The sequence below is a fragment of the Haliotis rufescens genome, unplaced genomic scaffold, assembly GCF_023055435.1.
Source record: "Haliotis rufescens isolate VD_foot unplaced genomic scaffold, xgHalRufe1.0.p SCAF_48, whole genome shotgun sequence".
NCBI lineage: Eukaryota > Metazoa > Mollusca > Gastropoda > Lepetellida > Haliotidae > Haliotis > Haliotis rufescens.
The window spans coordinates 2,208,488-2,352,666 of record NW_025964201.1 but is presented as its reverse complement, the minus strand read 5'-3'; the positions used below and the strand labels follow the sequence as shown (position 1 = coordinate 2,352,666).

Below are 144,179 nucleotides of genomic sequence, written 5' to 3'. Positions count from 1 at the left end.
CTACTCTACACAAGACAAGCATTGGTACAGAGGTCAGCCTACTCTACACAAGACAAGCATTGGTACAGAGGTCAGTCTACTCTACACAAGACAAGCATTGGTACTGAGATCAGCTTACTCTACACATGACAAGCATTGGTGCTGCGATCAGCCTACTCTAAACAAGACAAGCACGGGGTACAGAGATCCGCCTACTCTACACAAGACAAGCATGGGTCCATGGGGACCTGCCTACTCTACACAAGACAAGCATTGGTGCTGCGATCAGCCTACTCTACACAAGTCAAGCATGGGACCCTGGGGACCTGCCTACTCTAAACAAGACAAGCATGGGACCCTGGGGACCCGCCTACTCTTAACAAGACAAGCATGGGGTACAGAGACGTCACCTCACCCACATATGAGCTATTGATATCATTGTATTGTTTGATACATTTTGCCCAAACACAATCTTCAATTTCCTTCTGTGAACATGGTGCATGTGCAGCCCTTTTTTTATGGACTGGCTCATAGTCTAATCTCAACATCACCTTTGTGGTGTGTGGAGATACATGCCGACTATAGCATGGACAAAATACTAGCTGCCGTATTTTGGAATGTATTTCCCACAACAAGTACATTTCCCAGTCAAAAACAGGTAAAAACATGGAAAAACAGATGTTACACCTCTAACAGTTGAACGATTTCTTGCTTTCTCGTCTCACCACACCTCAGCCTGACCAACAAGCGCCTGTTGCCCTCTTAACTTGAACTTGAAAGAGGTTGAGGCTCAGCCAATATTGTTGTGTTGGCAACCTGGTATTAGGTCATTGAAACAACACTTGTTAAGTCTGCTATCTCCAGTTTTATGATGTTGTGCAATCTAGCAATAACTAGTTACCCATATTACATGGAGCTATTGCATCAATATCACACGGAGCACTAATCACACGTCTAGACCGAGATCGGAAGCATGTGTCCTCCATAACCCCTATCCTGCAAGATGGTGTGCAATATTATTTGACGAATATAGTTGTGTTCAGTGTATTCTGATTGGTTGAAATATGGTGTTGATTTCAATTGTGTCCCAAGAGGTGCTTGACATGAGTCAGTTTTCTGTGCATTCAGTAACATCACACCCTGTGGGTATTCAAGGTCAGAGCAGATTCCAAACAACCGATGCTGGTTCTAGGAGATGAGTAAACGGCTCTTTGGCTTGGTTTACTGTATCTCAATGTACTCAAACGTGTGGCAAATTGCTCTTTAGGTCACTCACTAGTTGGTCTGATTATTGCTGAGTGCGGTCTTAAGCAACAAACAGAGAAATACAAACACACCTGTGCCTCATGGTTGGTTAGAGTGAGTGAGTATTGTTTTACGCCGTTGTTAGCAATATTCCAGCAATATAACGACGGGGTACACCATAAATGGGCTTCACACAAGCTAAAAGTCAATTAAAACTTGCTCTTGGCCTAGTAAGCTATTAGATTTCCTAACCATCATGACAGTGTAATCGTACACAAATCATTGAGATGATAGCTTATACAGACACACAATGAACTTTTACATTTCTCTAAATATGATCTCACTTCAGATTACTTTACTATAACATGTATGTTTTAGTGACAAAGTGCTGACATATTGTCCTCTCACATCAAACAGGCCACATGACGCTGCCACGTTACGTGAAAAGCAATAAACCCCGAATCCTTTCTTCTGTTTGGTGGCGCACAGTGGTCGCCTGACATTCGCAACGTGACAGGACCAAGGACCTGCAAATATCCATAACCTTCACACTCGCAACGTGACAGGACCCAGGACCTGCAAATATCCATAACTCTCACACTCGCAACGTGATAGGACCCAGGACCTGCAAATATCCATAACCTTCACACTCGCAACGTGACAGGACCCAGGACCTGCAAATATCCATAACCTTCACACTCGCAACGTGATAGGACCCAGGACCTGCAAATATCCATAACCTTCACACTCGCAACGTGACAGGACCCAGGACCTGCAAATATCCATAACCTTCACACTCGCAACGTGATAGGACCCAGGACCTGCAAATATCCATAACCTTCACACTCGCAACGTGATAGGACCCAGGACCTGCAAATATCCATAACCTTCACACTCGCAACGTGACAGGACCCAGGACCTGCAAATATCCATAACCTTCACAATCTAGTCGGACAGAGCCCCAGTTACAACATTGGCATAATCAATATTTCAAACACATTTTCTGTTCTCAATCTCTAATGAACGATTTATTCAGCTAACAGAAATGATTTTACTCTTCGCGTGCGTCAGGGCATGATGGACAATTATTGAAGAAATACTTGCATGGGTTATAACATTAAAATGATTTTCCTATCAAACTGTTTCCCCTGACGGTTTAGTTAGTGGCTTTTAATCTGTTAGTGATTGTTAAGAACAAAACAGCAGTTTCTTTCCATCCAGCTCGGCTTCCCACCAAAAGTGTCAGTCTACATTAATATGAATTTATGCCTGACTCGCTGTTAGAACAAGTTATTGTCAACGTGAATTTTTAACTATGTGTCTGATATAAAAAAGCAACACGTGTTGTAAAACAACGATCAGATTTCCAATTAGTATTGTGTTAGTTTCATTTGGTTTTCCTGACATCGGGACAGTCGCATTGCTCGCCATCATACACCTTGCAAACTAAATCAGCTGTGTACAAGTGCAGAGACGTTGCAGCTTATCAGTAAAGAAAATCGTTTGAGAAATATATTCGTTTTGCAACACAGCGGGGCACATTTTTAAAGTCTCAACAACTCTATGTAAAGATGTTAAAATCTTTCAATTATCAAGATCAACATACGTCATTCTTGAAGAGTTTGAGAGATAACGTTCTACTGCAGGATAACAGCTCTACAAATACTATCTAGATACCAACAGCAACCTGGGACATTAGGAATGTATTGAGGTAAAAGTTTAGGAAATTGTTTTTAAGTTTCCAAATAACATAATCTTCAAATACTTTAGAGTCGGCGTCTGGCCACAGATGCCTATGATAACAAGCTGTGGCAACTATGGCGTCCCGGGCCTACTTGCACAAAGCAATCGTAGCGCTTCTGTGATCCCATACTCTAACACAGACTTAAGTTAGCCGTAGAGCTAAGGTCGTTTTGTGCAAGTGGGCCCTGAGGGCTAGTCCTGCAAAAAGTGATGACATGTGATGACACGTATGGGATGACGGAGCCAGGGCAGACACGCTGACAGTCATGGCGCAGTCACTGTAACACCTCACATCCGAGGGGACATGTTTCATTTGGCAATCACAAGCTTTCAAATATGATTGAGAACAAATTAAACGATATCATTTTACAATGCTGGAAAGCTACATGAGATAAATCTTCCAAAAGAGGCACGTATACCATAGCTAAGAAATGAATCCCTGAATTTTGAAAATTATTAAAATAGGCAAATACGTATTTGGCAAGACTTATTAAAATTTAGAACCTCCAATCACAATATCCTAATTGAAAATGGAAGATGGAACAAATACCTAAAATACTGAAAGAAAATGTCCATATTATAAATCATTTAACTTAGGTGATGATTTCCACTATCTTTGTCTCTGTCCATTATTTCAAAAAGAGAGCAAACAGCTCAAAACAGAAAATAGTTTAACATTACACCAAATATGAATAAAATGCTTTTTAATACTAAAAGATTAGGAACACTTAAAATTAAAATTATAATGCTGCTATTTAACCCAATCCATATGTCTCCATATTTACTGAAGCCACTACACGGTAAATGTGTTGACGTATATTGTATATTTGTATATAGTGATGTAAATGTTGACCTGTCAATGCCGTACCCCTGATGTCGCTGATAGTGGCCTGAGTGTAACAACGTTCAGTTCAGTCAGTGAAACATTGGCCAATTAAACCATGCTAGCTTACGTATTCACTCACTCACTCACTCACTCACTCACTCACTCACTTACTCGCCCACTCGCCCACTCGCCCACTCGCCCACCCACCCACCATTTGCTCTTGTTTATGTGTTGTAGGACGACACAGCCAGTGTTACAGCTCATCCCAACTTCATGAAGAGCTACAGTGGTACTTTTCAACCTATATCAACAAACATCAATGTTGTACTTCCACTTAACATGGCAGATGAAACAAGATATATTTCCCATATTGTCTTATCAAAACATCACTCTTCCTATTTCAAGTTCAGTCAGGAATACAAGCTGGGAAAATAGCTTGGATTAGCTGCACAGAGCATGTACTCCGGGAACATCATTCACAGACACGAATGCTTAAAGAACCCTCATGGAGACTGTGTTGGAAGCTTGGGCCAGATCAGCAGGACTGTCCTCGCATACAGATAACCACTTAATGGGCCTAAATGTCCTTTTTACCCAATGTTGATTGTAGCACGGGGAGCGTGTTGGGGATATCAGTGGATGAAACTACTGGAGTTGTGTTTGAAGCAGGAATTAATGAAAAAAGGGATTTTCAGAGACTTTTTTCCAGGATTCAAATAGATTATTGAAATTGTTCTAATGGCTGTGATTTTCCTGGCACGTTAATCCTTGATTATTTAATTACTACGCCATCATCATGTTGATGGGAGCCGTGTTCGTGAGATGCAAAGTCTATTCATAGACATTAGCATGGCTGGGATAGTACTGGGGTACAGAAGGAGACAGCATGATTATGTTTCATTACAACTGTACAGCTCAATAAAGTCTTTTATTTGGTTTGCTCATAAACTTGTACTTATGTTTGGAGAAGTGCCCCCAAAGTATGTTCAGCTAGAATTACCACGGTGCTTATTTCAAAGCCGACAGACTGTAGTTGTGTTTTGGCTTTCATTTCAAGATTGTTTCTAGATTATGCCTTTCAGGGATGCCTTGTGTAGTTTGCATATCTTGTATATGCAAACATTTTTCAAATACTGACGCAGCTCAAGTTGCTATATGTTCGATGCCTTCTGAAGAAGACATACAATTAAAACAGAAGTTAAACCTTCAGTCAGTGATGAGGTCAAACAATGGCAAGTAAAACAGAAGCTTAAACTTCAATCAGTGATGATGTCAAACAATGACAAGTAAAACAGAAGTGATGTGGTCAAAAAATGACAAGTAAAACAGAAGTTTAACCTTCAATCAGTGATGAGGTCACACAATGACAAGTAAAACAGACGTACATCTTCAATCAGTGATGAGGTCAAACAATGACAAGTAAAACAGAAGTTTAACCTTTAATCAGTGATGAGGTCACACAATGACAAAAATTTGTGACAATGTCATGGACAATGACATTCTTTTGTTTTTCTTTAGGCCAAGAGACCCATACAGCACATGCATTTAGTTATTTAATATAATGTACACATATGTGCTGATTATATTTCATTGTTCTGTTTTCCATGGATTTTGAACATATTATTAGGGTTGTCAGGGCTGTCAGCACCAGATCAGGGCTTGTCGACTTTACAAGTCATAAATGTCTACAATGGTGGCATTGTCCTCTCACGTAAAAAAAATAAACTGTTCATGATAAGACCCCCGTGGTGATCCGGGGTCGAATTGACCAATGTTTGTCATAAGACGCGATTAACGAGATAGGGAAGTCATACTCGCTGACTTGGTCCATGAATGTCATTGTTACCCAATTGCTTAGATCGATGCTCGTGATGTCAGTCACCGGATTGTCTTGTCAGGACTCGATTAGTTACGAACATATCTTTTACGGTTTACGGTTTACTTTTCATATAAACAGCAGATTCTCTGCACTTACAGACAGCAGATGTAATTCAAAACTAACAAACCGCCTTAGTTTCAATAAAATCAGTAAATGCGCTGTCGTATCACTGGATTTCCCGACTATATGGGCAGCATGTGTTTATAAATCACTATCAAATAGTGATGAGACCAGGAGTTCGCGAAAAGGTGAGTGTATTCAGCCCCACTGGTGGCACCCGTCACAAACACATGCAACGGCAAGACAATAATACACCTGAAAAAAAACGGGAACATAGGGTAAAAGTCAAAATAAGGCATTGCATCGAACATCATTTTTGTCACTGAAGCGTCAAATTTGAAAATGTCCTCTACCTGTCCATGATAAAACTTTTTGAAAGCTTAACTGAGGCTTTCTTTTTCCACTTTCTTTTTCTCCAAAGTATGTGAGTGGCGCGTGCTACCGGTAGGGCAGGACATGATTACTCTTCTTGATAAAACCTGTTGTCATCACTGATTTTCAGTGATTCATTCAAACATTTGTTAACCGATATTGTGGTTTTACCCCAAATGGAATCCGCGGATAACAAGACTGATTAATCACTGACGTTGACATAAGTTTACAGACTCACATAATAGACCTGGATTATTTGCTGAGGGTGGCGTAGAAAAAGGAAAACAGAAAAACAGACTACATAATGCAATTGTACGCTCGAGCACAACATGCTGCTGATGAACAAAGCTGACTGCAATCTGAGAAGAGCTTGTAACATAGGTAATGACGTGACGTCTCCGGAAGAATCATTAGCTTTTGAAATAATCTTTTTAAGAGCTAAGTTTACATGTGAACCGAGTTGGGGGAATGGGGAATTAAACGTATAACAGAAGGCATCAAATCTTTTAATGTCCATTGAGCTATATTTCATGTGGGGTTGATGAATCTGAATAAATAGATTACAAACAAATCAAGTTGTGACAACAAGCTAATGTTATACGACAGCTTACAGAAAACATTATTCACAACAAGTCTGGCCGAAGACCAAAGTGCCAGGACTCACAAGAAATATATAGAATATTAATCTGGTCAGTATGTGTAAGTGATAGATATATAGACATATCACATATGTTTACTGTGACATGCAACAACAAGCAGATGCGGAAATGTAGACAGGCATGCACACTTTCTTTTATCAAGGGATGAACCACACCATTAATTATTGATAGAGATTAATCATCCTCCATATCTGTATAGCTTGCAATATTGCTGGGGGGAGAGGCATGTCGCTGACGTATTAATAATTTATGTATGATATTTGATTTGTTTTCAGTGTATTGTTTCACAATATTACTCATATATTTAATGCTATAATGCTACCCACTCATATTTGTCCAAAATGTAATGACATTTGGTACATGTCAGCTGAAACTTCTTATGGTCGTTACACAGTCATCTTTAAACAATGTAATGCAATATGGTTTTGTTATCTTTGTTCTGGGATTCAATACAAATGTTGTTTTTTCAAAATATTATTTTTGACATCGTTTTCACCATGATTTGATATAATCTCAAAATGCATGTTTGTCTCTGGAGTCTTCTCCTCTGAAATTGCCAAATACTCGAGCTGAACTTTAACATGTATGTTGTATTTCTTATTTTACACATCTGTGTAACAACTCTGTAACAACCCTGTAACAACTGTGTTCCAACTCTGTAACAACTCTGTAACTCTGTAACAACCCTGTAACAATTGTGTAACAACTCTGTAACAACTCTGTAACAACTCTGTAACAACCCTGTAACAACTCTGTAACAACTCTGTAACAACTCTGTAACAACTCTGTAACAACCCTGTAACAACTCTGTAACAACCCTGTAACAACTCTGTAACAACCCTGTAACAACTCTGCAACAACTCTGTAACAACTCTGCAACAACTCTGTAACAACTCTGTAACAACTCTGTAATAACTATGTAAACAAATATGTAAACATATGCTGAAGCAATATGCGGAATCGAGGACTTGCCAGGCTTGTCATCAGGTAGAATAAGTCAAAGTAATAGTACGGCGATAGAGGAACTTGTCCAACTATTGAAATACTGCTGTCATAGTTTGTATTCGTACCAGTGCTTTGCAAAAGGAAACTGCCCTTTAAGTCACCTCTATTAATCACTGAGAGATTCCTATCTATATCTAGATGCATAAACAAATTTGGGTTTCAACCCACTTAATGTGGATTCCGATGTTATCTTATTACAGAACTATTATGGTAACCAAAATGAGATTAAACCCCTTGATAGAAGTATTCTTCTGTTGTGCATGGACGCATCACCTGTATCATTTATCTGGGAATATAGGGAATATAGCACTGCCATGCATTATTCAGGCGTTAGAAACGGCGATGATATTCCCTGGGGAGATCGTATTAGTGTTTGACTTTGTAGACATATTGGACCCATTTGTCGAGCTGATCACATAGTGTGATCTCTTTCTGTGGAGGTGGGAAACAACTGACGGCATGTGACGAGAGACCCAGGGGAGACCGGGGGAGACCGGGGGAGACCGGGGGAGAACCAGGGAAAGACCGGGGGAGACCGGGGGAGACCCAGGGGAGAACCAGTAACTATGCTGACATTAAGGACAGTTGTGATCGTGCCGCGTGCATTTTATGGTAATGTAGGTACTCAGTGACGGGAACTTTGATAATATTATAAAATATTGGTCCTACTGAACATATTGAATAGAATATGGGAATTGCATGGCAAGTGGAGAAATCCCATCACACAACTATGCAAAAGTTTTCAGTGTGTGACAAATCATCCTTCACATCGTGTTACATTTTGCATCTTGGAATCTGGTAAATACGTAAACATTAGATGCCAAAGTTTGAGACCAGGTGCATGTTGTGGCTGGAATGCTGGTTTATGGTTATCGGACAATGTAATCATTATGAGTTATAGTAATTTGCAAACACTAATATGCCCTTCCCTTCTTGTCATTGTGCCTGTGTGTACTATAATGGCGGAGGAATCCCCAGTGTTTTTGTCTTTATGGATTTGCAGTCGTTGTTTATCACTTTGGCTCTTTGTTTAGATGTACTTATTTATTTCGAAAGTAGATTCATGTAAGAAAATGCCATAGTGCGATGATGTACATTTAATAGAGATCGACTCAAATTGAATAGTTGCACACATTCTGTTTGTGTTATTTGTAATCAATGCAAATTTAATTTGTGTTATTTGTGATCAGAGTTATTGGATTAGGGTTGTGTAATCAGAGTGATGGGACCATTCAGATATGCTGTATGTTGTTCTATCAGTTCCATTCAGTACACTGTCGGTAGCCTTCAGTTTCAGATAATTGACAAGATTCCAATAAAGACCATGGTACCTTATTACTAGTTTCCAGGGAAACCATGTTTGAGTAGTGAAGCAGATATTTTAGTTCCGAAACGGTTTTTCTGTGAGGACATTGAGCCTTTAAAGCTGTTTTCTTGGTCAACACGATATAAAACCACTCTTACACTGGGCCGTATGGCACAAGAATGCAATATGTCGCAACATTCAACTTGTATATCTTTTTTCATCGTCGTGTAATGTTACATTTCCTTAGCTCAAAATTTATACAAACAGAGATATATTGCTGGGTCCATCACATGTTCCACCAAATCCCTGTCTCAAAATGTAACCGCAATCCTTAATACAATCAATGAAGAATTCTCTTTATATTCACAGAAAATATCTGACGCAAGTAGAAATAATTCCATGTGGATTCTCAAAATCTCTCAACGGATTTGCTTGACTTTATACAATGTCAGAAAAACACGGATTCAATTCTGTCGAAACGTTTTATTTTCAACTTTTTACACCAGTATCCCACATGACAAACAACAAAGAGATTGCAGGTTGCAGAGGCAGGTGTTAAGTCGCCAGCACACCGGTTACAAGGGCCATAGAACGATTGCTCAAGATCAGATAATAGCTGAAGAAAGATGTGAGACAACGTTAGTACATTTTGTTTATTCATTTTCATATGTTCTTTCTTTCTACTGCCTCGGGAACATTGGTGGCTCAGCCGTCTAATTCACAGCAAATTGCTCTACATGTTTGCATCCCGTAGGTGTTTGAAGGATCTACCGAATCAAATACTATTGTTTTCTGATTTACGGTGACACTGATACAAAAGTTAATACCCCTTGAACCTTGATGTGTGCATATAGCATGATGTAACAATTCACCGAGGCTCTAGTGTGTTCACTCGTTAAGCACAGTTCCATTTCTCACATAAATCCCAATCGCCAGTGTGGATGGCTGACATGCGTTTGTAACTTAATATCTGGTTGTTTATACAAATAGGAAACATCTTGTGTACTTGCCATCGTGTGCCTCATTCTGGCCACTATACTCCATTACCTCCCACGTATGTAATGTTATCTACAAGCTGCCGTGGTTAACGTCATCCCCACCATCATCCCCTACCAAGATGATTGCGCCACGATGGAGATAAAGGTCTTTATAACCCTCTCTGTGTGGGACCATTACACAGTGCTTACTTTAGAGTTGGATCAACTTTTACTGAGCAGGGTAAAGCAGCAAGAAACATAATCCAACTGATATGTTCCAGACAAAAGTCACTCGGTGATTATAGATCAATGGAGGCCACCAATTGTAAGAAAACCGAGCAGACAGTAGCCTGCCAAAGACATTAACTTTTACATTTACAGAGATCCGCAATAAAAACATTTTGTCTTTATGTTTTGTACAAGGTCACGTGCCGACACTGTAATCAAAGCTAACCAAATCACACCCTGACATTTCTAAGCCTGTCTTAGTCAGTTATGGATCATCTCAGGAGGAAATTCTATAATCAAGGATTTGTTTTAGACTGACACGACCGAGTGCAATAACCGCTGATGCCTCGTGTGATATAAAATGATAGCAGAGGATGATGGGCTAGATGTATAGTCCCCAGCGGCGGACCGGGGCAGTTTGAGGTCTCCACCCTCCCCTCATAGTACAGATTGTCTGGTAGGCCTCCAAAGAGAACGACAAATCCATACAAATGTTCCATTTCAGTCATATTCAGTTTGGTGTCAGTCATGAGAGAACATATTCCCTTTATATTAAATCGGATGCAGATATTCTGATCTTTTTGCCTGCCGGTCTTCCAATCAATTGTTGTGTCCATTAAGGGGGGCAACACCATAAATGGGCTTCACGCATTGTACCCTTGAGGGAATCGAACCCAGATCGTTGGCGTGACGAGCGAACGCTTTAACCACTGGGCTACCCCACCGCCACTGATGAAGATGATGGTGGGGACAGTGAGAGTGGGAGAGTTATGCCAGCGGTGGCGCTGTTGTCACTTTCTGTAGTCGGATGTCATCATGCCCCGATTGTGTGGATTGTAACTTGTGGTGTCAACTACTTGTCTGCCAGGCTCAACAAGCTGGTTATGTCTGGTTATGACAAACAGGCGCTCACACAGGGTCAAAATAAGTCTCAATGACCTTCCGTGTATACTCGATGTAAGACCTTACACTTGAGCGCTTACAATGTGTAACCAGGATGATTTTGAATCTTCGTGCCTTAATTGTTGTGTGTCACTGTACCTGCACTTGCATTTCGTACCCTTCATACTTTCAGTTTTATATTTCTCTATGGAGTTAGTTAGTTCTGAGCGCATACCTTTCTGTTGAACAGAATTTAATAATAGTGCTTTGCAAATGGTCTTTTCCACTTTTCATTTTTGGGAAGTGGAATCCAAAAATCAATTAATACAAAGGTCTTTTTTTCTAGAGGCATTGATCGTCATAAGTTTATATACATATTTTTGAGAAACGCACTATCACTAGTATATACACGTAATTTATAACATCAAATTATTAATACGTTTGTTAATTAAGGAATGATAACCTGGGATCTCCCACGTATGTGTATGTAGTCATTATTTCTGGCAGTATAATTTAGACAGCAGGGTTTCCAGGCAAGCAGGTCCAGACTAATATCACTTATCGGTACATATTTAGAGTGGTCTGATTATGAGGACATTTAAGGTCGACGTGGTGTAATCCTGAAGAGAAGCCATTGATGTGGTGATCTCTAATCACAGACCTTCAACAGTGGCAACAGCGAGCGCCCCGTCTAAGTAGAGAAGCATCACCCAGCATGTCCTTTCAGCATACTGAGAATGTCTCGTAAATGTTGCAGCCCAGCTTTACCTACATTGCTCCCATGCTGCGCGGATGAGGCGCTGTAGCGGGGGAATTAATCACCCATCTATTATCAGTGCCATAAGATTCTGAAGTTGATCAGGCAGGGTCATTAGAGGCCTACTGGCAGCAAGGATGAAGGGTTCCAAATGGCCAGCTCCCTCGCATGACTAACTATCTGCAAAACAAACAGGACAAGGATGTCTTGATGATTATGTAGGGAATCAATGGATGGAAGGTATTGTTGTAATCGAGCATGAGAGGTTTTCTTCCTCACAATCCGTCTTATCGCCGGCTTCTTTCTGCACAGAAGATCCTTCTTCCAAATCGTGCCGACATTATGCACAAATAGTTTGACAATCTTGTCAAATTGATTTCATTCTGCTGTCGACTTGCTGCCCGAGTTGTCCCTACAAGTGTGTCATATTGTTTGTGCTCCACCAACCGCGGATGTTTACCAAGGGAAGCAACCCTGTCAGCACAGTCGGCATTAGCTAATATATCGCATCACCTTAAGTGTCTATGTTTCAGGATTAAACAAAGGTTTAATCATTTACATTCTGTACTTTGGTGGGCATCTTTTTCTCGTTTTTTTTGTCTTTGAAGATTTGTCTTTGTTCCGGTCAACTCTTGGGTTGATGAAGTTGACGCTGAGTATCAAACAAATGTCTTGTCAAGTACACCACTGAGTAAGTGAGTTGTTTTAAGCAGTATTCTAGTGACGTCGTGACAGGATGTGAAATACTTATTCAGGAAAACCAGGAAACCATAGCATGATAAACAAGCCATCAGTATACGATCACATAATCAGCCATCTCACACATATTGACGACCTGATGTTCATTTGTCAGTGTGACAAGCATTGGCACAGACTTCAGCCTACTCTACATAAAACAAGCATGGGGTTCTGAGATCAGCCTACTCCACACAAGACAATCATAGGGTACTGAGATCAGCCTACTCCACACAAGACAAGTATAGGGTACTGAGATCAGCCTACTCCACACAAGACAAGTATAGGGTACTGAGATCAGCCTACTCCACACAAGACATGTATAGGGTACTGAGATCAGCCTACTCCACACAAGACAAGTATAGGGTACTGAGATCAGCCTACTCCACACAAGACAAGTATAGGGTACTGAGATCAGCCTACTCAACACAAGACAATTATAGGGTACTGAGATCAGCCTACTCCACACAAGACAAGTATAGGGTACTGACATCAGCCTACTCTTAACAAGACAAGCATGGCTACAGAGATCAGCCTACTCTACACAAGACAAGCATCGATACATAGATCAGCCTACTCTACACAACATTTTGGGTGGCATTTAGAAGTTGGAATGGTAACAAGACAAAATCGTTATTGATGAGCAACTTCTTTATTACAATTGGGCGACATTTTGGTGTAGATTCTAACACCTTTATCAAGCACTGGATGATATTTGCTTGATAACGGTGTTAGAATCTACACCGAAACGTCGCCCAATTGTAATAAAGAAGTTGCTTATCCATAACAATTTTGTCTTAGTTACTCTACACAAGACAAGCATCGATACATAGATCAGCCTACTCTACACAAGACAAGCATTGATACATAGATCAGCCTACTCCACACAAGACAAGTATTGGGTACTGACATCAGCCTACTCTTAACAAGACAAGCATGGCTACAGAGATCAGCCTACTCTACACAAGACAAGCATCGATACAGAGATCAGCCTACTCTACACAAGACAAGCATTGATACAGAGATCAGCCTACTCTACACAAGACAAGCATTGATACAGAGATCAGCCTACTCTACACAAGACAAGCATTGGTATATAGATCAGCCTACTCTACACAAGACAAGCATTGATACATAGATCAGCCTTCTCTACACAAGACAAGCATTGATACATAGATCAGCCTACTCCACACAAGACAAGTATAGGGTACTGACATCAGCCTACTCTTAACAAGACAAGCATGGCTACAGAGATCAGCCTACTCTACACAAGACAAGCATTGATACATAGATCAGCCTACTCTAAACAAGACAAGCATTGATACAGAGATCAGCCTACTCTACACAAGACAAGCATTGATACAGAGATCAGCCTACTCTACACAAGACAAGCATGGGGTATTGGGGTCCTCCGTACTCCAGACAAGCATGGGGTATTGGGGTCCTCCGTACTCCAGACAAGCATGGGGTATTGGTGTCCTCCGTACTCCAGACAAGCATGGGGTATTGGGGTCCTATGTACTCCAGACAAGCATGGGGTATTGGTGTCCTCCGTACTCCAGACAAGCATGGGATATTGGGGTCCTCCGTACTCCAGTCAAGCATGGGGTATTTGTGTCCTCCGTACTCCAGACAAGCATGGGGTATTGGTGTCCTCCGTACTCCAGACAAGCATGGGATATTGGTGTCCTCCGTACTCCAGACAAGCATGGGGTATTGGTGTCCTCCGTACTCCAGACAAGCATGGGGTATTGGTGTCCACCGTACTCCCGACAAGCATGGGGTATTGGTGTCCTCCGTACTCCAGACAAGCATGGGGTATTGGTGTCCTCCGTACTCCAGACAAGCATGGGGTATTGGTGTCCTCCGTACTCCAGACAAGCATGGGGTATTGGTGTCCTCCGTACTCCAGACAAGCATGGGATATTGGGATCCTCCGTACTCCAGACAAGCATGGGGTATTGGTGTCCTCCGTACTCCAGACAAGCATGGGGTATTGGTGTCCTCCGTACTCCAGACAAGCATGGGGTATTGGTGTCCTCCGTACTCCAGACAAGCATGGGATATTGGTGTCCTCCGTACTCCAGACAAGCATGGGGTATTGGTGTCCTCCGTACTCCAGACAAGCATGGGATATTGGGATCCTCCGTACTCCAGACAAGCATGGGATATTGGTGTCCTCCGTACTCCAGACAAGCATGGGATATTGGTGTCCTCCGTACTCCAGACAAGCATGGGGTATTGGTGTCCTCCGTACTCCAGACAAGCATGGGGTATTGGGGTCCTCCGTACTCCAGACAAGCATGGGGTATTGGTGTCCTCCGTACTCCAGACAAGCATGGGATATTGGTGTCCTCCGTACTCCAGACAAGCATGGGGTATTGGTGTCCTCCGTACTCCAGACAAGCATGGGGTATTGGTGTCCTCCGTACTCCAGACAAGCATGGGATATTGGTGTCCTCCGTACTCCAGACAAGCATGGGATATTGGTGTCCTCCGTACTCCAGACAAGCATGGGATATTGGTGTCCTCCGTACTCCAGACAAGCATGGGGTATTGGTGTCCTCCGTACTCCAGACAAGCATGGGGCCCTGGGGACCTGCATACTCTAAACAAGAAAAGACGTCGACTCACTCACGCATGAGTTATTTGCCCAAACATAATTTTTAATTTCCTTCTGAGTACATGTCGCATTTGCAACCCATAATTCATAGAGTGGCTCATGGTCTATTCCCTCTGTACGTGCCGTATATAACATTGACAAAATAGTGAGTGAGTGAGTGAGCAGTGTTTAATACCTCATTTAACAGTTCTCAGTCATACCACGGCGTGTCAGCTTAATGTGGGAGGAAATCCCGAAGTGATGCAGGTCTTAGACGTTTACCACTTCGCTGAAACCCACGAGCACGGGTATGGTGCTGACAATTCTAGAAATATAACCCACAATCATAGGTTTCTTGCGTGCCCAAGGGATGCAACTCTGCACAGCGAATTGCGGCGCCTTAGTCGACTGGGCCACCCGTGCCCCAATGGACAAAATACTAACTGCCGTGTTTTGGAATGTATTTTCCCTACACAAATACAATTCCCAGTCAAAAAAGGTTAAAACATGGAAAACAGATCTTGCACCACTAACAGTTGAACGATTTCTTGCTTTCTCGTCTCACCACACCTCAGCCTGACCAACAAGCGCCTGTTGCCCTCTTAACTTGAACTTGCAAGAGGTTGAGGCTCAGCCAATATTGTTGTGTTGGCAAGCTGGTATTAGGTCATTGAAACAACACTTGTCTTGTCTGCTAGCTCCAGTTTTATGATGTAGTGCAATCTAGCAATAACTAGTTACCCATATTACATGGAGCTATTGCATCAATATCACACGGAGCACTAATCACACGTCTAGACCGAGATCGGAAGCATGTGTCCTCCATAACCCCTATCCTGCAAGATGGTGTGCAATATTATTTGACGAATATAAGTGTGTTCAGTGTATTCTGATTGGTTGAAATACAGGACCCAGTTTTCGGTTCACTCAGTGACATCACACTTAGTGGGTATTCAAGGTCAGAGCAGATCCCAAACAACCGATGCTGGTTCTAGGAGATGAGTAAATGGGCCATTAGTGAGGCTCGTTGGCTTGGTTCACTGCATCTCAATGTACTCAGATATGTGGCAAATTGCTCATTTGGTCACTTTGTTTGTTTGTTTGTTTGCAATATTCACACTATATCACAGTGGTCTTTAAATATTCAATTCTGGACCAGACAATCCAGTGATTGACATCATGACCATCGATCCACGAGCCTGACTAGTCGCCTCTTACGACAAGTATATGTTGCTGAACACCTATTCTACCCCGAATCTTCACGGGTTGGTACCTCACTAGTTGGGCTGATTATTGCTGAGTGCGGTCCTAAGCAACAAACAGAAAAATACAAACACACCTGTGTCTCATAGTTGGTTAGAGTGAGTGCGTTAATATTGTTTTAGCAATATTCCAGCAATATCACGGCGGAATACACCAGAAATGGGCTTCACACATTGTGCACATGTGGGGAATCGAACCCGGGTCTTCTGCGTGACGAGCGAACACTTTAACAACTAGGCTACCCCACCGCAACTCATGGGTGGTTGAGATAAGGAAAGTAAAAACAGATTTTGAAACATAAATCTGCACCACTAATTTTTTTTGTAGTGGGCAAAGTAAAAGTCAATTAAAACTTACTCTTGGCCTAGTCTGCTATCAGATTTCCTAACCATCATCACAGTGTTATCGTACACAAGTCACTGAGATGACACCTCAAACAGACACACAATCAACATGTTACATAATACTAAAGATGGCCTCAGTTCAGTATACTTTGATGTGAGTTACTATAACACGTTTCTTTAAATAACACATCAAATAGACGACATGACGCTACCACGTTATGTGAAAAGCAATAAAACCCGAATACGTTCCTCTGCTTGATTGCTTAAACCTGTAACCGCATACTCGTAATGTGCATTCCTGGTGAGCTACAGTGCCTGACACTTAGCCTGGACACTGAGGCCGGACACTGTAGCAATGTGACAGGACCCAGCAAATATTAGCACCAACCTTCACGATCTAGTCGGACACAGCCCGAGTTACAACAATGGCACAATCAATATTTCAAACACATTTTCTATTCACAATATCTAATGAAGGATTTATTCAGCTGACAGAAATGATTTTACTCTTCGCGGACCACAAAACACGGTGGACATTATGGAAGAAATACCTGCTTGGGTTATGACATTATAATGATTTTCCTATCAAACTGGTTCCCCTGGGGGCTTATACATAAAAAAAGCAACACGTGTTGTAAAACAACGATCAGATTTCCAATTAGTATTGTGTTAGTTTCATTTGGTTTTCCTGACATCGGGACTGTAGCTGTGCTCGCCGTCATACACCTTGCAGACTTACTAGGCTTGTAATGGATTTTCAGTTATTTTCTAGTGTTTAGGATTGAACACAGAAACAAGTAAGATTTAGACCAAGCTGACACTGACCACAGGAGCACTCAGTATTACTTTGCAAACTGCATAATCATCAAACATCGTTTCGAGTCAGTGATGATTCAGCAGTTTCTGCCTCCACAGTTTGATGCTGATTAATTGCAGCCATTAGTCATGGGTTTTTATTCAAGATAAGCCCTAATAATGATTGGTTTGTCAGCATCCAGGGTTCAAGGCTTTCAGCCAAGTGATGAACATCTATGGCCTGCATCCCCTTGCCCGTCCTGCCACATGAAGCTGACAGGCAGTTGGTGGAGTGCAGTAGGCTCCACACTCACAGAGCAGGTCAGACGGAAACGGTCATCTTCTGACATGACATTAGAGGACAGTTCCAAATTTGACGTATCAGTGACAAAAAGGAAGTCCGATACAATTTCCTATTTTCACTTGTACCATATGCTCCCGTGCTTTGTCAGGTGAACAATTGTCTTGCCTCTTCATGAATGTTTGCCCTGACCTTAGGTCACTCACTCAGTGTTGCCCTAAATCGAATCCGCGGATAAACAAGACAGATTAATCTCTGCCGTTGATATTATATGTTTACACACTGACATCATAGACCTGGAACATTGCTGAGGGAGACGTAAAATAAGAAAAAAGAAAGAAAAACAGACTAGATACTGCAATTGTGCGCTCGAGTAAAACATGCTGTCAGTGACAAAAGCTATGCTGGGATGATTAACAAAGCTAACTGAAGTCTGAGAAGAGTTTGTAACATAGGTAATGTCTTGAGGTCTCTGGAAGAATCATTAGCCCTTGTAATAATCTTTTTAGAGCTAAGTTTACAGTTCTGGGGGAATTGGGGAATTAAACATATAACAGAAGGCATCAAATCTTTTAATGTCCATTTAGCTATATTTCATGTGGGGTTGATGGGAGGTCTAATACACCTGCTGAATCTGAATAAATAGATTACAAACAAATCAAGTTGTGACAACAAGCTAATGTTATACGACAGCTTACAGAAAACATTATTCACAACAAGTCTGGCCGAAGACCAAAGTGCCAGGACTCACAAAAAATATATAGAATATTAATCTGGTCAGTATGTGTAAGTGATAGATATACAGATAAATCACATATGTTTACTGTTACATGCAACAACAAGCTGGTGCGGCAATATAGACAGGCATGCACACTTTCTTTTATCAAGGGATGAACCACACCATTAATTATTGATAGAGATTACACATCCACATCTGTAAAGCTTGCCATATTGCCGGGGGGGGGGGGGAGGCATGTCGCTTACGTATAAATAATTTGTGTGTGATATTTGATTTGTTATCAGTTTGATGTTTCACAATATTATTTATTCGAGGGCTGGTCAAAAAAGTTCTAAGCCTGACTAACTTTAAGCTATGGGCCATAACAAAGTGAACTAGTCAATGTAGTACATTGTGTGAGTTGTTCATTGCGAGTGTATTTGGTCTGTTGAGGCCGTTTGTATATTTGTCCCAGCCAGTTGAATGTCATAGGGGTCCGAATGCACACAGAAATGGAAAAGAACCAGTACCGAGTAGTCATTAAGTTTTTAACTTCAGAGAAATGTGCTCCCAAAGAAATTCATGGCCGCATGTCTCAGCATGTGCCCCAGCTATTCCACTGTAAGATTTGCGCAGCTATGTGTAAAGCTGGAGAAACAAGCCTTGATGATGACCCTAAGTTTGGAAGTACCTCAACTTCCATTAATGAAGATTCAATCAAGGAGACAGAAAAACTTATAGTCAGATAGACGTATTACCACTGTTGCACTTGAGGAAGACACAGGTCTTGGCCATGGATCCATTGAAACTATTAATCATGAACATTTACAGATGAATAAGATATCTGCTCGTTTGGTGCCAAAAATTTCTTAATTCTGATCTTAAGGAAAGAGAACTAACATTGCCTGAGAAAATGTAGAGCTAATCAAGGAGGATTTCATCACATTCAAAAAGAGATTAGTAACGGGTGACGAACCATGGGTTTACCACTATGATCCCGAGTCAAAACGTCAATCCATGGAATGACACCATTCCTCTTCTCCGGCACCAAAGTAAATCAAGTCTTCAAGATCAATGAAGAAAGTTTAGCCACTGTATTCGGGGATGCTAAAGGTGGGATCCTTGTTGATTACAAAGTCAAAAGACGATTACCTGTGCCTACTATGCTGATTTGCTTCATCACCAGAGAGATTCTATCAAAGAAAAGCAGTAACGAATGCTGACTGCTGGAGTTGTATCCCTTCATGACAATGCCTCTTCTCACACCTCTCGACTTGCAAAGGCTGCTGTGATACAATGTGGGTTCGAAGAGCTTCCTCACCCTCCATACTCACCAAGTGATTTCCACCTGTCTCCTGAACTGAAAGAACATCTTCGTAGAAACCGCTATGACAATGGTCACCTCAAAGCTGCCCTGGTACATGTTATCTGAAATTTCCTACAGTCGTTACATAGCCATGTTTATACAATGTAATGAAATATAGTTTTGTTATCTTTGTTCTGGGATTCAACACGTGTGATTTTGCAAAATATTAATTTTGACACTGTTTTGACAATGATTTCATTTACACTCAAAATAAGTATTTGACTATGTTATCTTCTTCTCCTCTGTAATTGCAATACTGGTTAGCTGACCTTTGACATGTATGTTGTATTTCATATTTTGCTCAAATCATTAGATTTTAGACCAATGCTAGTGCCCTGGGCAACTTTTACTGACTGTTGACCCCCCATCCAGGTGAACTACAGTCCCATGTCAGTTGTAGGGAATGTAAGGTGATCTTTGTATGGGGAGTTTCGGGAACTATTGACTTTGAGAAAAGGCTACTACGTTAAGAAGCTTAAGGTAATGATCTATGCTGGTATCACACTGTCATTGCAGAACAAGAATTGAAGAATAGATACTTTTGGTTAACGATCGAGCGAACCTTGGACATCTAAATTGTTTATGGCCCGATAGCAAAAATTGATAGCAAGTAACCGTATGAACAAGGAGCAACGATACAGACCTCCGAGAACGTCACGGTTCCCTGAACTCTGTAAGATTTATATAACAACTCTGCAACAACTCCGAAACAACTATGTCACAACTCTGGCGAATCCGGGACTTGTCAGGCTTGTCATCAAGTAGAATCATTCCAAGAAATTGTAGGTCGATATAGGAACTTGTCCAGCTATTGAAATACTGCCGTTTTCAGACCAGTGCTATTGCAATAGGAAACCGCCCTTCAAGATATCCCTATTAATCACTGAGAGATTCCTATCTATATCTAGATGCATAAACAAATTTGGGTTTCAACCTACTTAATGTGGATTCCGATGTTATCTTATTACAGAACTATTATGGTAACCAAAATGAGATTAAACCCCTTGATAGAAGTATTCTTCTGTTGTGCATGGACGCATCACCTGTATCATTTATCTGGGAATATAGGGAATATAGCACTGCCATGCATTATTCAGGCGTTAGAAACGGCGATGATATTCCCTGGGGAGATCGTATTAGTGTTTGAATTTGTAGACACATTGGAGCCAATTGTCGAGCTGATCACATAGGAAACTACTGACGCCATGTGACGAGAGACCCAGGGGAGACCAGGGGAGACCCAGGGGAGAACCAGTAACTATGTGATCGTGCCGCATGCATTTTATGGTAATGTAGGTACTCAGTGACGTGAACTATGATAATATTATAAAATATTGGTTCTACTGAATATATTGAATAGAATATGGGAATTACATGGCAAGTGGAGAAATCACAACATACAACAATGCAAAAGTGTGTGAGAACTATTATTCACAGCGTTTTACATTTCACACCTTCTGATCCGGTAAATGCCTAAACATTAGATACAAAAGTTTCAGACTTCTTTCCGAAAATGGATCCATGTATCTTTTATTTTACCCATAAATAATGTGTACAGGTTCAGTGAAAACTTCCCACTTACTTCAATCTTTTTTTGCTTAAGAAACATGTAAAAAACTTTCAACAGAATAAATAGTTTCGCAGACCTATTCCAGTGTTGGCAACAGTTTTGGAGCAGTACAACTAGTTCTAACTAGTTCAGGCTAGTTCTGACCCAGACAGTATGCGTGGATCCCATCAGGCTGAGCAGGTGCGTGGTGTGGCTGCAATGCTGGTTTATGGCTATTGGTGGGACAGTGTAATCACTCTGCAGGCTATTTAGCATGGGTTATAGTAATTGACAAACACTGATATGCCCTTCCCTTCTTGTCATTGTGCGTTGGTGTACTATAACGGCGGCAGAAATCCTCAGTGTTTTTGTCTTTATAGATTTGCAGTCGTTGTTCATTGCTTTGGCTCCTTGCTTAGGTGTACTGTTGTGATCAAGGATATAAAGGATCTTCATTATCCCAAGATCTATTTCGAGAGTAGATTCATGCAAGAAGATGACATATAAGTGTGATGATACACATATAGTAAACATCCACTCAAATGGAATTGTTGTCATATGCACACATTCTATTTGTGTTGTTTGTAATCAGAGTGATGGGACCATTCAGATATGCTGTATGGTGTTCTATCAGTTCCATTCAGTACACTGCCGGTAGCCTTCAGTTTCAGATAATTGACAAGATTCCAATAAAGACCATGGTACCTAATTACTAGTTCCCAGGGAAACCACATTTGACTAGCGAACAAGATATTTTAGCTCAAAAACTGTTTTTCTGTAGGGAAAATTGAGCCTTTAAAGATATTTTCTTGGTCAACACGATATTAAACCATTCTTACACTGAAGCCTTATGACACGAGAATGCAAAATGTCGCAACATTCAACTTTAATAGCTCTTCTTATATCATCTGATAATGTTAAATTTTCTAAGCTCTAAAGCTCCATAAAAATCTGTACAAACAGATATATATTGCTGGGTTCACCAACTGTTCCACCAAATAAATACAATCAAGGAATGACTTTCTGTATATTCACAGAAAGTATTTGACACAAGTAGAAATAATTCCAAGTGGATTCTCAAAAGCTCAAAGAATTTGCTTGACTTTTTACAATCTCAGAAAAACAAAGGTTCAATTCTGTCACAAAAAGATTCACCACTATTCCAAATGGCTGACTGGTCTTCAGCAACCAATGACGGTGGTCAGGTGACCTCGTTGATTGTGTGTCATCGTACCCGCATGGACCGTTGCTCATAATATCAATCAATGGCTTGTCTGGTCCAGATTCGATTATTTACAAACCGCCATCATACAAAATTAGAAAACAACAAACAGAGAGTAGGTTGCAGAGACAGATGTTAAGTCGCCAACACACCAGTTACAAGGACTATGAAATCAGATAATAGTTTGAAGAAACATGTGAGACAACCTCAGTACATTTTGTTTATTCATTTTCATATGTTCTTTCTTTTCTACTGCCTCGGGAACATTGGTGGCTCAGCCGTCTAATTCACTGCAATTTGCTCTGCATGTTTGCATCCCGTGGGAGTTCGAAGGATCTACCGAATCCAAGAATCAAACAATATTGTTTTCTGATTTATGGGGACACGGATACAAAAGTTGATACCCCCTAAGACCTTGAAGTGTGCTTATCGCTTAATGGTGATATAACAATTCATGGAGGTTCTAGTGTGTTCACTCGTTAAGCACAGTTCCATTTCTCACATAAATCCCAATCGCCAGTGTGGATGGCTGACATGCGTGTTTCAACTTAATATCTGGTAGTTTGATACAAATAGGAAACATCTTGTGTACTTGCCATCGTGTGCCTCATTCCGGCCACTATACTCCATTACCTCCCACGTATGTAATGTTATCTACAAGCTGCCGTGGTTAACGTCATCCCCACCATCATCCCTGCAAGATGATTGCGCCACGATGGAGATAAAGGTCTTTATAACCCTCTCTGTGTGGGACCATTACAAAGTGCTTACTTTTGGAGTTGGATCAACTTTTACTGAACACGGAAAAGCATCAAGAAACATAATCCAACTGATATGTTCCAGACAAAAGTCACTAGGTGATTATAGATCAATGAAGGTCACCAATTGTAAGAAAAGTGAGCAGACAGTAGCCTGCCAAAGACATTAACTTGATCACCTACTGCCCAGAGATCCGCAATAAAACCATCTTGTCTTTATGTTTGGTACAAGGTCCCGTGCTGACACTGTAATCAAAGCTAACCAAATCACACCCTGACATTTCTAGGCCTGTCTCGGTCAGTTATGGATCATCTCAGGAGGAAATACTATAATCAAGGATTTGTTTTAGACTGACCGACTGCAATAACCACTGATGCCTCGTGTGATATAAAATAGTCCCTGGCGGGCGGAGCGGGGCAGTTTGAGGTCTCCACCCTCCCCTAATAGTACAGAGGGTAGGCCTCTAACGAGAAAGACCAATCAATACAAATGTGGCATTTAAGTCACATTTAGTTTGATGTCAGTTATGAAAGAAAATATTCCCTTTTTTGTCGGATGCAGATATTACGATCATTTTGCCTGCCGGTCTTTCAATTAATTGTTGTGTCTCTTGAGTGCGGGGAAAGTTTTTTGGGTTTGTTTTTTTTTTTTTTTTTGGGGGGGGGGGCACCATATATGAGCTTCACACATTGTACCCTTGTGGGGAATCGAACCCGGGTCTTCGTCGTGACAAGCGAGCGCTTTAACCACTGGGCTACCCCACCGCCACTGATGAAGATGATGGTGGGGACAGTGAGAGTGTGAGAGTTATGCCAGCGGTGGCGCTGTTGTCACTTTCTGTAGTCATAGGTCATCACACCCCGATTGTGTGGAGTGTAACTTGTAGTGTCAACTACTTGTCGGCCAGGCTCAACAAGCTGGTTATGTCTGGTTATGACAAACAGGCGCTCACACAGGGTCAAAATAGGTCACAAGGACCTTTCACGTATACTCGATGTAAGACCTGACCCTTGGGTGCTTTCAATGTGAAACCAGGATGATTTTGAATCTTCGTGTCTTAATTGTACCTGACTGTGTCCTTGCAATTTTACCCTATATACAGTTTTATATTTCTTTATGAAGTTAGTTTGTTCAAAGCACATAACTTTCCGTTTAACAGGATTTAATAATAGTGCTTTGCAAATAATCTGTTTTTTAATTTCCAAAAATCGAATTCACTATCACTGGTATATATACACATCATTATACACATTATTAATACGTTGTTAATTAAGGTATGATAGTTCGGGATCAGTGTCCCCCACGTATGTGTATGTAGTCATTATTTCTGGTAGTATAATTTCCAGGCAAGCAGGTCCAGACTTGTATCACTTATCGGTACATATTTAGAGTGGTCATATTAGTAGGACATTTACGGTCGACGTGGTGTAATCCTGAAGAGAGGCCATTGATGTGGTGATCTCTAATCACAGACCTTCAACAGGGGCAACAGCGAGCGCCCCGTCTAAGTAGAGAAGGATCACCCAGCATGTCCTTCCAGCATACTGAGAATGTCTCGTAAATGTTGCAGCCCAGCTTTACCTACATTGTTCCCATGCTGCGCGGATGAGGCGCTGTAGCGGGGCAATTAATCACCCATCTATTATCAGTGCCATAAGATTCTGAAGTTGATCAGGCAGGGCCATTAGAGGCCTACTGAAGTTCACCAGCAGCTCACACATATTGACGACTTGATGTTCAGTTGTCCGCGTGACAAGCATGGGTCCCTAGGGACCTGCCTACTCTACACAAGACAAGCATGGGTCCCTGGGGGCCTGCCTACTCTACACAAGACAAGCATGGGACCCTAGGGGCCTGCCTACTCTACACAAGACAAGCATGGGACCATTGGGGCCTGCCTCTTTTACACAAGACAAGCATGGGCCCTCGGGACCTGCCTACACTACACAAGACAAGCATGGGCCCTCGGGACCTGCCTACTCTACACAAGACAAGCATGGGTCCCTGGGGACCTGCCGCCTCTACACAAGAAAAGCATGGGACCCTGGGGACCTGCCTACTCTACACAAGACAAGCATGGGTCCTTGGGGACCTGCCTACTCTACACAAGACAAGCATGGGCCCTCGGGACCTGCCTACTCTACACATGACAAGCATGGGTCCCTGGGAACCTGCCTCTTCTACACAAGACAACCTTTGGACCCTAGGGACCTGCCTACTCTACACAAGACAAGCATGGGGCCCTCGGGGCCTGCCTCTTTTACACAAGACAAGCATGGGCCCTCGGGACCTGCCTCTTCTACACAAGACAACCATGGGACCCTAGGGGCCTGCCTCCTCTACACAAGACAAGCATGGGACCCTTGGGGCCTGCCTACTCTACACAAGACAAGCATGGGACCCTTGGGGCCTGCCTTCTCTACACAAGACACGCATGGGGCCTATTGGGGACCTGCCTCCTCTCCAAACGACAAGCATTGGTACTGAGATCAGTCTACTCTACACAAAACAAGCATGGGACCCTGGGGGCCTGCCTACTCTACACAAGACAAGCATGGGGTCCTTGGGGACCTGCCTACTCTACTCAAGACAAGCATGGGGTCCTTGGGGACCTGCCTACTCTACTCAAGACAAGCATGGGGTCCTTGGGGGCCTGCCTACTCTACTCAAGACAAGCATGGGGTCCTTGGGGACCTGCCTACTCTACTCAAGACAAGCATGGGGTCCTTGGGGACCTGCCTACTCTACTCAAGACAAGCATGGGGTCCTTGGGGACCTGCCTACTCTACTCAAGACAAGCATGGGGTCCTTGGGGACCTGCCTCCTCTACTCAAGACAAGCATGGGGTCCTTGGGGACCTGCCTACTCTACTCAAGACAAGCATGGGGTCCTTGGGGACCTGCCTACTCTGCTCAAGACAAGCATGGGTCCCTGGGGGCCTGCCTACTCTACACAAGACAAGCATGGGGTCCTTGGGGACCTGACCTACTCTACTCAAGACAAGCATGGGGTCCTTGGGGACCTGCCTACTCTACTCAAGACAAGCATGGGGTCCTTGGGGACCTGCCTACTCTACTCAAGACAAGCATGGGGTCCTTGGGGACCTGCCTACTCTACTCAAGACAAGCATGGGGTCCTTGGGGACCTGCCTACTCTACTCAAGACAAGCATGGGGTCCTTGGGGACCTGCCTCCTCTACTCAAGACGAGCATGGGGTCCTTGGGGACCTGCCTACTCTACTCAAGACAAGCATGGGGTCCTTGGGGACCTGCCAACTCTACTCAAGACAAGCATGGGGTCCTTGGGGACCTTCCAACTCTACTCAAGACAAGCATGGGGTCCTGGGAACCTGCCTACTCTACTCAAGACACACATGGGTCCCTGGGAACCTGCCTACTCTACTCAAGACAAGCATGGGGTCCTTGGGGACCTGCCTACTCTACTCAAGACACACATGGGGTCCTGGGAACCTGCCTACTCTACTCAAGACAAGCATGGGTCCCTGGGAACCTGCCTACTCTACCCAAGACACACATGGGGTCCTGGGAACCTGCCTACTCTACTCAAGACTCACATGGGTCCCTGGGAACCTGCCTACTCTACTCAAGACAAGCATGGGTCCCTGGGAACCTGCCTACTCTACTCAAGACACACATGGGGTCCTGGGAACCTGCCTACTCTACTCAAGACAAGCATGGGGCCCTCGGGGCCTGCCTCTTTTACACAAGACAAGCATGGGCCCTCGGGACCTGCCTCTTCTACACAAGACAACCATGGGACCCTAGGGGCCTGCCTCCTCTACACAAGACAAGCATGGGACCCTTGGGGCCTGCCTACTCTACACAAGACAAGCATGGGACCCTTGGGGCCTGCCTTCTCTACACAAGACACGCATGGGGCCTATTGGGGACCTGCCTCCTCTCCAAACGACAAGCATTGGTACTGAGATCAGTCTACTCTACACAAAACAAGCATGGGACCCTGGGGGCCTGCCTACTCTACACAAGACAAGCATGGGGTCCTTGGGGACCTGCCTACTCTACTCAAGACAAGCATGGGGTCCTTGGGGACCTGCCTACTCTACTCAAGACAAGCATGGGGTCCTTGGGGGCCTGCCTACTCTACTCAAGACAAGCATGGGGTCCTTGGGGACCTGCCTACTCTACTCAAGACAAGCATGGGGTCCTTGGGGACCTGCCTACTCTACTCAAGACAAGCATGGGGTCCTTGGGGACCTGCCTACTCTACTCAAGACAAGCATGGGGTCCTTGGGGACCTGCCTCCTCTACTCAAGACAAGCATGGGGTCCTTGGGGACCTGCCTACTCTACTCAAGACAAGCATGGGGTCCCTGGGGGCCTGCCTACTCTACACAAGACAAGCATGGGGTCCTTGGGGACCTGACCTACTCTACTCAAGACAAGCATGGGGTCCTTGGGGACCTGCCTACTCTACTCAAGACAAGCATGGGGTCCTTGGGGACCTGCCTACTCTACTCAAGACAAGCATGGGGTCCTTGGGGACCTGCCTACTCTACTCAAGACAAGCATGGGGTCCTTGGGGACCTGCCTACTCTACTCAAGACAAGCATGGGGTCCTTGGGGACCTGCCTCCTCTACTCAAGACGAGCATGGGGTCCTTGGGGACCTGCCTACTCTACTCAAGACAAGCATGGGGTCCTTGGGGACCTGCCAACTCTACTCAAGACAAGCATGGGGTCCTTGGGGACCTTCCAACTCTACTCAAGACAAGCATGGGGTCCTGGGAACCTGCCTACTCTACTCAAGACACACATGGGTCCCTGGGAACCTGCCTACTCTACTCAAGACAAGCATGGGGTCCTTGGGGACCTGCCTACTCTACTCAAGACACACATGGGGTCCTGGGAACCTGCCTACTCTACTCAAGACAAGCATGGGTCCCTGGGAACCTGCCTACTCTACCCAAGACACACATGGGGTCCTGGGAACCTGCCTACTCTACTCAAGACACACATGGGGTCCTGGGAACCTGCCTACTCTACTCAAGACAAGCATGGGTCCCTGGGAACCTGCCTACTCTACCCAAGACACACATGGGGTCCTGGGAACCTGCCTACTCTACTCAAGACTCACATGGGTCCCTGGGAACCTGCCTACTCTACTCAAGACTCACATGGGTCCCTGGGAACCTGCCTACTCTACTCAAGACACACATGGGGTCCTGGGAACCTGCCTACTCTACACAAAACAAGTACTGGGTCCTTGGGGACCTGCCTCCTCTACACAAGACAAGCATGGGTCCCTGGGGGCCTGCCTACTCTACACAAGACACGCATGGGGCTTATTGGGGACCTGCCTCCTCTTCAAACGACAAGCATTGGTACTGAGATCAGTCTACTCTACACAAGACAAGCATGGGACCCTGGTGACCTGCCTACTCTACACAAGACAAGCATGGGGTCCTTGGGGACCTGCCTACTCTACTCAACACAAGCATGGGGTCCTTGGGGACCTGCCTACTCTACTCAAGACAAGCATGGGGTCCTTGGGGACCTGCCTACTCTACTCAAGACAAGCATGGGTCCCTGGGGACCTGCCTACTCTACTCAAGACACACATGGGGTCCTTGGGGACCTGCCTACTCTACTCAAGACAAGCATGGGGCCATTGAGGCCTGCCTCTTTTACACAAGACAAGCATGGGGCCCTGGGGACCTGCCTCTTCCACACAAGACAAGCATGGGACCCTAGGGGCCTGCCTCCTCTACACAAGACAAGCATGGGGCCATTGGGGCCTGCCTCTTTTACACAAGACAAGCATGGGGCAATTGGGGCCTGCCTCTTTTACACAAGACAAGCATGGGGCCCTCGGGACCTGCCTCTTCCACACAAGACAAGCATTGGTCCCTAGGGGCCTGCCTACTCTACACAAGACAAGCATGGGACCCTTGGGGCCTGCCTCTTCTACACAAGACAAGCATGGGTCCCTGGGGACACGTCTACTCTACACAAGACAAGCATGGGACCTTGGGGGCCTGTCTACTCTACACAAGACAAGCATGGGACCCTTGGGGCCTGCCTACTCTACACAAGACACGCATGGGGTCCTTGGGGACCTGCCTACTCTACTCAAGACACACATGGGGTCCTGGGAACCTGCCTACTCTACTCAAGACAAGCATGGGGTCCCTGGGAACCTGCCTACTCTACTCAAGACACACATGGGGTCCTGGGAACCTGCCTACTCTACTCAACACAAGCATGGGGTCCTTGGGGACCTGCCTACTCTACTCAAGACAAGCATGGGGTCCTTGGGGACCTGCCTACTCTACTCAAGACAAGCATGGGTCCCTGGGGACCTGCCTACTCTACTCAAGACACACATGGGGTCCTTGGGGACCTGCCTACTCTACTCAAGACAAGCATGGGGCCATTGAGGCCTGCCTCTTTTACACAAGACAAGCATGGGGCCCTGGGGACCTGCCTCTTCCACACAAGACAAGCATGGGACCCTAGGGGCCTGCCTCCTCTACACAAGACAAGCATGGGGCCATTGGGGCCTGCCTCTTTTACACAAGACAAGCATGGGGCAATTGGGGCCTGCCTCTTTTACACAAGACAAGCATGGGGCCCTCGGGACCTGCCTCTTCCACACAAGACAAGCATTGGTCCCTAGGGGCCTGCCTACTCTACACAAGACAAGCATGGGACCCTTGGGGCCTGCCTCTTCTACACAAGACAAGCATGGGTCCCTGGGGACACGTCTACTCTACACAAGACAAGCATGGGACCTTGGGGGCCTGTCTACTCTACACAAGACAAGCATGGGACCCTTGGGGCCTGCCTACTCTACACAAGACACGCATGGGGTCCTTGGGGACCTGCCTACTCTACTCAAGACACACATGGGGTCCTGGGAACCTGCCTACTCTACTCAAGACAAGCATGGGGTCCCTGGGAACCTGCCTACTCTACTCAAGACACACATGGGGTCCTGGGAACCTGCCTACTCTACTCAAGACACACATGGGGTCCTGGGAACCTGCCTACTCTACACAAAACAAGTACTGGGTCCTTTGGGACCTGCTTCCTCTACACAAGACAAGCATGGGTCCCTGGGGGCCTGCCTACTCTACACAAGACAAGCATGGGGCCTATTGGGGACCTGCCTCCTCTTCAAACGACAAGCATTGGTACTGAGATCAGTCTACTCTACACAAGACAAGCATGGGACCCTGGTGACCTGCCTACTCTACACAAGACAAGCATGGGGTCCTTGGGGACCTGCCTACTCTACTCAACACAAGCATGGGGTCCTTGGGGACCTGCCTACTCTACTCAAGACAAGCATGGGGTCCTTGGGGACCTGCCTACTCTACTCAAGACAAGCATGGGTCCCTGGGGACCTGCCTACTCAACTCAAGACACACATGGGGTCCTTGGGGACCTGCCTACTCTACTCAAGACAAGCATGGGGCCATTGAGGCCTGCCTCTTTTACACAAGACAAGCATGGGGCCCTCGGGACCTGCCTCTTCCACCCAAGACAAGCATGGGACCCTAGGGGCCTGCCTCCTCTACACAAGACAAGCATGGGGCCATTGGGGCCTGCCTCTTTTACACAAGACAAGCATGGGGCAATTGGGGCCTGCCTCTTTTACACAAGACAAGCATGGGGCCCTGGGGACCTGCCTCTTCCACACAAGACAAGCATTGGTCCCTAGGGGCCTGCCTACTCTACACAAGACAAGCATGGGACCCTTGGGGCCTGCCTCTTCTACACAAGACAAGCATGGGTCCCTGGGGACACGTCTACTCTACACAAGACAAGCATGGGACCTTGGGGGCCTGTCTACTCTACACAAGACAAGCATGGGACCCTTGGGGCCTGCCTACTCTACACAAGACACGCATGGGGCCTATTGGGGACCTGCCTACTCTCCAAACGACAAGCATTGGTACTGAGATCAGTCTACTCTACACAAGACAAACATGGGACCCTGGGGGCCTGCCTACTCTACACAAGACAAGCATGGGGTCCTTGGGGACCTGCCTACTCTACACAAGACAAGCATGGGGTCCTTGGGGACCTGCCTACTCTACTCAAGACAAACATGGGGTCCTTGGGGACCTGCCTACTCTACTCAAGACAAGCATGGGGTCCTTGGGGACCTGCCTACTCTACTCAAGACAAGCATGGGGTCCTTGGGGACCTGCCTACTCTACTCAAGACAAGCATGGGGTCCTTGGGGACCTGCCTTCTTTACTCAAGACAAGCATGGGGTCCTTGGGGACCTGCCTACTCTACTCAAGACAAGCATGGGGTCCTTGGGGACCTGCCTACTCTACTCAAGACAAGCATGGGGTCCTTGGGGACCTGCCTACTCTACTCAAGACAAGCATGGGGTCCTTGGGAACCTGCCTACTCTACACAAGACAAGCATGGGGTCCTTGGGGATCTGTCTACTGTACACAAGCCAAGCATGGGGTCCTTGGGGACCTGCCTACTCTACACAAGACAAGCATGGGGCCCTAGGGATCTACCTCCACTACACAAGACAAGCATGTTTTCAGTTTTCTGTGCATTCAGTAACATCGATATCAAACCCTGTGGGTATTCAAGGTCAGAGACGATCCCAAACAACCGGTGTTGGTTCTAGGAGATGAGTAAATGGGCCATTAGTCAGGCTCAGTGGCGTGGTTCACTACATCTCAATGTACTCAGACGTGTCGCAAATTGCTCATAGGGTCACTCGAGTATAGTCGCCTCTTACGACAAGCACAGTCGTCTCTTACGACAAGTATACGTTGCTGAAGACCTATTCGACTCCAAACCTTCACGGATGGGTCACTCACTTGTTAGTCTGATTGTTGCTGAGTGCGGTATTACGCAACAAACAGAAAAATACAAACACACGTGTGCCTCATGGTTGCTTGGAAAAGAGAAAGAAGAAACAGATTTTGAAACATAAATTTGCACAACTGAATTTGTATTGTGGGCAAGTTAAAAATCCATTAACTCTTGCTTTTGGCCTTGTTGTCTGTCAGATTTGTGGCGGCAGGATGTAAATACTTTCTGTTTTATACAATTGTATCAATAGCACCAACCTTCACAATCTAGTCGGACACAGCCCCAGTTACAACAATGGCATAATCAATATTTCAAACACATTTTCTGTTCTCAATCTCTAATGAACGATTTATTCAGTTAACAAAAATGATTTTACTCTTCGCGTGCGTCAGGGCATGATGGACAATTATTGAAAAAATACTTGCATGGGTTATAAGATTATTATGATTTTCCTATCAAACTGTTTCCCCTGACGGTTTAGTTAGTGGCTTTTAATCTGTTAGTGATTGTTAAGAACAAAACAGCAGTTTCTTTTCATCAAGCTCGGCTTCCCACCAAACGTGTCGGCCACATTAATATAAATTTATGCCTGACTGGCCATGGCTGTTAGGACAAGTTATATATTGTCAACGTGAATTTTAAACTATGTGTCGTATACAAAGAAAGCAGGATGAGGAACGCTTAGAAAATTATCCAAATTTTGTAAATTTGTAATGATTCTATTTAACCCCATCAAGGTGTCTCGTAACTGAACCCTGTCCCGTATCCTTATTTACTGAAGCCACTGCAAGGTAAATCTTGTGTAGTTAGTTATAGGTTGAGTTATCTCCCCCTGTTCTGACATGCTGGGTGGTGTAGGGTAATGGGGACTTATCTTCCTATAGTGGTTCAACTTGACATGATGATGCACAGGACCCACTTGCGCAAAGCGATCTTTGCGGTTAGACTATTGTAAGCCTATATTCAAGTACGGGAGTTACGGTCATCTTAGCGCTAATATCTCTTTGTGCAAGTGGGTCCTGGTTCCATGGTAATGTCAAATACTATTGATATCTCCCAGTCATCCCTCACTTGGACACCGAGAATATCCTTATCAAAGTTGAATTGTATTCATCATACTCAAATATAAGATAACAGATTATTTGTTCTTGTTTATGTGTTGTAGGACGACACAGCCAGTGTTACAGCTCATCCCAACATCATGAAGAGCTACAGTGGTACTTTTCAACCTATATCAACTAACATCAATGTTGTACTTCCACTTAACATGGCAGATGAAACAAGATATATTTCCCATATTGTCTTATCAAAACATCACTCTTCCTATTTCAAGTTCAGTCAGGAATACAAGCTGGGAAAATAGCTTGGATTAGCTGCACAGAGCATGTACTCCGGCAACATCATTCACAGACACGAATGCTTAAAGAACCCTCATGGAGACTGTGTTGGAAGCTTGGGCCAGATCAGCAGGACTGTCCTCGCATACAGATAACCACTTAATGGGCCTAAATGTCCTTTTTACCCAATGTTGATTGTAGCACGGGGAGCGTGTTGGGGATATCAGTGGATGAAACTACTGGAGTTGTGTTTGAAGCAGGAATTAATGAAAAAAGGGATTTTCTGAGACTTTTTTCCAGGATTCAAATAGATTATTGAAGTTGTTCTAATGGCTGTGATTCTCCTGGCACGTTAATCCTTGATTATTTAATTACTATGCCATCATCATGTTGATGGGAGCCGTGTTCGTGAGATGCACAGTCTATTCATAGACATCAGCATGGCTGGGATAGTACTGGGGTACAGAAGGAGACAGCATGATTATGTTTCATTACAACTGTACAGCTCAATCAAGTCTTTTATTTGGTTTGCTCATAAACTTGTACTTATGTTTGGAGAAAAAGTATGTTCAATTAGAACTACCACGGTACTTATTTCAAAGCTTACAGACTGTAGTTGTGTTTTGGCTTTCATTTCAAGATTGTTTCTAGAATATGCCTTTCAGGGATGCCTTGTGTAGCTTGCATATCTTGTATATGCAAACATTTTTCAAATACTGACGTAGCTCAAGTTAATATGTCGTGGTTGCTTTCTTCGCATACCCAGTTCCATGCCTTCTGAAGAAGACATACAAATACAACAGAAGGTACACATTCAATCAGTGATGAGGTCAAACAATGGCAAATACAACAGAAGTTGTGGTCATGAGGTCAAACAATGACACGTAAAACAGGAGCTATATCTTCAATCATTGAAGAGGTTAAACAATGACAAGTAAAACAGAAGCTATATCTTTAATCATTGAAGGGATCAAACAATGGCAAGTAAAACAGAAGCTAAATCTTCAATCATTGATTAGGTCAACCAGTTGCAAGTAAAACGGAAGTTAAATCTTCAATCATTGATGAGGTCAAATAATGACAACTAAAATGGCATCACAAGTCAGTATCTCGTATGTCCACCATGTGCATTGATGACTGCCGTGCAACGTCGACACATGGAATGGATGACGTGGACTTGAAATGCATTGGCTACTTGCCGGGCGCTTTGTCCAGCTTGCAATCGTCCAAGGGCTTAGTGTCGCTGATTTCTTGTCAATCTTAGCATGTGGTAGCAATTCAATAACGAATGAATGTTATCCGATCTGGGTGGATTTTTACAGGGCAAGAATTTGGAGACCTCATGTCCATTTCAATTTGCACGGAACTTACGTGCATCGGGTTACCATGGCCGTTGCCGTGATGCGTTTGGGCGATCGGTTTTATTGTGATCTGCTTTGTTTTTTTATCATCAAATTTCATTTTTTCGGACAAAGTAATGTTAAATTTTTGAAAATTGGACAAAGGTTACCCAGATATTTAAATGACATCTTTTCATGCAATGTTACTTGGGTTGACGTTCCTTTTGCGGTTCAGTATATTATCAAAAGAGAAACACATATATATTATGATATAAACTGAAGGATGGTAGACTAATGGTTATCCGTCGAAACAGATTCCATAGGGCGTAAAAGGTAAATACCGGTGAAAAATATATGAATGGATCACTGAAAATCAGTGATGACACTCACTCACTCACTGACTCACTATATCTCTTTCCCTCTCTCTCCCTCTGTTTATAGCTCTCTCCTCTCTCCCTCTCTCTCCCTCTTTTTTCTCTCTCCCTCTATCTCTGTCTCATTATCTCTCCCTCTATCTCTGTCTCCTTATCTCTCCCTCCATCTCTGTCTCCTTATCTCTCCCTCTATCTCTGTCTCCTTATCTCTCCCTCTATCTCTGTCTCCTTATATCTCCCTCTATCTCTGTCTCCTTATCTCTCCCTCTATCTCTGTCTCCTTATCTCTCCCTCTATCTCTGTCTCCTTATCTCTCCCTCTATCACTGTCTCCTTATCTCTCCCTCTATCTCTGTCTCCTTATCTCTCCCTCTATCTATGTCTCCTTATCTCTCCCTCTATCTCTGTCTCCTTATCTCTCCCTCTATCTCTGTCTCCTTATCTCTCCCTCTATCTCTGTCTCCTTATCTCTCCCTCTATCTCTGTCTCCTTATCTCTCCCTCTATCTCTGTCTCCTTATCTCTCCCTCTATCTCTGTCTCCTTATCTCTCCCTCTATCTCTGTCTCCTTATCTCTCCCTCTATCTCTGTCTCCTTATCTCTCCCTCTATCTGTCTCCTTATCTCTCCCTCTATCTCTGTCTCCTTATCTCTCCCTCTATCTCTGTCTCCTTATCTCTCCCTCTATCTCTGTCTCTATCTGTCTGTCTCTGTCTCCTTATCTCTCCCTCTATCTCTGTCTCCTTATCTCTCCCTCTATCTCTGTCTCCTTATCTCTCCCTCTATCTCTGTCTCCTTATCTCTCCCTCTATCTCTCCCTCTATCTGTCTGTCTCTGTTTCTCTGTTTCTCTGTTTCTCAGTTTCTCTGTCTCTGTCTCTTTTTGTCTCGTTCTCTCGGTTGACTGCGCATCATCGTACCACGTTTTCATAGATCGTTTCTCATAATATCAATCAGTGGTTTGTCTGGTCCAGACTCGATTGTGTACAGGAAAGTTGGCACAGTGGCAGCAGTATTCCCGCCATATCAGCGGCCTGTACAGTCACGGGTTGGGCAAGGCACGTCAGTGGATGATGGTAATGATCCAGGATACATCACATGTACATATAACCAACACATCGGTATAAATCAACTATTTCCATTATATTCCTCTCATACTTCCTTTACAGAAACAAACAGGGTGATAAACCATTTCAGGAAAATGGCCTTCAAATAAGAAACTTATACCAGCCAGTTTAAGTTATAATCTGAGAAAATCTTGGAAATTCTAGTAGAATACCTGCTGACTGAATTGGCATAAAACCCTTCACTCACTTATCCAAGGAAACGTAGATTTCTGGATGTGTTTGTGCAAGACCCTATCCTGCTCAGTGACACCCCGAGTGCTGGCTAAGAGTAGAATAACATGTATCCCCACTCTCCTAGGAACATGGAATAAAACTGTCGACACAGCATATCGCCGTTTGATGCATGTTTCAATATCCAGTGGCAGGGGTATGGTCTTTGATGTTTTGTGCTTCAGTTGTCTCATCTCTTATTTTGACTGATTTCATGAGATTAGATAAACATTTTCATTGCAGTTTTTTCTGCCACAGTTTTAACGATGACTTCCCGTTCCCTTAAACTGAAAATCAGAAGCCATCATGGCTGCCTTTTTAACTGTTCGGTCAATTTGTTACTGTCCTTTTGGTGTCAGCAGCGCCATTTACAACCCTGTTTTTCATGTGTTTGGTGACAGTGATTTCTATTTTGTGAGCTGTAGTGGAGGGTTATGCCACAGTTATCGACACCAGTCGCGCTCGCGTGTCGTAGAGAAGTAACCAATCGAAGCCAAGACCGGGACTAGCGATAGAATAGGCCAGATTTGATTATTTTCTCTTTAAGAATTAAGAAGTTCCCGAAAAGCTTTAATGTTCTTCCTTCTAATCAATGGTTTTGAATGTTGACAGCAATTCACTGATTACGACTTGGAGTGACCACTCACATTCCTACTAGCATTGATTTAGACAACGAAACTAGCTCCTCAGCCTTCTTAGGGGTTCTGTTGATTTGATGTGTTTGTTGAGAACGGCTTGACTGATCCACAATTGATCACGTTGGGTGCCCATTTTGTTAAATAAATCAAGGATAATGTTTGGAGATGTAATTTGTGGAATATTATTGATTATTTGAGAGGAGGATTTAAGAGCAATGGACTACTGTTGAAGGCCCATGCGGTAGACTGGGGCTGATGATCACATGTGACACAGTTGAAAAAGTCCAGAGTGTAGCACCGATTCCTGGTACTCCGTGGCAACTGTTGAAGTTTGTGTCTGATGATGGGGGGTGGGGGTAAGGGGGGGGTGGGGGGGTAGTTGTGACACTTGCTGATTATCTTGGTTCTGGTTCCCACATGTAAACACCCCCACAAGGTCGCTCGCTCACTCACTCACATAAAGCCTGTACCCTCTCGCCGAGCTCCTGGTTTCCTGTTTCTGTGCCATTTTTCACATACAAAAATCCTCGTGCTGATCAACGAACAAAAATAACTTTTCAATAGTTAAAAAACAGCTTATCATGTATTGATTAAACGGTACCATCCGGGGACAAGTGATGCGATGCTACTATTTCCTCGAGTTTTAATTAAGCACTGTGGAAAACAGCTGTGTCTCCTCATTCTGCTAGTTGTCACGTGTGCTCTCTCCTCTCTCTGTCATCTCTCCATCTCTCGATCCCTCTCTCTCAATCTATTTCCATGTAAACATTTAGTCGTGACTCAGCTGAAACTACACTGCAGTCCTTGCAAGGTCGCCCTGGGTATAATAAAATCAGGGCATGCACAAAGTGCTGTTTTATGTACAGCAACTGTAAGCCTGTAAGCACGCTGTATGAAGTAACTGTAAGCCTGTAAGCACGCTGTATGAAGTAACTGTAAGCCTGTAAGCACAATGTATGAAGTAACTGTAAGCCTGTAAGCATGCTGTATGAAGTAACTGTAAGCCTGTAAGCACGCTGTATGAAGTAACTGTAAGCATGTAAGCACAATGTATGAAGTAACTGTAAGCCTGTAATCATGCTGTATGAAGTAACTGTAAGCCTGTAAGCACGCTGTATGAAGTAACTGTAAGCCTGTAATCATGCTGTATGAAGTAACTGTAAGCATGTAAGCACAATGTATGAAGTAACTGTAAGCCTGTAATCATGCTGTATGAAGTCACTGTAAGCCTGTAAGCACGCTGTATGAAGTAACTGTAAGCATGTAAGCACAATGTATGAAGTAACTGTAAGCCTGTAATCATGCTGTATGAAGTAACTGTAAGCCTGTAAGCACGCTGTATGAAGTAACTGTAAGCCTGTAATCATGCTGTATGAAGTAACTGTAAGCCTGTAAGCACAATGTATGAAGTAACTGTAAGCCTGTAATCATGCTGTATGAAGTAACTGTAAGCCTGTAAGCACGCTGTATGAAGTAACTGTAAGCCTGTAAGCATGCTGTATGAAGTAACTGTAAGCATGTAAGCACAATGTATGAAGTAACTGTAAGCCTGTCATCATGCTGTATGAAGTAACTGTAAGCCTGTAAGCATGCTGTATGAAGTAACTGTAAGCCTGTAATCATGCTGTATGAAGTAACTGTAAGCCTGTAAGCACGCTGAATAAAGTAACTGTATGCATGTAAGCACGCTGTATGAAGTAACTGTAAGCCTGTAAGCACGCTGTATGAAGTAACTGTCAGCCTGTAAGCATGCTGTATGAAGTAACTGTAAGCCTGTAAGCATGCTGTATGAAGTAACTGTAAGCCTGTAAGCATGCTGTATGAAGTAACTGTTAGCCTGTAAGCACAATGTATGAAGTAACTGTAAGCCTGTAAGCATGCTGTATGAAGTAACTGTAAGCCTGTAAGCACGCTGTATGAAGTAACTGTAAGCATGTAAGCACGCTGTATGAAGTAACTGTAAGCATGTAAGCACGCTGTATGAAGTAACTGTAAGCCTGTAAGCATGCTGTATGAAGTAACTGTCAGCCTGTAAGCATGCTGTATGAAGTAACTGTAAGCCTGTAAGCACAATGTATGAAGTAACTGTAAGCCTGTAAGCATGCTGTATGAAGTAACTGTAAGCCTGTAAGCACGCTGTATGAAGTAACTGTAAGCATGTAAGCACGCTGTATGAAGTAACTGTAAGCCTGTAAGCATGCTGTATGAAGTAACTGTAAGCCTGTAAGCATGCTGTATGAAGTAACTGTAAGCCTGTAAGCACGCTGTATAAAGTAACTGTATGCATGTAAGCACGCTGTATGAAGTAAGTGTAAGCCTGTAAGCACGCTGTATGAAGTAACTGTAAGCCTGTAAGCATGCTTCATCAAGTAACTGTAAGCCTGTAAGCACGCTGTATGAGGTAAGTATAAGCCTGTAAGCACGCTGTATGAAGTAACTGTAAGCCTGAGGGCACGCTGTATGAGGTAAGTATAAGCCTGTAAGCACGCTGTATGAAGTAAGTGTAAGCCTGTAAGCACGCTGTATGAAGTAACTGTAAGCCTGTAAGCATGCTTCATCAAGTAACTGTAAGCCTGTAAGCACGCTGTATGAGGTAAGTATAAGCCTGTAAGCACGCTGTATGAAGTAACTGTAAGCCTGTAAGCATGCTTCATCAAGTAACTGTATGCATGTAAGCACGCTGTATGAAGTAAGTGTAAGCCTGTAAGCACGCTGTATGAAGTAACTGTAAGCCTGTAATCATGCTTTTTGAAGTAACTGTAAGCCTGTAAGCATGCTGTATGGAGTAACTGTAAGCATGTAAGCACAATGTATGAAGTAACTGTAAGCCTGTAATCATGCTGTATGAAGTAACTGTAAGCCTGTAAGCACGCTGTATGAAGTAACTGTAAGCCTGTAATCATGCTGTATGAAGTAACTGTAAGCCTGTAAGCACGCTGTATGAAGTAACTGTAAGCCTGTAAGCACGCTGTAGAAAGTAACTGTATGCATGTAAGCACGCTGTATGAAGTAAGTGTAAGCCTGTAAGCACGCTGTATGAAGTAACTGTAAGCCTGTAAGCATGCTTCATCAAGTAACTGTAAGCCTGTAAGCACGCTGTATGAAGTAAGTATAAGCATGTAAGCACGCTGTATGAAGTAACTGTAAGCCTGTAAGCACGCTGTATGAAGTAACTGTAAGCCTGTAAGCACGCTGTATGAAGTAACTGTAAGCCTGTAAGCATGCTGTATGAAGTAACTGTAAGCCTGTAATCATGCTGTATGTAGTAACTGTAAGCCTGTAAGCACGCTGTAAGAAGTAACTGTAAGCATGTAAGCACGCTGTATGAAGTAACTGTAAGCCTGTAAGCACGCTGTATGAAGTAACTGTAAGCCTGAGGGCACGCTGTATGAAGTAACTGTAAGCCTGTAAGCACGCTGTATGAAGTAACTGTAAGCCTGTAAGCACGCTGTAGAAAGTAACTGTATGCATGTAAGCACGCTGTATGAAGTAAGTGTAAGCCTGTAAGCACGCTGTATGAAGTAACTGTAAGCCTCTAAGCACAATGTATGAAGTAACTGTATGCATGTAAGCACGCTGTATGAAGTAACTGTAAGCCTGTAAGCATGCTTCATCAATTAACTGTAAGCCTGTAAGCACGCTGTATGAGGTAAGTATAAGCATGTAAGCACGCTGTATGAAGTAACTGTAAGCCTGTAAGCACGCTGTATGAAGTAACTGGAAGCCTGTAAGCATGCTGTATGAAGTAATTGTAAGCATGTAAGCACGCTGTATGAAGTAACTGTAAGCCTGTAATCATGCTGTATGAAGTAACTGTAAGCCTGTAAGCACGCTGTATGAAGTAACTGTAAGCCTGTAAGCATGCTGTATGAAGTAACTGTAAGCCTGTAAGCACGCTGTATGAAGTAACTGTATGCCTGTAAGCATGCTGTATGAAGTAACTGTAAGCCTGTAAGCACGCTGTATAAAGTAACTGTATGCATGTAAGCACGCTTTATGAAGTAAGTGTAAGCCTGTAAGCACGCTGTATGAAGTAACTGTAAGCCTGTAAGCACGCTGTATGAAGTAACTGTAAGCCTGTAAGCACGCTGTATGAAGTAACTGTATGCATGTAAGCATGCTGTATGAAGTAAGTGTAAGCCTGTAAGCATGCTGTATAAAGTAACTGTATGCATGTAAGCACGCTGTATGAAGTAAGTGTAAGCCTGTAAGCACGCTGTATGAAGTAACTGTATGCATGTAAGCACGCTGTATGAAGTAACTGTAAGCCTGTAAGCACGCTGCATGAAGTAACTGTAAGCCTGTAAGCATGCTGTATGAAGTAACTGTAAGCCTGTAAGCACGCTGTATGAAGTAACTGTATGCATGTAAGCATGCTTCATCAAGTAACTGTAAGCCTGTAATCATGCTGTATGAAGTCACTGTAAGCCTGTAAGCACGCTGTATGAAGTAACTGTAAGCCTGTAAGCACGCTGTATGAAGTAAGTGTAAGCCTGTAAGCACGCTGTATGAAGTAACTGTAAGCCTGTAAGCACGCTGTATGAAGTAACTGTAAGCCTGTAAGCACGCTGTATAAAGTAACTGTATGCATGTAAGCACGCTGTATGAAGTAACTGTAAGCCTGTAAGCACGCTGTATGAAGTAACTGTAAGCCTGTAAGCACGCTGTATGAAGTAACTGTAAGCCTGTAAGCACGCTGTATGAAGTAACTGTAAGCCTGTAAGCACTCTGTATGAAGTAACTGTATGCATGTAAGCACGCTGTATAAAGTAACTGTAAGCCTGTAAGCACGCTGTATGAAGTAACTGTAAGCCTGTAAGCATGCTGTATGAAGTAACTGTAAGCCTGTAAGCACGCTGTATGAAGTAACTGTAAGCCTGTAAGCACGCTGTATGAAGTAACTGTAAGCCTGTAAGCGCGCTGTATGAAGTAACTGTAAGCATGTAAACACGCTGTATGAAGTAACTGTAAGCCTGTAAACACGCTGTATGAAGTAACTGTTAGCCTGTAAGCACAATGTATGAAGTAACTGTAAGCCTGTAAGCCTGCTGTATGAAGTAAGTGTAAGCCTGTAAGCACGCTGTATGAAGTAACTGTAAGCATGTAAGCACGCTGTATGAAGTAACTGTTAGCCTGTAAGCACGCTGTATGAAGTAACTGTAAGCCTGTAAGCACGCTGCATGAAGTAACTGTAAGCATGTAAGCACGCTGTATGAAGTAACTGTAAGCACGCTGTATGAAGTAACTGTAAGCCTGAGAGTTCTCTGTATGAAGTAAGTATAAGCATGTAAGCACGCTGTATGAAGTAACTGTAAGCCTGTAAGCACGCTGTATGAAGTAACTGTAAGCCTGTAAGCACGCTGCATGAAGTAACTGTAAGCATGTAAGCACGCTGTATGAAGTAACTATAAGCCTGTAAGCCCGCTGTATGAAGTAACTGTAAGCCTGTAAGCATGCTGTATGAAGTAACTGTAAGCCTGTAAGCACGCTGTATAAAGTAACTGTATGCATGTAAGCACGCTGTATAAAGTAAGTGTAAGCCTGTAATCATGCTGTATGAAGTAACTGTAAGCCTGTAAGCACGCTGTATGAAGTAACTGTAAGCCTGTAAGCACGCTGTATGAAGTAACTGTATGCATGTAAGCACGCTGTATGAAGTAAGTCTAAGCCTGTAAGCATGCTGTATAAAGTAACTGTATGCATGTAAGCACGCTGTATGAAGTAAGTGTAAGCCTGTAAGCACGCTGCATGAAGTAACTGTAAGCCTGTAAGCATGCTGTATGAAGTAAGTGTAAGCCTGTAAGCACGCTGTATGAAGTAACTGTATGCATGTAAGCATGCTTCATCAAGTAACTGTAAGCCTGTAAGCATGCTGTATGAAGTCACTGTAAGCCTGTAAGCACGCTGTATGAAGTAACTGTAAGCCTGTAAGCACGCTGTATGAAGTAACTGTAAGCCTGTAAGCACGCTGTATGAAGTAACTGTAAGCCTGTAAGCACGCTGTATGAAGTAACTGTAAGCCTGTAAGCACGCTGTATGAAGTAACTGTAAGCCTGTAAGCATGCTTCATCAAGTAACTGTAAGCCTGTAAGCATGCTGTATGAAGTCACTGTAAGCCTGTAAGCACGCTGTATGAAGTAAGTGTAAGCCTGTAAGCACGCTGTATGAAGTCACTGTAAGCATGTAAGCATGCTGTATGAAGTAAGTGTAAGCCTGTAAGCACGCTGTATGAAGTAACTGTAAGCCTGTAAGCACGCTGTATGAAGTAACTGTAAGCCTGTAAGCACGCTGTATGAAGTAACTGAAGGTCAAGAACTGGGACAGAAGCTAGGTTTTCACAAGGTGAATCGCCCGTCCTCGTGTTATTGTCGGTCCAGGTGTCTACTGCAGCTGAAACGCTCCCGGCGTCATGGAAGTTAAGTACGTCTTAAAATTAAACTTCGCTGCTCAAGTTTATGTAAGAGAACAGAGTCCTGACTCAGGCTGGAGTCCTCATGATTCACTCTGGTATTGATGGCTGACTCAGCCACATCGTGTCACTCTGTCCTACACTAATGAAACAGGCTCGCGGTTAGATCTGTCAAAATCAGACATCTTACAAGTATAATCAGACTTGGCTAGGTGTCATTTTCAGTTCTTGAAATAGTGTAGACTTCTATGCTGTGTACTGTATTCAGTGTGGAGCTATGTTACCTTCGCGGATCTACGCTAAATTGAACTTAAAAACTGAATTCTTGATGTCTCAGATGTAAAACTTAATGCCATGAAATCTACACGTGACCGCACCCCGCATCACAAATACAATATGTCTACCTCCATGCAATGACAAAATTACAGAGCAGTCTAATGTTTGGAGTCGAACCCAGGCATTGGGCATAATGGACCACCGCGTGAACCACTGGGCTACCCAACCTCTGAGCCTTTGTTCATTTAGTAGTGAATGGGTACCAGGTAGGATGAGATGACAATGTGGTTGTTAACCTTCTAGGCCTAACAGGCATTTTGGGGTGTATACTTCCCAGGGAGATGAGAATGATTGTTGACTGCACACTGATTCAGTAACCAGGATAACAATTGCGCTTTGAGCATGCCCCTGAGTGGTGTGGAAATATACGCAATATCTACAGCCTGTTATTATTGTGTATCATGTCCAAGAGGAATGCAAGTTCATACTGATGTGAGTGTTTGGATGTTTCTGGGACATGTTGGCAATATCGGTCAACAAAACATGGCTGTATTGGAGCCGTGATCATCCCCAAAAAGGCAACATCTACAATTGATCTGTAAAAATAATTTATTCCGTAGTCATGCAGGGATTCTGCAATTTTCTTGGCATCACAGAATCATGAAATCCCTCAGGATTGTTGAACGGAACTACACAAATGAATGTACAAATTACAACTCCAGGAGCAGAATTAGCCTCATGTGCTGTGAATATGACATCAGGGCCTTGCTAACAATTGAAGAACATGACCAATTGATTTTTGTCAGTTGCTAGACAACCGTAAAACAATGTTGATGGAATACTTTAAGATTTCAATTCTAAAACCTGCAGCGGATATATGAAGTATACCTAACATCCAGAAATGCAAATGTGTTGCACAAGACAAGAGACGCCATTAAACAAGATGGTGTTTGGCCTTGGCTCTCAAACTGAATTTGCAATTTAGACGAATTCAAAGTAGGATTGGACATGGATGACTACTAGAGTATTAGAAGACGATGGAAGTGTCAGCATTACTTTGAATAAATGCTGAATAGTGAGTGAGTGCGTATTGTTTAACGCCAATTTTGGCGATATGCCAGTAATATAACGACGGGTGACACCAGAAATGGGCTTCACACATTGTACCCATGTGGGGAATCGAACCCGAATCTTTGGCGTGACGAGAGAACACTTTAACCACTAGGCTACCCCATCGCCCCAAATGTATATTAATATGAACGTACATTTGCCGATTGATAAGGTCACATTAATGAAATGAGTGTAGAACACCCTGTGACCCTGGTTTAAACTGAAAGGGAGTGATAATATAAGTACACAAATACTACTCTACAGCCCTGACTCACCTCTTTTCAAGCAATATAAACATAACAAGCCTTCGTTATGCCTGTCATGAGTAAAGTAGTTGCCTTGGTCTCTTGTGTATTCAGTCTTGGGTGTTAGAAGGTGAGCTATGGATCCTACTCAGCTCTATAATTACCGTGTATGAAGCAGTAATAGGGCTTGTGATTCTGCTGCCTGAAGAAGGTCTTCAATGAAGGAAGGTGAGCTACGGACCCTAGTCAGGTATATAATTACCGTGTAAGAAGCAGTAATAGGGCTTGTGGTTCTGCTGCCTGAAGAAAGTATTCAATGAAGGAAGGTGAGCTAAGGACCCTACTCAGGTCTATAATTACCGTGTATGAAGCAATAATAGGGCTTGTGGTTCTGCTGCCTGAAGAAAGTATTCAATGAAGGAAGGTGAGCTACGGACCCTGCTCAGCTCTATAATTACCGTGTATGAGGCAATAATAGGGCTTGTGGTTCTGCTGCCTGAAGAAGGTCTTCAATGAAGGAAGGTGAGCTACGGACCCTACTCAGCTCTATAATTACCGTGTGTGACGCACTAGCAATACTTGATGGCCATGATGGCACATTAGCGTCTGCCGAAGCAGTTTCCAACAGTCAGTTAAATGCCATCTTCCAGCAATTTGAAATCTATATTAAATTTTCATTAAAGTTTTTGCCACTGACGAGTGTAAATGACCTGGCACCCTGGTCCCCGGTGTCTTGGTTGCCCGGCTCTGGAGTGGCTAGCGTGTACCCATGGGTGAAATCTGCCTTCTGCAGCATGCAGTCAAGCAGGCCTCACTGGCAAGTGGTAAATGCTCTGAGTGGTTTGTGGCAAGTAGGTGCACGGTGTTCACAGTACTGGATGTGGTTTAATGAAGGGGAGTAAAAGCTTACCCATGCATTATAAAGCTTTTATTGCACTGGTGGAAAAAAGTAGAAGATAAGCATGGTGATGTGGATTGTCTTGGGTGTTAACTGTGTTATTGCTGTCTGTTGCCTTGAATAAGTGTGTTTGCTGCGAGTTATCTGCTTATAAAATAACATGGACCAGTGGATGTTAAGCCTCTGTCAGCTTCTTACAGTATTTCCTGGTTCACAAATGTCTCTGTGAAATTGGGCTAGATCCGTAAGTCCAGGTCAATTATTAATTCACAAGGAACAAAGTGATTTTGTGCATTTGTATGTCATTAAGTCTGTCGGCTTTTGATGTTCATGAATACATACTTGAATTAACTGTTATCGCTTCTGAGATGAAGCAGTTATTTGGTGTAAAAACATGTGGTCCATTCATCTTCTAAATTTAATTTACCAGCAGATTTACCTTATTTTTACATGTTGCCATCCATTGATGTATTAAGGTGTTATATGGGTTGTGTATGTGTATACTTTTATATTATTTCAGTATTAAACTTTATTTCAGAAAACATGCTTCAAAGGCCACTGTGTATGAATGTTCTCGCCATGTACGACTTCTTGTTACAGCCTGTGTATGAATGTTCTCGCCATGTACGACTTCTTGTTACAGCCTGTGTATGAATGTTCTCGCCATGTACGACTTCTTGTTACAGCCTGTGTATGAATGTTCTCGCCATGTACGACTTCTTGTTACAGCCTGTGTATGAATGTTCTCGCCATGTACGACTTCTTGTTACAGCCTGTGTATGAATGTTCTCGCCATGTACGACTTCTTGTTACAGCCTGTGTATGGTTGTCCCAGCGAAGCTGCTGATGGTGGTACAAATTAGTTTATTCATCACAAGTGACCCTAGCTGTATCACAAAGCTACTTTAAACAATCATTCAAACTTATTCAGATTGGTTTTACATATATTTTAGTTTGTAGTTGAATTGATATAAACTACCATAAAATTAACAAATGTAAATATTATACAAAATTCATTTCCTGTAAACATATCGACAAGCATGATCAAATAATGTGATTTCCTATTTCAGTCCCTCAATAATCACTACTTCTTGATAAGTATCTATCATTCAACCTGAGTAACTCTCCATTCCTTCAACAATAATGGAGCCGATGCTCCATCTTTAAAGCAACAAATCCCTGTCCACACTCCTAAGAAATCTGTGCTTAAAACAGTTCATAGTACGATTCCGACTGTATTATGTGCATGCGTATATAAATCACTATTAAATTGCAATGATACCAGGTTTCGCAAAAAGGAGAGCGAAACCTGCCGACCGGGGGCACCGGTCATAAACACATGAAAGAACAAGTCAATTGTTCAGCTAACAACCACGGGAACATGAGGATACACGTCAACAGGCATCGGACATAATTTCCGGCGGCGGTTTATAAATAATCGAGTCTGGACCAAACAATCCAGTGACTGACATCATGAGCATCGATCCACGCAGTTGGGATACGATGACACGCATCAACCAAGAATGGTTGCTGAAGACCTATATATATTCTAAAAGGCTATATACTTACTATAATCCCAGTCAGCATGTTTTTAAAATGGGGAAGTGATTGATGAAATACTCGTTTGGGACCCCACGAAATGGCAAAGAGCCATGTACCATGCTCAAAACACATCTGTGACGTCATTCTATTGTTTGAACGCTCCATTATTTTTCAGGAATGGAGAGTTGCTTGTCAACTGTACATTATCTTGAAGCAGCATTTGAATTTTTCAAATATTTTCAACTACAGAATATTTTGTCAAAGTGTAAAAGTAGGGATGAGTTTAAGTAGGGGAATATCCTCGTAACTCTCCATTCCTTAAGATAGTGGGCCTCGGCCCCTGCGGGGCCTCTGCTCCATTATTTTTAAGGAATGGAGAGTTACTCGGACATTCCCCTCAGCGTTGTGAAAATCGGCTCGCGACGAAGCTTGCTGCGCGTGCAACAGCGGCAGAGAAGCTATGCCACGTGCATCACGCGAGAGGACGACTCACAAAGTATAAATACAGGCTCCAAAGCGTTGTGGTATATATTTCAAATATATTTCTTGTTTTGTCAAAATGTAAGTGGTAGCGAGAAGTGTTTTACCTCTGCATGTTCGCCTGAGTGTAACACGTGGCAGAAGTACTTGGCAGCCATGAAATAATACGGTTTGTGAAGGTCTCCACTTTGTATGGCCTGGTGTGTTCTGAATGATATTAGTTAAATACCACCACTATAAGTGTGCTTAATGCGATACATTCAACTTGGCTGATTTGGTTAATGCGAAATTCGGAGCCAGTGTAAATGGCGGCAATTCCTAAAGGTAATACATCTCCGTAAAACCCCCACTCAGCCGAGTCTTGTTCACGCGCAAGGTGGACGCAAGGGAGATAATCCTGGACTGATTGAGTGAGTGAGTTGTGCACTGCACAAACCTCGGATTCTGCACCGTAGTCTTTATAATTGACTAATGAGCACTTTGTTGTGGTAACATTGCGGTGGTGTCGTCTATATAGAGGTTACGCTGTTGTCAAACCTTGGTACGTACCTTGTAACCTGGTTGCCCTGTGTAACCTCGTTGTTGCACTGTGTATCCTTGTTGTTGCACTGTGTATCCTTGTTGTTGCACTGTGTATCCTTGTTGTTGCACTGTGTAACCTTGTAGCACTGTGTATCCTTGTTGCGCTGTGTATCCTTCTTGTTGCACTGTGTAACATCGTTGTTTCGCTGTGTAACCTTGTTGCACTGTGTAACCTTGTAGCACTGTGTATCCTTGTTGTTGCACTGTGTATCCTTGTTGTTGCACTGTGTATCCTTGTTGTTGCACTGTGAAACCTTGTTGCACTGTGTATCCTTGTTGTTGCACTGTGTATCCTTGTTGCACTGTGTAACCTTGTTGCACTGTGTAACCTTGTAGTACTGTGTATCCTTGTTGTTGCACTGTGTAACCTTGTTGCACTGTGTAACCTTGTAGCACTGTATATCCTTGTTGTTGGACTGTGTATCCTTGTTGCACTGTGTATCCTTGTTGTTGCACTGTGTCACGCCGAAGACCCGGGTTCGATTCCCGACATGGGTACAATGTGTGAAGCCCATTTCTGGTCTCCCCCCACTGTGATATTGCTGGAATATTGCTAAAAGAGGCGTAAAACCATACTCACTCACTCACTCACGTGTTGCACTGTGTAACCTTGTAGCACTGTGTATCCATGTTGTTGCACTGTGTAACCTGTGTAACCAGGGTCCATCAATTATAATGCATTGCTTGCTGTGCTAGTTGGCTAGTTGGTAGGTACACCTTGTTCTGTTGTGTAACCTTGTTGTTGCACTGTGTAACCTGTGTAACCTGTGTAACCATCAATTATAATGCATTGCTTGCTGTGCTAGTTGGCTAGTTGGTAGGTACACCTCGTTCTGCTGTGTAACCTTGTTGTTGCGCTGTTACCTTGTTGCACTGTGTAACCTCGTTACATTGTATAACCTTGTTGCACTGTGTAACCTCGTTACATTGTATAACCTTGTTGCACTGTGTAACCTCGTTACATTGTATAACCTTGTTGCACTGTGTAACCTTGTTGTTGCACTGTGTAATCTTGTTGTTGCACTGTGTAACCTCGTTTTGCTGTGCAACCTTGTTGTTGCACTGTGTAATCTCGTTGTTTCGCTGTGTAACCTTGTTTCGCTGTGTAACCTTGTTGCGCTGTGTAATCTTGTTCTTGCACTGTGGAACCTTGTTGCGCTGTTTAACCTTGTTGTTGCTCTGTGTAACCTCGTTGCATTGTGTAACCTTGTTGTTGCACTGTGTTAACTTATTGCGCTGTGTAATCTTGTTGTTGCGCTGTGTTATCGTGTTGTTGCGTTGTGTAACCTTGTTGTGCTGTGTAATCTTGTTGTTGCGCTGTGTAACCATTGTGTGCCATTGGGCCCTGGTGCCATCTGTCACTGGTTTGCCAGGACGAGACTCCATAGTTCATACACCATGATGCAGCTGCAATCTTATCTTGCTGACAGATGCGAAACTACAAAATCCTTCAGCCATCAGCCGTCAGCCCACACCAAAGTCTAAGGGATTTCCAGAGAATGTGAATGCTCTTTGAATATGTAGGTAAAAGGAAGTTTTCAAATATTTCTCATTTCACACACACTTATACCAGGCTTCCTGAAAGCTGCTGAACAGTTTGAGATTTACAAAGTATATCAGCTCAAATGTTGGTTTTGTTGCTGTTTGTCCAAAACTCCAGCCATCAAATGACTCAAACTCAAAACACAAAATCAGCAAAAACTTGAAATGATACAAATCCATTTTCCGACTTTTTAAAATTTAAAAGATTTATCTTTGTGTAACATTTTCAATATTCTATCTAATACCACATTGGGCTCACAGATCCTCTCATTCTCTGAAGATCTAGTGTGTACTGATAACTGACCTAAAGATGTACCCATAGAATTTGAAAAAAAATATTTTAATCAATAAATTTCCCACAGAACTTCTGCCTCACAAGTTTTGTGTTCTGTGAATGATAGTGAAATATTTGGTTGTTATCGGCCCCCTAGAGGAGTCTAGTTAAAGGACTTGAAGTCTTTTCTCTACCTCATGATGCTTTAGATGGTTCAGTTCAGTCTTTACAAGTGGTTGTCACTACGAAGGTCTGTGTTCGATTCCCCACATGGATACAATGTGTGAAGCCCGTTTCTGGTGTCCTCCACCCTTATAGTAATGGAATATTGCTAAACGAGGCATAAAAACCAAACTCACTCACTTCACAAGTTTAACGTCCAGTCAAGATTATTGCCAACCACTCAATGCCAAGCACCAGGTAGGGTAACAACAAGTACCATGTATTTACATCTTTTGTTACGACGAGGCTGGGGATTGAACCACCGACCTTCCGCTCTCCAGGAAACAGAAGACTGATTAATCTGTTAAGTCAGTTTTAAGTCATAATTATCCTATTCATACTAATTTCAGTAATTTACATTAGACCTGTCTTCCGCAACCCATGCTTGCCATAAAAGGCAACCATGCTTGTCGTAACAGGCAACTGACGGGATCGGGTGGTCAGGCTCGCTGACTTAGGTTGATGCATGTTATTGTATCCCAATTGCTTGGATCGATGCTCATTATGTCAATCACTGGATTGTCTGGTTATAACTCGATTGTTTACAGACTGTTGTCATATACCTGGAATATTGCAGCGTTAAACAACAAACAAACAAACAAACAAGTTACATTACTGTAATGACGTGTCCATAATCAGTTGCTGCAGTATACTGGTCCTGTTTCAGAAGTGATGGCTGCCAGGGCTGCAGGTGCTTGCAGTGATGAAGAAGGTCAGTAAGTAAAAGACAAGCAGAAGATGATAATTAGATTGTCAACTTTTTGCGAAAGAAGGAGGGTGTTTTCAGTACAGCTAGCTAATGATCAATACACATTTGACAAAACCACTACACAACATCTGGGCACTGAATTTAGTCATTCCGGCATGTGGATGCTTTCTTAGAATTTTGTTATAAATTCAGTTCAGTCTTTGTCAAAGTCTAACAGCTAATGTCTCTCAGTGTATATTTTGATAAATTATCATGATAAAACAATAAAAGCTTTATTTCTGTCTTGTGTAGGTTAAGATGACTATCTGCTAAGCACGCTAAGATGAAGCAATGTCACTTAATGCCTAATACATGGGGCAACCATCGATGTGACGGATGACGGGGTCTGCATAGGTAGGTCACCGGTTGCCACTGGAGTGAGTGGATCCGTGAAGATCTGGGGTAGAATAGGTCTTCAGCATCCCATGCTTGCCGTGAAGATCTGGGGTAGAATAGGTCTTCAGCATCCCATGCTTGCCGTGAAGATACGGGGTAGAATAGGTTTTCAGCATCCCATGCTTGCCGTGAAGATACAGGGTAGAATAGGTCTTCAGCTTCAGCTAGTCCACATTAGTCAGGTTTTAGCATGGTGCTAGGGAGCTAGTTCATATTAGTCAGGTTTTAGCATGTTGCTGATGAGCTAGTCCACATTAGTCAGGTTTTAGCATGGTGCTAGGGAGCTAGTTCATATTAGTCAGGTCTTAGCATGTTGCTGATGAGCTAGTCCACATTAGTCAGGTTTTAGCATGGTGCTAGGGAGCTAGTTCATATTAGTCAGGTTTTAGCATGTTGCTGATGAGCAAGTCCACATAAGTCAGGTTTTAGCATGGTGCTAGGGAGCTAGTTCATATTAGTCAGGTTTTAGCATGGTGCTGGGGAGCTAGTCCACATTAGTCAGGTTTTAGCATGGTGCTAGGGAGCTAGTTCATATTAGTCAGGTCTTAGCATGTTGCTGATGAGCTAGTCCACATTAGTCAGGTTTTAGCATGGTGCTAGGGAGCTAGTTCATATTAGTCAGGTCTTAGCATGTTGCTGATGAGCTAGTCCACATTAGTCAGGTTTTAGCATGGTGCTAGGGAGCTAGTTCATATTAGTCAGGTTTTAGCATGTTGCTGATGAGCTAGTCCACAATAGTCAGGTTTTAGCATGGTGCTAGGGAGCTAGTTCATATTAGTCAGGTCTTAGCATGTTGCTGATGAGCTAGTCCACATTAGTCAGGTTTTAGCATGGTGCTAGGGAGCTAGTTCATATTAGTCAGGTTTTAGCATGTTGCTGATGAGCTAGTCCACATGAATCAGGTTTTAGCATGGTGCTAGGGAGCTAGTTCATATTAGTCAGGTCTTAGCATGTTGCTGATGAGCTAGTCCACATTAGTCAGGTTTTAGCATGGTGCTAGGGAGCTAGTTCATATTAGTCAGGTCTTAGCATGTTGCTGATGAGCTAGTCCACATTAGTCAGGTTTTAGCATGGTGCTAGGGAGCTAGTTCATATTAGTCAGGTCTTAGCATGTTGCTGATGAGCTAGTCCACATTAGTCAGGTTTTAGCATGGTGCTAGGGAGCTAGTTCATATAAGTCAGGTCTTAGCATGTTGCTGATGAGCTAGTCCACATTAGTCAGGTTTTAGCATGGTGCTAGGGAGCTAGTTCATATTAGTCAGGTCTTAGCATGTTGCTGATGAGCTAGTCCACATTAGTCAGGTTTTAGCATGGTGCTAGGGAGCTAGTTCATATTAGTCAGGTTTTAGCAGGGTGCTGATGAGCTAGTCCACAGTCAGGTTTTAGCATGGTGCTAGGGAGCTAGTTCATATTTATGAGTCTGGTCTTGGCATGGTGTTGGGGAGTAAGTCCACATTAGTCAGGTCTTAGCATGGTGCTAGGGAGCAAGTCCACATTAGTCAGTTCTTAGCATGGTGTTGGGGAGCAAGTCCACATTAGTCAGGTTTTAGCATGGTGCTAGGGAGCCTGTCCATATTAGTCAGGTCTTAGCATGGTGTTGGGGAGCAAGTCCACATTAGTCAGGTCTTAGCATGGTGCTAGGGAGCAAGTCCACATTAGTCAGGTTTTAGCATGGTGCTAGGGAGCCTGTCCATATTAGTCAGGTTTTAGCATGGTGCTAAGGAGCTAGTCCACATTAGTCAGATTTTAGCATGGTGCTAGGGAGCCTGTCCATATTAGTCAGGTCTTAGCATGGTGCTGGGGAGCAAGTCCACATTAGTCAGGTTTTAGCATGGTGCTAGGGAGCCTGTCCATATTAGTCAGGTCTTAGCATGGTGCTGGGGAGCTAGTTCATATTAGTCAGGTCTTAGCATGGTGCTAGGGAGCTAGTCCACATTAGTCAGGTCTTAGCATGGTGCTGGGGAGCCAGTCCACATTAGTCAGGTCTTAGCATGGTGCTAGGGAGCCTGTCCATATTAGTCAGGTCTTAGCATGGTGCTAGGGAGCCAGTCTATATTTATGAGTCTGGTCTTGGCATGGTGTTGGGGAGCAAGTCCACATTAGTCAGGTCTTAGTAATTTATATTTAAACTAATCCACATTAGTCAGGTCTTAGCGTGGTGCTTTGGCATTAGTCCACATTAATCAGGTCTTATTCTTGAGTCCGATGGTTGGTTTTCTATGGAGGATGTTGATGGTTTCATGCTAAGAGGATTAAAATATTTTTTAGTTGGTTTTGCAGAATTTTGTGTTTGCACGAGTTCTAATATGATGTCGGTTGTCGGAGAAAAAATATTGTCTTCAAATGAACATGTCTCAATTTCCTTACATTAATGCCCTTTTGATTGCACTCACGAGACACACATTTTTGCACTTTAATGACTGCGCAACCAGATCAGTCATTTTGAAGGGCGTGAACCCTATCGATCAACATCGCTTCAGACGGAGGTAAACACATCAAGGTGTATTTCAGTTTTCGCAATGATTCTTTTCTTCAACGCAAACTAATTGGAGTGATAATTTCGTGGGAATGTATTTTTTATTTCTATTTTTTTTATACCATTGGAGTCGGCGATATTAACAAAATATCAGAAAGTCATTTTCAGTTTATTTTCATTTTGCTTTTTTTAAGATCTGTGATCGCACACACGCACACACAAAAATTAATTAAAAAATTAGTTGCCTGATTAATTGCCTAATTGCCACATTTCAGATTGACTGTTATTACATATGAAATTATGACTCATTAAAACAAATTATCGAAACACTTAGAAGCATGATCTTGCACTTGTAACATTTTGTTTTTGAACATCAGACATAATCTCAATAGCTGATATCCATTAAGTATGAAAGGTTAGGTGCTGGTGGTTGATAAGTGGACCATGCATGGCTGGATGTAGCAGCGTTGGTAGGAGTTGTTATTTCAACGCGTACTGACTAGCTGCACATGGCTCTATTATCCATGCTAACATTATTGGCTTTTAACCCTTCCAGTTCATTCACTCCTAATAAAGTTATTGTTTGTAGTCATTCATGAATTTTATTATATATATTCTGAGCCTCAGACGATTACACTGGGGCTTGTCGTTGACTCATACGCCATCCATCCACAACGTCTCACATGTGAGCATTAGCATGGCAAGCCCTGAGGGCTGCACCGATCTGACTTCACCTCAACGTGACCTGAACACAGGTGTCAAGGATCCCCATTGAAGAAGTGATATCATGTGCAGCCTAATGCAAGTTAACGGCACTCTGCAAGTTCTCCTAAATGACAGATACTGGGCTGTGGCTTGAGGCATGGGTCTGGTTTTCGCAATTACACAAAGTGTGCTTGTGTTTTGTCTAAATTAGATTAAGCAGTATTTTTTCGGTATTCATGTAAAGGTCCATGGGACCACTGTATCAAAATGAATAGATGACTTAAGCCTTCATCTTAAGATTTTGTTGATGTAATAGGGATGGAGTTATTTCCCTTGGCAGTCAGGAGCACCCTGTGTCGAGGATGGAGTTATTTCCCTTGGCAGTCAGGAGCACCCTGTGTCGAGGATGGAGTTATTACCCTTGGCAGTCGGGAGCACCCTGTGTCGAGGATGGAGTTATTTCCCTTGGCAGTCAGGAGCACCCTGTGTCGAGGATGGAGTTATTTCCCTTGGCAGTCAGGAGCACCCTGTGTCGAGGATGGAGTTATTACCCTTGGCAGTCAGGAGCACCCTGTGTCGAGGATGGAGTTATTTTCCTTGGCAGTCAGGAGCACCCTGTGTCGAGGATGGAGTTATTTCCTTTGGCAGTCAGGAGCACCCTGTGTCGAGGATGGAGTTATTTCCTTTGGCAGTCAGGAGCACCCTGTGTCGAGGATGGAGTTATTACCCTTGGCAGTCAGGAGCACCCTGTGTCGAGGATGGAGTTATTTCCTTTGGCAGTCAGGAGCACCCTGTGTCGAGGATGAAGTTATTACCCTTGAACCCGTGAAGATCCGGGTTAGAATGGGGTATTCAGCAACTCTGCTTGTCATAAGAAGCGTCTAACGGGATCAGGTGGTCAGACTCGCTGATTTGGTTGATGCATGTCATCGTATCCCAATTGTGTGGAGCGATGCACATAATGTCAATCACTGGCTTGACTGGCTCAGATTTTATTATTTCCTGACCGCCATGATATAGCTCTAATATTGCTAAGTGCTTAGTTAAACTAAAAACTAACAAACAAACATTGGTATGATGTATGATGATTGTATGATGTGTGAGCCCCATTGTATGATGTGTGAGCCTCATTGTATGATGTGTGAGCCCCATTGTGTGATGTGAGAGCCTCATTGTACAATATGTAGGCCTCATTGTACGATGTGTAGGCCCCATTGTATGATGTGAGAGCCTCATTAGTGTGCTGTACAAGCCTCATTGTATTATGTGTGAGCCTCATTGGTGTGATGTGGATGGAGCCTCATTGTATTATGTGTGAGCCTCATTGTATGATGCGTGAGCCTCATTGGTGTGATGTGGAGCCTCATTGTATGATGTGTGAGCCCCATTTGTGTGATGTGAAAACCTCATTGTATGATGTGTGAGCCTTATTGTATGATGTGTGAGCCTTATTGTATGATATGTGAGCCTTATTGTATGATGTGTGAGCCCTATTGTATGAAGTGTGAGCCTCATTGAATGATGTGTGAGCCTCATTGTATGACGTTTGAGCCTCATTGAATGATGTGTGAGCCTCATTGTATGACGTTTGAGCCTCATTGAATGATGTGTGAGCCTCATTGTATGAAGTGTGAGCCTCATTGTATGAAGTGTGAGCCTCATTGAATGATGTGTGAGCCCCATTGTATGATGTGTGAATCTCATTTGTATGACGTGTGAGCCTCATTAAATGTGTGAGCCCCATTGTATGATGTGTGAGCCTCATTTTATGACGTTTGAGCCTCTTTGATTGATGTGTGAGCCTAATTGTATGACGTTTGAGCCTCATTTAATGATGTGTGAGCCCCATTGTATGATGTGTGAGCCTCATTGTATGAAGTTTGAGCCTCATTGAATGATGTGTGAGCCCCATTGTATGATGTGTGAGCCTCATTGTATGAAGTTTGAGCTTCATTGTATGAAGTGTGAGCCTCATTAAATGATATGTAAGCCCCATTGGTATGATGTGTGAGCCCCATTGTATGATGTGTGAGCCTCATTGTATGAAGTTTGAGCTTCATTGTATAAAGTGTGAGCCTCATTGAATGATGTGTGAGCCCAATTGTATGATGTGTGAGCCCCATTGTATGATGTGTGAGCCCCATTGTATGATGTGTGAGCCCCATTGTATGATGTGTGAGCCCCATTGTATGATGTGTGAGCCCCATTGTATGATGTGTGAGCCTCATTGTATGAAGTTTGAGCTTCATTGTATGAAGTGTAAGGCCCATTGTATGATGTATGAGCCCCATTGTATGATGTGTGAGCCCCATTGTATGATGTGTGAGCCTCATTGGTATGATGTGAGAATCTCATTTGTATGACGTGTGAGCCTCATTGAATGTTGTATGAACCCCATTGTATGATGTGTGAGCCTCATTGTATGATGTGTGAGCCTCATTGGTATATGTGAGCCTCCTTGTATGGTGTGTGAACCTCATTGTATGGTATGTGAGCCTAATTGTATGATGTGTAAGCCCCATTGTATGATGTGTGAGCCCCATTTTATGATGTGTGAGCCCCATTGTATGATGTGTGAGCCCCATTGTATGATGTGTAAGCCTCATTGTATGATGTGTGAGCCCCATTGTATGATGTGTGAGCCCCATTTTATGATGTATGAGTCTCATTGTATGATGTGTGAGCCTCATTGTATGAAGTGTGAGCCTCATTGGTATGATGTGTGAGCCCCATTGTTTGATGTGTCAGCCTCATTGTACGATGTGTAGGCCCCATTGTACGATGTGTGAGTCTCATTTGTATGACTTGTGAGCCCCATTGTATGATGTGTGAGCCCCATTGTATAATGTGTGAGCCCCATTGTATGATGTGTGAGCCTCATTGTATGAAGTTTGAGCCTCATTAAATGATGTGTGAGCCCCATTGTATGATGAGTGAGCCCCATTGTATGATGTGTGAGCCCCATTGTATGATGTGTGAGCCTCATTGGTATGATGTGTGAATCTCATTTGCATGACGTGTGAGCCTCATTGAATGATGTATGAGCCCCATTGTATGATGTGTGAGCCTCATTGTATGATGTGTGAGCCTCATTGGTATATGTGAGCCTCATTGTATGGTGTGTGAACCTCATTGTATGGTATGTGAGCCTCATTGTATGATGTGTGAGCCTCATTGTACGATGTGTAGGCCCCATTGTATGATGTGTGAGTCTTATTGTATGATATGTGAGCCCCATTGTATGATGTGTGAGCCTCATTGGTATGATGTGTGAGCCTCATTGTACGATGTGTGAGCCCCATTGTATGAAGTGTGAGCCTCATTGGTATGATGTGTGAGCCTCATTGTACGATGTGTAGGCCCAATTGTATGATGTGTGAGTCTCATTGGTATGACTTGTGAGCCCGATTGTATGATGTGTGAGCCTCATTGGTATGATGTGTGACCCCAATTTTATGATGTGTGAGCCCCATTTTATGATGTATGAGTCTCATTTTATGATGTATGAGTCTCATTTTATGATGTGTGAGCCCCATTGTATGATGTGTGAGCCCCATTGTATGATGTGTGAGCCCCATTTTATGATGTATGAGCCTCATTGTACGATGTGTAGGCCCCATTGTACGATGTGTGAGTCTCATTGGTATGACTTGTGAGCCCCATTGTATGATGTGTGAGCCCCATTGTATGATGTGTGAGCCCCATTGTATGATGTGTGAGCCCCATTGTTTGATGTGTGAGCCCCATTGTATGATGTGTGAGCCCCATTGTATGATGTGTGAGCCCCATTGGTATGATGTGAGAGCCTCATTGTATGGTGCATGAGCCCTATTTGTGTGATGTGAGAGCCTCATTGTATGATGTGTGAGCCTCATTGGTATATATGAGCCTCATTGTATGGTGTGTGAACCTCATTGTATGGTATGTGAGCCTCATCGTATGATGTGTAAGCCTCATTGGTGTGATGTGGAGCCTCATTGGTGTGATGTGAAAACCTCATTGTGTGATGTGAGAGCCTCATTGTACGATGTGTAGGCCTCATTGTATGATGTGTAAGCCTCATTGTACAATGTGTAGGCCCCATTGTATGATGTGTAAGCCTCATTGGTGTGATGTGGAGCTTCATTGTATTATGTGTGAGCCTCATTGTATGATGTGTGAGCCTCATTGTATGATGTGTGAGCCTCATTGGTGTGATGTGTGAGCCTCATTGGTGTGATGTGTGAGCCTCATTGTATGAAGTTTGAGCTTCATTGTATGAAGTGTAAGCCCCATTGTATGATGTGTGAGCCCCATTGTTTCATGTGTGAGCCCCATTGTTTGATGTGTGAGCCCCATTGTATGATGTGTGAGCCCCATTGTATGATGTGTGAGCCTCATTTTCTGATGTGTGAGCCTCATTGGTATTGCTATTTCTGGACGGGTTCACTTCTCAGGCAGCCATCACTGGGACATATCTTCTTTTACTCACTCACTCACTCAAGTTCCTGTCAGTGGCTTGCCTCAAATTTGTCTCTGAATTAACTTACACCTGTGCATGTTGAGGCCCACACATTGTGGATCATTGCCGGGCCCACACATTGTGGATCATTGCCCAGCCCACACATTGTGGATCATTGCCCAGCCCACACATTGTGGATCATTGCCCAGCCCACACATTGTGGATCATTGCCCAGCCCACACATTGTGGATCATTGCCTAGGCCACACATTGTGGATCATTGCCCAGCCCTCACATTGTGGATCATTGACCGGCCCACACATTGTGGATCATTGCCCGGCCCACACATTGTGGATCATTGCCCAGCCCACACATTGTGGATCATTGCCCAGCCGTCACATTGTGGATCATTGCCCAGCCCACACATTGTGGATCATTGCCCAGCCGTCACATTGTGGATCATTGACCGGCCCACACATTGTAGATCATTGCCCTGCCCACACATTGTGGATCATTGCCCGGCCCACTCATTGTGGATCATTGCCCATTCTTAAGATTGTGGATCATTGCCCAGCCCACACATTGTGGATCATTGCCCCGTCCACACATTGTGGATCATTGCCCGGCCCACACATTGTGGATCATTGCCCGGCCCACACATTGTGGATCATTGCCCAGCCCACACATTGTGGATCATTGCCAGGCCCACACATTGTGGATCATTGCCTGGCCCACACATTGTGGATCATTGCCTGGCCCACACATTGTGGATCATTGCCCGGCCCACACATTGTGGATCATTGCCCAGCCCACTCATTGTGGATCATTGCCCAGCCCACACATTGTGGATCATTGCCTGGCCCACTCATTGTGGATCATTGCCCAGCCGTCAGATTGTGGATCATTGCCCAGCCCACTCATTGTGGATCATTGCCCAGCCCACACATTGTGGATCATTGCCCGGCCAACACTTTGTAGTTTATTGCCAAGCCCACACATTGTGGATCATTGCCCCACCCACACATTGTGGATCATTGCCCAGCCCACACATTGTGGATCATTGCCCAGCCCACACATTGTGGATCATTGCCAGGCCCACACATTGTGGATCATTGCCCGGCCCACACATTGTGGATCATTGCCCAGCCCACACATTGTGGATCATTGCCCAGCCCACACATTGTGGATCATTGCCCAGCCCACTCATTGTGGATCATTGCCCCGTCCACACATTGTGGATCATTGCCCGGCCCATACATTGTGGATCATTGCCCAACCCATACATTGGGGATCATTGCCCAGTCCACACATTGTGGATCATTGCCCGGCCCATACATTGTGGATCATTACCAGGCCAACACATTGGGGATCATTGCCCAGCCCACACATTGGGGATCATTGCCAGGCCCACACATTGTGGATCATTGCCCGGCCCACACATTGTGGATCATTGCCCGGCCCACACATTGTGGATCATTGCCCGGCCCACACATTGTGGATCATTGCCCGGCCGTCAGATTGTGGATCATTGCCCAGCCGTCAGATTGTGGATCATTGCCCAGCCCATACATTGTGGATCATTGCCCAGCCCACAGATTATGGATCATTGCCTGTCCAACGTATGGTGGATCATTGCCTGTCCAACATATTGTGGATCATTGCCTGTCACACATTGTGGATCATTGCCTGGCCCACATATTGTGGATCATTGCCTGTCCAACGAATTGTGGATCATTGCCCGGCCCACACATTGTGGATCATTGCCTGTCCAATGTATATTGGATCATTGCCTGTCCAATGTATATTGGATCATTGCCCTGCCCACAAAATTGTGGATCATTGCCGGGCCCACACATTGTGGATCATTGCCTGTCCAACGTGTTGGGGATCATTGCCCGGCCCACACATTGTGGATCATTGCCCAGCCCACACATTGTGGATCATTGCCTGTCCAACATATTGTGGATCAATGCCCGTCACACATTGTGGATCATTGCCTGGCCCACACATTGTGGATCATTGCCTGTCCAACATATTGTGGATCATTGCCTGGCCCACACATTGTGGATCATTGCCTGTCCAACATATTGTGGATCATTGCCCATCACACATTGTGGATCATTGCCCAGCCCACACATTGTGGATCATTGCCTGTCCAACATATTGTGGATCATTGCCCATCACACATTGTGGATCATTGCCTGCCCAACGTATTGTGGATCATTGCCCAGCCCACACATTGTGGATCATTGCCTGTCCAACATATTGTGGATCATTGCCCATCACACATTGTGGATCATTGCCTGCCCAACGTATTGTGGATCATTGCCTGGCCCACACATTGTGGATCATTGCCTGTCCAACATATTGTGGATCACTGCCTGATGAAGTGTGACATGTCTGTAACAGTGGCCTCTAGTGACCATCTGAAGGCCAAACCCATATGAACGCCATAGCTAGTGAGGACATTGCTGCTGTGGACAAGTTGTCTGACATCAATGGTGCTGATTCCAACATTGATCCACTTCAACAGACGCTCTTCATTACAAACTTAACCAACACAAATGGCATGTTTAATGTTTTATTTTGATCACAGGAAATGACACACGCAGGTATGCCCGTCTCAACATATGTACCAAGAATCCATTGTCACATTGTCACAACCTGAGTCTCGCCGGACCCAAAATATACATGCATATGTACAGAACACTAACACACAAACACATCACAGGGTACACAGTCACAGACAGGGTCACAGTCACAGACAGGGTCACAGTCACAGACAGGGTCACAGTCACAGACAGGGTCACAGTCACAGACAGGGTCACAGTCACAGACAGGGTCACAGACAGGCAATACAGACACCAGCAGGATAAACTGAAGGTAAAAATCTGGAGGATTCCAGTTAAAAAGAACTGCCCAACAATGGGGAAATGTTTGGAGGTAGAAAGTAGGTCAGGTCCACCTTCACACCGGCCCACCTCATTTGTCACCACTCGCCCCTTTCCGTAACCTGCAAGAAGACTCATCCCCCGAGCGATGAATGTTATGTGCAAAAATACGGCATATCAATCAGAATGCGTGTATGACTTCAAGTACTTCGGTCAAAGAATCCCCAGGAATAATTTTTTATTTTACATATGTCTTGTATTTAAAAATATACCCAAGCTACAATCCTGCTGTATAATACCGGTACTGTAAATTCTGATGTGTTTTCAATAGCATTTGGAATATATATGATATATCGGGGAAATATACGTGAAATCATTACACAACGAGTTGACAATTCTTTTAGCTATGCCCGTTTGCGCTTAAGCAGAACCCAGTCGCAAAAATGGCCATGAGTTGGTCACGAGTCGTTATTTGGCTTGTCCTGGAATAAGGCGACTTGGTCACGAATGCTGCCAACCTTTGAAAGGAGTTATTCCTATTACTTACATACACATTATGTGATCAGTCTTTGAGAATGTGGTTATTGCACCGTCCTCATCAAACATTGACTAGTGTTGCTACCTATAATGACGAGATCTTTTCAGAGCCATCTTTAAGATGAAAATAGAAAGTGACTGAAAGTTCCGTCCGTTCACTTTGAAATACCCTCACTGATCTGTTTAATGTCCTATACAATAAGAAATGTTAAATGTTTCCAGTCTTATGACTGTATGGAAATAGTCTGTTGAAATAGCGGACTCACAATATTGGCATGCACTGGCACTAGCCCAGGGCGTATATGCTTGAGGTGTATGTATTAACACTCTAATTTGGTAGATACATCTGGTTCACCATAAAGCACCTGTGTCAGAAGTGAAACGTTTGTTAATATAGTCAGCATAAATTTCAACAAAATGCAGATTGTAGATATCTGTCACTGTATATGGATTGATGCTTGTATTCATATAATTTAATAACACACCAGAGGTTTGCAGCCAATGTTCATCTTACATCGACACCCACCTACACACACACAACCAACCTTCACACAACCCACCTACACACACAACCCACCTTCACACAACCCACCTACACACACAACCCACCTTCACATAACCCACCTACACACACAACCCACCTACACACACACAACCCACCTACACACGCAACCCACCTACACACACAACCCACCTCCACATACAACCCACCTACACACACAACCCACCTACACACACAACCCACCTACACACACAACCCACCTACACACACAACCCACCTACACAAAACCCACCTACACACACAACCCACCTACACACACAACCCACCTACACACACAACCCACCTTCACACAACCCACCTACACACACAACCCACCTACACACGCAACCCACCTTCACGCAACCCACCTACACACACAACCCACCTTCACACAACCCACCTACACACACAACCCACCTTCACACAACCCACCTTCACACAACCCACCTTTACACACACAACCCACCTACACACACAACCCACCTACACATAACCCACCTACAATTAACCCACCTACGCACAGAACCCACCTACCCATAAAACCCACCTACACACACAACCCACCTACACACACAACCCACCTACACACACAACCCACCTACACACACAACCCACCTACACACACAACCCACCTACACACACAACCCACCTACACACACAACCCACCTTCACACACACAACCCACCTACACACACAACCCACCTACACACACACAACCCACCTACACACACACAACCCACCTACACACACACAACCCACCTACACATAACCCACCTACACACGCAACCCACCTACACACGCAACCCACCTACACACACAACCCACCTGCACATAACCCACCTACACACAACCCACCTACACACACAACCCACCTACACATAACCCACCTACACACGCAACCCACCTACACACACAACCCACCTACACACACAACCCACCTACACATAACCCACCTACACACAACCCACCTACACACACAACCCACCTTCACACACAACCCACCTACACACACAACCCACCTACACACATAACCCACCTACACATAACCCACCTACGCACAGAACCCACCTACCCATAACCCACCTACACACATAACCCACCTACACACACAACCCACCTACACACACAACCCACCTACACATAACCCACCTACACATAACCCACCTACACATAACCCACCTACACACACAACCCACCTACACACACAACCCACCTACACATAACCCACCTACACACACAACCCACCTTCACACACAACCCACCTACACATAACCCACCTACACACACAACCCACCTACACACACAACCCACCTTCACACACACAACCCACCTACACACACAACCCACCTACACACACACAACCCACCTACACACACACAACCAACCTACACATAACCCACCTACACACGCAACCCACCTACACACACAACCAACCTACACACACAACCCACCTACACATAACCCACCTACACACAACCCACCTACACACACAACCCACCTACACACACACAACCCACCTACACACACACAACCCACCTACACACACACAACCCACCTACACACACAACCCACCTACACACACACAACCCACCTACACACACACAACCCACCTACACACACACAACCCACCTACACACACACAACCCACCTACACACACAACCCACCTACACACACACAACCCACCTACACATAACCCACCTACACACACACAACCCACCTACACACAACCCACCTACACACACAACCCACCTACACACACACAACCCACCTACACACACAACCCACCTACACACACACAACCCACCTACACACACAACCCACCTACACACACAACCCACCTACACACACACAACCCACCTACACACACACAGCCCACCTACACACACATAACCCACCTACACACACAACAAACCCTCATCCATCACTAAGGAAGGACTAAAAGTTTCTTGTCCTCTAAGATAAACCACTTGAAATAAACTATTGGATCTGTGGGTAGCCATTGAGCACTGACAGTGACATTCCAAGAGTTCCATAGTCCCCAAAAGAGGCAACAATTATTGTGCTATTTTTACGTCACTGAATTTTTTTTAACACAAGTCCTTAAGGTAGTTAAGACACTGGTGTCGTGTGCAGAGAGGGACATCATGACACTTAAGGGTCACATGTTACTTTAGGTCCTGCAGCCTTTGGGTACCTCTTGATGGCTTTCTTTAACTGCTGGTGTCTGCAGAGGAGAGACGGCTCTATCATGTAAACAGTGACAAGCAACACATGGAGTGTCGGGTAGAATTACCACCTGTACAGTGGATGGTGTGTACAGTGGATGGTGTGTAAAGTGGATGGTGTGTACAGTGGATGGTGTGTGCAGTGGATGGTGTGTACAGTGGATGGTGTGTGCAGTGGATGGTGTGTACAGTGGATGGTGTGTACAGTGGATGCTGTGTACAGTGCAGTGGATGGTGTGTACAGTGGATGGTGTGTACCCTGCTCAGGTTTGATTCCAACATTGGCTCTGCCTTTCATTGTCCCACACCCTGCTATAACTGCATGACTAGTACAGGCGGAACTCGAGCTTCAGCATACATACAACACCCTTAAACAGTGCTTTTGACTCAACAGGCTGTACATAGACCCAAGAAATGTAATAAACCAATGTCTAAAGTCAAAAAGTCAAATCAACAAAAATGGTGGATAAACCATAACAACAAATCAATGCAATACCGTTCATGATTAGATGAATATATGGCATCTGACCCATAAAACATTGCGATAAGAAAAGCGCTTGACTAACTCACTATAGCTCCTGACAGCGTTTCCCTATGATACAGAAAGTATGATGCAAAGACATTTCAATTACAAATTTTGATGGTTGTGTATTGTTTTTTAAACTTATATCCCTAATCCTTACTTTTTACTGTTTAATTATGGTTTGGTGTTTAACGCCGCACTCAGCAATATTCCAGCTATATGATGGCGGTCTGTAAATAATTGAGTCTGGACCAGACAATACAGTGATTGACAACAAGAGCATTGATCCACGCAATTGGGATCGATAACATGCATCAACCAAGTCGGAGAGCCTGACCACCCGATCCTATTAGTTGCTGTTTTTACAGCAAGCATGGGTTGCTGAAGACCTATTCTACCCCGGATCTTCACGGGCTTGTTTAATTATGTATTATAAAACATGTGATGCCATGCTTAGCCTTTCTATCGGTCAAAAGTCTGACTACTTCTACAAACCATCTGTTAAATTGGAATTTTATTGGTCTATGACCAGTGACCCGATGGCCATCTGAAACTCTGTTAAATGTTATGAGACGGTCCCCCCAGAGTCAGAGAAGGTCCTTGTCAGGTGCCCTGGTGCACGGTATGCAGGCTGGTGCATGGTATGCAGGCTGGTGCACGGTATGCAGGCTGATGCACGGTATGCAGGCTGATGCACGGTATGCAGGCTGGTGCACGGTATGAAGGCTGGTGCATGGTATGCAGGCTGGTGCAGGGTATGCAGGCTGGTGCAGGGTATGCAGGCTGGTGCACGGTATGCAGGCTGGTGCACGGTATGCAGGCTGGTGCATGGTATGCAGGCTGGTGCATGGTATGCAGGCTGGTGCATGGTATGCAGGCTGGTGCATGGTATGCAGGCTGGTGCACGGTATGCAGGCTGATGCACGGTATGCAGGCTGATGCACGGTATGCAGGCTGGTGCATGGTATGCAGGCCGGTGCATGGTATGCAGGCTGGTGCACGGTATGCAGGCTGGTGCATGGTATGCAGGCTGGTGCATGGTATGCAGGCTGATGCACGGTATGCAGGCTGGTGCACGGTATGCAGGCTGATGCACGGTATGCAGGCTGGTGCATGGTATGCAGGCTGATGCACGGTATGCAGGCTGATGCACGGTATGCAGGCTGGTGCATGGCCAGGGGCACCCTAACTCATCAGCAGACATCCAGTACTTACAACATCACTACCGGTGGGCAGAATATATAAGGATATATAAATGGATCAGGTTGCACTCGCTTGATTTCATGTCATCGCATCCGAATTGCAAGGAGTGATTGCTGGATCATTCACTGGATTGTCTGATTCAAACACGGTTATTTGCAGACTGCCATCATATTGCCGATATACTGCAGGGTGCAGCATTAAACAACAAATGAACCAAGAGAATATCACTACTGCTGGAACTGCTGCGTGTGCACGACGACCAAGACCTCATGTCATAAACACTAAACATCATCTTTCATGAAAACAATGGCGTGAAACTACATGGGGTTTTATCTGTTTCTGTTTCAACTTGTACAGTTCTTGAATCTTAAATGACTTTCTAGATTGAGTGTGTGAGTATGGTTTTACGCCGCATTTAGCAATATTCCAGTAATATCATGGCAGGGGACACCAGAAATGGGCTCCACACTTTGTACCCATGTTGGGAATCGAACCCTGGTCTTTGGCATGACGAGCATACGCTCTAACCACTCGGCTACCTGACTGCCCCAACTTTCTAGAAATATGGTGAGGCTTTGTGTGTTCAAGTTTGTGTAGGTCTCAGTGATAAATTAATGAAGGGGTCAGGCCTCGATTAAATGTCGCTTAGTTTTTATGCATGGAAATCCCCCCATTGTTGTCCTTGCGATTAAAAAACAGGTGAAGAGTGAAAGACATATTTGGCCCGGCGTTGAGTCGAGAAAACACCGTATTCTATTTGTGAGCGCTATGTCAATACAGTAGGAGCAGCCTGGAAGGAGTGGTACCCAATACTATATATATTATTTGAAAATCATTCCAAATTAAGTCCTCCATGAACGTATGTGAAGTTCAAGTATTGACACTTAGAAGTCTGCCTGTTTATTACTTAAAAGGCCCTGCCACGAGGATGGATCATGAAGCTATATTTCACTGTTTCAATCTTCCCACACTATACATTTGATCTGGGCCTGCTATCCCACTGCTAGCCATGCAGTAGCACATTGTTTGGTTTTGTTGCTTTATTGAGTAGTTAATAAAAAACCATACTCCATTATCAAGTATGTGATATGAGGAAGCACTGGTTGTAACTGATAGGGAACAGCTGTAAACATACACTGTGTGCTGACTTTGCAATCGCCAGCCGATGTGTGTGATGTCAGATATCCCTAGGGTTGATGAAATAGATATACCTAGTTTAATTATTGACCTTTCGGACTCAATTACAATTTGTAATTTATTGATCATTATTACCTTGAGGCTGGGGTTGAGGTGAGGGTGGGGGTCGAGGTGCCCTCACGGTGGGGTCGAGGTAAGGGTGGGGTCGAGGAGAGGGGGGGCATGGGGTCGGAGTGAGGGTGGGGGTAGAGGTGGGGGTGGGGGTGGTGTCGAGGTGAGGGTGGGAATGGGTTTGGGGTCGAGGTAAAGGTAGGGTGGGGTCGAGGAGAGGGTGGGCATGGGGTCGGAGTGAGGGTGGGGGTAGAGGTGAGGGTGGGAATGGGTTTGGGGTCGAGGTAAAGGTAGGGTGGGGTCGAGGTGAGGTTGGGGAAGAGGTAAGGGTGGGCATGGGGTCGAGATGAGAGTGGGGGTGAGGTGGACGTGGGGTCGAGGTGAGGTAAGGTAGAATCAGGAGGTGGCAGTCACAGGGGACAAGTCGGAGGTGTGCCAGAACCTATGATCCCAGGTTTGAATCCAAGATTCACCCTTGTGGTATTTTCAGGTTTGTCAGCACCATTTCCATGCTCATAGTAAATGTCTCAGACCTCCATCACTACAGACATTCCTCCCACACTATGCTGACCTGCCATTATATAACTAAAATACTGTTCCAAATGGCATACAGCCAAAACTCACTCACTCACTCACTCACTCACTCACTCACTCACTCACTCACTCACTCCTTTGATTAAGCTCAGTTCGTTGCATGGAGTCTGGTTTCACTTGGCTCTACAGGGGCAGTAAATGGTAAATAGCGATGGAACAAAGGTAGCTACAAGCCTAGTCAGTAGAGGTACGAGACCAGGATGTATAGTCTGCCAATTGGGGGGAAATGAGACACTTGATGCATATTGAATGCATTGTGGATGATATTAGCAATGTATACTACATCAGGGCTGTTGCAATTCGTTTGCGTATTCGGTGAATAGAACCATATCCATTCATGAACTGAATTCCTTATTCGTGGCCACTAGAATCGAATATATATGAATATGCAATCATGTGCATTTACATACCCTGTACTTAAAGATATCCATAAGAACATATTATATGTATAAATTTCTTCAGTATTTTGGTCACTGGTCATTGTCATATTTCAGCAGATACTAGTACCTGGATAAGTGCAGTATTTATGTATAATATTTTAATAAATAACAAACCATGTCAAATAAATATGTTTCGCTGAATATAACAAATAAAACATCAACTGCTGACTTGTTATTGTATTTGTGAATTGATATTCATATTTGTTACCCTATATTCAAGGTACATCTGTTCCTCCAGACAATATTTCCTTGATTGGTTTGATGGTGACACTGCTGGGGTGTACTGCTATCTGATGTAACCTTGGCGCTGTGACACCAGACACCGGTAGGTGTTATTACATATATACTCACCACCAAAACAAACGTGAAGACCATACATGGTGGTTAATATATGAAGACTTATCAATATACACAAGATATTCTATTGGTTCAATGCACAAATGAACATACTAGGACGCTCATGAACGCATCACATGTGACGTCACGGATCCATGACGCAAGAGGCACCCTTTGTCTCGTGCAGGGTTAGCATGTTCAGTTCAGAAATCATGCATAGCATATCGTGATTAGAATAAAGACATTCTGTGGTAATACTTGACTGATTGTTAGAAACATCTCGTTAATGTACATACTTCTCTATATGTTTCTGCGGTTCGCATTTCTTTTGGCGGGGAGTATATACACTCCACATTGATATGCACATATGTAGATATATTCCACCTATGCCCACACAACCGTGTCCATGGTGACCAGAGAGAGGTGTCAAGAGGATGGTAGGATATGGAATCCCAAATGAAGTATAATTTACAGCAGTTTCTCATGGTCATTGTATCTATCGTCATCTTAAGGTTGCAACATCAAACAGAAGAATACTTGTTTGTGTTGTTTCAACATCAAAGGAGCCCATGTAGACATATAACCAAAACATATTTAAACATCAGACCTTGAAACCCTCAGGCTCTATCTAGCTACATGGAACATGCACCAGTGAACCCATCATTGAAAAATGCAACCTTATATTTATGTCTACATGCATGTCAAATATTTTGTGTGAACAATTTGTGTGTGACTAACCTCTACCTGTCCACACAACATGGATCTTTGAACACTCAGTACCTCCAAGCTGCATGTACCACACTTGCACTTTGTCACACTTTCTTGTGTTTGTGTCGTCCTCCAACTTTGGGGGTGTTATTAATTTCTGTGACACTGACGACAGAGTTTGATAAATTTATGAGACCAGAGTGCAACCTGGTGCAACTAAGTTTTCATTGAAAGACCCAGATTGAAGTCGACCCAGAAACCAAAAGATAATTATTTCTTTCAATTCAATTTTATACCACATTACAGGACCTGATCCATTTCCTAATGACACTAGTATAATGTACATGGTGACGTACTATTTCCTAATGACACTAGTATAATGTACATGGTGATGTACTATTTCCTAATGACACTAGTATAATGTACATGGTGATGTACTATTTCCTAATGACACTAGTATAATGTACATGGTGATGTACTACTGAGGCAGGGGGTGAGTCCCCAATCCCCCCACCCCGATGCCACTCCCCAATCCCCCCACCCCGATGCCACCCCACTTCTGGATCCTCTTGAGGGCTCAGTACAGACACTGCGGCAAATCGGTGCAGATCTTACCATACATATTAAATTTACTTTGAACTTTCTTTAACCAAGAAGATATTTGTTTCTTTTCTTTCAATTTGATAGAACAATTGGGTTAAGACAGATTCTTTGGAGAAACATGTTTTATATGCAAAAACGTGAAATGATCATTCTTAAACCAATACGTTAAGAATAGAATGATGTTTTCTGTAGCATTGATAAAGATATTTCCTTGAATGTTACATTAAAGAAACATTAGATGGAAGTCTTTTAGATACAAGATTTTCAAAATCATATTTCTTTCATAAAAAGTATCAAATATTGAAGTCACTCAGGTGCTTAAGGGCCAAAGATTGCTACACTAACAGGACTCGTGAAGCTCGTTAGCAGTCTTGATTTCAGTCATACCGTATGCCTGGATGTTTTAATGTCCAGTTCTGGAAGATAAATGAAATTTTAATGACACATGGAAGATATTCAATCCTAATATCAATAAGATTTGTTTGAAGAATTCTCTCATTTATTTTATTTTAAAAATCAGGTGTTCTGGATTACTCCACTTGAGAACTTCAAGAAATGAGCAACCCATTTAGTAACAATTAACAGCAACAACTCTGACAGTCTTCAAGTTCGGAATTATAAAATGATGTTTTTGTCTGCAAACATCTGTAATTGCTTTGTCAAGACAAAATTGCTTTTGTGCAAGAAACAAAGTGATGTTTGCCTCGAGAGAGACATTTACTCCGGGGATAGACAAAGTGGAGGACGGAGCTGCTCCAAGCTCTTGCTACTTATGATTCCTGTTAAATCAAATTCAGTTCTGTGATAATGGCTTTGGAGAATTTTGCTTCTTTCTTTAATTTCCTCGTTTATTTCAACAAGTGTAGTTTCTCATGCATCATTGTTCCAAGATTTGACATCATCAGCTGGGAGACTTTGGAACTATTGATAGTTATTCTTATTGCCTTTATTCAAATTTACATGATTTTTGTACAACATGTTTGTAGATTTTAAATACTGTCTAACATCCAAACTGCCAGTCCTAAGTCAATGTTAACTTACTGATTTGTGATAGTCATAGCACTGTGAACACTTTAGGGCCCAGATAGGAAATCTTTGATTTATTGTTATATTCTCTGTATTGTTTGGTCCATGGTACAAAATATTACTGTTATAATACTGTTACATCTGTAATCTTCTTTTTTATCCATCACCAATCTTGACATTAATACTTAAAGTTTCATGTTTTGCAAATAAATAGTCAAGTGTCCCACTTAGGCTTCTGTTCCCCGAAACAAGAACTACAACATGGGAGACAGATCCTTTGGCTTGCTTTCTCAAAAGCCGTTTTTAGTTCATTTCATTTGTTCTTTCGAAAGGACAATTTTGTAATTTTGATATATATTTTTTATTTGTTGTGATAATGAATCTGTATAGCAAATACTTCACAAGAGGGGCTTTATATATAATTGCCAGTAACACATTTCCTGTGTTACTCATTGTACTCGGAACGCTGCACTCAGGACATTGTACTCGGAACATCGTACTCAGAACGCTGTACTCAGGACATTGTACTCGGAACATTGTACTCGGAACACTGTACTCGGAACATTGTACTCGGAACATCGTACTCAGAACGCTGTACTCGGGACATTTCACTCGGAACACTGTACCCGGAACATTGTGCTGGAACACTGCACCCGGAACATTGTACTCGGGACATTTCACTCGGAACACTGTACCCGGAACATTGTACTCGGGACATTGTGCTCGGAACACTGCACTCGGAACACTGTACTCGGAACACTGCACTCGGAACATTGTGCTCGGAACACTGCACTCGGAACACTGCACTCGGAACATTGTACTCGGGACATTTCACTCGGAACACTGTACCCGGAACATTGTACTCGGGACATTTCACTCGGAACACTGTACTCGGGACATTGTGCTCGGAACACTGCACTCGGAACATTGTACTCGGAACACTGCACTCGGAACACTGCACTCGGAACATTGTACTCGGAACATTGTACTCGGAACACTGCACTCGGAACACTGCACTCGGAACACTGTACTCGGAACACTGCACTCGGAACACTGTACTCGGAACACTGCACTCGGGACATTTCACTCGGAACATTGTACTCGGAACACTGCACTCGGAACATTGTACTCTGGAGGAAGGTGTACTCACGGAAAAGCTGCCATTATAATTTTCTGATATGTCAAGTTCATTTTGGTTTCATACAGGAAGAACCTGACGGTCAATGTTGTCTTTTGTTCATCATTGTTACTTCAAGTGAAAATAATTAAGTACACCGATCCTGTATTCACCAAGATGCTGTCATGAGATGTACAAGAGAACATTTACCCCAAGTCAGTATGTGGAAAGTCTTATTTTTGTGAATGATTCACTGCCATGGTATTTGGAGGAGATAACAGACATTGCAATCTGCACATGATTCAAATCTCCCCTGAGCCTGCTAAACATGCTTGTGTCAATATTCCTGCTTGTAAGATAAACCACGGAGAATCAATAACTGGCCAAACAGCCACAGCTAACTTCCGATAAGACTTTCGTTGTGGTGTTAGTTTCATTTCGTAATTAATACCCCCATTTCCTCATGTTCCATTTGTCATCCTAGTTTCCTTGAGACTAATGAAGTAACTGGTAATACTATTTCATGGGACTTATCTGGGATCGAACTGAGAACCCAACCTGCTTTGTCATAGGAAACTCATTTATAAGACTGTAGACTGAAATAAGTGGCCGAGTGACTTTGATAGTACAATAGGCTCCAGGGAAACGGGAGAACAAGGACAACTAATCCTAACCTGTCTCATTATTACAAATCTTCTTTTCTCATTGTTGACGCTCTATATTCATGTGACTGTCTGCCCAATTAATTATGGTAAAGGGATGACATGGTACTGATTGTCTGGGGGCAGTGCCCCAGTGTGTCGGTATTCGTGTCAGCATAACCCTGTACACAATGGAAGCACAGCTACAGCCACTTCAATATCCTTTGTTAAAAATCAATGCCACCTTGAAGCCAAGCTGACAATATTTGTTATCATGTTATTCTGGAGCCATGCATAGTTTTATTACCATCAGTATCAACAGTAATATTGCCTGACTATTTTCTAAACATTAATCTGTCTCTACCTTGACAAATCTTCTGATTTGACTAACTGATGCACTCCGTTGTTTCAAGTTGTAATAGATAGTCATTAGGGAAGGTTGTTCAAATATAGACAGGAAATTTGAGGATCATGTCGATATTATGGGCTGACTTATATTTTTTCAGACACGATTTAAGAGCTTTGGTAGTCAGTTTAAGTGAAGAAGGAAGCTTGTGATAGACAGTTACTCTTACCAAATAGTTTGTCCACTGATTTTCTGACAAACATTTCTTAAGCAATATCTTTGTCATGGACGTTTTGGCTTGTAGTCAGCATGTTATTTTCTTACGTTTAGGAGTTCAAATATATTTTCCAACATTAACAGGCGCTCAATTATTTTTATTTTTTTATGTTATTGTTATTATAAATAACTATGAATAATGAACTGTATTCATGGACACAGGGTGTATGATTATGTTTTGGGTAAAAATCCAACACACACACTTATTTTGAAGCTTAGCCACATGGGCAGAGAAGGATTGTGTGGTACTTTCATCCTTGTTTTATGAACACCAAGTGCCTACTTCAGCCTTAAGCGCCAAAGACCCATGAAGATCCGGGATCGAATAGGTCTTCAGCAACCTATGCTTGCCATAAAAGGCGACTAACGGCATCGGGTGGTCAGGCTAGCTGACTTGGTTGATGCATGTCATTGATTCCAATTGCGTGGATCGATGTTCATGATGTCAATCACTGGATTTTCTGGTCCAGATTCAATCATTTACAGGCCGCCGTCATATAGCTGGAATATTGCTGAATGCGGCGTAAAACAACAAACCAACCAACCAACCAACCTTATGCGCCAAAGAAATGCTAGCCATGGAAACATATAGAGAAGTATGTACGTTATGTAGAGATGTTTCCAATGTGTACCAATTAATGACAAAACTAACAATCAGTCAAGTGTTACCACAGAGTGTTTTTATGCTTATTATGTTAGGCTGCATGTGATTTCCAAACTTTACATGCTGATCTTACTTGAGACAAATGGCGCATCTTGCATCATGGATCTATGACGTCACATGTGACACATTCATGAGCATAGGTTCACACAACGTACCAATATGTTCTTTTGTGCATCGAACCAATCTCATATCTGTTGAATATGAGTAATTCTTCATGTATTACCGAACATGTATGGTATTCACGTTTTAGTCAGGAGTATATATCACCACAATAACGGAACGACCTGATTCCTTGTTACATGATCTGCTATAACCCTATCCTCCATATAACTGGTCTGAAGAATGAAGCAGTGGCAAGTCCTTTGATCATACTACCATGATTTCCTTGTCAGAAAATAATTAGAGAATGGTATGAGTAGGACTGTCTTCATAATAACTTTACATGACATGATGTCCTTAGCAGAGAATTATTTGTGATTTACGGCCGATGTCTGTCATCAGTGATGCCGTTTCGGTGGACGTTTTGATACCATAATCTGAACCAGATTAATTCCTCTTTTTTAAACATCTCAGTAGCTAATTTGTAATTTCCTTGACATAACATGTTATTGATTTTGTTGACAAAAGTATTTCATAAATTTATTTGAAGTAATGAGATGGCCATGTCATTTGACATCTTGCGGGTAATTTTCCTTCCTGATTCAATGATTCATGCAACTATGTATGAAATATTGATGCTTAGTAAGTTTTTGCTATAAATTTCAGATAGGAATCTAAACTATGCAAGAAATATTTTTCTTATGCTTAAATAGTTCTGTTTCTGTAAATCAATATGGTTCTAATGACATCTGTTTTGCAGATGAACCAAATACATGATGATCTAATGCAGAGTTAGACAATTCACAGATCCACAGGAACCAAATACATGATGATCTAATGCAGAGTTAGACAATTCACAGATCCACAGGAACCAAATACATGATGATCTAATGCAGAGTTAGACAATTCACAGATCCACAGGAACCAAATACATGATGATCTAATGCAGAGTTAGACAATTCACAGATCCACAGGAACCAAATACATGATGATCTAATGCAGAGTTAGACAATTCACAGATCCACAGGAACCAAATACATGATGATCTAATGCAGAGTTAGACAATTCACAGATCCACAGGAACCAAATACATGATGATCTAATGCAGAGTTAGACAATTCACAGATCCACAGGAACCAAATACATGATGATCTAATGCAGAGTTAGACAATTCACAGATCCACAGGAACCAAATACATGATGATCTAATGCAAATTAGGCAATACACAGATCCACAGACCGCCTCCGTGGTCTAGTGGTAGAGCGTCCGACCGGAGAGTGGAAGGCCCGGGGTACGATCCCTGGCCACGTCATACCAAAAGACATTAAAAGATGGTACTTGTTGTTACCTTGTCTGGCGCTCGGCATTAAGGGGCCACAACAAGGACTTGTCGGCTCAGAGTCAGTATACTGTGTTAAACTGCGGCATGGTATCTCAGTGAGCTGAGCACTATAAATAGGCATTAGTCTGGACTAGTACAAGCAGACACACACACACACATACACAAACACACACACACACACACACACACACACACACACACACACACACACACGTGCATGCACGTAGCTATAAAAGTGCAATAATCTTTGACGTGATGTTGAACCCAATTTCACTTCACCTTACAGATCCACAGGAACCAAATACACGATGATCTAATGCAGAGTTAGATAATACACAGATCCACAAGTACCGGTAAACTCGCATCATGTCCAGTGAATCTAAAATGGAAGTGGGTGACTGTTCAAAAATAAATCTTTTTGTTTCATGAAAGTTTTGAATATAGTTTGAAATGGTGTTTGCATTTTTTCTGCAGCACTGGTATTAGCTACCTGGTAGACATTTTCTGTAAAGTGATTTTAACACTGAGAAGATCATCCCAGAGATTTGCGTTAGTCGTAGCATTGAGAAGATCATCCCACAGACTTACATTAGTCGTAGCACTAAGAAGATCATAACTCCTACAGACTTAGGTTACTTGTAGCACTAAGAACGTCATCACTGCCCCAGACTAACGTTAATCGTAGCACTAAGAAGGTGATTACTCCCACAGACTAACGTTAGTCGTAGCACTAAGATCATTACTCCCAAAGACTTACGTTAGTCGTAGCACTAAGAAGATTATTACTCCCACAGACTTACATTGGTCGTAGCACTAAGAAGATCATTACTCCGAAAGACTTACGTTGGTCGTAGCACTAAGAAGATCACTACTCCCACAGATTTATGCTAGTCGTAGCACTAAGAAGATCATTTAATACTCCCACAGACTTACGTTTGTCGTAACACTAAGAAGATCATTACTTCCACAGACTTACGTTAGTCAAAGCACTAAGCAGATCATAACTCCCACAGACTTACGTTGGTCGTAACACTAAGAAGATCATTACTCCCACAGACTTACGTTAGTCAAAGCACTAAGAAGATCATAACTCCCACAGACTTACGTTGATCGTAGCACTAAGAAGATCACTACTCCCACAGACTTATGCTAGTCGTAGCACTAAGAAGATCATTTAATACTCCCACAGACTTACGTTTGTCGTAACACTAAGAAGATCATTTCTTCCACAGACTTGCGTTAGTCGTAGCACTAAGAAGATCATTACTCACACAGACTTACGTTAGTCGTAGCACTAAGAAGATCATTACTCCCACAGACTTACGTTAGTCGTAGCACTAAGAAGATCATTACTCCCACAGACTTACGTTAGTCGTAGCACTAAGAAGATCATTACTCACACAGACTTGCGTTAGTCGTAGCACTAAGAAGATCATTACTCTCACAGACTTAAGATCATCATCATACCTGTAATACTGTAAATTTTTAAATTAATGCTAGCGTGAATTAAATGCGAAAAATGCAAGTGGTGTTTGCTTGATCAAACATTACATTTATATCTAATCTCTGTTTATTGAGCAGCACTTGTAACAAGTATATAACAATGTCATTCAAACATTAGAAATTACATAATGGACATCCGGTGAATTGTCTCTGCTGTGAATAAGAGTTCTACTTACTCGTGTCAAACAATGCAACCCTAATTACTACAGCAAGTCCAGACAGATGCTGCCCACGCAACACAGTGTCTTCGTTTTTTGCGACTGCATCAAAGGCGGACACGCCCCAGCGAGCATGGATAGGCTTCATCCCACCTTTCTTCTGATCTAGTCTTTGTCCTGTCGCCTGCCTTAATGCCAGTCAACAGAATAAACACACACATTTTCTGAAAACACTATGTATTGTTTTTGCAGAAGTACTCAACTTGGCACTAATAAGCGGTGCCATTTGATTTGGGGAGTGGCATTCATATTGAGTCACATTTTTGGCTAGGGGCCAGCTGTCGCATTAATTAGGAGTTGCATTCGTTTCAAGATCTACAGTAATCTGAGCACCGAGTTCACTTTGTGCAACAAGCACCTGGAAAACGTAGATGTGTCGACCCCTGATATGATGCTAAAACACAAACAACATCTATTGACTAAGGGTGTGAGGTATTACCGGTATATCGGTAAATTGAGGTTAATTCTTTCCACGATACGTATCACAATATCACTCTTTCATGCATGATATATCGAGTGATTTAAAATTTGGATTTTTATCATGTGTATAATGTTATGTACTTGCCAGATGCCTTTGCTGCCCAGGAGCAAGCATCCGGGGCCCCAAGAGTAAACATTGTGTTGTGCCAGCATCTTGTTTTGTTCCATTTATGATCTTCAGTTCACACTTTAATGTATCGATTGATTCTGAATTAAAAATTTAGAATTATCCAGTGTATCGTGATTTGTATCACAATACGGCCTTGTGCATTGCAAAATATTGTGATATACTTTAAACCTCCAATACCCATCCCTACTATAGACATTGCATCTGCCATGCAATTAGACATATGCATAGATGCTTTCATCTGATTGTCATGCAGTGAAGACAGGGGTACGGTTGCAGGGCTGAGAACAGTGCACACTCCACACTAACACCAGCAGATTACCAGGCCCATGTGCACAAAGCAGTCTTATCTACAACAACTGCTAACCTGTTTTAAAATTGTTGTACTTACATTGTTTTGTTCATGTCAGTCCTGTTAAAAAAAGTCATGAAAAGTATTTTTTTAGTTGTGATTTCCAACCAGATTTGATTATCTACGTGACCTTTCCTGTCACCTTCTAGCCAGTCAGTCTTTATTGGGTAGTGAACAGGCCACAGCTAGGCCTACAGTACTTGTGATATACCCTTCTAGCCAGTCAGTCTTTATTGGATACTAAACAGGCCACAGCTAGGCCTACAGTACTTGTGATATACCCTTCTAGTCTGTCAGTCTTTATTGGATACTAAACAGGCCACAGCTAGGCCTACAGTACTTGTGATATACCCTTCTAGCCAGTCAGTCTTTATTGGATACTAAACAGGCCACAGCTAGGCCTACAGTACTTGTGATATATACCCTTCTAGCCAGTCAGTCTTTATTGAGTACGAAACAGGCCACAGCTAGGCCTACAGTACTTGTGATATACCCTTCTAGCCAGTCAGTCTTTATTGGATACTAAACAGGCCACAGGTAGGCCTACAGTACTTGTGATATATACCCTTCTAGCCAGTCAGTCTTTTTTGGATACTAAACAGGCCACAGCTAGGCCTACAGTACTTGTGATATACCCTTCTAGCCAGTCAGTCTTTTTTGGATACTAAACAGGCCACAGCTAGGCCTACAGTACTTGTGATATACCCTTCTAGTCTGTCAGTCTTTTTTGGATACTAAACAGGCCACAGCTAGGCCTACAGTCCACAGCGTGTATTTACACTGTTTCTACTGTTAAATGATGAATTAATTCAGGCTACATTCCACAAAGCAATATTAGCACTAAGACTGCCTAATGTCTGTGTGGAATATTGCGATAAAGATCACTTTGTGCAAAGAGGACCTTGTTTTGTTTCCTCAAGTTGAAATGTTTAACAATGTTTACTGGTAGCTTAATAGAATGTGAAAGTTAGGATGCATCTCTTGATATAAAGTTCAAAAGTGAAGAATGTATTGAACAAATATTTTGATAAATGTATTGCATCAATTAACATTAGTTCTAAATTTAGAATCTGTAACCTGATGAACCTCCAATTTTGCGGATGTGGTTGGGTGACACAGACCTCATCCTACAGAAACATGTACCCAGTAGTAATAATGACATCATGTCTGGTGAAAAGATGCTTTTTTAAACTGTTGTCAGGCCATTTCTAGCACTCCAAGTAAAAGGATGGATTGAAAAAATCTTGTGTCTGCCAGACTAATTTCATTGCCCATTTCATGGCCGAAGCAACCCTGACTAGTGAAAAACAAACAAGATTGAAACTTTGCTAATTGGCATATTTTTTGTTTGTATTAATTTATTTGTTAATTTCAAGAGAAAATTAAGCTGAAATAAATTTGGTTTTTATGCTTTTTTTTAACCTCATGCTTTTTGAACTTATTGACCAAGAAATTCCATAAGACAAGAAAATAATAAATAATAGTGTGATATATTATTATGTATGTATCTTCCTTGAAAGTATGTCAGGATATTGTACAACTCCCATGAATCACTGATATTCAACACCCACTCAAGAAAACAACAAATGGTAAAAGTGAAAATAAATCTGGTCACTTCTACAACATCAATTTGCTGAACTTTTGTGCTTGTAAGATTGATGTAAAATAAGATCAAATACAATATTACAAACAGAAGAAAGTGTTATATGTGCTTCTTTGATTTCATCTTCAGAGGTGTTGGCGTTGTAATGTTGGCGAGAACTTTTTCAAGGTATGTCATTGATTTATCAAAGTTTGCCTGAAGTTTATCAAAATATTTGAACACAGACTTGTCCTCGGTGGTCGTGGTGCATTTCATGCCGTAATTAGACACACAGCGCCGGTAGTGATGGAGATAGGCAACATCGGGGTGGCTCTTCACGGGTGTCCAGCGTTCCTCGTTTTGTTTGCTGATATGGTGGATCCCCACCTCGAACACCCTCCGCGGCATCACCATGACCTTGGTTCGAACATGGCTAAACTGCTGTGATCTGACCGTGTGGCCCATCGTCAGCAGCCCCGACGGATGGTTGATGCCGTGACTCGGGTCAAAGAAGGCACTAGAGAAGGACACCCCGCAATGTTTGTCCCCAATGAGTCCCGGAATAAGTTCATTCCATGTTTTTGCAGCAGTATGTGGAATTATAAACTCGTCCACGTCGTTGATGGCCATGTGCTTCATGGTGCTCATTGAGCGATACATGCAGTCGTTATGGGCCAGCAGCTGACCGTGGTACCAGATGGACTTGTCAACAACCTCTTTGGGTAACTTCCAGGGAATGAGCGTCACAAGTTTACGAGAGTGATAATGTTTTAGAATTTCGGCCATTTCATTTGTGATAGAATAATTATAAAAATAGAAATGTTCTGCACCTAATAACATTGAGAGTTCTAAGAACTCGACTAGAATGTCACTCTTGATTTTACCAAACAAAGGTGGTATACAGATACCGTATTCATATGGTTTAGTAACCATGGCAACAGGGACAATTGGCACCGAGACTAGTCTCTGGCCTGCTATAGTCTTTATCTTCACAGGGCAGAGAGTACCATTTGTGATGGGACACGAGTAGATATACCCACCAAATTGCTTGTTATGATTTTCACACATTTCGTATGGTTTTGTCGACATTTCAGTGCCGTCCCCAAACACACATGTCATGGTGAATTTGTACCGTCTATCTTTGGCAACTAACATGATGAAACGAATAAACTTCTGTTTTTTTCGATCATCCAGATATGCAGAATACACATACACACCCCTCTCGAGTTCCCGGAATCTGCCCACTCCAAAGTCGTCTGATTTCCTCATACAGTTTTTGCCGAGGTCAAGATCCCCATTGTCATCAACTTTCGGGGGTGTTGTGTTGATGATCAGCTCGCCCTTGACCTTGTCCACCATTTTCTCAAGGTTAGATATTTCTTTGGCCAAATTTTTCACATTATAGTAATTCCTAACCCATCCCTTCAGACCCTCGACACTGGCATTGAAGACCACATCGGGAATTTTCTCTCGTATTGCCGAGGTAGTTGTTTTATCTGGTTCAGTGTTGACAACAGCACTGATTGGTCGATCTACCTGAAGTCGGCTATGGAACAACAGCACCATGCAGAGATACACGCCACACAGCAACAGCAAAAAGCGTTTGAAAGTCATTGATCGGAAAAAGTGCTTTTTCATCATGCTTGTGTTTTAATTCAGGGTTTTAAATAAATCAGACCGGTGATTATTAGTTTTGACAAGAAAGTTTCAGTTATTAGTTACAAGGTGTACATGTGAAAACATGCATTATCTCCCCTTGTTTGTGAATAGCAGCCACACTTGCCTGCAGGTATGCAGCTATCACTCATATTGCCTCGTGTACTGCGTCGTGTACTGCCTCGTGTACTGCCTCCTTGTATCACCTCGTATCAGCTCGTATCACCTCCTCGCATCACCTGTATTGCCTCGTGTACTATCTCGTATCGGCTCGTATCACCTCCACGTATCACCACATGTATTGCAGTTTCTGTGTCTGAGCCAGTTGGGGATACTTCCTGTTTTAGATATTATGTCCTATGACACAGCCTCCAGTGAATAGACACGACTAGATCATTCACACACTCAGTCAAATAGTCACAGTTGACAATAATGTTGAAATTCTTAGAAATTGTTCCCAATCTGAGACATTTTGTCCTGTAGTCTTGTAGGGCTCGTTACACCTGGGCCGCGGTCATCTTAACTTGTCATGTTTCTGCCCTGAGTGGTCAAATCTGAAACGGAGAAAGGGAGATATATTGATACAATAAAATAAATATCATAAGCTACTGGTCCACTTTGTCACACACACACACATGTAGGGTCCCTCAGCCATGTAGAAGTCTGTTTTAGAAGGTTATAACACAGTTGGGATATTTCTTCGGTGATAGTACAGCATAGCTGTGTGGGTGCTTATTCTAGTACAGACAAATGCTGATTTTATAGTGCTAGCCAACTGAAAAACGATACACTACTCAGACAGTACACTGACTCTGAGCCGACCAGTCCTTGTTTTATCAATGTACTAATAGCATCTTTTGATGTCTTTGGTATGACGTTGCCAGGGATCGAAGCACTGCCTTCTGCTCTACGGGCAGAGACTCTATCCACCAGGGCGGGGCGGGGCGGGGCGGGGCGGGGCCGGGCCTGGTTCCCCTCATGGGTTCCATGTGAATAGTCTATATTTAGTCTCACTCACTCACTCACTCACTCACTCACTCACTCACTCACTCACTCACTTACATAGATGATTTCTTCGAGATTTGTATTTATGACCAGCTGTAATACCTTAAAATAATCTATTCTGTATTTTGTTGGTATTTGGATGTAAAATCAATGTGAAAATACTCCCACAGTGACAGTTTTATATGTTCCAGGAATAACAGGGCTGACAGAATGGACTCACTATAAGCTATAAAGTCAATTGGAGATATCCCGTGTAAAATATGACATTTTAAGGATAGATGGAGTGAAAATATTTCTTTATGTGACAGAATAACACACAACAGAGCTGCTCTCCTCTGTAAACAGTAAAAGATGGGACATTGTGGACATATGCCTGTTTTTTGCTCACAAGACGTACATGGAAGATTGTAGAAAAGAGATTGGTTACATGTGTGTTTGTATTGCACAGATTAAACAAATCCTTTGAAGCCTATCACTTCCATCTCACGAGAAGTATGTTCTGATAATGAAAACTGTAATTAAGACAAGTATCTATGGCAGCATTCCAAAGATCAAAGATTTCATGGCTTTCATTACTTGTCTGTTTAAAGATTAACAGAAGAGAGGAAAGATACCAATAATTTGTGGAAACCTTGCAACTTGCTCTCCCCTTTGCTGCTGTTGTGACTTCAATACGGGTTTCTGATTACAGTCAGAATGCTTTGGGAAGGATATGAAAAAACCTGATTCCACTATTGCTCAAAAGATACAAGTTGATAGAAGCGCGGGGGCACGGGTGGCCCAGTCGTCTAAGGCACATTTGCTGTGCTGAGTTGAGTCCCTTCTGCACGCCAGAAACCTATGATTGTGGGTTCAAATCCTGGTTCGCCCCGATTATGTTTCTAGGTTTGTCAGCACCATACCAGTGCTCGTGGGTTTCACCGAAGTGGTAAACGTCTGAAAACTGCATCACTTTGGGCTTTTCTCCCACATTAAGCTGACAAGCCGCAATATAACTGGAATACTGTTAGAAGTGGCGTTAAACCCAACTAATTCCACCTGTGCCCCCAATGCAGCATTGAACAACAACAAAAACAACAAACAAACAAAACAATATCAGGTTAAGAGTGCTACGGATGTTTTTGTTGCAGTCAAGTGTAAAGCTGCACATGATAACCACTGAACATTGCTTCTTTCGGATTCTATTTATTTCTACTGAAACTAATCAAGTTCAGGTCATGTATATTGGACTTGGGGAACTCAGAACTCCGGCCGGGTAGGTACTGAGTAGGACCCAGGTACCCGCAGGACTACCCAGACCCGTAGTTACTCAGGTGATATATTGTTTAATGACAAAAGTTATCAAGAACTCTACGTTTAAACTACAAGTCACTAATTTTCGCAGTTCTTCCTGACTACTACGCCCATTCCTTCTGACTTTTATATGTTTGAACAAAAATAAAACTTTAGTCAACTTCAGTGTATACTCCAGATCGTTTTATACGTGTATCTAAATACATTTTGCCAGGGCTACAGTCAAACTTTTCCTAATCAGACAGTTTGTACCTTCCTCTTGAGACCTACAGCGGGTATCCGGGTGTTTGGGTACTTTTTGTTGTTTAACACCGCAATTTTGAACAGTTCAACAACACACACTCTCCTTTTCCTGAACACTTCCTATGTAAACTTCGTGAATACAGAAATAGTACCAACCAAACACACTGTGCTCCCATAAGTATGAATCATATTAGGCTGCGGTTTGTGACAGTGTTTGAACAGATTGTACTCTAGACTTGTAGTGATGTGGGATCAGCAAACAGCCTCCGCTCACAGGGAAACACGCCCTGTTATGATATATGATGATACTTGTTAAGGGGGGGGTTTGACTCGGAGTGACATCATCACTGTTTAGTGATCACAGGGAGACACAAGTCTGTGGCTGATTCAGAGTCCAGGCTGACAGTTCACAGTGTGTCTCGCACAGTCTTCACTCTTTATCGTTACCCGGGAAGATCCAGGGTAGAATAGGTCTTCACTCTTTAGTGTTACCGGGGAAGATCCAGGGTAGAATAGGTCTTCACTCTTTAGTGTTACTGGGGAAGATCCAGGGTAGAATAGGTCTTCAGCAACCCATGCTTGCCGTGAAGATCCAGGGTAGAATAGGTCTTCAGCAACCCATGTTTGCCGTAAAAGCAACTAAGCTTGTCATTAGAGGTGACTAACGGGATCGGGTGTTCAGGCTCGCTGGCTATGTTGATGCATGTCATAGTATCACAATTGCGTGGATGAATGCTCATGATGACAATCACTGGATTGTCTGGTCCAGCCTCGATTATATACAGTCTGCCGTCATACAGCTGGAATATTGCTGAGTGCGGCGTTAAACACCAAACCAAGGAAGAGTCTGTAGTGTACATCAATGCCATCTGTTTCAGGATGTGACAACACCCAGAACACAAGGCGCACATTCCTCTCCGTCTCATTCCAGTTAATAAACCAAGTTTTACAATTAGGAACAAGAGCAGGGAACATGTATAATGACTTTCCTCATCTGTAGGGACTCGGGGCCACAAGATGATGTGAGATTTATGTATTAATAATTCTCCGTTTAAATATGCATTTTTACCATTTTGAACCAAAATAACTGAACATTACAATGCTCAGGGATGCATCTATCACGCTTGTCAAGGCTGCAGTGCTTGCTTCCTCTGCCTAGTGGGTGGGCATAAGGTCCACAGTCATCGTGGTAACTTCCAAAATTGTAATGACACGGAAACATAGATGTTCACATGTTGTACCCATGTGGAGAATAAAACTCACACCTGATGAGGCTGACACCACTCACCTATCAAACTGACCATGGGACAGACAGATGAAGTGAGATATGAACATCTTTGAGGTAATTATGAATGAATTATTAGAGATTCCTCCAGTCCCCCTCACTCACTCACTAAACACCCCGTCACACATCATCTTGTTATTTCCAAGTACCTATAGATGAAGAAAGTCGATATGAGTGTTCGCGTCTTTCTTGACTTGATGGAGCACATCATATTTATATATGCTACTTCAACAGTTATGCCGGGGTGGTGGGGTAGCCTAGTGGTTAAAGTGTTCGCTCATCATGCCAAAGACCCTGGTTCGATTCACCACATGAGTACATGACGTGATTTTGCTGTAATATTGCTAAAAGTTGCGTAAAACCAGTCAGTCAGTTATGTTGAAACATGCCTTCAACAACAAAATACAAATATATTAACAAGAAAATGCCTCCCACTCACAATTCATAAAAAATTGATTAACTTTTCTTTTTGTGGCCTGAAAGAAGCAGTGTGGCACTGCCCTACAGTCCCGTGTTTGGCGTGATGGATGACTTCACCTGCCAGATTGATCTCCTGTTTACTACAAACAAATAAACTCATGAACATGAGGGTGGGGCTGTTTCAATATAAAATTATTATTCTGGTCAATTCTGGAAAGCAATATGTTGTGACTTTGGTGATATTTTATAACTATGCCCAGCCAACTGTTCAGTCAAACACACACCACTGACTACAGAACAGGAATACTTGAAATAATGATGAGCATCAGATGGAGTGAGTGAGGGAGGGGGTTTGTCTCCAGACACCTGTAAACCGAATCAGTAGAGTCCAGAAGACATGTCAGGCTCACAATCCCATGTTTCTTTCACATATTGCAACTGGGGAAAAATGCTTTAGAGAAAATAATTTTGATACACTGACATATATTAATATATCAAAATTTCTGGGGTATCCCGCCCCGCAGAATTACTCATGACGTCAGAGATCGGAGTCCCTTTAAGAGGATTGCAATCCCAGAAATATTTATAGATAGATAGAGGAGATGAAAGTCAATATATATCTATATATTTTGGGGCTTCTAATCCCAGCATTATTATTCTTTTTGTGATGTTTTTAAGCCCTTCTGAACTTCTGTCAGTCTGTTAGATAAATGGACAGATTATTCCATCAGTTTGTGAAATGACAGGCACTTAAATAAATGCCTAAGTGAATCATATTTTACACATTGACTGTTACATATATACACGCCTACAAATGAAAAGGCTTGTGAAGATAATGACAGTGTCATCTGTCTCGTGTCGAAGAACTTCCCAATGAATGCATAAAGAAACTGGAATGATTCTGTTCAATGCCACAAAATGAATGAATAGAAAATGCAAACATCGTAACTACAACTGTTTACTGTAAATGTAAATCAAAATCTTCATAGTTCACAAGCAACAATCAGTGTTCAGAACTGCGTATAGATATTGCCTCAAAGTCTATTTCCTGTTTCATGTCACGCTCAGTTGCCTTAGCTAGGAAAGGACACATGACAGCAGATGCTAGCGGGCAGTGTTAGACAGGCAGCCTAGTGCCCCTTTAACCATGTCAATCAACCAAACAGCACACTCACGTTTGTTTCACAAGTCCCCAGTCCATGATCTGACAATAGACTAATTCTCACCTAGCAATGTTTGTTAGCTGCAGGTTCAATATCATAAACAGCGTGGGAAAGGTTTGTGTTCAATCTGATAATATTCATGCAGTATTCATAGGTGTACAGTCTTGCCCTAGTGCTGAAGCGGCTTCCATGAGGTTGAAAAAGTACAGTCACAAGAAAATTAAATATTGAACATAACAAAATATTTAAAAGTGTTGTATCAACCCCTGATATCTTTACACAGGGCTATAATTGTCCTATCAACCCATTGATATATTCATACAAGATAACTGTCCTATTACCCCAATATATCTTCACACAGGGTAATTGTCCTATCAGCCCCCTGATATCTTCACACAGGGTTATTGTCCTATCAGCCCTGATATCATCACACAAGGTATTAACTGTCCTATCAACCCTGATATCTTCACACAAGGTATTAACTGTCCTGTCAGCCCTGATATCATCACACAAGGTATTAACTGTCCTGTCAACCCTGATATCTTCACACAGGATAACTGTCCTATCAGCCCTGATATCTTCACACAAGGTAATAACATGCCTATCAGCCCTGATATCTTCACACAAGGTAATAACATGCCTATCAGCCCTGATATCTTCACACAGGATAATTGTCCTGTCAGTCCTGATATCTTCACACAAGGTATTAACTGTCCTGTCAGCCCTGATATCTTCACACAAGGTATTAACTGTCCTATCAACCCTGATATCTTCACACAAGGTATTAACTGTCCTATCAGCCCTGATATCTTCACACAAGGTATTAACTGTCCTATCAACCCTGATATCTTCACACAAGGTATTAACTGTCCTATCAACCCTGATATCTTCACACAAGGTATTAACTGTCCTATCAACCCTGATATCTTCACACAAGGTATTAACTGTCCTGTCAGTCCTGATATCTTCACACAAGGTATTAACTGTCCTATCAACCCTGATATCTTCACACAAGGTATTAACTGTCCTATCAACCCTGATATCTTCACACAAGGTATTAACTGTCCTGTCAACCCTGATATCTTCACACAAGGTATTAACTGTCCTATCAACCCTGATATCTTCACACAAGGTATTAACTGTCCTATCAACCCTGATATCTTCACACAGGGTATTAACTGTCCTATCAACCCTGATATCTTCACACAGGATAATTGTCCTGTCAGTCCTGATATCTTCACACAAGGTATTAACTGTCCTGTCAGCCCTGATATCTTCACACAAGGTATTAACTGTCCTGTCAGTCCTGATATCTTCACACAAGGTATTAACTGTCCTGTCAGCCCTGATATCTTCACACAAGGTATTAACTGTCCTATCAACCCTGATATCTTCACACAAGGTATTAACTGTCCTGTCAGTCCTGATATCTTCACACAAGGTATTAACTGTCCTGTCAGTCCTGATATCTTCACACAAGGTATTAACTGTCCTGTCAGCCCTGATATCTTCACACAAGGTATTAACTGTCCTATCAACCCTGATATCTTCACACAGGATAATTGTCCTGTCAGTCCTGATATCTTCACACAAGGTATTAACTGTCCTGTCAGCCCTGATATCTTCACACAAGGTATTAACTGTCCTGTCAGTCCTGATATCTTCACACAAGGTATTAACTGTCCTGTCAGCCCTGATATCTTCACACAAGGTATTAACTGTCCTATCAACCCTGATATCTTCACACAAGGTATTAACTGTCCTATCAACCCTGATATCTTCACACAAGGTATTAACTGTCCTGTCAGTCCTGATATCTTCACACAAGGTATTAACTGTCCTATCAACCCTGATATCTTCACACAAGGTATTAACTGTCCTATCAACCCTGATATCTTCACACAAGGTATTAACTGTCCTGTCAACCCTGATATCTTCACACAAGGTATTAACTGTCCTATCAACCCTGATATCTTCACACAAGGTATTAACTGTCCTATCAACCCTGATATCTTCACACAGGGTATTAACTGTCCTATCAACCCTGATATCTTCACACAGGATAATTGTCCTGTCAGTCCTGATATCTTCACACAAGGTATTAACTGTCCTGTCAGCCCTGATATCTTCACACAAGGTATTAACTGTCCTGTCAGTCCTGATATCTTCACACAAGGTATTAACTGTCCTGTCAGCCCTGATATCTTCACACAAGGTATTAACTGTCCTATCAGCCCTGATATCTTCACACAAGGTATTAACTGTCCTATCAACCCTGATATCTTCACACAAGGTATTAACTGTCCTATCAGCCCTGATATCTTCACACAAGGTATTAACTGTCCTGTCAACCCTGATATCTTCATACAGGATAACTGTCCTATCAGCCCTGATATCATCACACAGGGTATTAACTGTCCTATCAACCCTGATATCTTCATACAGGATAACTGTCCTATCAGCCCTGATATCTTCACACAAGGTAATAACATGCCTATCAGTCCTGATATCTTCACACAGGGTATTAACTGTCCTGTCAGCCCTGATATCTTCACACAAGGTATTAACTGTCCTGTCAGCCCTGATATCTTCACACAAGGTATTAACTGTCCTATCAACCCTGATATCTTCACACAAGGTATTAACTGTCCTGTCAGCCCTGATATCTTCACACAAGGTATTAACTGTCCTGTCAGCCCTGATATCTTCACACAGGGTATTAACTGTCCTATCAATCCTGATATCTTCATACAGGATAACTGTCCTGTCAACCCTGATATCTTCACACAGGGTATTAACTGTCCTATCAACCCTGATATCTTCACACAAGGTATTAACTGTCCTGTCAACCCTGATATCTTCACACAAGGTATTAACTGTCCTGTCAGCCCTGATATCTTCACACAAGGTATTAACTGTCCTGTCAGCCCTGATATCTTCACACAAGGTAATAACTGTCCTGTCAACGCTGATATCTTCACACAGGATAACTGTCCTGTCAGCCCTGATATCTTCACACAAGGTATTAACTGTCCTGTCAACCCTGATATCTTCACACAAGGTATTAACTGTCCTGTCAGTCCTGATATCTTCACACAAGGTATTAACTGTCCTGTCAGCCCTGATATCTTCACACAAGGTAATAACTGTCCTATCAACCCTGATATCTTCACACAGGATAACTGTCCTGTCAGCCCTGATATCTTCACACAAGGTAATAACTGTCCTGTCAACGCTGATATCTTCACACAGGATAATTGTCCTGTCAGCCCTGATATCTTCACACAAGGTATTAACTGTCCTGTCAACCCTGATATCTTCACACAAGGTATTAACTGTCCTATCAATCCTGATATCTTCACACAGGATAATTGTCCTATCAGCCCTGATATCTTCACACAAGGTATTAACTGTCCTATCAGCCCTGATATCTTCACACAAGGTATTAACTGTCCTATCAACCCTGATATCTTCACACAAGGTATTAACTGTCCTGTCAGTCCTGATATCTTCACACAAGGTATTAACTGTCCTGTCAGTCCTGATATCTTCACACAAGGTATTAACTGTCCTGTCAACCCTGATATCTTCACACAAGGTATTAACTGTCCTGTCAGCCCTGATATCTTCACACAAGGTATTAACTGTCCTGTCAGTCCTGATATCTTCACACAAGGTATTAACTGTCCTGTCAACCCTGATATCTTCACACAAGGTATTAACTGTCCTGTCAACCCTGATATCTTCACACAAGGTATTAACTGTCCTGTCAGCCCTGATATCTTCACACAAGGTATTAACTGTCCTGTCAACCCTGATATCTTCACACAAGGTATTAACTGTCCTGTCAGCCCTGATATCTTCACACAAGGTATTAACTGTCCTGTCAGCCCTGATATCTTCACACAAGGTATTAACTGTCCTGTCAACCCTGATATCTTCACACAAGGTATTAACTGTCCTGTCAGCCCTGATATCTTCACACAAGGTATTAACTGTCCTGTCAACCCTGATATCTTCACACAAGGTATTAACTGTCCTGTCAGTCCTGATATCTTCACACAAGGTATTAACTGTCCTGTCAGCCCTGATATCTTCACACAAGGTAATAACTGTCCTGTCAACGCTGATATCTTCACACAGGATAATTGTCCTGTCAGCCCTGATATCTTCACACAAGGTATTAACTGTCCTATCAACCCTGATATCTTCACACAGGGTATTAACTGTCCTATCAACCCTGATATCTTCACACAAGGTATTAACTGTCCTATCAACCCTGATATCTTCACACAAGGTATTAACTGTCCTATCAACCCTGATATCTTCACACAAGGTATTAACTGTCCTGTCAGCCCTGATATCTTCACACAAGGTATTAACTGTCCTGTCAACCCTGATATCTTCACACAAGGTATTAACTGTCCTGTCAACCCTGATATCTTCACACAAGGTATTAACTGTCCTATCAGCCCTGATATCTTCACACAGGATAACTGTCCTGTCAGCCCTGATATCTTCACACAGGATAACTGTCCTGTCAGTCCTGATATCTTCACACAAGGTATTAACTGTCCTATCAGCCCTGATATCTTCACACAAGGTATTAACTGTCCTGTCAGCCCTGATATCTTCATACAGGATAATTGTCCTGTCAGTCCTGATATCTTCACACAAGGTATTAACTGTCCTATCAGCCCTGATATCTTCACACAGGATAATTGTCCTATCAGCCCTGATATCTTCACACAGGATAATTGTCCTATCAGCCCTGATATCTTCACACAGGGTATTAACTGTCCTATCAGCCCTGATATCTTCACACAAGGTATTAACTGTCCTGTCAGCCCTGATATCTTCACACAAGGTAATAACTGTCCTGTCAGTCCTGATATCTTCACACAGGGTATTAACTGTCCTATCAGCCCTGATATCTTCACACAAGGTATTAACTGTCCTATCAGCCCTGATATCTTCATACAGGATAACTGTCCTATCAGCCCTGATATCTTCATACAGGATAACTGTCCTATCAGTCCTGATATCTTCACACAGGATAATTGTCCTATCAGCCCTGATATCTTCACACAGGGTATTAACTGTCCTATCAACTCTGATATCTTCACACAGGGTATTAACTGTCCTATCAACTCTGATATCTTCACACAAGGTATTAACTGTCCTGTCAACCCTGATATCTTCACACAAGGTATTAACTGTCCTATCAACTCTGATATCTTCACACAAGGTATTAACTGTCCTATCAACTCTGATATCTTCACACAAGGTATTAACTGTCCTATCAACCCTGATATCTTCACACAAGGTATTAACTGTCCTATCAACTCTGATATCTTCACACAAGGTATTAACTGTCCTATCAACTCTGATATCTTCACACAAGGTATTAACTGTCCTATCAACCCTGATATCTTCACACAGGGTATTAACTGTCCTATCAACTCTGATATCTTCACACAAGGTATTAACTGTCCTATCAGCCCTGATATCTTCACACAGGATAATTGTCCTATCAGCCCTGATATCTTCACACAAGGTATTAACTGTCCTATCAGCCCTGATATCTTCACACAAGGTATTAACTGTCCTATCAACCCTGATATCTTCACACAAGGTATTAACTGTCCTGTCAGTCCTGATATCTTCACACAAGGTATTAACTGTCCTGTCAGTCCTGATATCTTCACACAAGGTATTAACTGTCCTATCAGCCCTGATATCTTCACACAAGGTATTAACTGTCCTATCAACCCTGATATCTTCACACAAGGTATTAACTGTCCTGTCAGTCCTGATATCTTCACACAAGGTATTAACTGTCCTATCAGCCCTGATATCTTCACACAAGGTATTAACTGTCCTATCAGCCCTGATATCTTCACACAAGGTATTAACTGTCCTATCAGCCCTGATATCTTCACACAAGGTATTAACTGTCCTATCAGCCCTGATATCTTCACACAAGGTATTAACTGTCCTGTCAGTCCTGATATCTTCACACAAGGTATTAACTGTCCTATCAGCCCTGATATCTTCACACAAGGTATTAACTGTCCTATCAGCCCTGATATCTTCACACAAGGTATTAACTGTCCTGTCAGTCCTGATATCTTCACACAAGGTATTAACTGTCCTCTCAACGCTGATATCTTCACACAAGGTATTAACTGTCCTATCAGCCCTGATATCTTCACACAGGATAATTGTCCTGTCAGTCCTGATATCTTCACACAAGGTATTAACTGTCCTCTCAACGCTGATATCTTCACACAAGGTATTAACTGTCCTATCAGCCCTGATATCTTCACACAGGATAACTGTCCTGTCAGCCCTGATATCTTCACACAGGATAATTGTCCTATCAAACCTGATATCTTCACACAAGGTAATAACATGCCTATCAGTCCTGATATCTTCACACAGGATAATTGTCCTATCAAACCTGATATCTTCACACAAGGTAATAACATGCCTATCAGTCCTGATATCTTCACACAGGATAATTGTCCTATCAACCCTGATATCTTCACACAAGGTAATAACATGCCTATCAGTCCTGATATCTTCACACAAGGTATTAACTGTCCTATCAGTCCTGATATCTTCACACAAGGTATTAACTGTCCTATCAAACCTGATATCTTCACACAAGGTATTAACTGTCCTATCAACCCTGATATCTTCACACAAGGTATTAACTGTCCTGTCAGTCCTGATATCTTCACACAAGGTATTAACTGTCCTATCAACCCTGATATCTTCACACAAGGTATTAACTGTCCTGTCAACCCTGATATCTTCACACAAGGTATTAACTGTCCTGTCAGCCCTGATATCTTCACACAAGGTATTAACTGTCCTGTCAGCCCTGATATCTTCACACAAGGTATTAACTGTCCTATCAACCCTGATATCTTCACACAAGGTATTAACTGTCCTGTCAGCCCTGATATCTTCACACAAGGTATTAACTGTCCTGTCAGTCCTGATATCTTCACACAAGGTATTAACTGTCCTGTCAGCCCTGATATCTTCACACAAGGTATTAACTGTCCTGTCAGTCCTGATATCTTCACACAAGGTATTAACTGTCCTGTCAGTCCTGATATCTTCACACAAGGTATTAACTGTCCTGTCAGTCCTGATATCTTCACACAAGGTATTAACTGTCCTGTCAACCCTGATATCTTCACACAAGGTAATAACATGCCTATCAGCCCTGATATCTTCACACAAGGTATTAACTGTCCTGTCAGTCCTGATATCTTCACACAAGGTATTAACTGTCCTGTCAGCCCTGATATCTTCACACAAGGTATTAACTGTCCTGTCAGTCCTGATATCTTCACAAAAGGTATTAACTGTCCTGTCACTCCTGATATCTTCACACAAGGTATTAACTGTCCTGTCAGTCCTGATATCTTCACACAGGGTATTAACTGTCCTGTCAGCCCTGATATCTTCACACAAGGTATTAACTGTCCTATCAGCCCTGATATCTTCACACAAGGTATTAACTGTCCTGTCAGCCCTGATATCTTCACACAAGGTATTAACTGTCCTATCAGCCCTGATATCTTCACACAGGATAATTGTCCTATCCACCCTGATATCTTCACACAGGGTATTAACTGTCCTATCAACCCTGATATCTTCACACAAGGTATTAACTGTCCTATCAACCCTGATATCTTCACACAGGGTATTAACTGTCCTATCAACCCTGATATCTTCACACAAGGTATTAACTGTCCTATCAACCCTGATATCTTCACACAGGGTATTAACTGTCCTGTCAGCCCTGATATCTTCACACAAGGTATTAACTGTCCTATCAGCCCTGATATCTTCACACAAGGTATTAACTGTCCTGTCAGCCCTGATATCTTCACACAAGGTATTAACTGTCCTATCAGCCCTGATATCTTCACACAGGATAATTGTCCTATCAGCCCTGATATCTTCACACAGGGTATTAACTGTCCTATCAACCCTGATATCTTCACACAAGGTATTAACTGTCCTATCAACCCTGATATCTTCACACAGGGTATTAACTGTCCTATCAACCCTGATATCTTCACACAAGGTAATAACATCCCTATCAGTCCCCTGATATATTCACGCAATGATTTTAACAAATATTGGTTTCTTTTTAAGAAGACCTACACATGTCTTAATTATATAAATTGGCCTTATTTCATCAACTAGACGATGGAATGACCCCTATGAGCAAAGTGTTTACAGCTAAAAGAAGAAGATGTATTTCACTGTAAGGTTGAAGAAGTGTTTGTAGATCTTCTAATCTGGCCTACCTTTGGCAACAGAAAGATTCGTATCATGTCTGAACACAGTTGTCAGAGAAGGCTCCTCGACATGGCCAATCAATCATTCTGACACCAACAAGTAACGAAAAAAATAAAATATCTACTGACCTATCTCATCCCCTGCTAGTTACTTGAAACAGCTCAGTTGTGGGCTAAATATATGTATTGTGTATGCTTTAAAAAACTCTTTCAGGAAAGAAAAATATATCTTTTACAATTGACCGGGGTAATAATGTGGTGTGGAAATATGTGCCAAATAAAGGGCCTATTATTGTTGTTGTTGTTGTTGTCATCATCTACTAATGTAAATGTACAGTATTTCCAGGAATGTTCCAGCTGTATGACGGCGGTCTGTAAGTTATCAAGACTGGATCAGACAATCCAGTGATTGACATCATGAGCATCGATCCACGCAATTGGGATACAATGACATGCATCAACCAAGTCAACGAGCGTGACCACCCGATCCTGTTAGTCTCCTCTTACGACAAGCATAGTCGTCTTTTATGGCAAGCATGGGTTGCTGAAGACCTATTCTACCCTGGATCTTCACGGGTCTGCTGATCCCGATTCAACTGTAGATGGTCTACTGTGCATGGAGAAATGCAGGCTTGGTCACAGACACTAGGTCTCCGTACCAGGCCTTCTTATGGGATCTCCTTACCAAGTCTCCTTATAAGATCATCTTACTTGGTCTCCTAACTGGATCTCATCAGATCTCCTTACCGGATCTCCTTTTGAGATCATGACAGGTCTTATCAGGTCTCCCAACTGGATTTCCTTACTAGATCTCCTTACGAGTCTCCTTACATGTTTTGTAGGGGGTATTAGAATGAAAACCGTCTGTGAGTGCTTCCATCCATGCATCGGTTCATGCAAGATATTGTTTCCGTGGCAGATCATGAAAACCGTACAGTACTCCTTTACCAGACTTGGCACATAGATAGGTCTGGTGGTGAACCGGTGCCTTTTGGTAGTTTGGGAGTTTTAAAAAGTGTATTTTTTTAGTTTCCATGTCAACAACTTTGATTCAGGCTAAAAATGGCGGTAGTAGGATATCGGATAACAGAAATTCCAGCATGATGATATTGATTGCTGTTTATAATAAATGCCTAGTATAAAGTGTAATGGGATATACAATCTAAATATAAAATAATCCTGCCTAGCTAGCAATCTTTATATCTTTTTTAAAATCTGCATTTACAGTGAGTTTTAAACCAAGTTTCCTTGCTCCAGCCAAGAGCTCAATTGATTTGATTCTTTTACAGATTATAAACTTGTCCCTGCACTCCCAGGGCCTCACAATATGGGGTGCAAGAAAATATGGCAGTTTAAAAATTGGTAATACAATGTAGATTTAATCCATCACAAATGATTATAATAAACATGATGTATTATGAAGTATTAACAACAATATTTCCCTTTGAAGGTTAAAGTAGAATTACTCAAAGCCTTCTATTACAATTCCTGTAGATGTACTCTGTAACAGATAAGGGACATCTCAGCCCTAATGTGGACATAACTTAGTCCACTGTCGACAAGTGTTTTAAAAGTATCAAATAATAATAAATGATAGGATATATTACTTATATTAAAACATTTGCACAAATTTCAAAAAAATACATCTTGTATAATAATGTTCAAATATCTACAGTATCAAGCTCATTTGAGGAGAGAGTTAAATTGCAATGAATGCCTGTCCATAGCTCATCTGAGGAGAGAGATAAATTGCAATGAATACCCGTCCATAGCTCATCTGAGGAGAGAGTTAAATTCCAATGAATGCCCATCCATAGCTCATCTGAGGAGAGTGTTAAATTGCAATGAATGCCTCTAGCTCATCTGAGGAGAGTGTTAAATTGCAATGAATGCCTGTAGCTCATCTGAGGAGAGTGTTAAATTGCAATGAATGCCTGTAGCTCATCTGAGGAGAATGTTAAGTTGCAATGAATACCTGTCCATAGCTCATCTGAGGAGAGGGTTAAATTGCAATGAATGCCCATCCATAGCTCATCTGAGGAGAGGGTTAAATTGCAATGAATGCCCATCCATAGCTCATCTGAGGAGAGGGTTAAATTGCAATGAATGCCCGTCCATAGCTCATCTGAGGAGAGTGTTAAATTGCAATGAATGCCCATCCATAGCTCATCTGAGGAGAGTGTTAAATTGCAATGAATACCTGTCCATAGCTCATCTGAGGAGAGTGTTAAATTGCAATGAATACCTGTCCATAGCTCATCTGAGGAAAGGGTTAAATTGCAATGAATACCTGTCCATAGCTCATCTGAGGAGAGAGTTAAATAGCAATGAATAACTACCTGTAGCTCATTTGAGGAGAGTGTTAAATTGCAATGAATACCTGTCCATAGCTCATCTGAAGGAAGTGTTAAATCTCAATCAATACCTGCCTGTAGCTCACCTGACCGGGTCACTGTGTGAGATGTCAACAGGGTAATCAGCCGCCTGACGAGGGAGGGAGGGTGCATGACGTGCAGGGAGCCAGCACAAACAGGTAAATCCCACCAGCCTTACCTTAATCATCAGCAAACACTGTACACCAGTATCTCTGATGCACCGGCTTTAGGCAGGGCCGTGAAGGATTCTCACAACCACCATCCAATAATTAGCTAGCTGAATGGATTATGAGAGATGGTAAATACTGATGTTTGCTTCACATGAGATGTCTCAATGGGTTTAGAGGCACAACACTCAAATGTGACTTCTCCAAGTGTTCGCCCTCTATTCCAGCTGTTGTGTTTTTGTAGGAATAACAGTTTGCCATCCCTAATGGCTAATACCAATACAATGGGAGGTGTGTGGTCCTCCGACGACGACATCACTTGTCTCTGTAACACAGTCAAGCTTTCAAGTGCACTTGTCACACTCATTTCGGGATTTGACAATATAAGGGAAACGCTAACTTGAGAAGTGTTGAGAAGTTTGTTAAAGTATGTTTTTGCTTTGAGAAAGTTAGTTCTTTAGTGTCTCTGTGCACTTATATTCATCTGAACCTCACAGGCAGCTTAGGTTGTATACTCCCCATGGAGCTGAGAATGAAAATCGAGTGCACACTGATCCAGTGACTAGGGTAATAATAAGATTTACCATGGTCTAATCTCATTTGAGCAGTTAAAAATTGGAAAGTGCTCTACAAAATATAATACCATACTTTATTATTTCATAATTCATCTTTGATGTAAGAAGAGTGGGTTGCATCACATTTCAAATTGTAGATTATCATCATATCTCAAGTTGTTGATTATCATCGTATTTCAAGTTGTTGATTATCATTGTATTTCAAGTTGTTGATTATCATCGTATTTCAAGTTGTTGATTATCATTGTATTTCAAATTGTTGATTATCATCGTATTTCAAGTTGTTGATTTTCATCGTATTTCAAGTTGTTGATTATCATCGTATTTCAAATTGTTGATTATGATTGTATTTCAAAATGTTGATTATCATCCTATTTCAAGTTGTTGATTATCATCGTATTTCAAGTTTTTGATTATCATCGTATTTCAAATTGTTGATTATCATCATATTTCAAATTGTTGATAATGATTGTATTTCAAATTGTTGATTATGATTGTATTTCAAATTGTTGATTATCTTCGTATTTCAAGTTGTTGATTATAACCGTACTTCAAATTGTTGATTATCATCGTATTTCAAGTTGTTGATTATCTTCGTATTTCATGTTGATTATCATCGTTTTTCAAGTTGTTGATTATCATCGTATTTCAAGTTGTTGATTATCTTCGTAAATCAAGTTGTTGATTATCATCGTATTTCAAACTGTTGATTATCATCATATTTCAAATTGTTGATGATGATTGTATTTCAAATTGTTGATGATGATTGTATTTCAAATTGTTGATTATCATCGTATTTCAAATTGTTGATTGTCATCGTATTTCAAATTGTTGATTGTCATCGTATTTCAAATTGTTGATTGTCATCGTATTTCAAATTGTTCATATGAGTAACATGTTTGTGGATAATATTAATAACACAATGTCATGTCTCCATGGAAATGTTATAAGAGTAGCAAGTATGGTTTGTTGTTTCTGTTAATCAGAACAAATGAAGTAGACCAAGAAACAGTTCTCAAGTATCAATGCCTGTGTACAAACTTGTGTCGTTTTTAAATTTCCCTCTTGAACCTTTAGCGGGTGTTATGTGCATAAGGTGTGTTATTTACTTCCTCCCATCGGGGACCACGCTGTCAGACCTGGTAAATACCCTTACATGGGCAAACTAGAAAAACTTTATTAGAAAGATTTCCAACCACCCAAGGTAATTTATTTCAACTTCAGAAGAAAACAAACCCTGACTGTGGACTTCATAAGAATGTCGACTATAAGGGTAACGCTATTTTTCAGGGCATTATCATTTGCAGAAGCCTGAGGTCTTCCATGAAAAGACAGAGAGCTTCTGCAAATGATAATGCCCTGAAAAATAACGTTACCGTTATCTTAGCTAAAATGGATGGAATTTATCAGATAAAAAGAAACAACAATATCGGTTTGGAAACATTTACTGCAATCAACACTATTGTCACTGACCCACTTTTACAAATATGGAAACGTCAGAGAACAAACCAGATGACGTCACTATTGAATGTGACGTCACCTATCCCTATCGTTTGATGTCACAACGGGTGTGATAATGGCCCGTCGTCAAGCAATATAAGGGCATTATCAAGTAACAGGCTGCTATTCTACTGTGAACTAGTGATAGGGCTACTATTTTACTGTGACTATTAATGGGGCTGCCATTCTACTGTGAACTAGTGATAGGGCTACTATTCTACTGTGAGCTATTGATGGGTGACTATTCTCCTGTGAACTATTGATGGGGCTACTATTCTTCTGTGAGCTATTGATGGGGCTACTATTCTTCTGTGAACTATTGATGGGGCTACTATTCTTCTGTGAGCTATTGATGGGGCTACTATTCTTCTGTGAGCTATTGATGGGGCTACTATTCTCCTGTGAGCTATTGATGGGGCTACTATTCTTCTGTGAGCTATTGATGGGGCTACTAGTCTACCGTGAACTATTGATGGGGCTACTATTCTCCTGTGAGCTATTGATAGGGCTACTATTCTTCTGTGAGCTATTGATGGGGCTACTATTCTACTGTGAGCTATTGATGGGGCTACTATTCTTCTGTGAGCTATTGATGGGGCTACTATTCTTCTGTGAGCTATTGATGGGGCTACTATTCTACTGTGAGCTATTGATGGGGCTACTATTCTTCTGTGAGCTATTGATTGGGCTACTATTCTTCTGTGAGCTATTGATGGGGCTACTATTCTTCTGTGAGCTATTGATGGGGCTACTATTCTACTGTGAGCTATTGATGGGGCTACTATTCTTCTGTGAGCTATTGATGGGGGCTACTATTCTTCTGTGAGCTATTGATGGGGCTACTATTCTTCTGTGAGCTTTTGATGGGGCTACTATTCTACTGTGAGCTATTGATGGGGCTACTATTCTTCTGTGACCTATTGATGGGGCTACTATTCTTCTGTGAACTATTGAAGTGGAAATGCCTCCCCTGTGAGAGTTCCAGTGGAGAGTCAGTCGCTTGTTGCCCTTCATGTTGAGAGCGCTGACAGACTTGAGGATCAAACAGCCATAAATCCTCTTGATTTCATCAACACGAGGCCTCCAGGTCAGCATACAGTCCAAGTGTGACATCTTACCTCAGTGGGGTGGGTCATTGCTCTAGATGTCAGCCATCTGTTATTTACGGGGCTGTGACACGGTATAGATGGACACAACGCATAAAACAACATTTCGTCACTGCTTGATTAAAACACCTGCTTTGTGTAACTGCCTGCCATGAATAAATGTTTGGTGTGGATGGCTGCAACATTTATCACTTGCGTAGACTCCCCACCGAGTCAGGTGTGCACCGAATGAAGAGTCAATGGATGCTGCACATGACCAGGCAGTAAAGTTCAGAAAATATGCACGTTGCATAAACACCTGCTTCAGTGGCATGGTTTTGTTGTGGTCTTCTGTTTAAGTACATTTGGGTTGGCTCATGTTAGAAGATATTGATAGACACAGGTAGCTTCTGGTAGATATTGAAAGACATTGTAAATATTTGTAGATATTGGAAGATATTGTAAATAGTGGTAGATACTAGAAAATGTTGTAAATAGTGGTAGATACTGGTAGAGATAGTCAGGACAAGCTCTGGTTGGTACATGATAGAGAGGTACGACTGTATTGTGCCCCATGGCCTTGTGTGTGTTGTGCCCCATGTCCTGGTGTGTGTTGTGCCAGTGTTTCTCCTGCTCTCTGCATGACAACCCATGTCCTAGTGTGTGTTGTGCCAGTGTTTCTCCTGCTCTCTGCATGACAACCCATGTCCTGGTGTGTGTTGTGCCAGTGTTTCTCCTGCTCTCTGCATGACAACCATGTCCTGGTGTGTGTTGTGCCATGTCCTAGTGTGTGTTGTGCCAGTGTTTCTGCTGCTCTCTGCATGACAACCATGTCCTAGTGTGTGTTGTGCCCCATGTCCTAGTGTGTGTTGTGCCAGTGTTTCTGCTGCTAACTGCATGACAACCATGTCCTAGTGTGTGTTGTGCCCCATGTCCTGGTGTGTGTTGTGCCAGTGTTTCTCCTGCTCTCTGCATGACAACCATGTCCTAGTGTGTGTTGTGCCCCATGTCCTGGTGTGTGTTGTGCCAGTGTTTCTCCTGCTCTCTGCATGACAACCATGTCCTGGTGTGTGTTGTGCCAGTGTTTCTCCTGCTCTCTGCATGACAACCATGTCCTAGTGTGTGTTGTGCCATGTCCTAGTGTGTGTTGTGCCAGTGTTTCTCCTGCTCTCTGCATGACAACCATGTCCTAGTGTGTGTTGTGCCCCATGTCCTGGTGTGTGTTGTGCCAGTGTTTCTCCTGCTCTCTGCATGACAACCATGTCCTAGTGTGTGTTGTGCCCCATGTCCTGGTGTGTGTTGTGCCAGTGTTTCTCCTGCTCTCTGCATGACAACCCATGTCCTGGTGTGTGTTGTGCCAGTGTTTCTCCTGCTCTCTGCATGACAACCATGTCCTAGTGTGTGTTGTGCCAGTGTTTCTCCTGCTCTCTGCATGACAACCATGTCCTAGTGTGTGTTGTGCCCCATGTCCTGGTTTGTGTTGTGCCAGTGTTTCTCCTGCTCTCTGCATGACAACCATGTCCTGGTGTGTGTTGTGCCAGTGTTTCTGCTGCTCTCTGAATGACAACCATGTCCTGGTGTGTGTTGTGCCAGTGTTTCTGCTGCTCTCTGCATGACAACCATGTCCTGGTGTGTGTTGTGCCAGTGTTTCTGCTGCTCTCTGCATGACAACCATGTCCTAGTGTGTGTTGTGCCATGTCCTAGTGTGTGTTGTGCCAGTGTTTCTGCTGCTCTCTGCATGACAACCATGTCCTAGTGTGTGTTGTGCCATGTCCTAGTGTGTGTTGTGCCAGTGTTTCTGCTGCTCTCTGCATGACAACCGTGTCCTAGTGTGTGTTGTGCCATGTCCTAGTGTGTGTTGTGCCAGTGTTTCTCCTGCTATCTGCATGACAATCCTGCCTGCCAATGTTCAGGTCAAAACAACCTGCACTAAAATGAGAATCCAGAAATGTTCTCCAAGACAAACCTCCAGATTTTTGTTGAGTCTGAGATCAAACAGACTTTGAAGGATTGGACATTGGGGAGGCTGACATTTTACAAGACCTTCAATTATAAAACATAGAGGCCCAAGCGGTATTCATATTTTTATCACAATAACAAACAAATAATGAACCTCTTGTCACAAATCACAAAAAGTGTCTTTCTTAACGGGTGTGCAGCCCTGTTCCTGAAAATACTGGGGAAGAAAATAATTTGAAATTTACAAAAAGAAAGAAATTGTTCACAGAACATGCTGGTTGTTCTGAAAAATAATGTGCTGTTGGTAAAAAATATTATTGCCTGGCTCCTTTCTTCAGAGAAACAACAAATGTCTTATAAATGTGCTGAGTGAAACAGTCAAACAAAACACATCCCACCCCAACCCCCACCCCAACCCCCAACCCTCTCAGTACAGAAGACACCAGTAGGACTGTACCAGGTAGTGCTGTATGCTCAGTGGGAAATGTAATCTCTTGTTAGTAGATAAAATCTTTATAATGTTTTTACTTGTTGTTTAAGCAGGATTTGCCTGTAGCAATAACAGAGTTAACAAAACCCTCCACTAAGTCTCACACTTTTATTGCCAGATCCCCCCCCCCCCCCCCTCAAGCTTCAGCCTGGATGAGAAATGCTAGCTCCATCTATACATTACATACAGCACTCTGTCCCTTGGCTTACAACCTCACACTTGATGTTATCATATTCAACACGTGGGCTGCCAGCTCTCGGTCTGGGCAGGTCTGTCAGAAACTTATGATCCTGGGTTCAAATCTGGGTTTACCCTGTTTATGTTTCTAGGTGTGTCGCACCAGACCCATGCTCATCAGCCTTCAAACTTCCCACTTTCCCGAGACTGAACTGTGCTGCGGACAGTTAAATATCCAATGATGGTAGTCCTCAGTGACTAGTGTTTGTTTGTTTGATTGTTTGATTGTTTGTTTGTTTGAGGCCAGATGTTTGTTTCTGTGTTGTTTAACGCTGCACTCAGAAATAGTCAAGCTATATGACAGTGGTCTGTAACTAATAAAGTCTGGACCAGACATTCAAGTGATTGACATCATGAGCATCAATTGGGATACGATGACATGCATCAACCAAGTCAGTGAGCCTGACCACCCGAACCCATTAGTCGCCTCTTATGACAAGCCTAATTTCCTATTACGACAAGCCTAGTTTCCTATTACGACAAGCCTAGTTTCCTATAACTACAAGCCTAGTTTCCTATTACGGCAAGCCTAGTTTCCTATTACGACAAGCCTAGTTTCCTATTATGGCAAGCCTAGTTTCCTATTATGACAAGCCTGGTTTCCTATTATGACAAGCCTAGTTTCCTATTACGGCAAGCCTAGTTTCCTATTACGGCAAGCCTAGTTTCTTATTACGACAAGCCTAGTTTCCTATTACGGCAAGCCTAGTTTCCTATTACGGCAAAACTAGTTCCTATTACGACAAGCCTAGTTTCCTATTACGGCAAGCCTAGTCTCCTATTACGGCAAGCCTAGTTTCCTATTACGGCAAGCCTAGTCTCCTATTAGGACAAGCCTAGTCTCCTATTATGGCAAGCCTAGTTTCCTATTACGACAACCCTAGTTTCCTATTACGCCAAGCCTAGTCCCCTATTACAGCAAACCTAGTTTCCTATTACGACAACCCTAGTTTCCTATTATGGCAAACCTAGTTTCCTATTACGACAAGCCTAGTTTCCTATTACGGCAAGCCTAGTCTCCTATTACGGCAAACCTAGTTTCCTATTACGACAAGCCTAGTTTCCTATTACGGCAAGCCTAGTCTCCTATTACGGCAAGCCTAGTTTCCTATTACGATAAGCCTAGTCTCCTATTACGACAAGCCTAGTCTCCTATTACGGCAAGCCTAGTCTCCTATTAAGATAAGCCTGGTCTCCTATTACGACAACCCTAGTCTCCTATTACGACAAGCCTAGTTTCCTATTATGGCAAACCTAGTTTCCTATTACGACAACCCTAGTTTCCTATTACGGCTAGCCTAGTCTCCTATTACGGCAAACCTAGTTTCCTATTACGACAAGCCTAGTTTCCTTTTACGGCAAGCCTAGTCTCCTATTACGGCAAACCTAGTTTCCTATTACGACAAGCCTAGTTTCCTATTACGGCAAGCCTAGTCTCCTATTACGGCAAACCTAGTTTCCTATTACGACAAGCCTAGTTTCCTATTACGGCAAGCCTAGTCTCCCATTACGGCAAGCCTAGTTTCCTATTACGATAAGCCTAGTCTCCTATTACGACAAGCCTAGTCTCCTATTACGGCAAGCCTAGTCTCCTATTAAGATAAGCCTGGTCTCCTATTACGACAACCCTAGTCTCCTATTACGACAAGCCTAGTTTCCTATTATGGCAAACCTAGTTTCCTATTACGACAACCCTAGTTTCCTATTACGGCTAGCCTAGTCTCCTATTACGGCAAACCTAGTTTCCTATTACGACAAGCCTAGTTTCCTATTACAGCAAGCCTAGTCTCCTATTACGGCAAACCTAGTTTCCTATTACGACAAGCCTAGTTTCCTATTACGGCAAGCCTAGTCTCCTATTACGGCAAGCCTAGTTTCCTATTACGATAAGCCTAGTCTCCTATTACGACAAGCCTAGTCTCCTATTACGGCAAGCCTAGTCTCCTATTAAGATAAGCCTGGTCTCCTATTACGACACTCCTAGTCTCCTATTACGACAAGCCTAGTTTCCTATTATGGCAAACCTAGTTTCCTATTACGACAACCCTAGTTTCCTATTACGGCTAGCCTAGTCTCCTATTACGGCAAACCTAGTTTCCTATTACGACAAGCCTAGTTTCCTATTACGGCAAGCCTAGTCTCCTATTACGGCAAACCTAGTTTCCTATTACGACAAGCCTAGTTTCCTATTACGGCAAGCCTAGTCTCCTATTACGGCAAGCCTAGTTTCCTATTACGATAAGCCTAGTCTCCTATTACGACAAGCCTAGTCTCCTATTACGGCAAGCCTGGTCTCCTATTAAGATAAGCCTGGTCTCCTATTACGACAAGCCTAGTCTCCTATTACGGCAAGCCTAGTTTCCTATTACGACAACCCTAGTCTCCTATTACGACAAGCCTAGTCTCCTATTACAGCAAGCCTAGTCTCCTATTACGATAAGCCTGGTCTCCTATTATGACAAGCCTAGTCTCCCCTAAGGACAAGCATAGTTTCCTATTACGACAAGCATAGTTTCCTATTATGACAAGCATGGCAATCATTCTGAACCAGTTCTCAATGCTTCAATTTTACAACAAACTGGAACCAAAAATAACTCACACAAAATGTAAACATAGTAAACATAGTAAACATAGTAAACATTTTGTTCATGTTAAATTAGGATGAGCTACAAACTTAACATTTTTATGAGGCTACGCATGGGTTTTGCTTAAGTGGAAACGTCTAAGACCTACATAACTACAGGTATTCATCCCACATCAAGCTCACACACTGAAATACCTAAAATACTGTTCAGAGTGACATTAGATTGACTCACTCACTCACTGTAGCTACTGATGCCATCAGCTGTTACTTGCTCACACACCCATGGCTATCCAGTTCCCATGTAAAGTGTATTGAGTCAAAGAGCCCTCGGCCAAACAGCCAGGCCGCTATCTCACAGCCTTTGGGGAAGTAATATTCACTGAATGCATGATTGTGTGTGTCTCTCATGTAGGAATATGCCTTCCTCTGTCGAGATAAATCTATTTAAAACTCTGTTTTTCCATGCATTGACACAGTGATATTCTGAAATATGACTTGTAATAACTGTCCTCTGAATTAGCATATAGATTTATTTAATCTTTCCTCAGGAGATATTTATGTTTGTGTGTCGGTGAAATGGCCTGATCTGTTATGATGTAACCCTTCCTAATGTCTTCTTCTTCCTAATTTCAAAAGCACCTAAAAAGTGTATAACCTCCTCCAGTTGGTATTCCTGCAGTAGTTAGAGATATCTGTGTCTTGTCGGTCACAATAATCTGTATGAGGAAGCAGTGTGTAGTGTCGGTGTGGACTTTGTTTTATGATGGTTATGTTAGGTTCTTGAGAATATTTCCGTTTTGATACCAGTGAAGATGCAGGTTACAATTGATCTCCAGCAACCCATGCTTGTTGAAAGAGGTGACTAGCAACAGTTGGAGTTATAACAAGGAGTTATGGGCATGCTGATAAAAATAGGTTCAATCTGGGATTCAAACCCACTGCTAGCAGATCCTGGCACAGCTAGGGGATGTTACTCCTCCTCCTCACCTGAAGGCTGTTGTTGACACTGGATACTGGGGTCACCAGTTGTATTCACAAATCATCAGTTTATAATATCAGTTGTCTGGGAATCCGCATCATCAGTTTATAATATCAGTTGTCTGGAAATCTGCATCATCAGTCTATAATTTTAGTTGTCTAGGAATCTGCATCATCAGTTTATAATATCAGTTGTCTGGAAATCTGCATCATCAGTTTATAATATCAGTTGTCTGGGAATCCGCATCATCAGATTATAATATCAGTTGTCTGGGAATCCGCATCATCAGTTTATAATATCAGTTGTCTGGGAATCTGCATCATCAGTGTATCTTCATAACGAAAACAGAATCTAGCAGAGTGAACAATACATTCAATAAACCAACATTCTTTGTAACTTTACACTGATTTATTATCACAATATGTATGAGAATGTTTGGAATGTGATGTTCTTTATGATGGTCAAGGTCGTGGTTAAGAAATAATTCAAGGCAACTACTTCTTGTTAAAGTAACTTGTGGCTGACTGCCATGTGTGGCAAGTCTCTAAGTTGATGGTTACACCCCACCAGCCACTGGCTATAAATGTGGCTTGGAACACATGCGGTTGGAAGTGATATTGCCACAGGTTTCTGTAATGAATGAAGTGTTTTGATATCTAAAAATATTACGACAACGTAATTAATGATATCCTGACACTTTCTTCATGCTCGGATGTCGGAAGCAAACAAAATCTCATCATGGCAGGATATAGCCATGTCCTGTATCAATGAGCTCAGATGATGAGGCACAGAATGTGATGCAGTTGCCTAAAGAGATGAAAAGTTCACAGGTGACAGAAATTCTGCAAACCTAAAATTACCAGCCTTATGGACCCGTGAATATCTGGGGTAGAATAGGTCTTCAGCAACCCATGCTTCTCGTAAGGCGACTAATGGGATCGGGTGGTCAGGCTCGCTGACTTGGTTGATGCATGTCATCCTATCCCAATTGTGTAGATTGATGTTATTAATGTCCATCACTGGATTGTGTGGTCCAGACTCGATTATTAACAGAACGCCGTCATTTAGCTGGAATATGCTGAGTGCGGCGTTAAACAACAAACAAACAAACACCTGGCCTCATGAGAATCATAGGGAGTATATTATTCCTATTGGTTCTGCCATGATATGTAGAAAGCTAGTTAAGTATCCTGAGGCTAATGAAAACATGTTGCCACAGAGACAAGTATTCATGCACTGTTGTTACAGAAATAGGCTGCTCAGTTAGTTAGAAGTAAATTCCTCCAATTACTTCACCTCGTTTAGTACAGTCAACAGTATACTTCACAGAGCTGTTTCCATAATTGCTGCTGCAGCAATTTGCCAGGTGCACTTAAGCATTTTTCTTTGTTTGAATGTTATTGTTCAGTAACAGACTTGTGACTGCCATCTGATTAGGAGCACAGTCAACAGATGATTGCATCTTGTGAGTGAAAGGCTCGGATGTGATTCAAGTAGGAGCTCATTATAATCTTCTATATGTATTGGTGAGACCAGATCAGTTTATTCTCAGTGATTTTGTCAGATGAGGGAGTCAGTTGTGTTCAACACCACTTTGAACAGAATTTAAGTTATGTCACGACGTGTCAGATTAATGTGAGAGGAAATTCTAAAAGGAAGCACGTCTCAGACGTTGACCACTTTGTGAAATCTACAAGCATGGGTGCTGGCAAACCTAGAGACATAAGACAATGTGAGTGAGAATTACTCTGTTGCCAAGACGATTTGATGTTAATCTAAATTGATCCCACCCTGACATAAAAGATTATCAGTCAATATATGTGATCAGACATTAGTATTTGTATGTGTGTACGCTGAGGCTGATGTAATATGAGATTGCAAATGTAAAGGTTCCATGTAGTCACAGAGAGCATCCAGTGCCAGGTGTGTACAGCACGGTCATTACAAGGTAACATGTTGGAATGGAAGTTTCATCAAGTAAGTTATATTTTACTGATTGAAGACACTGATGCAATATATGAATAATTACCATGAACCTCCACCCCCTCATTTACACTGCCACTCCTCAATTGCCCCTCAAACATGTGCCCCTTACTCTGACTCTGACCCTCCACCCCAAACAGGTGCCCCCTTACTCTGACCCTCCACCCAAAACAGGTGCCCCCTCACTCTGTCCCTCCACCCCAAACAGGTGCCCCCTCACTCTCATCATCCCTCCACCCCAAACAGGTGCCCCCACACTCTCACTCTCTACCCCAACCCCAAACAGGTGCCCCCGCACTCTCACTCTGTCCCTCCATCCCAAACAGGTGCCCCCTCACTCTCACTCTGTCCCTCCATCCCAAACAGGTGCCCCCTCACTCTCACTCTCTACCTCCACCCCAAACACCTGCCCCCTCACTGTGTCCCTCCACCCCAAACACAGGTGCCCCCTTGCTGTGTCCCTCCACCCCAAACAGGTGCCCCCTCACTCTCACTCTGTCCCTCCACCCCAAACAGGTGCCCCCTCACTGTGTCCCTCCACCCCAAACAGGTTCTCCCTCCCTCTCACTCTGTCCCTCCACCCCAAAAAGGTGCCCCCGCACTCTCACTCTCTACCTCCACCCCCACCCCCATACAGGTTCCCCCTCACACTTATTCTGACCCTCCACCCCAAACACAGTTGCCCCCTCACGCTGTCCCTCCACCCTAAACAGCTGCCCGTTCACTCTCACTCTGTCCCTCCATCCCAAACAGGTGCCCCCTCACACTCAATCTGTCCCTTCACCCCAAACATGTGCCCCCTCACTCTGTCCCTCCACCCCAAACAGGTTCCCCCTCACTCTCATCGTCCCTCCACCCCAAACAGGTGCATCCGCACTCTCACTCTCTACCTCCACCCCCATACAGGTTCCCCCTCACACTCATTCTGACCCTCCACCCCAAACACAGGTGCCCCCTCTCTCTCACTCTGTCCCTCCACCCAAAACAGGTGCATCCGCACTCTCACTCTCTACCTCAACCCCAAACAGGTTCCCCCTCACTCTCACTCTGTCCCTCCACCCCAAACAGGTGCCCCCGCACTCTCACTCTGTCCCTCCACCCCAAACAGGTGCCCCCTCACTGTGTCCCTCCACCCCAAACAGGTTCCCCCTCACTCTCACTCTGTCCTTCCACCCCAAACAGGTGCCCCCGCACTCTCACTCTGTCCCTCCACCCCAAACAGGTGCCCCCTCATTCTGTCCCTCCACCCCAAACAGGTGCCACTGCACTCTCACTCTCTACCTCCACCCCCAACAGATTCCCCCTCACTCTCATTCTGACCCTCCACCCCAAACACAGCTGCCCCCTCACGCTGTCCCTCCACCCCAAACAGCTGCCCCCTCACTCTCACTCTGTCCCTCCATCCCAAACAGGTGCCCCCTCACTCTCACTCTCTACCTCCGTCCCAAACACCTGCCCCCTCACTCTGTCCCTCCACCCCAAACACAGGTGCCCCCTCGCTGTGTCCCTCCACCCCAAACACAGGTGCCCCCTCGCTGTGTCCCTCCACCCCGAACAGGTGCCCCCTCACTCTCACTCTGTCCCTCCACCCCAAACACCTGCCCCCTCACTGTGTCCCTCCACCCCAAACAGGTCCTCTCTCACTCTGTCCCTTCACCCTAAACATGTGCCCCCTCACTCTGTCCCTCCACCCCAAACAGGTTCCCCCTCACTCTCATCGTCCCTCCACCCCAAACAGGTGCCCCCACACTCTCACTCTCTACCTCAACCCCCAACAGATTCCCCCTCACTCTCATTCTGACCTTCCACCCCAAACACAGCTGCCCCCTCACAATGTCCCTCCACCCCAAACAGGTGCCCCCTTCCTCTCACTCTGTCCCTCCATCCCAAACAGGTGCCCCTCACTCTCACTCTGTCCCTCCATCCCAAACAGGTGCCCCCTCACTCTCACTCTGTCCCTCCATCCCAAACAGGTGCCCCCTCACTCTGTCCCTCCACCCCAAACACAGGTGCCCCCTCACTCTGTCCCTCCACCCCAAACAGGGGCCCCCTCACTCTCACTCTGTCCCTCCACCCCAAACAGGTTCCCCCTCACCCTAATTCTGTCCCTCCACCCCAAACAGGTGCCCCCACTCTCTCACTCTGTCCCTCCACCCCAAATAGGGTGCACCCTCACTCTGTCCCTCCATCCCAAACAGGTGCCCCCTCACTCTGTCCCTCCACCCCAAACAGGTACCCCCTCACTCTGTCCCTCCATCCCAAACAGGTGCCCCCTCACTCTGTCCCTCCACCCCAAACACAGGTGCCCCCTCACTCTGTCCCTCTATCCCAAACAGGTGCCTCCTCATTCTGTCCCTCCATCCCAAACAGGTGCCCCCTCATTCTGTCCCTCCATCCCAAACAGGTGCCCCCTCATTCTGTCCCTCCATCCCAAACAGGTGCCCCCTCTGTCTGTCCCTTCATCCCAAACAGTTTCCCCCTCACTCTCACTCTGTCCCTCCACCCCAAACAGGTGCCCCCCTCACTCTCACTCTGACCCTCCACCCCAAACAGGTGCCCCCTCACTCTGTCCCTCCACCCCAAACAGGTGCACCCTCACTCTAATTCTGTCCCTCCACCCCAAACAGGTGCCCCCACTCTCTCACTCTGTCCCTCCATCCCAAACAGGTGCCCCTTCATTCTGTCCCTCCATCCCAAACAGGTGCCCCCCATTCTGTCCCTCCACCCCAAACACAGGTGCCCCCTCACTCTGTCCCTCTATCCGAAACAGGTGCCTCCTCATTCTGTCCCTCCATCCCAAACAGGTGCCCCCTCATTCTGTCCCTCCATCCCAAACAGGTGCCCCCTCATTCTGTCCCTCCATCCCAAACAGGTGCCCCCTCTGTCTGTCCCTTCATCCCAAACAGTTCCCCCTCACTCTCACTCTGTCCCTCCACCCCAAACAGATGCCCCCCTCACTCTCACTCTGACCCTCCACCCCAAACAGGTGCCCCCTCACTCTGTCCCTCCACCCCAAACAGGTGCACCCTCACTCTAATTCTGTCCCTCCACCCCAAACAGGTGCCCCCACTCTCTCACTCTGTCCCTCCATCCCAAACAGGTGCCCCTTCATTCTGTCCCTCCATCCCAAACAGGTGCCCCCCATTCTGTCCCTCCACCCCAAACACAGGTGCCCCCTCACTCTGTCCCTCTATCCCAAACAGGTGCCTCCTCATTCTGTCCCTCCATCCCAAACAGGTGCCCCCTCATTCTGTCCCTCCATCCCAAACAGGTGCCCCCTCATTCTGTCCCTCCATCCCAAACAGGTGCCCCCTCTGTCTGTCCCTTCATCCCAAACAGTTTCCCCCTCACTCTCACTCTGTCCCTCCACCCCAAACAGGTGCCCCCCTCACTCTCACTCTGACCCTCCACCCCAAACAGGTGCCCCCTCACTCTGTCCCTCCACCCCAAACAGGTGCACCCTCACTCTAATTCTGTCCCTCCACCCCAAACAGGTGCCCCCACTCTCTCACTCTGTTCCTCCATCCCAAACAGGTGCCCCTTCATTCTGTCCCTCCATCCCAAACAGGTGCCCCCCATTCTGTCCTTCCATCCCAAACAGGTGCCCCCTCACTCTGTCCCTTCATCCTAAAAAGTTTCCCCCTCACTCTCACTCTGTCCCTCCACCCCAAACAGGTGCCCCCCTCACTCTCACTCTGACCCTCCACCCCAAACAGGTGCCCCCTCACTCTGTCCCTCCACCCCAAACAGGTGCCCCCTCTCTCTGACCCTCCACCCCAAACAGGTGCCCCCTCTCTCTGACCCTCCACCCCAAACAGGTGCCCCCTCACTCTGTCCCTCCACCCCAAACAGGTGCCCCCTCTCTCTGTCCCTCCACCCCAAACAGGTGCCCCGTCACTAGGTCCCTCCACCCCAAACAGGTGCCCCCCTCACTCTGTCCCTCCACCCCAAACAGGTGCCCCCTCACTCTGTCCCTCCATCCCAAACAGGTGCACCCTCACTCTAATTCTGTCCCTCCACCCCAAACAGGTGCCCCCACTCTCTCACTCTGTCCCTCCATCCCAAACAGGTGCCCCTTCATTCTGTCCCTCCGTCCCAAACAGGTGCCCCCCATTCTGTCCTTCCATCCCAAACAGGTGCCCCCTCACTCTGTCCCTTCATCCTAAAAAGTTTCCCCCTCACTCTCACTCTGTCCCTCCACACCAAACAGGTGCCCCCCTCACTCTCACTCTGACCCTCCACCCCAAACAGGTGCCCCCTCACTCTGTCCCTCCACCCCAAACAGGTGCCCCCTCTCTCTGTCCCTCCACCCCAAACAGGTGCCCCGTCACTAGGTCCCTCCACCCCAAACAGGTGCCCCCTCACTCTGTCCCTCCACCCCAAACAGGTGCCCCCTCTCTCTGTCCCTCCACCCCAAACAGGTGCCCCGTCACTAGGTCCCTCCACCCCAAACAGGTGCCCCCCTCACTCTGTCCCTCCACCCCAAACAGGTGCCCTCTGTCTCAATGTATTATGATTCTCTGTTAGTTCTGGTGCTGTAGGTAAGACACACTGGGTATGTTGACAACCGCGGAGTGGGCTGGAGTAGAGGGACAACAGGATGCCGCTTCCAATGTGATATAGTTTCACTTCTATTGATCTGCCATTTGGCCAGTATTAATATTTAACTGAGTTATGTTCATTCTAATGGTGCTTGGCAAACCACTTCTGTCTGAATTAGTTGCATATGGAAATAGATTTCATTTTGTTTCACTGCAATACAGGAACTATTTATAATCTGTTGTTGTTTTTTCACAGTTCCACACTAGATTGAATTGCACTGACACAACCAAATACAGAAATTAATATTTCTTTGCTGTTACTTTTAGGTTAGGATTCATTCTCTCATTGTCAAAAGGAGTTATTTATTAATGTGGTAATAGATCGATCAGGTGCTTAATTGCAACTGAAACTGTATATTCTATACACTTTTAAATATTTGAAAATAGTGGCAGAAAATATTTTTTAGATATTTTTTGAAATTTTTCATGAAAAAGTATGTAAACTTTTACATGCATTTTTTCAAAAGAAAAGAAACAAACAAATACTTTACAGACTTGGTTAATGAGAATATGAATAAAAAAATCAAATCTCTCTGTTCCTATTAATGGACAAATTTCAAAGAGGCGTAGAGTCCTCCCTACCTTCAGGAGGTGTACTCCGTTACTCCGTGTAGATGGTGTGACTACATCCGACTCGGGCCTCCCGGTATTCCCTACAACCACCTCCTAGCTGCCGACCACGTCAGCTCCAGACAGGTGTTCCAACTGTCCAAGTTGGCAGAGCTGTGTCGGAGGAGGCAGACAGAACTGTCCCTCCCTCTCCGAGCGTGTGGCCCAGTCTCTGTATTACAGTAAATTGTAGCACGTTTACTGCCTTGATAAGGGCTATAAACCAGACATGCCTGTGTTGAAGGCTTTCTGCTTGTTTAAGTCCACTTCAAGTTTGTCTGTCACAGCCTGTTAGAAATTGTCAGCTTCAGGCAGAGAGAGGACATAAATCCTGAAATGCATGTGGTATGAGGTGCATGTTGACGCACTTACCATTTTGTTAACAAAAAATTCAAATACTTGTCTTCTCTCTCAGTTCATAATTTCACAGTCATTCACAGTATATCTGTGAAGTTGTCACAGAAAAAGCATTATTTTAACAGAAACAGTTATTTCCTAATCAGTGGTTGGTATAATGTAACAATTCATCTGTCGTCAATGTAAGAAATAGTAAGCTCACTTACATTGATGAAGCTGCTGTCACTACAGGCCTCACAGGTCTCTCCTCCCCCCGTTTTAGTCTGGAAATCCCCCACTGTTAAAACACAATACTATCTTCCTCGTCAAGCTCTGCAACCTGGACTTAACATGGACTCTCTATCATTAGCATCAGTCCATCGAGTTTAGGAGCTCACAAACAACTGGATGATCGCTCATGGTTGGGGATTATGAGAATATGATGGCAGGAGCAGGCTTGAAATTTCCTTCATTAATAATGTACACTGGTATAATTCTCAAGCAGCCGTGTACAGGAAGAAGCCTGTCAATATTAGGACAGCACAATTACCTACATCAGCGGCACATGCTGCTGAAGACATCGCTCCACTTAGAGGGAGGGACTCCTTCTTCATTAACTTTATATGGTGTGGTCCCCATGTCACCAGCGCCGGAGCAGACAATTGAGGCTGCACCAATCAGAGCAGGGACTGGCTCCGCGCATTGTCGTCCAGCTTCCCATGTGGATGTCTCTTGATTTGTTCATTTCACTTGAGACTGTAGGGGGCTAGTTATGCTAATGCTTGTTTTCACATAGCTCATTTGCATAACGACCACGGAAATTCCAGATCTGTTTCTGCTGAGCAGTGTGTTGTACCACTGTGACTTTTGTCTGTTTCACAGTGATTTAATTTTCATTTTGTGACTAAAAATACATCCAATAGTTTACATAGTAAATGCTATAAACAAGGGACATACAAACATTGTATTTCTTCCTACAAATACATTGGTTCAAGTGAGAGATTGGAGTGCCTACTATGCAGTCACAGCCATGGCCTCGGTGTTCCCAACATCAGGTTCCCGACCTGGGTGTTCCCGGGGCTGAATTAACCATGAGCATGTATGTTCACTTCACAAGTAAACAAATTGATTCAGTTTTCAAAAGGAGAAGTTATGTTCATTGAGATATGCATTCATATTTCATGAGGCAGCTGGTTTGTACAGCCGATGAAACAATGTCAGCAGCAGGCCGGGGTGAGTTTCCCACCCCGGATATATGTGGGGACTTACGTACTAATCCCTGCTGTATATGAGGACTATAGCTGCTACAGCAATGTAGCATTACTCACAAGGAAGCTAACTGTCTCACGTACATATGGACTAGCTCTGCTCCTCTCTAAGATCAACTGAGTAAATCTGACACTTGTAGAGCTCCAGTGTATTCGGTATCAGTATTGCAGTGGAGTTTATCCACAAACACAAGTAATGGCTGACTTCACTTGCCACTTAATAATGTCACAGAACATTGTGGATGTCACACCCAAAATTATTGCACTTAATACATTTTTTTTTCCTTTCTGCTTTTGACACATGAGCCCTGAACGGCGTTGCTTGAATAAAGCTACATTGTGCAGAGAGTTCCATTTGTAGTATAATTCATGGAAGAATCATGAAATAAAAAGCTTGTCTCATGTGAGCTTTAAGTTTGACATTTGTTGCAAATACACTTGATATTGAAGGCGTTTGAAGAGATGGGCTTGTTCAGTGGAGATAAATGTCAACAGGTATGTGTAGTTCCTCATGGTGTAAATGTGTGTGGACATGTTAGGAAGGAATCAGATGGAAAGTACCTGGAATATATATATATATACAATATGACAATCATTGCCTCATTCATCTCAAGGGTCGGTGGTCAAATGACTGTCACACACATTGTGAGTTCATTAACTGTAATGTCAAGGAAATATAAAATGTCAACACTGGAGAATAACCGGTCTCAATTATCTGCCAAAACAGATTCCACTGGGTGTAAAAGGCAAAATAGTGGTAACAATTATATGAATGGATCACTGAAAATATTTGATGCCATGTGTGAAAAGAGCAAGCATGTCCTACCCCTCGATAACACCCACCACCTGCACCCACCACCAACACCCACCACCTACACCAACCTACACCCACCACCTACACCAATCACCTGCACCCATCACCTGCACCCACTACCTGCACCCACCACCTGCACCCACCACCTACACCCATCACCTGCACCCACCACCTACACCAACCACCTACACCCACCACCTGCACCCACCACCTACACCCATCACCTGCACCCACCACCTGCACCCACTACCTACACCCATCACCTGCACCCACCACCTCCACCCACCACCTGCACCCATCACCTGCACCCATCACCTCCACCCACCACCTGCACCCACCACCTACACCCATCACCTGCACCCACCACCTGCACCCACCACCTACACCCACCACCTGCACCAACCACCTACACCCATCACCTGCACCCATCACCTACACCCACCACCTCCACCCACCACCTGCACCCATCACCTGCACCCATCACCTGCACCCACCACCTGCACCCACCACCTACACCCATCACCTGCACCCACCACCTACACCAACCACCTACACCCACCACCTGCACCCACCACCTACACCCATCACCTGCACCCACCACCTGCACCACCTACACCCACCACCTGCACCCACCACCTACACCCATCACCTGCACCCACCACCTGCACCCACTACCTACACCCATCACCTGCACCCACCACCTCCACCCACCACCTGCACCCATCACCTGCACCCATCACCTCCACCCACCACCTGCACCCACCACCTACACCCATCACCTGCACCCACCACCTGCACCCACCACCTACACCCACCACCTGCACCAACCACCTACACCCATCACCTGCACCCATCACCTACACCCACCACCTCCACCCACCACCTGCACCCATCACCTGCACCCATCACCTGCACCCACCACCTGCACCCACCACCTACACCCATCACCTGCACCCACCACCTGCACCCACCACCTACACCCACCACCTGCACCAACCACCTACACCCACCACCTACACCCATCACCTACACTCACCATCTACACCCATCACCTGCACCCATCACCTACACCCACCACCTACACCCACCACCTACACCCATCACCTGCACCCACCACCTCCACCCACCACCTGCACCCATCACCTGCACCCACCACCTCCACCCACCACCTGCACCCATCACCTGCACCCATCACCTGCACCCACCACCTACACCCACTACCTACACCCACTACCTACACCCACCACCTACACCCACCACCTGCACCCACCACCTGCACCCATCACCTGCACCCATCACCTCCACCCACCACCTACACCCACTACCTACACCCATCACCTACACCCACCACCTACACCCACCACCTGCACCAATCCTACACCCACCACCTACACCCACCACCTACACCCACCACCTACACCCATCACCTGCACCCACCACCTACACCCACCACCTACACCCACTACCTACACCCATCACCTGCACAGTGACAAAGTATGGGTTTGTTGCCTGTCACCACACAGCAGTACTCCTGCCATACAACGGCAGTCTGTAGACATTGCCTCAACATCAGTGAGACGTTACGAGAATATAAACCCTTGTCTATGGTATAACCTGCCTCAACATCAGTCAGATGTTACCAGAATATTAACCCTAGTCTATGGTATAACCTGCCTTAACATCAGTGAGATGTTACCAGAATATTAACCCTAGTCTATGGTATAACCTGCCTTAACATCAGTGAGATGTTACCAGAATATTAACCCTAGTCTAAGGTATAACCTGCCTTAACATCAGTGAGATGTTACCAGAATATTAACCCTAGTCTATGGTATAACCTGCCTTAACATCAGTGAGATGTTACCAGAATATTAACCCTAGTCTATGGTATAACCTGCCTCAAGATCAGTGAGGAGACATAATATAAACCATGCTTTAACATCAGTGAAATGTGAGAATATAAACCCTGCCTTGTCATCAGTGAGATGTGAGAATATAAACCCTGCCTTGTCATCAGTGAGATGTGAGAATATAAACCCTGCCTTGTCATCAGTGAGATGTGAGAATATGAACCCTGCCTTGTCATCAGTGAGATGTGAGAATATAAACCCTGCCTTGTCATCAGTGAGATGTGAGAATATAAAGCCTGCCTTGTCATCAGTGAGATGTGAAAATATAAACCCTGCCTTGTCATCAGTGAGATGTGAGAATATAAACCCTGCCTTGTCATCAGTGAGATGTGAAAATATAAAGCCTGCCTTGTCATCAGTGAGATGTTACCAGAATATTAACCCTAGTCTATGGTATAACCTGCCTCAAGATCAGTGAGGAGACATAATATAAACCATGCTTTAACATCAGTGAAATGTGAGAATATAAACCCTACCTTGTCATCAGTGAGATGTGAGAATATAAACCCTGCCTTGTCATCAGTGAGATGTGAGAATATAAACCCTGCCTTGTCATCAGTGAGATGTGAGAATATGAACCCTGCCTTGTCATCAGTGAGATGTGAGAATATAAACCCTGCCTTGTCATCAGTGAGATGTGAGAATATAAAGCCTGCCTTGTCATCAGTGAGATGTGAAAATATAAACCCTGCCTTGTCATCAGTGAGATGTGAGAATATAAACCCTGCCTTGTCATCAGTGAGATGTGAAAATATAAAGCCTGCCTTGTCATCAGTGAGATGTGAAAATATAAACCCTGCCTTGTCATCAGTGAAATGTGAAAATATAAACCCTGCCTTGTCATCAGTGAAATGTGAGAATATAAACCCTGCCTTGTCATCAGTGAGATGTGAGAATATGAACCCTGCCTTGTCATCAGTGAGATGTGAAAATATGAACCCTGCCTTGTCATCAGTGAGATGTGAGAATATGAACCCTGCCTTGTCATCAGTGAAATGTGAGAATATGAACCCTGCCTTGTCATCGGTGAGATGTGAGAATATAAACCCTGCCTTGTCATCAGCGAGGAGATATGATAATATAACCTTGTTTTAACATCAGTGAGACGTTATGAGGATATAAAATCTAGTCTATGGTATAACCTGCCTTAACATCAGTGAGGAGATATGAGACCAGATAACATGCTGCTGTGGTGGAGCTGCCTCGTCAGGCCACATTGTGACATCTCCAGGAGACCCGTGAAGATCCAGGGTAGAATAGGTCTTCACCAACCCATGCTTGCTGTAAAAGGCGACTATGCTTGTCGTAAGAGGCGACTTACGGGATCGGGTGGGCAGACTCGCCGACTTAGTTGATGCATGTCATTGTATCCCAATTGCGTGGATTGATGCTCATGATGTCAATCACTGGATTGTCTTGTCCAGACTAAATTATATACAGACCACTGTCATATTGCTGAATGCGGATTAAACAACAAACAAACAAGACATTTACAGGAAAACAGCTGAGTAGGCAGGAATGTGTAGAAGTCAGTATGTTCTACATACTGTTTGTGTTTCAGACTCTAATTGCATCCTGCCAGTTCTGTATTGCTTCTTATATTTATCCCGGGCAAAATACTAGTCCCCAATATTATATATGATACAGTATGAATATTAATAATCCCAACAAAAGATTAATTGATTAAGTGAACACAAGGCAGGTGCACTGGATAAAACAGTCTGTGTGTGAGGATATCCATGAAATGTAGGTCCACAATAAAATACATGACATGAATATTGCATATTAATGGTGAATAAAAGTTCATCAATACGTATCGTGTGCAATGGAATCTGTACACACTGAATATTGATGTAAACTATTCACTAACTTCAAACCTAGATTCCTACTTTACTGTAGCCTGATGTAGCTGGACTGTTTACACTGATGAGTTCACAAAGTGCAGGATGAAAATAACATCTTGCTTCAAACCTTACCATCATATAACCATCATATTACTGTCAAATTAAAGTCATATTAAATTTTACTGTCTTATTTCCATCATATTACCGTTGTTTTACCATCATCTTACCATGGTATTACCATCATAATACCGTTATATTACCATCATATTACTATCATATTTCCATCATATATTTTACCATCATGTTGCTGTCATATTACCGTCATATTACCATCATATAACTGTCATATTACCATCATATTACCATCATATAACCATCATATATTTTACCGTCATATTACCGTTGTATTACCGTCATATTACCATCATATATTTTACCATCATTACCATCATATTACCATCGTATTACCATCATGTTACCATCATGTTACCATCATATCACCATCATATTACCATCATATTACCATCATATGACCATCATATTACCTGCGACAAGCACAAGGTGGAGTGAAAATAATAATTCACTTTGTCAGATGTTAAGATGAAAACGTAAGAAATTTGCTTTCTGATGTGAACTTGGACCCTGCTACACAAAGCCATCGTGGCACTTTGATTGTCTGTGTTAAATTGTGCAAGTTACAATCATGTTAGTGCTACGATTGCTATGTGAAATGAGGCCCTGATCTTGACACAATTATAGAAGCAAATATCTGAAGATTGTTGGAGAACCAATGATTTATGTTTTTATCTCCATGTTGGGTAGAGGGGTCGGGGGTCGGGGGTCGGGGGACGGGGGTCGGGGCTGACAATCAGCCTGCCACAGCGTTCGGTACTGCAGGTATCACACTGGAGAAGCTGTGTGAAACTCTATACACTCATTTATTGATCGGAGCTGTTTTTTTATTCATGAGGCTAAAGATCATTACTTATCAAATATTAATGTAACAGTTAACAAGATGTCATGGAGAAAATATATTGATTGGTGTGGGCTTGAACCATCAGTGATGTTTGAACTTACAGAAATGGATGGATTAGCGTTTGTTTAGTCGGAGGTGCTTTAAATTTAGAATGCACAGAGTCTTGTATTCTTTTGCATTGGTTGGCATTTCCTGACAGGATTTGTCCAGTGGGGAATTAATAGAATGACTTCCCTCAGCATCCTCCCTGAGGTAGTGGGGGGGGGGGGGGGGGGGGGCAGCACCCCTTGCTTTGAACAGCTGACTAACACTGGGGTTGGGGGATGGATGGACTCACTCACTCACTCACTCAGTATTGTACACATTGTATTCGACTGTACAATAGTTGTCTCCCTTATCTGTGCCAGGATCTACTATTGCCACATTAACCTACATTATCATGCTGTCACCACTACCCTGCTCGTTGGTTTCACAAAGTGTTAACATCTGTGACTTGTGGCAGTTTCCTCCCACATGGACACCATGACAACCCAGAAGTACTCTTCAGGACATTATTGTGCCCAGTTCACACCACTCCTGTGTTAGAAATACACTTTCTATTTAATATGTCTGAAATGTAAACACATCATACTATCATCCTTATCACTTTCAAAGTGATGTATCCTATCAACATAAAAACCAGCGACATATAAACGCTGTACACCCTGCTGCAACACCGTCCACAGAGAGCCCTATGTGGCAGCACTTAATCCAATCTACCTTGGTTATTCCGTGTCTACACGCTGTAGTCTAGACCCTCCTCTGTACGTGGATGCAGTTTGATTATTGGGTCTGTGTTGGGCTTTTCACTTTCCCTAAATCTCCTATCCGGGTCAGCCCTGGCTAGAGTTACTGCAGCAATCGTTTAACAAATATTTCCACTTCTGTCGACATTCCATCGATATTGGGCAAGGCTACAATAAGATACTTCAGGGCGACCTGTTCTCCCGGCTGTGAAATATGTCTTTAAAATAGATTAAGAAGACAAATTATTTGTTAGTGACCAATAAAAGAAAGTTGATTTTAAAGCAACCTACCCGCAGTTTGTTATCCAGTGAACTCTCTCGTGGTTTCATCTCACAGATCATAACAAACACAGTTCAACTGAGGTCATTGCTCATACAAGTGATTTTTGGTTTTTTTCAAAGGTAAGTCAAGGTTCTCGTTAGTAATCTTGACATTTTCTTGATCTATTGATTGATATTAATAGTTGCCTGACTGACAGTTACCCACTGTACCCAAGAACCTTACAGTGATTGATGATCACTAGCAGCAGATTAGATACTTGTTGTCGGCAGTCATGCGGCTCATCAGAAAGTACATCACAGATGAAGCTGCACGGGAAATGACACCACAACACATTTACCCACTGATTGGATGACAACACCATGGGGAGTCTAGGTAGAATAGGGACCAATGTTTATAGTTGGAAACAACTACATGAAATTAACCCCGCTCGATCACTCACTCACTCACTCACTCACTCACTCACTCACTCACTCACTCACTCACAGACAGATCTGACTAGCACACCTCCCATTTTGCCACATAGTCAGGACGTTGGCTGCAGGCAGGGGATTATAGCTTGATATTATTGTTTGTTTGTTGTTTAACGTCACACTTGAGCAATACTTAAGCTATGTGATGGCAGTCTGTGTGTCATCGAGTCTGAACCAGACAATCTAGTGATTCACATCATGAGCATCAATTTACGCAGTTGGGACATGATGACATGCATCAACCAAGTCAGCGAGTCGACCTACCGATCCCGTTGCCTCTTGTGACAAGCATGTATTGGTTGAGGCCAATTCTAACCTGGATCTTCACGGGGGAGACAAGCATGGATTGCTGGGGGCCAATTCTTACCTGGATCTTCACGGGGGACACAAGCATGTTTTTGGTGGAGGCCAATTCTACCCCGGATCTTCACGGGGGCTTGTTATTTCGTACACCGAGCCCGAGGGTGTAGTGTTGTGTTCAGTGTAGGTAAGCTTCTCACTGTCAGTGTCAGGACAACTTCCTGGTAATCGGAGTGTTATATGACTGGGAGTTATGTCATGTGTGTCATATTTAAAGGGGCAAGATAAGTTATTTTAGTTTTAATTGTTCTTCTCCGATTCTTTGACAAAGAGGAATTTGCTACATAGAAGTCATCTGAATATTGATACATCAGAATAAACCTAGACAGGAATTCATCTCTGAAAATGAAGGTGCCGCCAAACATACACAGCCAGGAATAGTTCTACACAGTCATTGCAGTATGTTGCAGCTCTCTGAAGGAAACAGGAATCACTTTTTACATAACAAAAAGATTATTTTGTTTATAAACGATTTTTCTATTAGAATATGCTTACAACATATTTGCCATAGAAAATACAAGTGAACCTGTTGTTGTAGCTTGAAGTGAAGTGTTATAGGACATGCATCCTCAGACAGCATATTTACTACACCGGTGAGATATAAGTGTTCTCACTGCACGGTGATGTGCTGCATGTCGTGTGCCCTCTGTGAGTGATGGATACAGTTGGGACAGCGTTCATAACACTCACTTCTGAGGGTCCTTTCAGAACATGTTTTCAGCAGAATCGGCTACTGCAAACTACAAATTATAATACGAAAATAAATCGTACTTTACATTATCCATTATCCCCTTTAACAGTAAAGTCTTGCATAATATGTAACCGTTTTCAAACCCCAAAGGGTTCCATAGGTCCTTCATGACTGCACTTGTTGTACCAAGTCTGTGAGTCTAGGGCACCCGTGAAGATCTGTGTAGAAAAGGTCTTCAGCAACCCATGCTTGCCGTAAAAGATGACTATGCTTGTCGTAAGAGGCGACTAACGGAATTGGATGGTCAGGCTCGCTGACTTGGTTGATGCATGTCATCGTATCCCAATTGCATAGATCAATGCTTATGATGTCAATCACTGGATTGTCTGGTCCAGACTTGATTAGTTACAGACCACTGTCATGTAGCTGAAATATTACTGAGTGCGTCAAGAAACAACCAACAAACTATGCGTCTAGGGACACTAGATATTAAACCTGTAACATTAGGCTGAGGTGAGGGCTGCTTGACTTCCATGCTTATGTCTGTATGCTTAACAATATGTAGGCTCCTGGGTGTCATGTCTCGCTTACTTCAGGTATTGATACATATTGCAGAATGAGTCAGGATACCACAGATGTGTATCGAGATGCTCAAGTTGCAACAATTTTGCCTGAAATCCTCCATGGTCCTGTTTCTTTAATAGTTGTGTGCAGTGAGATTTAGCTTCCTGATATGTGGTAAGGTAATGCAAGCCCAGGAAGTATCAGACCCAGTTAGAACGAAATAAAGTAAATATTACTTTTTGAAAATACATAGGGCCCATGAAGATCCGGGATGGAATTGATCTTCAGAAACCCATGCTTGCCGTAAAAAGGCGACTTATAATGCTTTTCGTAAGAGGCAACTAACAGGATCGGGTGGTCAGACTCGCTGACTTGGTTGATGCATGTTACGATCCCAGTTGTGTGGATCGATGCTCATGTTGTCAATCACTGGGTTGTCTTGTCCAGATTCAATTACTTACAGACTGCCGCCATATAGCTGGAATATTGCGGCGTTAAACAACAAACAAACAAAAAAACCTAGAAGGCAGCACTTACCTCTTGTTGAGTTGATGGTGGTACTGCCATCAGTGTTCCTGCATCACTGTTATAGATTTCTGCATCCTAGTGGCGATCAGCTGACTGTACGTGTTCACCACTGATTGCCAGCATCGCCGTGTAGGGGTAACAGATCCTGCTATTGCTGGGATTCAAGTTGACACCACAGAGATAATGACTCAATGTACACCAGCACCGTGGAACTGTCCGTCACACACAACTCCAGAATCCTAAATTCATGACATGATGATCAGATTGGGTTGTGGCACAACAGAGGCTGCCAGTTCCCCCTCTCACAACGGATGACGGCTGACCCCCGACACAGCAGCAGCATGACAGCATCGGCGGCAGTGACAGCTTCTATAGAAACAGTGTACACAACATCGTCACTGATCATGCAGGCCCTGTTTAATTCTCACTGCCTAATTGTGTTGGGGAGACTGGCTTTTGTTCCCATGCTTGTCAGTGCTGTGTTGCCCAGGCTGTTCCATTGTCTCCTGCACAAGACGCGGCACTGCTTGATGTATGAATGGAACTGGACGTCCACACGATCTCCCCATCCTCAGAACAAGATTACCAACAAATTCTCATTGATCTGTATAGCCACTGTCACAAGATATGCAAGTGACACATTAGGTACAGTGGCAAGTAAACCCAAACCACAATCTGCTAATTCAGTGAGCTGTTTAGAAGGCAGTGCACACAATATGGCTCGCTCACTGCGTTCACTCAAGCAGAACCAGTCAGTAAGGCAGTCAGGATAGTCTTCTGTACACTTCGGCACAAACACACATGGTATCCGAACAATAACATGCATCACGGATCACGATTCACTTGAACCATCATGGCTTATCCTCATAATGTATGTCCGTCTGCCATCGCGGCTCGGCACCAGTTCAATACATTCTGCCATTCTTAGACCGCTCACTATCAGGCATGGCTGGCAGGGAGGATGGAGCAGAGTCCATGGCGGGAGGGAGACGGAGCCTGAGTCAGGGATGGGGACTGCTTCGTCTTCTGCCGTCTGCTATTGATTAGCCATCATGATTACTGCTTCCATGTTTCTTTAGTCATGTGCTGATCGGGACACATCTGCCGTTCAAATCGCATCAATGGCAGCAATCACCACTCTGTTCCCTTCAATCAGTTCTAGGCCCTGATTCCTCCAGCTCCGAGCGCCAGCCTTCAGTCGTTCAAACTGTTTCTCTGTTTCTTCACTCGCTCATTCACCAGACTCCAGCAGTCCGTCTCTCCTCATTGTCATGAGTGACTTCTAGAATCGCCTCATCTATAATTAGTCACTCCTTGTTCCAGTTGTCAGAGGGTATATACTGTGTTTATATCCTTGATCATTGTCATGTGGGTGACAGTTTTTATATCCTTGATCACAATGTAATGTGGGTGATACACGTACAGTGTTTATATCCTTGATCATTGTCAAGCGGGTAACAGTGTTTATATCCTTGATCATTTTAATGAGCTTGAATCAGTGTTTATATCCTTGATCATTTTAATGAGCTTGAATCAGTGTTTATATCCTTGATCATAATGTAATTGTAGATGAAACACTGTTTATATCCTTGATCATATTAATGTGGTTGATACAGTTTTTATATCCTTGATCATTTTAATGTGGGTAATACACTGTTTATATTCTTGATCACTGTAATGTGGGTGATATTTAATTGTTTATATCCTTGATCATTGTCATGGGTGCGATACAGACTTTATATCCTTGATCATCACTGTGCCCTTGTTGTCAGTAGGAACACACAGCAGATACATATGGGGAAATACAAGCGAGCCTGAACACAACCTTATTGACAAAGTGATCACACACATGGATTGACCTGATGTGCATTAGGAGGGTGGGATGTCTTGTTAATGAGGATCAGGCGGGTTTTGTCAGACATTTAATGATTTCTTGTATCTATAAAGACTAAACATGATAAGTGTGTATTTGACAATACATGGAATGTCAGATTAATTTGTGATACAAAGTAATTGATGTTATTGTGCTTTAATTGTACAAAGATAAATTGATAGGTGTTGGAGGTAGAGGTCAGTGTAGCACAGACAAACTTTTCTTTGAACAATAACCTCCCTACTAAAAAGACAACTAAAAGTATACACAGTGATATAAAGTCAGCACACACGTCCTCCACACTTGGGCTGACCGAGTCCTGCCCTCTGACCTCTGTGTCATGCCACCAGCGTGTCTTGTGTCTTGCCAAGTTTAACAATAATAACATAGATTATTTAAATAATTAAAATATTATGTCACATCTGCTATATTCCAGATCTTTATTCAGTACAGTACAGGCCACAGGCCCTTTGTACAAAATGTATGGCATATTTATGGCAACAGTCACAATGATAAAATACGTGTTCTCTCTTCTTTACTGTGATACAGATATTTAGCGATATTAATAATCAGCTTTGTGTTGGTTGTAGATAAAAGAATATTAAACTTATGGACATTTGGGTGTAGATAATATTTTGAAGGAATATAGAGATGGCTTAGGTGAGTGTATGCAGGGCACACTAGCAGGAAATGAAACTCTTTTTCTATTAGGCCAACTTGACATAGTTTGCAAAATCTTTCTTCACGAGGGTTATAAGTTTTCTACCAGTTTCTATATCCAGCCAGTGTGCGCTGCATCTATACCTTGACATACATGACCGGAATTTACTCACGGTTACACAATACAAATATTCTTCACACTTCAACGTTAATTTAAAATGAAAATAGAAGGACATTTTGGAGCTATTACATAAACTTCTATGCCATATTTGTTGAAAATTATCTTTCAAACATTGAAATAACATCAAAGTAAATACCTGGGTGACCGGGTGATTGTGATAACCAAACATGACCAAATCCGAGTGAAAATAACGTTCTAATTATAATATTAGTAACCCAATTCTTCTTTCCTTGACTATCGTATAGATACATCATTTCATAACACTTTTTAGGTAAGCGGGTACCCGGCATGCACATTAAACATAGCCAATATTTAAAAGCTCTCATCATTGCATTGATATGTAAAGGGAATCTGCCACATTCAGCCAATACAGCGCTACTTGATGTACATTGTTTAACATTCAATAACCATTTACATGCATATAAATGAACTTTCTCAACTTCTCCCATTTTATGGATTGCCCATATTTCTGACCCATACAGTAACATAGGTGATATCTTGGAGTCAAACAATCTGAAAAGAAATTTTGGAGAATAAGGTTGTAAACAATTAATGCTTTTCAATAAGTTGATTAGTACCATTTTAGCTTGAACTGCTATGTTGCTTAAAGCTTGTGTCCATGAGAGCCTGCTGCTAAAAAACAAACCTTAATATTTATACCCTTGTGTGACTTCCACAAGTTGTCCATTCAGATACCATTTTTCACTTTTTTTCAGCCGCCCACCTTTCTGAAAAACTACAATTTTAGTTTTTTTCAATGTTAACTGACATACTCCAGTCCACACAATATTGATTTAAGATAGATATTTCCATCTGTAGTCCCCAATAGTGTCTGAAATTAAAATCAAATCATCTGCAAAGAGCAATAATAAAACTTGTATAATATCAGGGCGTATCTGTACTCCGTATAGCTGCTCCTGTTCCATTGTGTGTACAATTTCATTTATGAATCATTAAAATAAGAAGGGGCTTAAAACGCAACCTTGTCTTACACCTAAACTACATTGAAATTGGTTTGACAACTGGTTGTTACTTCTGACACATGCCTTGACATTACCTTAAATTGACTTTAACATTTTGGACATCTTCGTGCTGACACCGTGCTTTCCAAATACTTTCCACAAATAAGAACGACGAACAGAGTCAAACGCCTTTGAGAAGTCTATAAAGGCTACATATAACTTACGACCAGACATACCTAAATATCTTTGAATAATAGCATTTAAAATAAATAGATTGTCAATTGTCGAGTGTCTTCGTCTAAAGCCAGATTGACATTCTGATATTTTGTCATACTTATCTGCCCAAAATTAATCTATTATTTAATATACTTGTGAACACTGACAAAATACTCAATAAACTAATAGCTCTATAGTTATCTTTGATTTATCTTGAGCCTTTTTTATGTAATGGGATAATAACACCTGTATCCCAATCTTTTGGAAAAACACTACTATCAAAGATACAATTGAAAATTATCTCAACATGAGAGACAATGTAATGTAGTGCAAACTTCAGGTATTCCGGGAGAATATTGTCCATACCAAGTGATTTAGAGTTTTTGAGAGAATTAATACTGTCAATAATTTCATCTTTTGTGATTGGTCCATCCAGGATGTCACGGGAGATTTCCTCGCTTTCTATTATTAGTGGTTCGGCTTCGTGGTTTCATAAAATCTTCTTCAATGGTAGATTGATTAAATAAATGTTCAAAGTATTCCATCCATTATTTTGAATCTATGGGATTATAGTTAATTTTCGTATTCTGCAAGTCCTTGATATTCTTCCAGAATGTCTTTGAATCAGTAGTTTGCTCCAGTGTAATACATTTACTGGTCATGTAATCCCCTTGTTTTTTTCTACAAATAGTCTTATATTCATTCCTAATTTGATGGTAGTTCAGCAAGTCTTCATTGTCTTTAGTATTTCTAAATTTGTTAAGTGCACGAAAGCGTTCGTGTTTCATTAACAGACAGTCATCATCAAGCCACGGGTTTCTTGTTTTACAAATATGTTGATGATTGTTATTATTATTCCACGGTTTTTTTAACATGCTGCTGAAAGAATTGCCTCTGTAAACGTTGATACACTCTTGTCTATGTCAGTAAGAGCTTCTAAGCTCGCTTTTTCCAGATTCGTTGCAATTTCGGGCGATTCCATATTATGTATGAACTGTTCCTGCTTGTAATCCACCCAGGTGTATCGAACACGACGGTCTGTTGATTGCGTTTCCGCGGAGCATTTTACAACAGGCGTTGTCATAGTTACAGGTAGATGTAGTGAGTCACATCGAGGCACAACCATGGAGTTATGAAAGTAACATAAAGATAAAGGATGTGATGGGGGCATTTTATGCAGATGAAATATTTTAGACCATAATTTTGGTAAGACTGTGCAAGTATATTTCAAGGCAAATGCATCAAAAGACAAGAGGGTGTTATTCTATTTATTGTGCAGTTTGTAACCAGTTATTACCAGTGTAAAACATGTAAAAAGTGCAGCCACCTGCTTCAAAATCAGGGAGATTAGTAATGTCATTTGATTGTGTGTCACAATGGTCACCCAAGTGATATCTACTGCGGAAGCAAGTTTTAGATGATTAATAGATGAATTTTTTATTTTTTCTAGGGGAAAAGGTAGGGGATTCATCATTTGTAAACAATGGCCAATGTGTCTCGCCACTTAGACTGTTTTCAAGCAATTCTACAATTAATTCAGCCAAATTGGATCATTTTATTTGTTCATGTTTTATAAATTCGCCAGTACAAAATGTAAGAAATTAAAATTCTGAGAACTGGTTCTATCTTTTCCTTATCTCTTATAGGATTTCAGAAATGTAAAATATTGAAAAAAGTTTAATGTGGGAAGGCCCTGTTCCGTTTTATTCTTTTTAAGAGACACAATTTCTATATTTCAACTCACCAATTATACTTTTAAAATAATTGATTTAAAAAAATGTTTATACAAATTATATTATATATCCTTCATCAACCTCACAACCCTGTCTTTTCCAGCAACACCAGGAACAATTTTGGGAACTTTGAATTCAAAACCTTTTTTATCCAATTAAGAGATGAAAATGGCTATGAAAAGGGCATATCAGTTTCTTTTGTGTTCTTTTTATGCATTTCCTTAAAAATGAGTGATATTAATTTGTCTCGGTTTGTACGGTTTAGTCAGCTATGTTGGGTTTCGGCTGTTCAATGACTCAGAGTGAGAGTCTCCCCCAGTCCTCAGTGGAGCGACTTCAAGAATGGGGATTCTTATGGGGCAAGCCGTCGGTAAAATCGAAGAATGTTTCTACTTCAATAAGTTATGGGCAGCTTTTTTTTTGTAGAGGTTCAAAAATGAACAGAGCCATCAGTTAGCAGCGAGCATGGCAATCCTCAGGGCATCAGACACTGAACATGTGGTTCGGAAAGATTCATGCACTGTACAGAACACAGTCATGCACTGTACAGACCACATTCATGCACTTTACAGAACACATTCAGGCACTGTACAGAACACATTCATGCACTGTACAGACCACATTCATGCACTTTACAGAACACATTCATGCACTGTACAGAACACATTCATGCACTTTACAGAACACATTCATGCACTGTAAAGAACACATTCATGCACTGTACAGAACACAGTCATGCACTGTACAGAACACAGTCATGCACCGTACAGAACACATTCATGCACTGTACAGAACAGTCATGCACCTTACAGAACACATTCATGCACCATACAGAACACATTCATGCACTGTACAGAACACATTCATGCACTGTACAGAACAGTCATGCACCTTACAGAACAGTCATGCACTGTACAGAACACATTCATGCACTGTACAGAACACAGTCATGCACTGTACAGAACACATTCATGCACCATACAGAACACATTCATGCACCGTACAGAACACATTCATGCACTGTACAGAACAGTCATGCACTGTACAGACCACATTCATGCACTGTACAGAACACATTCATTCACTCTACAGAACACATTCATGCACTGTACAGAACACAATCATGCACTGTACAGAACAGACATATATATATATATGTATATACATACACCAATATACAGCTTATCTTTTGACTTTTGTCTACACACTCACACACACACACACACACACACAGAGTTTCAAAAGATCAAATTATCTGACTGTTACTTTAAAGTAGGTTATTGCATAATATATGCCAGCAGTCAGTCAAGATATCATTAAACACTTGCTATGTGTATGGTGTAATGTAACATGTTAGCAAGTGACGCGGATTTACAGAGTTTGACATGTCACTTCAACTTTGTAGTGCTATTTCAAGACTGTACTTATTCCGAAATCGGTGCTTCGGGTAGCCTCGTGGTTGAAGCATTCACTCGTCACGCCGAAGACCCAGGTTGATTCCCGACATGGGTACAATGTGTGAACCCAATTTCTGATGGTCCCCGCCGTGATATTGCTGGAATATTCCTAAAAGCAGCGTAAAACCATACTCACTCACTCACTCACTCTTCTGAAATCACCAATTCATCTTCCAAGAAACAGTTACATTCCAAGATAACCCAAAAGTGGTGATCAGGATACCACAAGAGGACCAAAGTAAGTAGGATCTAAGCTTCATCATTTTATACACAGATCAGCAAATATTTTAAACATGTGAACTATAAACACAAATTGAAGAAATAGTATGTTTTGCACCTTGTTTTCTCACCAGTTAGTGAATATATTTTGTGATGTAAATTCAGGGAATGAAACTCCCAAAAATTTCAGCCAGACCACAGGACTGGCTAGCTGAAATACTTGCCAGCCCTGACCAAAACCTGCCCACTATAATCAATCATATGTTTCTCAGGATAAGCTAACGGGGTTTCTTTTTGGTTACATTTTATCATTCATCTTTACATGTGAATTAATGCTTATTATCGGGAAATATTTAGAATATTTTCACATATGAAATATAACCCATCCGTCGGGCAGGGGGATTTAAAAATCTGGCAGCCCGAGTTGAAATCAACCCGTCTCGGACGGTCGGGCAGGCAGGTATTTCGAACACTGGTAAATTGCCTTTGTCATTTTTCCATTGTTGAAAGAAAACGGATTATATTCTAATCCTTTAATCACACTCTTATGAAGGGAAGTACAGTATACCAATGGTCATTGTATAATGGTGGAAAGGGGGATCGGGTGGTAAGGCCTGCTGACTTGGTTGATGCATGTCATCGGGTGGTAAGGCCTGCTGACTTGGTTGATGCATGTCATCGTGTGGTAAGGCCTGCTGACTTGGTTGATGCATGTCATCGTGTGGTAAGGCCTGCTGACTTGGTTGATGCATGTCATCGTGTGGTAAGGCCTGCTGACTTGGTTGATGCATGTCATCGGGTGGTAAGGCCTGCTGACTTGGTTGATGCATGTCATCGGGTGGTAAGGCCTGCTGACTTGGTTGATGCATGTCATCGTGTGGTAAGGCCTGCTGACTTGGTTGATGCATGTCATCGTGTGGTTAGGCCTGCTGACTTGGTTGATGCATGTCATCGTGTGGTAAGGCCTGCTGACTTGGTTGATGCATGTCATCGGGTGGTAAGGCCTGCTGACTTGGTTGATGCATGTCATCGGGTGGTAAGGCCTGCTGACTTGGTTGATGCATGTCATCGTGTGGTAAGGCCTGCTGACTTGGTTGATGCATGTCATCGTGTCCCAATTGCGTGGTTTGCTTTGCCGAAAACATGTGCAGCTGGCCATGATGTGAACAGAGGCTTGCCTGCTTGAGTGAGGATGGAGGAGGGGGCTTGTGTGTGCGATCAAACGTGTGATTTTGGAGGTAGCTTAGGCGATCAAGCGGGTAATTTTTTAGGTAATTTCCTCCAACAAGACCATATATGGAACCTCTGTATATAAAAGCTCCACCTTCAGCCTTTGAAATTGATAGACAGGACAAAAGTGCAAACAAACCTGATTAATGTGCCGCTTCGATATTTTGAACACGACATTTGCATTAACAATGCTACGATGTATCCAAATTTGCAAAGATGTATATACATGAGCCTTGCACTTTAACTCCAACTTGATGAGAGAATTTCTATCTAGTCTGTCTATGTATACAAGAGTAGTTATTGAGCTGTCAGAACAATATCATGGAATTGGGATTTGGAACTTTGTATTTCAATGCCAGGTTTGTTTGTTTGTTTGTTTGTTGTTTAACGCTGCACTCAGCAATATTCCAGCTATAACAGGCCTCAAAGTTGTTGTTTTTTTCAAAGGAGCCACTTGGCTCCTAAATTATTTTTTCAAGGAGCCAAATAGAATTTCAAGGAGCCAAGGCAAAATGTAAGGACCCAAAAGTAATGACTTGTAATTTAACTGAGCTTCTGCATAACAAAACACAAAAAAATCCATTAGTTTGAATAATCAGTTTTATATCATGAACAACAACTGTTGTTGAAGCTTTTGAGTTTTTCAGACAAACAAGCTTCAGAACATTGTTTCAGTTACATCATCAGACAAGCTTAATTTCAGCCAGTCCTGTTTGAATGTTCGTTTACCTGCGCCAGTGGCAGGTTTTGGTTTATTGAACGAGTCGACAGATGAATTAACACACAAATTGCTAGATGACGAAACTTCCGTGTCAGCTTCGCCATTCAAAGCATTCCGCTTTGGAGGAGCGCAGTCGTCATCATTTGCTGATTGACAACATTTTGTTGTTGTTTTGACTTGCGCAAATATGGAAAAATACTTCATGTTTTTGAACGGCGAAACCACTGCCATTGCTGTCACCTTGGCGGATGTCGTACAGCGCATGCGTGGGTACTAAACTCTTAACATCGTTAGTGCATTACTTAACAACGAAAAGCGCTTCCTTCATTCCAGGTATGGAGCTTCATATCGAACAGTTGACTGATGGACAAGTCAGATTTTACATTTGACCATCTTCCCGAGGCAAGAGAGTTAACTGACTATAAAAGTCCATTTTCCACCCTTGCCGAACTAGTCTGGTATTATGGAGTTATATTTTGGCTGGACTAACGAGTCTGTGCATACATAGTCCAATCGAAATCTGGTTTGTAAACTGTCGTGCAGATTTTGGTCGATTGCAGGATTTGTAAAACATGTGCACCACCAACTCGTCAGCATATTTTCCGAATCTTTTCATGTTTTTAATCAAGGTGCTGACTTGATTTGATGCATTTCATGATTTAAGACCCGTTTTATCCCATTATAGATCTTGATTATCCATCAGACCGTTTTGACTTGGTGCCACCATTTTGTGTTAAGCAAACGCAAGTGATACAAGAGGTGGAATCAGATTGGTCCATAGGAGAGGCTTAGAAGGGACATAACTGGTAATAGCCACTGGTGGCGCTCCGATCAAGCCCAGTAATTCCAGCCAAGGTCGGCAAGGGTGGAAACTGGACTTTTATAGTCCAGTAGTATAGTGTAGTTAACTCTCTTGCTTTGGGAAGATGACATTTTACAAGACACAAACATGAATTACAGTATACTATTCAAATAAATCAAATATAGGGAATATTTCAAGAAACAGGTGTCTGTGTCACACTGTGACATCTGTGTAAAAACATGAAAATTGTACCAGATTCTGATCCTGGGAACCTGTTCTAACCTTGTCCCAACAGTACCACATCCATATCTCTTGTCCCAGGGACCTGTTCTAACCAGGACCCAACAGTACCACATCCATGTCTCTTGTACCCAGGACCTGTCTAACCTTGTCCCAACAGTACCACATCCATGTGTCTTGTCCAAGGGACCTGTTCTCACCTGGACCCAACAGTACCACATCCATATCTCTTGTCCCAGGGACCTGTTCTCACCTTGTCCCAACAGTACCTCATTCATGTCTCTTGTCCCAGGGACCTGTTCTAACCAGGACCCAACAGTACCACATCCATGTCTCTTGTACCCGGGACCTGTTCTAACCAGGACCCAACAGTACCACATCCATGTCTCTCGTCCCAGGGACCTGTTCTAACCAGGACCCAACAGTACCACATCCATATCTCTCGTCCCAGGGACCTGTCTAACCAGGACCCAACAGTAACACATCCATGTGTCTTGTCCCAGGGACCTGTTCTAACCAGGACCCAACAGTACCACATCCATATCTCTCGTCCCAGGGACCTGTCTAACCTTGTCCCAACAGTAACACATCCATGTGTCTTGTCCCAGGGACCTGTTCTAACCAGGACCCAACAGTACCACATCCATATCTCTCGTCCCAGGGACCTGTCTAACCTTGTCCCAACAGTACCACATCCATATCTCTCGTCCCAGGGACCTGTCTAACCAGGACCCAACAGTAACACATCCATATCTCTCGTCCCAAGGACCAGTGAAGATCCGGGGTAGAAAAGGTCTTCAGCAACCCATGCTTGCCGTAAAAGGCGACTATGCTTGTCGTAAAAGGTGACTAACGGGATCGGGTGGTCAGACTCGCTGACTTGGTTGATGCATTTCATTGATCCAAATTGCGTGGATCGACGATCATGATATAAATCACTTGATTGTCTGTCCCAGACTCGATTATTACATGGTCATACAGCTGGAATATTGCTGAGTGCGATGTTTAACAAACAAACAAACATTACATTAGATTCATCACTTGTAAAATGAGGCAGGAATTTCCCTGTGGTCTTAGGGACCATACCTGCAGAGTTATGTCCCTTACCTGCTGGGATGCACTGGTTGTGTGTGTAATTCCCATGTTTGCCGATCATGTGATTTAAGTATTAGATGTGTGTCACTTTCATTCCTCATTGAGCTGAGAGGTAATAACTCAAGTACCGTTCAAAGCAGTATTCATATACTCACTCAGTCACTCATTAACACTTAAATATTTTTCAGTTCTTTGTTTGGAACAATTGGTAAGGTACAAAAAAATAAAATCAAGATGGTTAGCCATGAAAAAAATGATGAGGTTGAAGAAAGACCATGACTTCATTGGATGACAAGACAAGTCTTGCCTCCTCTAAAAACAGCCAGACTTAAATGGTAATCACCCCTCTGTCTGCAGAACTTGGACACCAATCTGCCAGTTTCAATTCCTTTGCTCCACGTTTACAATGTTAACCAATTGTAAAATCAATTATTGATGAAGACAGTTCAGGACGTGACTTCTCTTGAACAGATAGTATATCCCACACCTTGTCCTCATAGGTCAGCTTTAATTAGCCACGATGCTCCAAACTGCTCCCTTTATTAGCTTGGGAGTAATATTAAGTCTACTGTCTTCCTGTGGAGCCCCCGTGTCAGTTTTGACAACTCCACCGCGATCTATGTACATTGTGGCAGTGAGAAATGAGAAAAGGTTCTCTGGGTTTGCGAGAAGACGTCTAAAATTAGTGGAGTGTGCAAATTTGTATATTGTAGAACGTGTAGATTTGCAAGATTGGAACTGGAAACATTGTGTGTCTGGATTTGTTTACTGCCCTTTTTGGTCTTTATGCAAATAAAGAAGGATGATCATCGACATGTTGTCCAGCGGACCGCAGACCGGCCTTGGTGCTATTCCACTACAGAGGTCATGGGCCTGCCATTTGATATTGAGTGGAATTAATGTTTAATGTGTTGTACCTTTAGCCTTTGCTGGAAACATTTGGTGCTCCGAGTCTGGCACTACACCATTATGCAGACATGTTGCTAATACAGCTACCAGGGATGGTGAATAATTAAACATCGTAAATAAAAGAAACTGTATCATCATTGGAATGCACCACTTTACGCTGATAAAAGTGTAGGGTTTATGAGATTGATCATACCCTTTCTCTGCACTTCATAACCCTCTGTCTTGCTGAATGTACCATGTTTGACATCTGTGATCTGTCCTGCTGAATGTACCATGTTTGACATCTATAATCTGTCTTGCTGAATGTACCATGTTTGACATCTATGATCTGTCTTGCTGAATGTACCATGTTTGACATCATTCTATGATCTGTCTTGCTGAATGTACCATGTTTGACATCTATGATCTGTCTTGCAGGATGTACCATGTTTGACATCATTCTATGATCTCTCTTGCTGAATGTACCATGTTTGACATCTATGATCTGTCTTGCTGAATGTACCATGTTTGACATCATTCTATGATCTCTCTTGCTGAATGTACCATGTTTGACATCTATGATCTGTCTTGCAGGATGTACCATGTTTGACATCATTCTGTGATCTGTCTTGCTGAATGTACCATGTTTGACATCATTCTATGATCTCTCTTGCTGAATGTACCATGTTTGACATCTATGATCTGTCTTGCTGAATGTACCATGTTTGACATCTGTGATCTGTCTTGCTGAATGTACCATGTTTGACATCTATGATCTGTCTTGCTGAATGTACCATGTTTGACATCTATGATCTGTCTTGCTGAATGTACCATGTTTGACATCTGTGATCTGTCTTGTGACATGTACCATGTTTGACATCTGTGATCTGTCTTGCTGAATGTACCATGTTTGACATCTGTGATCTGTCTTGCTGAATGTACCATGTTTGACATCTGTGATCTGTCTTGCTGAATGTACCATGTTTGACATCTATGATCTGTCTTGCTGAATGTACCATGTTTGACATCTATGATCTGACTTGCTGAATGTACCATGTTTGACATCTATGATCTGTCTTGCTGAATGTACCATGTTTGACATCTATGATCTGTCTTGCTGAATGTACCATGTTTGACGTCTGTGATCTGTCTTGGAGGATGTACCATGTTTGACATCTGTGATCTGTCTTGCAGGATGTACCATGTTTGACATCTGTGATCTGTCTTGCAGGATGTACCATGTTTGACATCTGTGATCTGTCTTGCAGGATGTACCATGTTTGACATTTGTGATGACCTGCCAGAGTTCTTTTCCTTAAGGATGCAATACATTCTTGGGATTCAGCAATATTCCAGCAATATCCCAGTGGGGTACACCAGCGGGCTTTACCTGGAGACACCCTCACTGCCCTTCAATTTAAAGAGAAACTTAACAACGGTAAATGAAACACAGCTCACTCACTTATGAAACCAATATAGAGAAAGAGTTATTCTTAATTTGTTGTGTCTTTATGAAGATAATAATGAGTGTGTTACCAGGATCAGTGATTGGGTAATGCAACAAGGAGAACACCAGCACTGGTGGATGGAAGCCGCCATTATGATGAATGATGCAATAAAACCACGGCTCTCATGTACAGTTCAATCATAAATATTCTGTCCCTTAATCATTGTCAGCATCACCCGATGTCTTCTCCAACATCTGAAACAGGAAGCATCATCTTCAGGGATGGCTTATGATTTATTAATTCTCATAGCTTTGTTGTATAGTTCAGGGGAATCTGGAGATGAGAGATATCGTGAAGAAGTTATTCTGTCAGCAATAAAATTTCAAATGCCTCTCTTCTTTTTATTTCAGTTCCTGTGGAAGATAAGATCCATAACTGTTTTTGACAATGCCTTGTTTTTGAGAGAATGGGAGCCGTAGGTTTGCCAAGTCTTGATACAGGACTCGCCTGAAGGAAGCCTTTGTTTCAATTTTCGGTTTGAGCACTGAGTGTGTAGCCCATTCTTATTGTCCACCAATCCGCTAGTACAGTGGATAGAGTGTTTGCCAGGAGAGCCGAAGGTCTGTGGTTTGATCCACAACCTTGTCATATCGAAAGCCATTAAAATGGTACTTATTGCTACCGTGCCAGGTGCTCAGGATATTAAGGAGATAAAACAAGGACTGGCAGCCTCGGAGTCAGTATACTGTACGTGACTGGGGTATCCTTGATAAACTGCAGCATGGTATCTCAGTGGGCTGGCACTATAAAACAAAGCATTAGTCCAGAACAGTTACATCCAGATGCAGCCATACACGCATGTGCATTTGCGTCACATAATTATTATGTAAGTGGAACATATGTTAAACCCTGTTATATCTCACCTATTGACCACCACTGTGCAGACCACCACTGTGCAGACCACCACTGTGCAGACCACTACTGTGCAGACCACCACTGTGCAGACCATTTATGTGCAGACCACCACTGTGCAGACCACTACTGTTCTTCTGTGCAGACCACTTATGTGCAAACCACAACAGTGCAGACCACTAATGTGCAGACCACCACTGTGCAGACCACTAATGTGCAGACCACTAATGTGCAGACCACCACTGTGCCGACCCCTTATGTGCAGACCACCACTGTGCCGACCACTTATGTGCGGACCACCACTGTGCCGACCACCACTGTGCAGACTACTACTGTGCCGACCACCACTGTGCAGACTACTACTGTGCAGACCACGACTGTGCAGACCACTACTGTGCAGACCACCACTGTGCAGACCACCACTGTGCAGACCACCACTGTGCAGACCACCACTGTGCAGACTACTACTGTGCAGACCACGACTGTGCAGACCACCACTGTGCAGACCACCACTGTGCAGACCACTACTGTGCAGACCAACACTGTGCAGACCACCACTGTGCAGACCACTACTGTTCTACTTTGCAGACAACTAAGGTGCAGACCACCACTGTGCAGACCACCACTGTGCAGACCACCACTGTGCAGACCACGACTGTGCAGACCACTACTGTGCAGACCACCACTGTGCAGACCACGACTGTGCAGACCACCACTGTGCAGACCACCACTGTGCAGACTACTACTGTGCAGACCACGACTGTGCAGACCACCACTGTGCAGACCACCACTGTGCAGACCACTACTGTGCAGACCAACACTGTGCAGACCACCACTGTGCAGACCACTACTGTTCTACTTTGCAGACAACTAAGGTGCAGACCACCACTGTGCAGACCACCACTGTGCAGACCACCACTGTGCAGACCTCCACTGTGCAGACCAGCACTGTGAAGACCACTAATGTGCAGACCACCACTGTGCAGACCATTAATGTGCAGACCACTAATGTGTAGACCACCACAGTGCAGACCACTTATGTGCAGACCACCACTGTGCAGACCACCACTGTGCAGACAACCACTTTGAAGACAACCACTGTGCAGACCACTACTGTGCAGACCACCACTGTGCAGACCACTAATGTGCAGACCACTAATGTGCAGACCACCACTGTGCAGACCACTTATGTGCAGACCACCACTGTGCAGACGACCACTGTGCAGACAACCACTATGCAGACAACCACTGTGCAGACCACTAATGTGCAGACCACTGATGTGCAGACCACCAATGTGCAGACCACTAATGTGCAGACTACCACTGTGCTGACCACTACTGTTCTACTGTGCAGACCACCACTGTGCAGACCACTAATGTGCAGACCACCACTGTGCAGACCACTAATGTGCAGACCACTAATATGCAGACCACTGATGTGCAGATCACCACTGTGCAGATCACCACTGTGCAGACCACTAATGTGCAGACTACCTTCCCAAACCTGCTTGCTCAGGAGCCCTCTGGGTAGTGCGCTTTTTACTCTCAATGAGGCCCAGGTTTAGTTGTGACAAGTCCATTCTTCTTACCTCCTGTCAGCATGGTGCCAGAATTTCTAAAACTCATTTTCAGCTTGTTCACTCATATCAGTTGTTTTTAATTTCAACATGGTTCCTGATTGTCAAATGATAAAGATTTACCTTGACAGTAATGAAAGACTTCCATGATTGGGTGCATCTAATTATTCAGTCGAGTCATCTCCGTGATCGATGAAGACAAGTTCATTACAAGGACAGATCCAGCATTTTGAAAAGGGACAGGTCCAAAATATCAAAATCCTCTCTCACATAATTTTACTACCTGCAATATACTGCATTTGGTTTTCAAAGGGGGGGGGGGGGGGGGGGGGGGGTCCGGACACCCCCTTCTGGTTCCGGCTATGCATTAAGACCTAGTGTTAATTTATTGTGTAATGTTAAGACACACCCAAGAGGCAACAAGCGGTGGATTGCCTAAAAGTCGGGCCAAGAAAAGTCGGGCCGGGCGGGGCCAGCGGGTAATACTAAAAATGGATTAAAAACGAAACGCGCATATCTAGGCAGATCTCAAATGTCCACAAACGTATAGTTTTGCTCATTTAATTGAGTTTGAATAAAAATGCACCTTCAACAATGTAATAAACTGATGATTATGACTACATACCGTGAGTCTCGTAGAAAAGTCAGTGTCTTGCCTGTTTGTATTCTTTGATTAGAATGCTTCTCACCGACCTTGGCGTGTAGGTGTGTGATGTCCTGGGCAGGAAACGACAGTGTTTTGACTACTCTTCTTTCATTAATTAACGTGTTGGGCATCCCTAATTAACCTTTACTAATTCGTGTTAAACCAACACAGGATGTTTTCTGGAAGTGGATATTCGCGAATGTCAAAGGACTGACACGACACGTGTTAATAACTGTCCAAGCACTTCTAAAGTTCCTAACATTCTTTTTATCTAAAGATTAGTATTATATGTAATTATATACCACTTTATTGTCTCATTTTTCAGTAGTTAAAGAAAACACAGAGCTCAAAGTGAAGCCTGTTTCACTCTACATTCTCAACATAGTCTCTATCAGAAGTGTTTGGCTTGTGTTGGGTCCGACTTGGCCGGGGCTGTCAAAATCAACTTTAAACACATAGAAGTATAATCAAATGTGTTTACATCTATAGATCAGTGTTATATCTACCTATATACCACTTTATAATGTATCAGTACATCGTGTTTAAAGAAAACAAGGTGCTC

General features: G+C 43.1%; 3 protein-coding genes across 7 annotated transcripts; 2 read left to right on the top strand and 1 right to left on the bottom strand.

Moving 5' to 3' along the window:
* Positions 1–78,665: 78,665 nt before the first annotated feature.
* LOC124112365 (beta-1,4-galactosyltransferase galt-1-like) lies at positions 78,666–127,996 on the bottom strand. Of its 5 annotated transcripts, none has more exons than XM_046472440.2 (2): positions 126,767–127,996; positions 78,666–83,602 (listed from the first exon to the last, which is right to left on the bottom strand). In XM_046472440.2, the coding sequence occupies exon 2, from the start codon at positions 83,031–83,033 to the stop codon at positions 81,513–81,515; it is 1,521 nt and encodes a 506-aa protein (XP_046328396.2). In that variant the 5' UTR covers positions 83,034–83,602; positions 126,767–127,996; the 3' UTR covers positions 78,666–81,512. The 5 variants fall into 5 exon arrangements, with proteins under 5 accessions (XP_046328396.2, XP_046328397.2, XP_046328398.2 ...); XM_046472441.2 differs by lacking the exon at positions 126,767–127,996 and adding an exon at positions 124,982–125,114; XM_046472442.2 differs by lacking the exon at positions 126,767–127,996 and adding an exon at positions 116,492–116,936.
* Positions 110,766–112,519, top strand: LOC125372792 (extensin-like). Its single transcript, XM_048383427.1, has 2 exons — positions 110,766–111,583; positions 111,901–112,519. Exons 1-2 carry the CDS (start codon positions 110,766–110,768, stop codon positions 112,517–112,519), a joined length of 1,437 nt encoding a protein of 478 aa, XP_048239384.1.
* On the top strand, positions 118,350–127,804 carry LOC125372791 (putative protein FAM47C). Its single transcript, XM_048383426.1, has 3 exons — positions 118,350–119,840; positions 127,021–127,402; positions 127,701–127,804. The coding sequence occupies exons 1-3, from the start codon at positions 118,350–118,352 to the stop codon at positions 127,802–127,804; spliced, it is 1,977 nt and encodes a 658-aa protein (XP_048239383.1).
* Positions 127,997–144,179: the final 16,183 nt, after the last annotated feature.

What these genes read in the sequence shown, in the direction of transcription:
- LOC124112365 (XM_046472440.2), bottom strand. Translation starts at nt 83,033, where the DNA reads ATGATGAAAAAGCACTTTTTCCGATCAATGACTTTCAAACGCTTTTTG.
- LOC125372792 (XM_048383427.1), top strand. Translation starts at nt 110,766, where the DNA reads ATGAACCTCCACCCCCTCATTTACACTGCCACTCCTCAATTGCCCCTC. An exon ending in CGTCCCTCCACCCCAAACAG is followed by an intron (nt 111,584 to 111,900) that starts GTGCATCCGCAC and finishes CACCCCAAACAG; the next exon opens with GTGCCCCCGCACTCTCACTC.
- LOC125372791 (XM_048383426.1), top strand. Translation starts at nt 118,350, where the DNA reads ATGTCCTACCCCTCGATAACACCCACCACCTGCACCCACCACCAACAC. An exon ending in ATCACCTGCACAGTGACAAA is followed by an intron (nt 119,841 to 127,020) that starts GTATGGGTTTGT and finishes CATGATGATCAG; the next exon opens with ATTGGGTTGTGGCACAACAG. An exon ending in ATATGCAAGTGACACATTAG is followed by an intron (nt 127,403 to 127,700) that starts GTACAGTGGCAA and finishes GCTCACTATCAG; the next exon opens with GCATGGCTGGCAGGGAGGAT.